Here is a 144179-nt window from a genome sequence, read left to right on the forward strand (position 1 = left end):
TGGAAGCAACAGACTTGCGATACACTCCATGAACTCAGCCGGATTGAACCCTCCAGTGCCGAACCACTTTGCACCTCCTGTTCACACAGTTCAGTGCCAGACTGCTTGTGCCACTCGAACATGTCTAGAGTTCTGTACCTGTTTCCCGATCCTGATCCGCACCTCCCTGTCTGACCTTGTTTCTTTTGCCTCCCACCAGTGTTCTGGACTTGCCTTGGCTCTGTGGCGCTTCTCCCCAGCTTTGCATTTGTGTACCCTGCATCACCTTGACCCTCAAGCCAGATCCCAACTGTCCTACTTCGTGAGTGCTCCATTTGGGTAGTAATTTAACCGGTCTGGCTAAAAATAGACCCCTGCACATCTCCTCGGCTCTGTTATCAAGCTTAGAAAATGACAGAAAATCCCCACCAGTCTGGAAATATTTCGGAATCCCAGGAGGAGGGCATGCTTTACAGGCCTCTCAGTATCACACGTTCCAGTCACCTCAACTGTTTCAAGCCGTGCAACAGAAAGAAGTGATTCCAGCTACAATAGCGTAAACGGAAAAGCAGCCAAAAAAAAGAGGAAGACGGAATCAGAAAAGAGAGGGAGAGCACAAAAGTATCGTACCAGAAATGAGCCATCGGAATGTGCCTTTCTCAAATGAAGAAAAATTTCAGGTTTTCTCCGTCTGAAACAGCTCCCCTGCTGGACAGGTGAGCAACCAAAGTAGTATTACTGCAACCGTAGTCCAATTTCTGTGTGGATATCAACGTTATAATCCTGTTGCTGATGCGTCACCCTCTGCCTAAAGTTTGAAGAGTAACATCCGACTTACGATGGGGATCAGTTCCGACCAACCGGTCGTAAGTCGGACTGGACGTGAGTCGAATGCCATTCAAAATAGCCGACGCGAGGGTTATGGGTACGACTGCAGTGGTACATCGCTGTGAGAGTGAGATGCTGGGACACTGTGCTGCCATAACTGTTGTACGGAAAGCCGGGCTGCTACGTGCTACGGTAAGTTGAGCAGGTCGTAAGTTGCATGTTTGGAAGTTTTAACTTACAGTCAGTCAAATATGTTGCTGAAATAAAAGAGGCCAGTAAGGTACCGCCCCTTTTTGGATGAGACACCGCCCCTGCAGACGATAACCACTGGTCTATCATGTTCCCAAAGCTACCTGACCAACAAGAGATTCATTTTGAGTATTTCCAACCAGTTTAAGACAATAAAAAAACACTGTAATACTTGTCATCTGTACACACTTAAAGGACCCACACTGCAAAGAATAATGATCCTGTATCTCACGCTCACGTGCGTCACTTGCTGAGCATGTTCCTTCCTCCTGACAGCCCATCTGCATGAATTAATTTCCCAACGCCTAAAAATATAAGCGAGCAGTACATGTGTTAAAGTGTTGCTTGAGATATCCTCGATGAAGCAGCTCAGATTTACAGCCAGATGAAAGGTTACCGCAGTGAAAAGGCCTTGTTAACTCCTGCTGTAAAACGCCTCACTATCGCTCATTTGGAAGGAGCGTTTCAGAGGGATAAAGTGGGGTTCAGGTTGGGGGCTAGTTAGCACGTGAAATAAGCATGAATATAAATAATACTATCACAGTTACAGCTCTTATTTCTCAGCTTAGAGCCTCCATAAATTTTCAAATAACATTACCTCAAGAAGTCTTACAGTCCTCACGTCGAGGGCTTGCGGTTCATCTGCTCTGCAGAGGGGTTATTAAATCTTTGCTAAGTCACACTTTGATACAGTTTTTGGCAGCCCTTGCGATCTGCAAGTTTTTTTTCACGCTTCGCGCATGACATGTCACACTGGGTTCTCAGTGCTGCCAATGGCAGGTTATTTGGCACTAAGCTCCAGCACTTCATTGTACAACTTCATGATGGCAATTACTGTCAAGATTTTTTTATTTTTTTATTTAAACCCTTGTCCATGAAATGGAGCATCAGTAACAGATAATTGAGAGCAGGATATACCTTCTTTGTGCAAACATGGTTTTATTGAATTATTTAAAATGATCTGTGGGTGGATGGCGGCGGCGCCAACCACCTGACACACATTATGGTAGTGAAATAAAAAGTGTATTCATTCATATTTTTATGATATATACTATACATATTTTACCATTTTATTACTTTATTTTCACATTTTAAATATTTTTTCCACTGTACAAGTTATTATTATTATTCGTAGTAGTAGTAGTAGTTTTTTGTCATGTTACTCTTCAGGCCTTTACAGTATGTCACATGATGGAGGATGTATTTTAAAATTTGTTTGTAAAATAACAATCATAAAATCATAAAACTAAAAATCTAATTCACTTGCAGAAATTCAGTATGTAGCTCCTTCTTCTTCTCAATTATTTTCTGTTGCACCCACCCCCAGGAAGAAGTAAACGTTTCACGCCCCCCGAACTCTCCACTCGCTGCCTCTGTAAATAGTATCATTCATCTGTAAAATTATTATCACTACACTTCTGCATAACATTGTATCCTTGTTCAAATAAAAGCAAAGGAAAAAGAAAATAGTATGGAGCAACTCACAATAATGAATAACTTTATTAACATTGTTTTTGTCTGTAAGAGAAAAGATGCGTCTAACAAAAAAAAAATCACATCCGTATTTAAGCTGTAAACATTGGATCAAGGTACATTTTTTAACCATTTCATCCTGAAAATAAAATTTAATAAAATCAATAAATAATAATACATTCAAACTGATCAGCAAAATGAACTGAGGAGAATGATATGACAAACAATTTGACTGTCAAAACAAATTATTATTATTATTATTATTATTATTATTATTATTATTATTAATAATAATAATAATAATAATAATAATAATAATAATAATAATATTAAAACAATTTGTTCTCCCACTCCAGACCATTCTCAGTCAGAAAGCAGCCCAGCATTTTCATGTCCCTGACATGTTTACAAAAAAGTAGATCCTCACACAGGGAGTTTGTCATGTCAAAACGTACATACGCAATGAACAGTCTTTGTTGCTGTCAGTTGCTTCATCAAACTGTAAGGCAAAACATTTGCCTTTGAGTTTCTCTACCAGCTGCTCTTTGAGATTGTTGGCAATGTCATTTATACGCCCGGCGACAGTGTCATCGGACAGAGGGACATTTGGATTTTTGCAGCGCTTGTGTGGTCCAGCATGACAGAGATCATGTCTAATCCTGCTTCAGCTCCTCTGCTGATACTGCCTGTCTCATGGTGCCCCAAACTTCTCCACATCTTGACCCGAGCACCTTCAACTCTCCCTCTTGTCTTTGGGTCAAAGTTCACCCAACTGACCCCTAAGGTTGCCTCTCTAACTGCACCTGACCTGCACTCTCTTCTTCACTGTCGTTCATTACTGTTCATGACTGATCCCAAATACTTGAACTCCAGGCCTTTCCTCTTCCAAGTGTTCCGCATTAAAGGTGTCCCCACAGCCATCACTTCCTCAAAAGATCGCCTGCCCTCTCCATCTATACTGACATCAGTATAGTATTGAGGCACTGGTACTGAGTCTCCCATGTATCGGTCTCAACATCCCTGTCTCCAATGAGCTGCAACAGCCACCACGCATCTCTCATGTTTGTGGGTTTGTGCTTTAGGGGAACAAGTGTTCTCCCCAAAGTGCTGCGGGGCTGAGAGAGGACTGGGACTCTGAGACCCTTGTTCCTTGACTCGTGCTCGGAATGTCAGAGTTCCTCGGCGTCTCCCTGGTGAGCAGAGAAATGTTCCCGAAAATAGACTTTCTCAGTGAGTCGGGGGAGTGTGAGGATGCACCACTGGACATTCATGGAAGTACGAACACAAACTGGCAGTTTGTGAATTACACACCGAACCAAACTGTTCAGTCAGTTCAATTGGGCAGATTTTCAAGTTTGGTGCACCCAAGACAAGTCCTCAAGCGCTGGTATCAAAACCATTTAGTAGAAAAGACCCCAAAAATAAAACCCCACAGACAGTGCTAGCAAAGGGGGGTCTGTAACAGTAACAGTAAGTAACACCTACCCCTCACCTCACATCTCAATAGATCCATCAGGTGAGTGTGGTGTAAGTTTCCTTTAGAATGCCCTTAAGTTCTCCCTCTGTTTTGCGTGCAAATGTGTATGTGTGTGTGACAGAGAAAAAGAACAAGCACATACCTCGCTGAATAATTCATGAACCCTCCCAGGATGATGTGTAGCTTTTTGTTTTTCACTGTAATACAATATTGTCCATAAGTGCTGGCCCTATCTTTCCTCCCCTGACGTCAACTCCTTTATTATTGAGCCCCTGGTTTTTCTTGTTTTGAGCATCCATCTCAACAGGCCGCGCGAGATTTATAGTTGAGCGTCTTGCGTTAAATATTTATTGAAATAATTACGACTACTGTTAAAGCGAACGTTTGCGGAATAGGTTTGTCTTGCTGCAAGAGTTTGGAAGTGCCCCTGTGCAAGCAGTGGATGACTCCCCGCGCGAAGCTATACATCACAAATGCAAACATATACAAAACTCAATTGGAAAAATGAACCGGTGACTGACCACATTTAAAAAAAAAATTATTTTATTTATCTTTATTAGCCCACAATTCAGAAACGTACGCAGCAGGTCTGTATTTATACAGTAATAACGCATATGAGTGTAGTGTCATTTTGCGCTATATGGTGGATCCCCATCCATCTCCTCTCTCCTTCTGTCCAGCTGGTGTGTTGCAGAAAAAAAAAATACATTTCCCATGCCGCCCCCCCATATAATACCGTACTGGACGACATCCTTGGTTCACCCGTGCCTAAACCTGCAACTGTGTGCAAGTGAAAAGGATGGTCCAATAAGTCATGATTCAGGGGTCAAAATGGCAGACCTGAGACCAAAACTGAGTCCTTTTAAGGTGCTACACATATGAAGTGCCATGGAATGACTATCCAAAGTGAAAGAAGTGCTGTCCCGTGGCTAAACCCGAACCTCTACCCCTGCCCGTCCGTGTTCCTTCACAGTCGGTGATGGCCTCCATTCTCCGTATTCTCCTCAAACAACTCAAGACAGGAACATCCAAGTCTATCTTTAGGAACTGTAACCTTACGTATGGTTATGGGAAGTGTCTCAGATCAGTGATCTCCGTCCTGCCTGCACTCTCCTCTTCACCTGCCTTGGTCTCTCTCCATTAGCATAAACACTCCATATTTGTCAGGTACCTTGTATAAGACTTGATAATCCACCCTCTTTCTGCTGCCAGGCATTAGGTGTGACTCCCGACATTTCTCACACACGCACGTCCCGAGTCAAGTGGAATGGCCACACTCACCATCACTTCATTTTCATGTCTTCATTTTCCTCACCCAGCATGCAAGCTGCGGCATGTGAGTGATGGACAGATACTCCGACACTTGTATCACCAGATCACACTCTGCCTCGACAGGCTTTGTTATTTTCCCTCAATAACTCCTAAAGCACCGCGAGTCTTCACAGACTTGACCACACGGCTCCAGCTGGAATTAAATTGCGAAGGCTTGACAGAAGGACACATCTGGCGCCATCAAAAAAAAAGGTGTTAAAATTGATGTTTCGCCGTCCTATAAAAGACTGGAAAACGGATCTTTGGGTAAATGTATGTTAAATGATGCACATGACGCCTGGATGGAGTGCAGCTATTAGAACGCCGCTCTTTTTGAATGCATTACTTATAAAGTAGGTTCACAGAGTGCAAAAATAAAACGTTTGATGCATGGCATTTGAATTAAATTTAAAACTGCCGCACCCGGTTTTAAAAGTTGTTGGTCACCAAAGCAGATGAGAGTCTTTCGAAGTAAACAAGTTTGGACTCTGGGGAGTGACGTAAGATATAATCTCCAATTAGTGAATTTCATGTCGGAGATTAACTGAGAGTTTTCTTTGCGGTTCAACCTTATTTTTGAAGTCGACACCGGTGCTGATGGAGCACTTGTAAACGCATCACCACGTTGGCTCCACAACGGAAGCTCAGACGACGCCGTCAGAGAGAAAAATGGGAATTTTAAATGAGAATTCCGCAGCCGGTTTAAACAGTAGCAGAATTTCTCCAGGGTGCTGAGGCAGGGAGCTTAAAGCGACTCCAGCCCCTCCCAAAACGTACTGAATGATTCAGAAGAGGGTAATGAGAAAAGTTTAGTGCGGCAGCGTGAGCGCAGTTCCCTCTACTTTATTAAAATTCAGTCAAGATTTTGTCACCAGCTGCAACAAACACAAAACGCTTTCATGTCTTCCATCTGATCCAGTCACTGAACACATCAACAGACTGAGAGAGCTCAGCTTCTATTTAAAAATAATGAAGTTATGCCCATCACACGGAATGTTTACAAGCGACACACTAAATATATGAAGCTTTTTGTCGCCCTGAATGAAGTTGTGTGTGTCTGTACAGGTTGGATATTTCTCAACTCTAATGTTGTTGTGAGAGCAGAGAAGCAAATAGCGTAACCAAGACCAACACAGCTCTTTATAATTGGAAAACTAGCACCCTGAGGTAACCTGAGCATGTAGCGCGCTGCTAGCCAGCTATAGGCACTGAATAATCTGGCAGCAGTGTTTTCATGAAAGCATCTCACTGTGAGACGATTCACTGACACGTAAACAAGGTACAACTCAGACTTCACTTTGCAAAGAAACGATCTGCCGTCTGGGAAAACTCTCTTTAGGTGCTGAACGTCAGGCAAGCATGTGACCTTCAGGCTGCTGTCTCATTGGCTTAAATTCCAATTAAAAGTTGTCCGCACCAACTAGGAGTCAGGTTTTCATGTGGAGTAAGGACATGGTTTCCAGCACTAGTGATGACAAGTTGACACTCTGTCGACAAGCCGAACCTTTAGGGGCAATATTGAGCTCTCTTTGCTGTGACACTTGTGATGCTCCGTGATATACAGTACCTCATGTGACTACTAGCCTGACTCACACAGGGTTGTTTCCACGCCTGCTGGTCAGTCTAGCGATGCACTGCTGACAATTGCTGACAATTCAAATGCCAGCCTTACGCGTCAACATGCGACGCCGAGGCCACCGTGATGTTTGCCAGTATATCACACCTTAGGTGTGCTGTCTCATTGCTTTAGATTCCAATTAAAAGTTCCCCACGCCAGCTAAGAGTCACAGGTTTTAGAATGGACCGACGGGAATAGTGATGACAAGGTGACACCCCGTCAATACGCGGAATCTTGTCGGGCAATATTAAGCGCTCACTGCTGTGACACTTCCCCAAGCACATAGCTACTGTTCTCAATGGACATTGCTTTGTTGTTTTAACCTTGCACATGCATCAAACATGGCATCTCAGAAGGTGAAAAGTAATTCTGTGAGGGCGACAACTAAGCTGGTTGGGACGGGAGGTGGCTCAAGAAAACAACCAGGCCCAGTGACCACCAAGTCTCAAACAGGAGTTAAAGGGCCAGGAAAGCAACACCACAGTCCGCTGGTTAGAAAGTGCCCCTGTCTGCCCTTCTTCCTCTCCACCTTCCAACACCTTTTGTTTTTCTTATTTTCTCATTTATTGTATTTTATTTTTATCTGGAATCACACTTTCCGAATGGGTTGTGATGGGTTTAAAATTGAATCATTTCATTGTATTTTTATTATGCCTTTTGATATTGAATCGTAATTTCCAAATGGGTTTTGATGGGTTTGAAATGGATTTATTGATTTAATTATTCATTTTATTTTTTTTTATTTTTAATCATACTTTCGAAATGGGTTTTGATGGGTTTAAAATTGACTTACTGTATTTTATTTATTATTTTATTATGCCTTTTGATATTAAATTGTAATTTCCAAAAAGGTTTTGATGGGTTTGAAATGGATTTATTGATTTAATTGTTATTTATTTTATTTTGTTAGGCTTTTTAATTTTTGAATCATAATATCCAAGTGGGTTTTGATGGGTTTGAAATGTATTTATTTATTTAATTATTTATTTGATTTTATTTTAATTCTGAATGATACTTTCCAAATGGGTTGTGATGGGTTTGAAATGGATTTATTTATTTAATTGTCATTTATTTTATTTTATTTTGTTATGCTTTTTAATTTTTAATCATACTTTCCAAGTGGGTTTTGATGGGTTTGAAATGGATTTATTGATTTAATTATTTATTTATTTATTTGTTACATTTTTAATCATACTTTCCAAATGGGTTTTGATGGGTTTAAAATTGACTTACAGTATTTTATTTATTTTTTTTATCCCTTTTGATATTAAATCATTATTTCCAAATGGGCTTTGATGGGTTTGAAATGGATTTATTGATTTAATTGTTATTTATTTTATTTTGTTAGGCTTTTTAATTTTGAATCATAATATCCAAGTGGGTTTTGATGGGTTTGAAATGTATTTATTTATTTAATTTTTTATTTTATTTTAATTTTGAATCATACTTTCCAAATGGGTAGTGATGGGTTTGAAATTGATTTATTTATTTAATTGTTATTTATTTTATTTTGTTACGCTTTTTAATTTTTAATCATACTTTCCAAATGGGTTGTGATGGGTTTAAAATTGACTTACTGTATTTTATTTTTTCTTATTATGCCTTTTGATATTGAATCATAATTTCCAAATGGGTTTTGATGGGTTTGAAATGGATTTATTGATTTAATTGTTATTTATTTTATTTTATTTTGTTAGGCTTTTTAATTTTGAATCATAATATCCAAGGGGTTTTGATGGGTTTGAAATGTATTTATTTTATTGTCATTTTTTTATTTTATTTTTTTCCCTTGTAAAGTCAATCTCAAACTGGTTTTGGAGTCAGAATGAAATCCAATAAACTTTAATCTACCCCAACACTGACCCTCTTGGTCTCGTGTATCAAATAAAAATACATAACTTAAATATAACTTAATAGCTTCAGCAGAAAAAAAGTAGGGAAAACGTGACCCCTCTTCTGACACCCTTCTCAACAGTATGTTTTCCTCTCTGTCTGAGTTTGCGCGGAGAAAAAAGGCGTCACATCGAGGTGACACCGTTCCAATAGCGAGAGCGATAATTGACTCATTTATTCTTCCCGTTTTTTCCCCCACATCCATCTTCTCCTCGTTTTAGTCATTATCTCACTCCATGGGTTGTGCAATTATAGGAACTGCATTCTGTACTCCCATTATAGGACTTAAAATAATTCACCTCATCGAGCACGATAATGAACAAAACGGGGTCAACACTTTATCTATAAATCCGAGTAAATGACTTTTTTATGTTCTCGCCGACGCCGCAGCTCCGACACCCCGACATGGCAGCGTGATGCCGAGAAATGGTGCGCATGATAGTGAAGGGGTACAGGTGCTGACACATGGTTTTCACTTCAGAAAAGCACATCTAAAACGCTGTTGGCTACTGAGAAGCTGTTGACGCCTACAGCACACTAACCAGTAGGTGTTCGATCTACCAGCTGGTATGAAGAGATAATGGAAACCCTCTGTGTAAGAGCGCGCCTCTACGACAAAGGTGAGCGAGCAGTGACAGTGAGTTGCAGTTTATGACTGAACAAAACCTCACAAACTCGGTCCAAATCAGCCTTAATAAATATTTATTTTCATTTTTTTTGCTCCGCTACAAGCGCTCCTTTTCTCTCCAGCTGCAGCTAAAACAACGTACAAGCCAAAATTCAGTGAGCAGATGGCAGGTTGTGAAACATGAGCCGTTTTAATGGATGTCAAAAAATAGAGCAACAGAAAACACCAGGGACAAAAACAGCAACACAAGAGGAGGACCAAAGCAACACATTTCACTAAAAGGATTGAGGAGAAGAATTTGACAAATGTGGCTCTTGTTTTCATGAACTAAAGAAAGAGCTCCTGTGAATCCTCGTTCTTCATGTATCTGGACCAACATGTGATAATGGTGTGATGGCCCCTTGAAAGTGGGGATATTTGACCTCGGCATCATGAAATAAGATTGAAGAAATTTTCCTCTCTGAGGTATATTTTATGGACAAGGACTGCAGCACCAGATTGAATATTATTTGAGGAAAACTACAGCCAAAAAGTCGACAGATGTGCTACTGTTTAAACGTGTGGTTAACACAGTGGAACCCACTTTGAGGGGCCGCGCTTTCACAGGACTATGACTGGTCCTTGACAGAATCAACCTCGGCTGATCCGTGGCAGGTGCTTGCTATATGTGCCAAACTTTGCTATTAAACACGTCGATTTGACCGCTACGAAGAGCAAAACCCGGCGGCAAAACAAGAGCCGTTTTGGATCACCTTCATAACACCACTGACAATATCTCTTTCCCAGCAGAGCAACTCATGTCTTGCTGGACGGTACATTCACACCCCACTTAGTGACTTTCCCCTCCTCTCAAATTGTGATAAATAAGTACTGTTATTTCCAAACTATAAGCCGCTACTTTTTTTCTAGCGGTCTGAGCCCTGCAACTTATCGAACAATGCGGCAAATATATGGATTTTTACATGCTAAAGCACGTCATGCTGCCAACATATTGTGCCTCAACACATGAAATCACAGGCGTTTATTTACCTTAAAGCACTCAAAATGTGCTGTTTTTGTGTTCACAGATGCACTGATCTCCTGAAGGACCGAAGACGAGAAGCAGCAGCTGAGACCTGCTGTGGTGTCAGAACTTCAGAATCGCGGGTGAAAGCAGCACATTTTGAGTGCTTTAATGTCAAGAAAAGATGTCATTCAAGATGATTCATGTTCAGAACACTGCCGAGTTTGTTTCATGAGTCAGTCTTCCGTTTTGAAAACAAGCTAAGAAGTGATCCTCGTGAATTTTTTAGACGGATGCACCACTGACCGTTGTACGGTGTAGACAACTCCACTGCATCCGCGGCTTATAGACCGGTGAACAAGCGCTCTATCGTCCAGAAATTACGGTAAATCAATCTGCTGGTGGCGGGTCAAAAAAGGATTTGGACGTTGCCATCTCTGGGTCGATCTGGTCCTGCAGAGAAGTCTGAAACATTTGCAACTCCGCTCCCATGTTGAGGCACAAACGCAGGCTATATGGCTACATTGCAGCCGACTGAATGCCACAATACAGTCATGGAACTATGAAATCTATCTGCCTTTTAAATTGACATAAATTATCGTACAGATATGAGAACTTTTGTGCACCTGGCAACTGTGCATGCTTTACAATCTCAATTCCTGGGGAGGGTCCGTAGCAGCAAAAACTACTGAACCTCAACCGAGTAAAGTTGGCTGACTAAAGTGACTGAATAAAGTAGGAAAGGAGTAGAGAGTACGTTGTCAAAGGAAATAATACATACTTTTCAAAGGGGAACAGGCAAACACAGCACAACAAAAGGACATAGAAGCGACTAGATCAGTTCATTCTTTTGTCTTTCCTCACAAACAGGCAGTGAAGCTCTGTTCCTGAAGCGGCCCGACCATCGACCCAGGTGCACCTGACCTTGCCCAATGACAGTTAAATGAGATCCACAATTGAATCGGCATCAATTACTTATCAGTATTTTCTGCCGTTCACCCGAACGAAGATTGAGTTATCGCAGCTAATGAGGTTTCGCTGTGTCATGTGATACGCTGATGACATGTGTTTGGGCTCCAGCATTGTTAAACTCGGCTGGATGTGACACGGCACCGCTTGTTTACCTCCATTCAATCATGTGCCAATTACAACAGCAGGCGGGAGGATCGCGGCACACGCCCACGCAGTCTGTCAGAAACATGATCCGGGCTTTCTTTTCAACGTGCTTTTGAATACACCTGCTCTCTGCCAAAGGGACTATAAAGTCATTTCTAAGAGTTTGGGGAATTTTGTGATATTTGAAAACTGCCCCTCTGAGTGTAGACGGTATAAGAGATACTTTCCTAAAACTACTTTCATGGCGCCTATGACTTTTGTTTCCTTTTGTTTAGTCCATGCAGGGTAAAATAAAGAATGGCTTGGACAGAAAAAGTAAATGGCCGAGACACAATTTTAACTGAAGCCCTTTTCTCAGCCCATTACGCTGTCGCCTCCGTTGATGTTACTCAGAGATGAGAGTCCATCTGCTGGGCTCATCAATTCACAGGAAGAATAAAGGAATCCGTCCAAGGTACAGGACTCTCAAATAAAGTTCTCCCCGCCCCAGCATTATTGCTTCTGAAGCCGTCATATTTCTTCTGCTGTAGAAGGAGCAGTTTCTGTCCTTCATCCCTGGGGTCTCGTGACCAGGAGCCTACCTCCTGGAAGAGGAACTGTTACGTAAGCCCACAACTGGAACTTCACAAGCCTCACACTCTCACACTCATACACCAAGTCAATAAAAGCTCACTAAACATCAGACAAATGCTAAAGATAGTTCTTCACTTCTATTTTCATTTGGACTTTATATCAGATTTTTCTGGGCTGAGGTGCTACCTGCCTTCATTTGAGGCTAGATATCGAGTTAAAAATAAAGTTCATGTGATGCTCATCTCAATATCATAAAGCATAGTACAAAGGTACATGGGACTCTTTGGAAGACTTTTTAGGGTTTCGCTCACAACCTTGTTGAGGGATGGAAATGCAAGCGACAATTTGTCCACCAGGAGGCTGAAATAAAACCTGCATCCCTGCTGGTCCATAGCTTTTATGAAGGTGGAGCTTTAAACAGCCATTTTGCAAAAACGAAGTGCTCCCTGCTCTGCAACAACCCCGCCACACCTGCAGTGCAACCTTTCAGCCATAATAGTCGCCATATTTCAGCACTTCCCAGGACGCAGCACAGTGCTGCTCCAGGAATGCTACTGCTGCCGACTCTATAACCACCACCCACTTCCTTTCATCTCATCCGTCCTCTATCTGGGAACACATCTGTTGTGTTTTCTCGTCCTACAGCAGAGAGACGAGCGAGTGTCATCTCAGCCTCACTTCAGTTTGACAACACTGTGATAGTACCAGATAGAAATCCAGCTGTGATTTCAGATGAGTGCTGTAGTTACATTTTCTTCTTCAAGATTCACAGTTGCTCTTCCTTCAGCCCACTCTATTACCTGCTTCGGCGTCGCCTTAGGAGCATGAAATAGCTTCTGTGTAGCGTTTAATTTAAGTTAAGACACAGTGATCCATTGTTTAGCGCAGGGGTTACGTTCCAGGACCATTCCGAGATAGTTGAAGTCCAGGAAGTTACACCACTATAGTCAATGTTCCTTCGAAACTGCACACGTGCGCAATTGCGCACAGCTGATACGACCTCAGCACAAACGCAAAACCTGCGCTGTGACAATTGTGGCGACGGAGTTACGCACAGGAGAGAGCGAGAGGGAATCGTTGCAGTGCAGGTTTCAGACTACAAGACACGGAAAGTACACGCTAGTCAGGTGAGGAAACAGTGGTGTAACAATGTAGTGAATGAAAGAAACCTGTTCCTTCTTCATTTTAGCCTGATCTACACAGGCTCACTGTTCCACCGTATTCTGTGTGTCAAGCGGTCACAGAATACGGTGGCTTCAAGTGGACAAAATTCAATCTCACGGCATACAGATTCATGAGCCTAACAATCCGTTTAAGAAAGGACGAATGCTTATAAAAGTTGCCTGAAGTTCTTTGTTGTCCAGCGCGTTAGTTTACTTATTGTATTGGAAGATTCTTCATATATATATATATATATATATATATATATATATATATATATATATATATATATATATATATATATATATATATATATATATATATATATATATATATATATATATATATATATATATATATATATATATATATATATATATATATATATATATATTGCATTATGATTCAGTTGACCAAATATGTAATATATAATTCAAAGACAATTGAAAGCTTTTATTTTTTTTTAATTCCATGTTCCAATCCTCAATGTGAATTACACAAATTGAAAATAATTTAAAAATATAGATTTTTTTAAACACTATTATAAAGTAGTCGACAATGACAGGTCGCTCACAGTGGTCCAGGTGACCGCTCACAGACTTGGTGTATTTGCTCCGACATATGAAAAATTAGAGGGAACATTGACTATAACATAACTTCACAGAGAGTGGATCGTAAAGTGAAGGCAGAGTCTCACGGAGCTGTCTCAAGTGTTGTGTGTTAAAAGTGCAATTGAACGATCAAGAACTAAAGAACTAAACAAAAACTCACACTGTGCGGAGCTGCAGTCCATACCATAATGTTCTTGTTCCTCTTTCGGAGTAAAATACGAATAACATCACGCATGCAGTTTTAATACGAATTTTTCCCAGATTCACGTCACACTGCACAAGATAAAATTTGAAAAATTCTCTTCACTCCAACTGGTAGCGGTGCTGGTCGGAGCTCCATAAAAAATGAAACGGAGTGGAGGCCCACCACCGCGCTCCGTCTCAGAGAAAGAGTAAGTGCGGCACTGCAGCCTATGGCAAGCCTTATTTCCGCGAGAGCATGCAGCCCTCAAAAAACCTGTGATGCACTGAACCCCTAGAAGGTGGACGGCGTTATAGCAAGGGAAGTTTTCAATTCTAAAGCGTGGAGATTGGAATAGCATCGGAAGCAAGCCAAGTCATTAAATGGAAATAAAAGAAAAGTCCCTCAAAAGTTCTGGACAAAAATGTGCCATTCCACTGGCTTTTGTTTCACGAAAACATTTTTCATGCTGAATCCTCTTCATACAGTTTCCAGTGGATTTTTTTTTTTTTGCGATTCTAGATGAGGCAGCCCTTTTCATCAAACGCTTCAGTGAGATATAATTCAAGGTATATGCCTCATGCGTATTCCTAAATCCGTTCCATGTGGCACGGATGCAAACTGGCGTACTCGCGGCATCATGGGAGAAATTACCGCAGTCCCTCTAGTTAACTGTCGGATCATTTCTCTTCACGTGACCCCCAGCTCATCTCTGGTGAACCCCTCGAAAAGTTCAAATTCAAACTCCGCCGTGAAGCGCACGCCCCAGATGACCTGTTTAGAACCAGAGTGACTGATGAAATTGCTCATGATTTGGCTCTTCACAACACCATCTTAAGCATCCAATCAGGGGAAAGTCGAAGAATTCTCAGCATAAGTAATGAAGAGCACTTGCTTAGAGTATATATTTAGGCTGTATATCATGAATACTAATCCAGGCTCCAGTGGAAGAAACCACTCCCGACTTCTGACATATCACAGTTCAACTCTCAGCCCGCTACATTTCTTCTTCCTCTGAGTACAATCCAGAGCTTTATTTTTATCTCCACCCTTCCTCTGAATAACTTGTTTAGCTCTTCCTTCCTCTGTTTTTTTTTTTTTTTTTTTTGTCTATTACAAGATCTAATTTCCCTCTGGTGCGGCTTTGACTCCTTTTCAAGCACTTCAGTCTTTGCTTATTCATGTTTCGCTTTTACTTTACCCGCCTTTATGCTCTTATCGTATCCAAAAGATTACAAGGTATAAACATAACCTTCCTGTTCAGTTATTTTGAGTGTGCTGCAGTTGCTGATCTTTGGGAAACTCTTGGTTGTGATATTATGTTTCTAAATCGACTGCGGTGTGTTTTAAAGTAAGGCTGCTGCAAGACTAGGGTTCTTCTTCTGTGGATCATAAACAACAACACTCGAGTGAGGCAAATGGGGAAACAATGGCGCACAGTCAAGAGAGCAGAAGGGGCTGAGGTGGCACAGTAAGGGTGCAGTGCACTTGGGAAATCCTGGGTCTGAACTACAGTGAGAAAGCGGACTGGAGAGACTGGTGAGGTGTGGAGAGTAGACCAGACAGAAGTCTCTATGGGCCGTGAGGTTTTACTGATGGTAAGGGGCAGGTGGAGAAGCAGAGAGTTGAGGTGGTACTTGGTGTCAGTCATCCAGAGTAATGGACATGTGACAAAGACAGGTGAAGAAGAGAGTGGAGGCATGGTAGAACAGTTGAAGACGATTGATAACGTCGCCATCAAGAGTGAAGATGGCGAAAGAAAATGGATTCCAGGGCCAGAATAAAAAGTGAAGTCTGATTCCATGGCTGAAGTTGTTGACATGACATGTGAGTGAAATGAAAGCTACATCAGGAATAGCACTTTGATTCACATTAGCTTCACATTCAACTGCTGCAGCCCACTATGGAACATCCACAAGCCTTTGGTCGACACTGCGATATTGCTGTGCTGTGTTTAGCAAGGCTGTCTTTCACAGATTGTGCAGTACATTCAACACTTTGTCAACACCACTGGAGTGTTGACGACAACAAACTCAACGAACTGCATTTGAAGAGCTGTGCGTCACCACACTGTGGTACCGAAGAGGCTAAAATGAAGGAAAAACGTGGCTGAAAGCACGAGAAGAGAAAACTGAGGCAGTGTTAATCTGTACCTGTACAGTTACAATAGTATCAACAAATCTTTGACACCTGCATACTTGACTCATTGTTCCCTCCACTCCCACCAAGTGTGTGCTTAACTTTTTTTCCTGCTGATGTAACTCATATTTCTTCAAAGCCATCACAGCGCTTGCCGCAGAAGTGTCTATTTCCCCAGATTAATGAAGTCCCGACTCAAGAATATATTTTGGTAACACACCGATTTATCTCACGTAATTTTGTAGCGGCGCTCCAACCCGAGAGAAACATTTCCTGCGTTCATTGTCTTTCTCATTATACAGTAAAGTTTCTTCCCATCAGTCATTTCTAACTCCATAATCCACGACATTAATCTCGGCCCGCCGTGTTACCGCAGCGTTTCTTAATCACAGCCACTTCCTGGTTTGTTAAGATAAGTCACGTCTTTATTATGGTATCGCGCATATTCGCCACGACATCAATCACAACGTTGCACGCAATTTAAAGCGCTATGAGTCTTTATTATTGGTTTGCCTTTATTAGCGGAAACATCAATCACACGGAGGCGTCTGCGCAGCGTGTCACAAAAGTAGAAATACTCATCCACTTTCTTTTCTACTCCACTCACGTGAGTTATAATTTAGATTTTACTCCACACAATAACCATCCGACCTCGCTCACTCTTTGTATTTCCAGCCCATTATTCTTCCCATGTTTACCGTGGCGTTCGTAGCCTCTTGTTATCTCACCCTGCACTGTAACGGCCAGCGCTGCGCCAGTAATCGCACCAATGTACTTCCCCACGCTGTCGTGAGGAGCCAGATGATTTATCATCCGTGTCTTTGTACCACTTAAAGTCCCAGGATGGAAGGCTCATATGTCTTCATGCAGCCCGACACATATCTCTTTCATAAGAAGGGAGAACGCTTGTTTAAATGTCGAACCACTCTGCCACTAAAGCCCTAATCTGTTATCCTTCACCAGGTCCTTCCTTCCTGACGGAGGAAAAGTGGGGTGATATTCGACTAAATAAGGTGCTCCTCTGCATTAAATTCTGTTCTTTGCATAGAGAAATGTTGCCTCATCCAGTGTGTGGATAAAGAAGGGCCTAGAGCTGGGTGCACACCGAGCGTGGTAACTTGGCCAAGTTGGTTTCCAGGTGCCTCTCAAGTCGTGTTAAAAAAGCATAGGCCAGACTGTTGGGTAAAGTTAGTGTAAAGTAACTATCGCACTTTATCAACAGAGGAAGTATAGCTAGGGAAAAAAAGTCTGAGTCAAAGGAGCTATGAATGCCACCAACCGCTACTCCGTTTCTTCTTGTAGATGTTCCTTCTGTATTTGTGACTGTAAAATGTGGGCTCTGATTTGTTGATACATTGACATCCTGTTATTCATCTTTGACTAGACAGATATCACTTTAAATGTTACTGTAAAATGTGGGCTCTCATTTGTTTAAACATAGAGTTCCTGTAATTCAACTCTGATACGACAGATATCGCTTAAAATGTTACGCCAATTTATGCTACCTTTACTGACAAAAATGCACCTGTCTATTTCAAACAATTTTACCATCACAGATCACATTTTTTCATGTTATTTTGTTTGGTATTGCTGTTCACCAATATATTCACCAGGGGCACAGCCCAGAGTCAAAACTATATGACAGCAACAAACTCCAAAACCAACATGGCAACTGTGGAAGAAGTATTTATAATGTACTGCTTGGACAAAAGAGTAAGAGAGTGTGACTGAAGGACAGAGAAGGACAGAGAATTCTCACCATTCTTATGTTGCTGTTACTGTTGCTGTTGCTACTATCAGGTAACAACAGCAACACTGCGTCCTATGGTTTATGGTGGCACTACTCTGTTTGATCTGCATCCGTAAGCTTTGTGGAAGGCAACACACACAAATATGGACAAAATGAACACAGAGCACGGGCACAACTGAATGGCGCCATGAGCATAAATGGATCTTTTGTAGCGTTTGCGGTACATAATTCTACCTCCACTCTAACATTACATGTAAATCAATCGTGGTGTGAACTAGTGATGGACAGGTGTGGTATCATGAAACAGTATTGTAGAGTTGCACTGTTTTATGAGGTTTCATGAAATTTCAGAGGCCACTAGATGACGCTTTTGGTTGGTTTGAATTCGCTGTTGAAGTCCAAACACAGCAGACAGTCTCTGAAAATCGGGACACTGTTTCATGAAACCTCATCTACCTTTCAATACTTTGTCATGAAACCTCATCGACCCATCACCAGTGTGACCGCACAATTACGGTACGTTTTAAGGAGGTTCAAATCCAACATGTTTGCAGCATATTGTTCATACCTTCGGATACATGTTACTAACACTTCTGGTGTTACATATAAATATTGAAATGTTGACCCGAGACTTAAACCAGCTGAGCAACAGTCAATATAAAGCGTCACAGACGCAGCAGTGTTCTTCTCATTTGCCGTTTCACACAGATTAAAAGTTACAGTATAAAATAATTGGGGGGGGAAAATGGTCATTATATGCACGCAATACAGATATATTCTGATTAAACAAGAGCAACTAAATCACGCTCCAATTAAAAGAACATAAGCGTCTTATTAGTGCTCTGATTTACTGTACTGAGCGGCATTACATTCTAATTTGGAACAGATATTAGATCCTATTATGGGGTGTTTTATGAGGCTGCCGAATTCAAACTATTGCAGTCTAAAATATTTCTGAAGGCTGCTTATTTCATTTCATGGGGATCCAGTATTACGGTTTATTGAGGCACAAAGAGCTGCTGTTTCAACAGACCTTTGGATCAGAAAGGTGGAATGTTGTGTGCGTTTACAGTGAAGGCGAATGTGGTGTGTCTTTAATTCCAAAGCCTCAAAATTCTTTATCCATGCTGTGGTGACTCGCCATGGTCTCGAAATTGTTCATTCCCTGCGCGTCACAGGGCGACTTGAAATCCCAGTTCACTCGCCTTCGTGGTTTTGCGAAGAGGATTTAAGAGTGAAATGAGCATTTAAACAGCAACACGCGGCGGCAGCCATAAATCATCAGCGGCTGGTGTCATGTTTCGCACACACACATTACCCGTGCACACGCATGTTTGTGTCTAATAACGCACTAGTGAGACAAACATGTTGTTATAGCTAATTATAGACATGTCAGGCGGGTGACATGCAATCATAGAGGTATGTCTGCGAGCTCCTGTGTGGCAATGTGCTGCAGGAGACTGTTGAAACACGCGGTGCTGGGCGGCACGACACAACAGAACGAGAAAGGAGCGACTATGATTAATGACCAGCCATGTGCGAAGAGGAGCAGAATCTAGTGACAGACACTGACAAGTTCATTTTTATTTGCCAGGAGTCTTCTCCGACACAGTAAAATCTACATTTATTGGAAGACATCAGGTGAAATATAGGAACATGGCAGGCGCCCATAAATGAGTCAAAATATTCCAGGAGAGTCATATAAAAGACCAACGATTGGGTTTTTATTATCACGAATTTCTCACCATACAGACCAGAAAATGAGAATTTGAATCTCTCTGTTCCTATTGAACATACTGTATCTACTTTTGATTTTGTTCTGAGGTCCATCCAGTTATGTCCCATCCCAAGATTGTCGCTCACATTCCAGCAACCTATTCTACATCTATTTTCAGATTGCAGACAAAGTTGCTGGTGGAGTTCTCCACGGCCATCATCCTGTCCATACTCACTATTATCATTATCACCGTCTGGTACAACAGCGCCACCTCCAGGGACAAGAGCAGACTGCAGCGCATCGTACGTTCTGCTGAGACGGTGATCGGTTGCAGCCTGCCACCTCTTCAGGACCTGTATATCTCCAGGACCACGAGACGTGCAGGTCGGACCAGAGCCGACTGTTTGTCCCTCTTCCCTTTGGCAGGAGGCTAGGGTCCATCCAGACCAGAACCTCCCGTCACAGGAACAGAGAGATGGTGCTCTTGGTTTAGAAAAGATATGAGGTTGAAGTCCAAACATTTTACAGCAGAAATTGCCTCTGAAAATTCAAGAACCTTCACTTGCCTGGCGATTCGAAGAGTCGCAGCCTTATGAAAAGTGATAAGGAAAACAGGTGAATGCTGAGTCGAGTGGATGGGCCGGGCAGTAAGGCTTTACTGTGACCAAGCCGTACAATAATGCTGAACCTTTTGTTGCCAGATAAGTAGGTACCAGAGATGTGAAACGGTTTCAGGCAGTACTTCGAGGCCGGATGCAGTGACCAGAGGCTGCCTTCAGGAGCGCTGCAGGAGTCTGATGGTACAAGTCGGTTGACCAGCCAGGGGGAGAGTAGCAAGACACAAGACGACAAGAGCCTTCTCCAGAACTCAGGCTCCTTTCCAGGTCAGAAGAGACTGTATCCACCCGATGCATCTAGTTCTTGCAGCAACTTTAGCCGCTATATAGCAACTTTTTTCGTCTTGCTGAGCAGACATCCACGTGGAGATGTCCTTCAGACTGTGTTGCACTGGTCCACTCTCACTAGTCCCACATCACAATTGACCCTGAGAGCCTTAACCATTTCAAAAGCCTTCAGACGGTTTCATTTACATGCCTAATAAGGATTCTTAGATGGTGTTTTCTTCACACGTCTCCTTTGTCAGCACCTCAAGAACATGGACGTGTCCCTCAGAGGCAGCAGCTGGAGGCGTTCTTCCACTTAATGAACCGCTTTGACTTGAAATCCATCTTGGCCTAACAGGAACCTGACACCCCGACTTCTGACGGCGAGTCAGTTTCAGACGGCACTGACCTCGCACACTCACACACCAGCGAAAAACAACTGTCCAAGTCGCCAAGCGTCTCCATATCGCCAAAGAGATTGGACATTTAATTGTGGAGCAATCAAGGCTGAGAGCTTTAATGGGTCTTTTATGGCTTTGTGTTGCCGCGCCAGCCTCACTCTCTTTCCACGTGCAGCTCCTCTTTCATCCTTTCGCATCGAGCAGCTTTATGATACGCGAGAGCCTTTTACCTTAAAGCCTTCACTTATCTGTGTGTTCTGCATTACGACTCATCCTCCAGGTTGATATTTTTCTTTGCTATTCCACTTTCATCTCCACTTGCCGCTATTATTTTGTAGTCCTCTGTTCTCTGGGTGCTAATGTTGTGCTGGCAGCCAACACAAACGGATATTAATGTTTCTATTTTTAATAAGGATATTGGCGAAATCCCACTGGACACGTGCGGGTTAGAATCCAAATCTTGCTCCCTCTCGATCGGGAAATAGGAACAACGGCTGACCTGAATTCACAGACTGATTCTAAAGGACAAGTGAGGTGATGAGGAACTGCGGGAAGCAATGAGAGTAATTCCGCTGAGTCAGGAGGTTGAAGGAGAACAGTCCAGACCCTTGTTTGCTTCCGATGCTATGTTTAGATGTTGCTTGCTATTTTTAGAAACGGACATTTCACCCTCTCCGTTTTAAAAAGTAATTCTGTTCCACAAAAAATATTGTGTTCTGCCACAAGGACATTGGAAAACTGTAGGTGGCAGCGTAACAAAAGGCCAGAGCCCACGTTTGCCTATCAAAACCCCAAAAATAGCAAGATGAATTGTGCAAGATTTTTCTCCATTTTTCACCATTTTCACTCTCTATTTTTTTCCACTCCACTCTCGCCAGAGTTTTTTTCCATTTGTGTATGAACGAAGGGACGTTCTTCGACTCTAAAAATAGCCGGTTTCTTCTAAACTGGACCTCAGTATACAATGGTGAGTCAAATACCTCTTTATTCCTTCTTCTTCTTTTGGCAATGCCATCTTGGCTTGTCACCACTAGTTAGCCTCCTACCTTACTTCCTATCTTCATAATCTTCCTAGTCCTCATTCATTCTTAAACTTCATTGCTTGTCTTCCACTTCACGCCTCCCTAACTGTATCGACACATGTCCCTCTGATGTTTTCATTTTTGTTTTCATTTTTTTGTCCAAACAAACACACACTTTGCTATGACTTTGCAAAGCCTCTGTCCACGCCACGTGGCAGGTTCGTCCAGATCCCCTGTCGAACTACCACTGTAATCCAAAAACGTTTATCTACCAACCACTGTAAAACATGGGAAAGAACTTAAGGGATCTGATCAGAACTAGGAAAGTGTTTTGGAATAAAGTGCTGACAGAAAATATAATAAAATAAAATCACCTTCTCAGCAGAACGTACGATGCGCTGCAGTCTGCTCTTGTCCCTGGAGGTGGCGCTGTTGTACCAGAGTGTGATAGAAGAGGTGAGGATGGACTGGATGATGGCTGTGTAGAACTCCACCAGCAACTTTGGTGGCAGTCATAGTTTTCGTAGCTGATAAAAATAAAGAGATAGTTATCCATACAGAAATGAGAACAAGAGGTTTTGTGGTTATGGTATAAATATGTAAAAAAAATGTGCTCAACCACACACAGTCAGACTTTACTGATCCTCTGGTGAGAAGACTGTGTTGTCAAAGAGCAGTACAGCACATAAAGGAAACCTTGAGTGATCCGAGGGTGTAATGTTTGAAGGTGGTATGTTAGCTGCAGATGTACACTATCAAGATGTTCATAACAAGTACAAGCAGCGTTCCACTACATAGCAATGCTTTATAGCCAAGTGTTTAAAATGTCAGCGCTGTCCCATCATGCCCACTGGGCACGCGTGTAACCACAGTTTGAACTGTTTTTGATTTATTGGTACTGCGGCATCACAGGGGAGCGGAAGTAGAGGTCGATGTGTTCCACACACAATGGCCACAGAAAGAGAGCAGGCTCAAAGTGAAGAAGAGAAGGAGCACACGGTCAGAGGAAGTGGTTGGAGGACTATTGCTGTTTTTTTTTTTGGAAAAAGGATCTGTATCGATCAACAACGCAGCTGCTCTGGAAGCAGTATGATACTGTGGGTGATGTCAACAACTATTCCAACAAGATCACTACCCGAAAAGCAGCAATAACGCGGACCGAAATCCACACCGTCCCCAAACACCTACAGCTACTTCCAGCCCATCCTCACTCGCATGCCATAACATATTTGTGTCCTATACAAGGCAGCTCCTCTCAAAGGGCCGTGTGTTTCAGTCACTGTAAGACATAAGGAGGCGAACCATACATATGTGTTATTTACTTCACGGTTCACTTTCCCAGCATCAATATGTTGCTCCATGGAAGTGAGGATGAGTTAAGTCGTAAGTGTAAGTCCTGCACTGGGAGCTGGTGTTGGCGCCGAAGGCACAAATGTTAGCAGCCGATGGGCGTTCAAGACGCCAGCTTGAAACTTTACTTGAGGTACAGATGGATATGGAGCCACCTATCCCTGCCATTGGCTACTCTGACTAAACCAGGGGGCTCGAACTGATCCACAAAATTACCTTTCACTATCTGGTGCTGCTGAACAACAAGTCTGACAGCCTTGTCTGAGACCAACAAACCCTCTGTTGTAGCCTGTAGAAATCAGCTATAATATTTTTATATGTATCTAGTTATCATTCATCCATCTACCTTTATGTTGCCAGAGGCAACAGAAACTAGTTGAGTTTCTTGCTCATGCAAATTCACCCCCCCCAAAAAAAAGACGAAACACCATTAAGAAACCGCAGCGTAATTTTGCAAGGCAAAGCATATAAACAAGTCTTTTATCCCCAGAACAGAATCTCATACACAGAGAAGTCTTCCAAGAAGGCAGTCAGGCTGAGGGGGATGAAAACAAAGAGTCTAAATTGAACCAAGCAGGCAAGGATCAAAACCCGGGAACTCATTACTCATAAGAAAACGCTGGGAAATTTGGCTTCAAGGTTCAAAGATAATCTGGCACAAACAAAAGGAAGGATGAGAGCCGGAGCAATTAGACACAGGTGGAGCACATCAGGATAGCGGAGACAACCAAGGGCGCGCCGAGCGCCAACGTGAGAAGCGAAGGGGTGAAATCTCGGAAGTGACTTGATAAGCAAACAGACGGGGAGCGATAAGGTGACGTGGCGGCAAGTCGTATTAGAGCGTGCTGTTCCTGACTCTTCGAGCCGGAAGGCTTTATTTTGTCACTCTTTGGATTGAAATACAGAATTATCTTTTGGGTTGTGCACACAATGGACGTACTGATGTGATCTTTAACAATGTTCACACAGCATGGGAGCGCTTTTTACATGTCGTGGGACTCGATGGCGGAGGTTCAAACCGGATACATTTGGATTTGTTGCAACTGTATGATTAGAAATAAACCTTTTATAGGAGTGTCAACTGTTGGAGTGCATTATGGGTGCGTGCAGATGGTTACAGATGTTTCAAAGTTTGGGGGCTGAACGACTTCGTCCTCCTTAATGGTCCACCTTAAAAGGTGGAGTCCAGGGGCGTCGAAATGGTGAGTCACACTTCATTTCATGTTGATAAGAACAACTGAATTTGAGGGGGTCAGAATCCCAAGCGACCCCTATACAACTAAAAGTGCTGGGGAAAATCCTGCATATATCTGAATTACATCCCTGTCATATAAAATGTAACAAAAAAAAACAAAAAAAAACTTTTTAAAGCTGTTATTTAAATCAAGTTTGTTTTGTCAAATTATTCTTCATACGATTCTTAAATCGGTTCTTCTCTTGACATCTGTGGAACAATTTTCATATTCTGAATAATATTATTTTCATATTTCTTTTCATGGTAAAAATAAACATAGGACTTTTCATTTTTTCATTTATATTGTCTCTTTCAGAAGGTGTTACGCAGTATGACAAAAGCAACAATTCTAACTAATTTATGTAGATTCAGCTGAAGCAGAAGTTTATTTATTTATCATGTCAAAACCCTCAGAATAATTCCTTTTTATTTATTTTTTAAAGACTATCTCACTAATATTTCCCAATTTTTTCTCTGTATTATATTATATTACATTATATTACATTACATTATATTATATTATATTATATTATATTCAGCTTTTACATAGTGCCTATGATTAAGATTGGCGCCGATTCTAAGTAGCAGTTCAATTATTCATAAAACATACAGACAAAGCTTCAAGCCTTCATGCAGGCTGGAACAACTGTGGCCCCTCCTTTCTTCAGTCCTTGTAAAATGTTGCAGCTGTAACCGAGCAAACATGAAAGTTTAATCCCCGGGATGTCCGACTGACTCGCCCAAACATACGCCCCCGCATTCACGCATCCAAGCAGGCACATCACTTCTTGTTCTCTTTCGCTTACAGTCATTAAAATTTCATCTGCAGGATATAGGGATTTCATTCTATTGAGCTGTTTGTAGAGCTTTTATTTTCCTACTCCTTAAATATTCAAGACAAATTCATCCTCCAGCGGACATAATCGTCAAACGCCTGCTGTAATTTGTGGTGTCTAGCCTGATTTATTTATTTTCTTCATGGTTACAATGATTTTTCTCGAGCTGCAAAATTCCCTGCATGGACCGAAAATATATCTGCAGTTAACATTTGCCCTTTGAGTCCCACTGAGCGTCCGCATGAGGCTTGTGGTCAGTCGGCCTATCTGCTTACGAACAGAAACACACCCCTAAGACATTTATCCAAAGGTTAATATTTTATAGACACTTTTTTTTTTCTTAACATGTTCCACAGACACAGTTCCAGAAACAGATTCTGTCAGATGATGAGACTTGTGTTGAGGCGAAGATGTGGAGCAGCTTCGCTCTTACTCTGCAGCGACATACACGTCCAAAACATACATTTTACTTACATGTGTAATAAAACTGGAATTAAAATAGTGATTCATCACTCCTCAATTTGTCAAAATGTCATTCATCCTCACTCATTCTATAGTGAACCACAACGATTGCATTGGTTAAACAGCCACTGCGTATTAAAAAGAAGGTGGTGTGTTGCCTGGTTGATCCTGATGTCACGCGGCTGTGAGGATGTGAAATGAGAGGGTTTTCTTCCTCTGCTGTGACCTCTGCCGTTTACCGCACTTCATTTCTATCTTATAGTATATTGCTATTTAATTTTCAACCAGAAAACGCAAATTTCAACCCTTATCCAGTACAACAGTATTATTCTAAATGTACTATTATTATAATTGTTGTTATTATTATTGTTAATTTCTTTTTAATATTTTTTAACTGAGATTTATTCGTTTTTTATTATACTGTGATATTTAGACATTTTAAAATGTGTCTCCAAATGTATACTTGTTGGGATTTTTAAAGATTTTTTTTCATATTTATGCACTTTTTGAAATCGTATTAAAACATAGTTTATTCACATAGTGTATTTTTTTATTTGTATTAATTTCATACGACATTAAAAATACATATTATTATTAATTAACTATATTACATTTTATCTATGTTTCCTGGATCTGCTGCAGAATCTGTTGCAGAACTTGCATATACAAGTAACATCCAACTTAGGACTGAGATCGGTTTCAACCAACCGGTCAGAAGTCAGACTGGATGTAAGTCGAATGCCATTCAAAATGCCCGGCATGAGGGTTATAGGTACCACTGTATGGAATACACAATGTCTATCTGATATGGTAGATCGCTGTGTGGCTGCTTGTGCTGCGGTGCCAAACATTGAATGAAAGAAAAAAGTGCATCGGCTGGCCGTGGTCGTAAGTACGGTATATAGATATATATAGATAGATAGATAGATAGATAGATAGATAGATAGATATCGCAATGACAAGCTCCAAAACCAACATGGCGACTGAAGAAGTATTGATAATGTAGCGCTTGCAAAAAAGACAAAACAGAGGCAGCGTTGTCGGAGGCAGTGGTCGGTGAGGCCGGTAAATATATTGTGACCCGAGGACGGAAAATTCCCGCCATTGTTCAGGACACAGGTCCTTTTCGTGCATCATTACAGCGACATATCGGGTAGTAGCAGCAATACTGCCCCATTTGTACGGAGGAAATGAACGCCGAGCAGGGACAAAAGGCTCCATCCGTATCCGGATCCGTAGATGAGCTTTTACTTGGAAGTTAGTTAGTTGTACATATATTTTACACCTTGAGAGGGACGCTAAACAGCAGGGCAAAACAGGAGAGTCAGCGGACTATAAGTAGGGGCCTAAGTAGAGGACACGATTGAAGGCTTGACTTCACCTGTGTTCACCTGCTTTTAGCCAGCGCAGAGCAGCATCAACCAAATACATTTCATAGCGTTTTATAGAGCTTCCAAGAAAACGGTATGGGTGGCGTCAAACAATTCAAAATCTCAACTTGAGTGAAAGTTGTGTTGCCATGAACACACAATGAAATGACAGCAGCAATAGACATCTAAATTTCAGTAGATGATGAGTGTTGCTGTCCACCTCATCTGAAAGTGTGCAGTTTTTGGAAAGGAACACACAGGAAGAACAATGTCTCCTCATTGGCTCCTTGTTGAAATGATTCCTCTGAAACAGAGCAGGGAATTGAGGGTGAGATCATAAGCTAATGCTCTAATTCCAAAATTTCCAGCCTCGGGGATCTATGACTGGTAAAACTGTCTCGCGATTAGCAAAAAGTATAGTTGATCAAAGAGCGCGAGCAGGATTCTTCCTTTTGATCTTTGTCATTATGAGTCGTACACAAGCGTCTGGCAGCTCCGCCGTGGTGTGATCTGGGTCAGGAAACAAACAAGAGGCGCATCAAAGCACAACACGACAATAAAACCCGGGATGATCAAGGAATGACCCCTCCGAGGGTTTTACTACGGTGGTCAATCCAACGCCGAGGGATCAGAAGGGCTGCTGCCCTTGGAACCTACTGTAAGCGCCGACGATGATTCATAGTTGTAGAGTTCATGCCTAGCCAGACAGACCGGCTGATGGAGCTGACCAAAACTGCCCTCACACGCTGGGGATACACCGCCTGATAGAAACAGAAGGGCTGTCAGCTTGTTTTCCATCTTTGAATGAGTAAAATAAAATAATATTAATAAAATCTGTCCAGCGTCTTCAATGATGAGGACTGAAAGAGCTGAGCTAAAAGGGAAAGCTCTTGATTTACCCTATCTTGAGGTAGTGACAAAAAAAACAAGATACACACGACCAAAATTAGTTTTCCCCGCTGGGTGGCAGGAGCCTCCCTTTGCTATAAAGAAGTCAGTCATCCAAGACAAATTTAAACCAGACTGTATCCTTCACAGCAAGAGTTAGATGTTTTTAGGATGCCTCCCAGTAGGGGTACTCCAGTCTGACGGGAGGTTCTGGTCTGGATGGACCGTAGCCTCCTGCCAGAGGGAAGAGGAACAACCAGTCCATGTCCAGGATGAGAAGGGTCGGCTCTGATCCGACCTGCACGTCTCTGGGTCCTGGAGACATACAGGTCCTTAAGAGGTGGCAGGCTGCAACCGATCACCTTCTCAGCAGAACGTACGATGCGCTGCAGTCTGCTCTTGTCCCTGGAGGTGGCGCTGTTGTACCAGACAGTGATAGAGGAGCTGAGGATGGACTGGATGATGGCCGTGTAGAACTCCACCAGCAACTTCGTCGGCAGTCGTAGTTTTCGTAGCTGCCTCAGGAAGAACATTCTCTGCTGGGCCTTCCTGATGAGGGACCTGATGGTTGGCTCCCATATGACGTCTCATGGTGGTGGTTCCTAGGAAGCAGGAGGAGTCTACAATAGGAATGAGTGAACCAGCCAACATGAGAGGGGACTGTTACTCTCCTGAAGTCTATGACCATCTCCACTGTCTTCTGGGCGTTGTGCTCCAGATTGTTGTGGCTGCACCAGGACACCAGCCGCTCCACCTCCCTCCTGTAAGCCGACTCATCTCCATCTGAGATGAGCCCCATGATGGTGGTGTCATCCGCAGACTTGATCAGCTTCACGGACTGGTGGCTGAAGGTGCAGCAGGTACTGTACAGAAAGAAGAGCCATGGAGAGAGAACACAGCCCTGAGGAGACCCGATGTTGAGGGTCCGAGTGTCGGAGACGGTCGTCCCCAGCTACACACGCTGACTCCGGCTGGTCAGGAAGTCTGTCATCCATCTGCAGAGGGAGTCAGGCACATCGAGCTGGCGAAGCTTGTCTTCAAGCAGAGTTGGAAGAATTGTGTTAAAGACCGAGCTGAAGTCCACAAACAGGATCCTGACATAGGTTCCTGGGGAGTGAAGGGCCTGGTTCACTGCATCGTCCACAGATCTGTTGGCTCTGTAGGCAAACTGCAATGAGTCCAGGTGAGAAGCAGTGATAGATTTCAGGTGAGAGAGAACCAGGCGCTCAAAGGACTTCATGACCACAGACGTCAGTGCCACCAGTCTGTAGTCATTCAGTCCTGTGATCCTGGCTCTCTTGGGAACAGGAACGATAGTAACTATATTTGTTTATTTGTTGTTTCTCATCATGGTGCCATTCAAGCTGGAGCTGAAAGGATTATTCAACTAGTCAAATGCATCCTGTAATCTTTGAAAATAAAGTTTTTTTGGGGGGGGTGTTTGGAAGTTGATGGCACAGCCGGTGGCACAGACACCAAGTCATGCCACCAAAAGTCCATCTGACTTGGTACTTCATTTGGTAGGTCATCTAGACCCGTCATTTTCACAGAGATTTGAAACATTTTAACAGTATGAGGAGAAGTCATTGGAAACCAAACAAGCTCATCACAGACATGCATCGAACTGGTCAGAGACCATCTGTCCGGGGCTTTGGCCTCTGTTGAGGTGTCAACAGACTCACTGTGTTGCAGTACTCACATGATGGTGAACTGATGTCGCCTGATCACACTCTGGACAGAAACCACCTGTAGTATGAAGCTGTCCCTGCTCTCACTGCTGCCCCCTCGACCCGGCATAAAACATGGAAAATGAAAAGATGGAATTAGTACCACTAACTTCTACCTAAACCTGCTTGACATTACAGATATTAAAGCCAACTGAGTCAAACTTCTAGACAGGCTCCTAAAGACTGTCTTGATAGTCGGCTTCAGTGATCGAGGTTTGCAGTCTGTGCCCAAAATAGCTTCAGCTGCTGTTCGGTCGCACGGTGGGACCAAACTCAACTGGTAATTCACTGAATTGTGCCACCTCAATATGGCTATTGGTGTGATGTCATTCATTCCACCAGACTGATAACAACATCACGACACTCCTGCTCTTAAAGTGTGGAGGAGGAGGATGTGTCAAAGAACAAGGTTAGTGCAGTTTTTTTTATGTGTAATCCTTAGTTCTAATTTAAAATGAAAAAGAACTCAACTACATTTTATTTTATTGTCTATTTTCAGGTGTGTTTTGAGACGATTTAAGCAAACATTTCATTGGTTAAGCCCTTCTCGATGAATCAGTCATGATCATGCGTTGTTTTTATTAATAAATAGTGGTGGTGAATATATATTTCCATTAAACCAGAAACAAATTAAGAAGGATATTAATACAAGTGCACGCAGCACTAACGAGGCCGAATATAAATGATGCGTGGCTGCCATCTTGTGGTTAAAAATGAATCATATCGACGGGAATTAACGGTTTATATTTGGCATTGACTTGTCCCAGCTACAGTTTCATAAATTGTGACTGATCCGGCATGATGCTTGAGCGATGGGAGGAAACCAGAGTGCTCGAACCGGTGACCATTTTGCTCGGAAGCGGCAGCACTGATGTAATGGCTGTTAAGTCTCAAACATGTACAAGAGCTGACTGGCTTTCCGACGGTATAAAACTCGATATTTTACGAACAGTAATATAAGGCAGAGACGGTGATGTTGTTATTTCCCATCGCACATCACCCCTCTCTCCCCCGCTTCTCTCGCACAGACAATGAGGGAAGGAGGAGGGGAGAGATGCAAGGGAAATGCGAAGCTATTTTTGAGGTAAATAAGACAAAGTACAAGTTGACAAGGGAATAGTGACAGGTAGGGACTTCTCCCCAGAGAGCTCATTATCCTCCCGCTACCGGAGCTCACTCGAATCACCCGCATATACAACGAAAATACCATTTAGCTGGTGACAACAAGTCCTGAAAATACCTCATAGCTAGCACGCCATTCTGGAGCCAACGTTGACTGGCAGCTGCTGACTTTGCATATTGCTGCTCTCACATATTATAGCTGCGTCAGCCAGATACAAGAAAGTAAACTACATGCTCCGGCGACTATAACTGCGAGCTGTGCTCCGAATAAAACGTATGATAACACCTACCTTATTGGCTGAGAAGAGTTTTTCTGTAAAGAAATGAAGTTTACGGAAGGTAGCATTTTTCTATTCCTCCTGCAGGGGGCAGCAACACGCTTTCGAATGACTGAAACTACTCGAAGAAGAAGAGAAAAGACACCCACAACAAGCCATGGAGATTGAGGCTTGGTTCATGGATGGTTCCGATGAGGACCAAAGGAAGCCTCACAAGCTGGACCCGAACCAGCCGGTGTCCCTGGCGGAGTTAGAAAAACTGGGTGTCTTCCACTGGAAAGTAGGTGACGCGTCAATGTTTGGCGTCGTTGTATTTTTCTTGTCTGATCCGAACTTTTGCGTGTTAGTTACTGCTAAAACCGATCGTTATAAACAACGAAGTCACAGACGTTAAAGTCATCGTCTGTTTTGCGATGGTCTGCACACGATTCTTTTGTTGCAAAAAACTTAAGTAGCTTAAGAGTTGCCTCTACTTAAAAACATACATTGCTTGCAGAAATTCTTGATTCAATTTGTATGTCATATTATAGTATATTAAATTGGAAATCTGGCCATTAATATTTCTTAGCTTCAGGAAACACTCAGTAGAGAGTGCATAATATTAATAAGCTACTTATTAATGTGTATTACTTGTTAGCATCTTGCACACTAAGACTACTGATTGTTTGGTGTTTGTGTATCAAGTCTCCTTGGAATCTTCACAAGACGACCAGAAGTGTATTTTTCTTTATCATTTTGTAGATTGGAGGACAGTTCTTTGAGCGCTGTCGATTATTTTTTATAATTATTGTTGTTATTGCTGTGCAAAATTCATATCTGTCAATCTGTTTTTTCCCTCTTCTGCTTATTTTTTTCAGTTAGATGCAGATATTTATGAAACGGACCCGAAGTTGAAGCAGCTCCGCGAGGAGCGTGGCTACTCTTACTTTGACATCATCACCATTCACAAGGACAAGCTGCCGAATTATGAGGAGAAGGTGTTCTCCCTGTTGTCTGTCAGCAGTTGTCTGAATCTTGATAGTTAAGAAATGTCTTTCCCACAGCTGAAAATGTTCTTCGAGGAGCACCTCCACCTGGATGATGAGATCCGATACATCCTGGACGGACGAGCTTACTTCGATGTCCGAGACAAGGAGGACCGTTGGATCAGGATTTCAATGAGCAAGGGGGACTTGATCACTCTGCCTGCTGGCATCTATCACAGATTCAGCCTTGATGAGACGGTTCGTATCAAACTCTGAGTAGTGCACGACTTGACTTAATGCCCAGATGATGAATCCTTTCCACATAACATTATTGTTTAGAAGTTAAATCAGATGACATGAATAAAACCAGTAACAGAATTAGAAATACAGTGGTACCTTGGTTTTCGAACATCCCAGAATTGGAACAAATCGGAGTTCGAACAAAAATTTAGAGATTTGCTTCGGATTTCGAACAAAAATACAAAACTCGAACGCCCCTGAAAAAAGGTGGAAAAATCATAACATGTGCAGACCGATCAGCTGACCCACGACGCGCTTTGTCATTGTGTATAACGCAGCCTCTGTATGCAGACGTGTCCCGTTAGCTACATTTACTGACTGTTTTTTCTTCATATTGAGGTGTAAAACCTTTCCTGTCTCCACACTGGACCGTGGTAGAGTGTCACAGGGGAGGTGCTCGCTCTCTACACCTCCGAGGCTCACTCCAGGGTTTGATGTCCTGTTGTGGGCTGGAGCTGGGACAGGGATGAGGCGAGTCTGGGACAGAGCGTGACTTGGTTTATGACTTTGTCACAGCCAAACTGCACAGAAGCGCACATTCAGAGCTGGACACGCACCGGGCACCTCTTCACTTCTGGAGAGACGTCACTCACTCGGCAACCCCTCCCACATGCAGCGGCCACACACATAGAGGAACAGCGCACCTGCAGCAGACACTCTACATTCACTCCTACAAAAGCCTGTTTTAAGGCTTGTAACCTTCTTTTTCCATTCATTGTAATGGGAAAAGTCGATTCAGATTTCAAACAAATCGCTTCTCGAACGTCCGTCTGGAACGGATTGTTGTCGAGAACTGAGGTACCACTGTATCTTTAAATTAATAAAAGTTGTATCCAATATTAAGTTCTTAACTTTCATCTTTCATGTGTCTTCACAGAACTACACAAAAGCAATGAGGCTGTTTGTCGGTGAGCCAGTGTGGACAGCGTACAACCGGCCTGCAGATGAATTCGCAAGCCGCCAGAAATATCTGGCGTCCCTGCAGGTTTCATGAGGAACTGCAGGCTGGATTTTAAGCCCAGAATAAGATCAATTTAATTCATGCTTTCTGGCTGTGATGACATTTATCGACAACAAATCACCAATCACTTAAGACAATTACCTAGACATGGTAAAGCATGATCTATCTTTTATGTAACTGTGTTCATTTGACTTATTTCACTTTATAACTGATGATTCCAGCCAGAGCACCTACATCAAAACAATATCAATTTAGGCTGAGTTATGCATTTTATTGTACTTAGATTTATCCCTGTAATCTGAAACTTTGATTTAAAATAAAAATATTTCTAATATGTTTCATAACTGGCTAAAACCATCCTACAAAAGTTATAATGCTGAGCATGACTCATGACTAGTTCCCTCAGGCAGATTGCCAAGTCATTTTATGGAGCCTTAATAAAAATAAAATAAAAAGTAATGTATGTCACTCGCTGAGATAGCTGGAAATTCAATGAAATATGAGTTTCTGCCTGAGAGACAGTTATGACTATTATTATTGTCTTTCGACTAACCTAAAATGTACTAATAAAATTGCCCCCGAAGAAACCTATATATAGTACATTGGATTCTGTCTAGACAAATAGTTAATAATACTGTTTACATTTTGGCTTCTTTTGGGGACAAGTAGCAGAGCAAAGATGACTTGCATCAACATCTGCAATGGAAAAGACAACTTTGAAATTACTGTAGGAAGTAAACTATAGCTGAAAAATATAGCTGGTGTTCAAGCAGGCGGAGAGAAGATGATAAATATGAACCAATATCAAGTGAAGAACTGAAGAGAGAAGCACAACACAGTCCTGAGATAGTATTGTAGAAATGTCTTTAATTCATCAATAAATACAACAGAGAACAGCAAAAGTTAAAGAGCCAACACGACAGATAAAATATATCAAGATTTGATTTCAAATAAAAATGACAGAATTTAATATGTACATTTTGCGAACGATCATGTGAACATAGCAATGAACCTTTGAAATCAAGTGGTTCTGGAAGTGGGAGGCTAATAACCCTCGATACCATAATCATAATGCCCATTAAAAGTCTTCAACGATCAGCTGGAATGTTTTTTCATCCATAACTCTTCAGGTCAGAAAGAGCTGATGTCTGTCTTTGGGTTACTTGGCCAAACTATTCAAATCATGGTTAAAATATAGAACTCAGTGTTTCACTCATGCGATCTGGAAAGTTGTCAAAGCAGCTTTCGCCTGAAGCAGAGAAATGAAGTGTGTATTCTAATGCCAAAATATCCCTAAAGTTTTGTGACAACTTCAGAGAACTAGTGAATTGTTCATGTTTTTCTGGGATCTGCAGTTAAAATTGCACACTAATGCTGTGTAAACCTTTTTGTGAATGCAAATTTTCCTGTCATTATGAACATCATGATGATACGAGTCATGGCCGAGTGTGTTGAACCTGCACTTTGAACGCATCACATGCTGCAGCCGAAGACATTTTTCAGAGCAAATTCAAAACAGCACACCTCGCCAGAGTCATGAAGTAGATGTAGGGATGAGTCTTACATAAGTCAGGCGGACGACTGCTTGAAGAGGATGTTCAGTTGCTTCCAGTTCCACAGGAGAATTGGCTTGTGTTTCTCAGTCCTACCCTCCACGTCAGACCAGTTTGAGACACTGCGTGTTGAAGCTATCGCCCTCTCTGCAGGCGACGGCCTCCAGCAGCGCCTGTTTCTTTTGCATGCTGCGTGACGACTCCAACTCGTACATGGTGGTCAGGTTGAACAGCACGCTTTCGTGGAGGTAGAGAGCTGGATCCTGCTGGACCAGGCCCTCCAGCTGACCCAGGGACTCCTTGAGTCTGCCCAGGTAGAGCAGACACACAGCTGCGTTGTTGTTAGCCTGGAGAAAAACAACAGAAAGCCAGGGTCATCACAAACCTGAACACGGTCCACGGGAGGAGATCAACCTACAGCAGAGTGGACGGAGATGATGTGTTTTACTGAGTTCCAGCTCAAGTTTGGTCAAATGTTTCTTAAACATGAGACCAAAGGAAGTTCAGCACTCTTCCAAACCAAATATTTCACTCCTCCATCACTAAATAATGCCATTGACTTCCTTCTTTATTTCTGTAGTGTGAAAGTCTTGACGTCTTACCACAGGGTTTTTTGGGTCCAGTTTCAAAACATCTGCGAAAGATGCATGCGCTTCTGCGTAGTTGTTCTGACTGAGGTAGACAAAGGCTCTGAGGAATGCAGACACAAACACACAGTGAGTTGAAACACTAGTGTTCTCAGAGCCTGAAACAGTTTCTAAAATATGTGAATCACAAGGCTGTCATGTGAGCAGCGCTTAAGATTACCACTTTGTAAGAGTCAGCTTCACACGGTGGCCCATAGTGTTGTAGTCGAGGCCAACTGACACCGACACCAGAAATTCAGTTCTTGATTTATTTTGAAAACAACCTTACTTTCTTTTACAGTAACAAATAAATATGTACAGACTAATGCTTCTGTATTCTATGTAAGTGGATTAGGGCCAGTGAAAAAAAAATTCTGACTGTAATGTGGGAATTCTCACTTCATTCTCATTTTCCTTTTTTTTTTTTTTCTTCACTGGCCCTAAAATCCTCTTCCGTAGTATTCAGCCTGGTCTCAACTCAGTTGGTCTATGTATGCTCCGGTACCAGACTCAACCAGTGTCATGTTTTGACCACAACACAAGTGACCCAGGAAATACATCGGGTTAGCATTCCTTTAATACGTCAATATTCAGTCAAAAATAATAAGCAAACAACATATGAGTGACAACTCATTGAACTGGAGTTACATCCAGGTTACCAAACACACAGAGGTAGCACTAACACTGACAGTATAGTGACAGTGAGAGCAGAGAGTACTGTGCCTAAATACCCAAGTCAATTTTTTGAGTCAGTTCAAACGTTAAATACACAAAGATCTAAGTTTGTTCTGTGCGGTGGCCCGTTGCCGTCGCATCAAAGGTGCAGCAATGATGGGTTAATGATATTTTTAAGAAAGGTCAGTGAATTCCAGAACATCGATGGTGCTTCATGTAACACAAATGTATCAGTTTCCTCATTACATTTTTGCTGCTTCCTCTGAGTGAAATGTGCAGCAGACTTTCACGTTTCTCCACAAGCATCATTGGAATCAATTCAAATTACCTGTTCATGAGGACACACAAGGTGTGGCTGAGCTGACTGCCTTCCATCTTGCAGGCTTCTTCCACTTCCTGGAAATACTTCTCTGCAGTTTTAACATCTCCAATCTGCCAAGAATGAGGTCGAGTTAAAGCCATGGAAAATGTTTTGGACAAAATAATTGTGCTTCAGCTGCTAACCAATGTAAAATCTAGCTTTTATGCAGCTAATACTCCATGAGCCACTTGTTCATAAATACTCATGAAGAGCGGAAAAGGTGAAATCTAACCAACAAACAAGTCAGTTTTTACTGACCTGCAGAAAGATGCGTCCAATCCCACTCAGCAGCTGGACCTTCTGCTGCGTCTCGTACTGGATGATGGAGTGATACGTCTCCACAGCTAGGATGTAGTCCTGAGGGGACCAAAATAGTAGAACAGCAATTGAGGAAAGTGGAGGCCATTATAAAAATTTGAAGCATTAAAAACAGCCGCAAGTTGAGACGTTGCAGTGGGCAGAAGAGGTGTGTAGAGGAAGGGCATTAATCAAACATATGGAGTATTAGCCAGGCGGCGTGACCCTCTGCCCACCTCCACTACGCTCCGCTACACACTGCTCACAGTGACTGGACTGCTGAGCAGGGCCAGGCAGAGAGGTCAGGCAGTCCGAGTGTGCACATGCTGGAGTCTGCATACTAAGTTAGAGTACAGCAAGAGAACTGTACCTGTGAAACAAGTGCTCTGTACAGTAAATCGGTCCATTTACACTGTATGAGATCTTATACCACCTACTTATGTTAAGTATTCTTCTCAGTCGCATCAAGAATTTTTAGATGCAGTGTAGATACATGGGCAAGTAGACAATACCGCCTGAAGCGAGCTATTATTTCATGTTCATTTAGTGGATACAACTTGACAATGAATTTATGAGTTCTATTAGATCACTTGAAGTAAAAACAGTTCTTAACCCTTTAACTATCAAACCAGCATTTTAGTGACCCATTTTTTATATATCTATTTTGATATTTTTTTTAATTATTATTTAAAAACATACTTGAGTTATTCATATTTTTAAATAATATTTAGAGTTGTGGGTTAATCATAATATTTTTCTTTTAAAAAAAACACGTTTTTTAATACACATAGCCTTATTTTCTTTCATATTTTTGAAAGATATTTCTATATATTAGATAATATTGGATATAGATTTTTAACTGTATACTTGCTTAGTTCTCCACATTTTAGAATCAAATACAGAGTGAGTAGAATACATAGTTTAAATAAATAGAATAAATACAATTTTTAGAATCAATAAATAGTATAATAATAATACATTTATTTAATTACTTTTACTTTTTTCAAACATACTCTCTTTATCTATAACACATGGAGCGATTGTTCTGACCTCCTTACTATGAGTCTGAATCTTAAAGCAACTGTAATTCATGGTGTTGTCTTTATAGTTTATTTATTGACACATATATATTATGAATATGAATCCATTGTATGAAATAAAAATATATATATATATATATATATATATATATATATATATATATATATATATATATATATATATATATATATATATATATAATACAATGGATTCATATTCATAATAGCTACACTACACCAGGTAACCACCAAGTAAATATAATTGAAATAATTACAGTCCAAAACAATCACATTTTAGATGCTAGTTTGAATCCAGCAGTCCAAAGTATGGCCTCACCTCAACATGGGTTCAGCTCCAACCCCTGTCACCTCATGGACAGTAAAATAATTGTGACTTTCAAACACTCATATGGCATTCAATATTTCAAGCCTTGAATTTGAGGGTGTTTTTTGTATTTGTTTGGTCTTTAATTACCATTCTATAGCCATTTTAAGGTCGAAGCACTAGATGGTGCTGTGGCTCTGCTCAACATACACTAGCAACCTCTTGTTCCTCCACTCACACCGACCAAAAAAAAAAAAAAATCCAATTAGTGGTCAGTCTGAAGGGATTTCACTGTGAAATCACCACCAGTCTGCCATTAGAGATCTCTGTGTGACACACACAAACACAGCGACGGCACAAATGCACATACCTTCACCAGCAGCAGACAGTTGGCCATGGAGTACATCACCCTGCTGAGACGTGCTCGCCACAGTTTGAGGGACTCTAAAAACACAACGTCATGTATTTACATTTTAGGGCTGCACCAACATTACACTGTCCTCGAGTCCTCATGTCTGTTCTTTGCTCCCTCATTGATATGAAGGTGGTGGTGAAGACACTGCGGCACTTCTCTCTTCAGACAGTGAACCCAGTGGAGGGGCTCTCATGGAGACCTCTTATTATTCAGTGCGGCTCACCTATGTGTCTGAGGCTGCCTGAGTGTGTGTTGGAGAGAAGCGCTAATCACTCAGTTGGGGTCTGATAAGTGAAGGCAAGGCCCTGCGTTATTGACTTGACAGTCTGTGTGGGCAGCGCGAGGAGAAACATAGGGCAGAGCTATTACACTGCGTTTAGAAGTGGAGCGCTCAATCCTCACACATTAAATCACCTTCCTGGGACACCTACTGCACGCATTTAGATGATTTCAACATCCAGTTGTCTTTTTTTTATTGCTTTAAAAACGCTTTTTTTGCGGATAACGGTTGCACACAGAGACGTACAGTAGAGCTGCAAGAGAGGAGCAATTATTGGTCGGTGATGCAGCACCCTTAAACCGGTGAATTACAAATGGAGGCGCCTCACTCTTTGCACGGCACATGCGAGTAGATTGGATTGATCTGTATCGATCCACTTTGCGTGAAGGGCCAGTAGGACCAATTGATATTCAGCGCGAGTATCAAAGAAGTGAGGTGATAAATGCATTTCGAGCTCCACGTTTGTGTGTTTGTGTCACTGAGGGACTGGGCACACGGGGCCAAGTACGCATCAACCAGCCAGTGTCTGCCATGTTTGTTTTGATTTAGAAATGTAGCAGTTTAAACTTAGAAACCTGAAGAATGTCTGGCTTGCTTTTTGTTGGTCCCACATGCGAAAATCCATCAACACAAAACTTGGTTAGAGGGAAAAATATTGTGAAAAATTAAACATTAATAACAAATTGCTTGACCTGGATCTAAGTGCCACAAGTGTACTGTAATCCTCCTTATAAAAAAATATATTTTCCACACAGTTAAACTCATCAACATACACCACAGACTGCAGCACGAGTATTGAACATCGGTGACCCTCGACTGGTGACCCAGAGGTGGGTCATGGAGCCATTTTCAGTGAGTCAAGTTCAACTTTTGCTGGGACAAATCAAAAATCAAGCTTTTTATCTGCTAACTACCGACGGATGTAGGCACTGATTACCCCATTTAACTGCTATATTGTTTCATATCTCAGTTGTAAACTGCAGATATTTTTCCTTAAATATATGAAAAATGAATAAGGTTCTTATCAGAGTTCTTGTTGAGTACAGTTCTAGTTCTTGTCATTTAAGGGTGATACTGGAACCCCTGCAATAAATTGTACTTGAAAAACCAAATGTAAGTAAACAATCCAAAAAACTATATGCATCATTGTTATCCTTGACCCATAATATTTGTATGCTACCTTAAAACTAAAATACTAAAATACTTTATTTTAAATGGCTTTTAAATTGAATAAGAATAAATAAACAACGATGGAAGTTGGAGTAAAGATTAAAGCACCGAAGTGTAATAATAAAGCAAAATTTACACCATTTACACATATGCATGTTTATAACATAATGTTTCTTGGTTATTACATTCAGTAAGTGTGATGCTTGTGACACAAAAATATAACAATTCAGGTAGTTTTCAAACAAGTGAAATGGTAAAATCAAGCTTTTAATTTTTCCAGTAAAAACAAATAAATAAATAAATCTCATTCCTGCTAATGTGCAGATTACATAGCAAGAGTCATAGCAGTGGTTCAGAACCAATAGGTCCAACGGGTTAACTCGCAGCTTTCACAGCTGTTTAAATAATAATGTCAGAATACTGCAAAAATGAGTCCATAAATTCAACTGCAGCGCTCAGTACTCACCTTGCCTATTTTCTGGGGTCAGTGTGATCATGCTGCCGTCTTCTGCCAAGCCTTTCTCAAGATTTTCTAGAATCTGTTGAAGGAGACGACAGAGAGAATTTCAGAGGGATGCTAGTTCACCGCATAGATATCGAGGGGCGAGCTTTTTCTCTGTGTAAAGTAGCATCAGCATATTCAATAACTGGTAAACCCAACCATATTTGGTTGTTTACACAGGTGGGTTTAAGGATTTGTATGGATAATGCGCTTTTCTGTGCGTGCGTGCATTTTGTGTGCAAATACAACAGACTGTGATTATCTCTCTGCCCATCCAGAGGCTGCAGTGTGAGGCTCACAGTGTGGCAGACAGTTTTCAGGTTGTGCAGGCGGTCCAGAGCCTCCTGAGGCTTGGCCAGGTACTGAGGAAGTTCTGCATGCAGCAGCCGCATGGAGAATGGCACCATGGAGCCTGGGAGGGAAACGGGAGAGCAAAACATGAGTGAGGGGGGGGAAAAAGAGGGGGGGAGAAGGTGGTGTGAGGACATAGCAGGAGAGAGGGAGGGAAAAAGAAGGGAGGTGGAGAGAGAAGTAAAGACAGAGAGTGCGAGATGAGAATATAAACCCATCCACCCACACACAGGCTGCACACAGCCCTGGAGGCAGGAACCTACAGATGGCATTGAGCTACGTATGGCTGCTTATTAAACCATCTCATCTCTCCCTGCGTGTGCTGCACAGCTCCATCACTCTTCCCTCTGTCTCACACTGCCTCGCTACATCATTCACACTTGTCTCACACGCACACAAACACAAATGGGAGCGCAGATTTCGCAGGAAAATCTTATATTCAGGTGAGTCCCCGGGCTTTGATCAGAGTCTCTTTGATATTGCCATCGAATCAGAACCTCACCTTGTCGACAAACTTTCAATCTTGATTTTCTATCCGGCTCCAATTCCTGACAGCAGCACAGTAAAACACTGTTCTGTCTCGCCTGATTGTCCTTGTCCGTCTGTTTTATCCTCTGGCTGACCAGACAGCATCATCTTCAGGCTGGATTTTTTTTTCTTCTTAAATCTCGTCCTCTTTTTGGGGATCAAGTTGCATTAACTATATCAATGAAGAACTGCTTTTCAACTTTTCATCGGCACTGGCTTTCTAGCTAATCATTGACTCTATTTGGATCAGGACGGTTTAGCAGTTGGCATCAGGACACAGCAGCCTCCTCAGACATGAGGAATCTGAATCAGTCATGGATGAAAGAGCTGAGCCAAAAGGCAAGCCTCTCTTCCATTTGGTAAGTGACCAAAAGGACAAGATGCAGCAAGCACTCCACAGGGTGCTGTCCAGCAGAGACTTCCCGACTCCCCAACTGAGAGGAGGACCTAGGGCAGACGCAGGACACGCTGCCAAGACTATCTCTCTCAGCAGGCCTGGAAACACATCAGCACTCCCACAGTGGTTGAAGGAACTTTCTGGAAGAGAGAGAGCAGCCTGGCCCTCCCTACCACGCGGCATTGGCTGAGATATTTATATAACCCAAGGGGGGGACTTTAATTCCTCAAGAGGCCACACTTTGTATTGTGATGTGTTTAATTTTATATCATGAGAAATCACGAAGTTTAATTTAATTTCACTAAAGATTGACAATATTAATCATAAATATTGGGAGATATATTTTTTTTATTTTGGAGAATACATTAGCAAATATAATTATAGTTGGAACATGTAAATACAAAATATAAAGCCACTTTGTGTGGGGAAATTTTAAAATGTCTTTCTTTTGTGGTGTCACTCTGACAGGGGCCACATAAATAAACACACCAATGCAGGCCCTGGGGCCACACTTAGCGCTTTCCATAACGTAACCACACTGGATATTGTGAAATTATGTGGCACATAATGATAAAAATTATTGTTACTAGTTTTTTTACATGATTATAAACATTAAGGATGCATCAATACCATTTTTTTCCAAAATGCATCGAGTACCAGTACTTGCATTTGAGTACTCACCGACACCGATACAGAGTACTGACGCCATTACACATAAAGTTACTTTGAAGTGTAGTAAGTTACTTAACACACATTTGTCATAAACTGACATTCAAATCATCGGTTTTGTGGTACCGGTGGCCATTCTTTGAGTATGAGTACTCAAGCCCAGTATCGGTATCGGACCAATACCCTAATAAGCATTCATAACATCTTCTGTGAAGCCTTATAAACGCTTGCAAAACATATCTTCAAAAATTGCCTAAAATAGTTATTTCTAAATTGTTGCTTGGCTCAAAAGTCAAATGCTGGCGCAAATATTATAAAAATATACTCTAAATTTGACAGCAAAAAAAGTCCAGAGTTCTCATGAAAGCACAGCGACGGGGCAATGGAACTGGCCAGAACTGTATTTGAAGGTTCCTAAATAAAGTAATCCTGACAGTCAACCCAGGAATGGAAGAGGGAAAATACACGTGTGATGCCAGACTTTCAAACGTGTGCCAGATTGTCTTCAAGCATCTAGCAAAGCCACAGAGCATTTAATATTGAGCAGGGGAAAAAAAATTCAATTGGTCGTCTCTTTAGAGGGATGTGTGGTGCAGCTTTGTATATATGTGTGCTTGGTGTGTGGCTCCTGCCTTGGCTGCGGAAGCCCGAGGGGCGAAGCAGATACAAAGTAATGGGAATACATTAGAGAGCTATTCATGCATGGTAAAGAAAGAGGGAAAACAAAACCAAAGAACGGCTGTAGACAAGGAGAGTTTTTCACAGATAGTCTCATATCAAGCTCCTGGTAAAAACTTTACTTTGAATATTTAATGAGGCACTACCACTGCTATCGTGTATGCTCAACAGAAACACGGGTTAAAAGAAAAGTCTTTTCAAAGACACATTCAAAACTCCCAGTAAAGAGTTGCTATTCAGCGAAAACAGACAGTATTCAACTCTTGCTTATTGTAGCTGCATCTTGAAGTTTGCCCTTCGCAGAGCAGATCGATGGGCGGCAGACACTTACACTTGAAGACATTCATCTTGTAATTAGAAAGTTTCATGAGATTGAGATTCAATTTGCGACACAATACAGAGCTCAGAAATTGTGGCTCGGCTTTGCTTTTACAAAACCAGTGATCATGGATCTCAAAGAAACAGAAGAATAATTGTAGTTTATTTACAGAACAGAGACACTAAATCTGCTACCTGGACTGAGGCCAAGCAAATAGACCTGTTCCCTATTAAATGTTTGAAGCTTCAAGGAAAAGCCACAAACTAGTAGTTCATTTTTTAACAGAGCAGTTGCGTGTGCGTGCACCTACCTCGCCTCCCTGGATAAATAGCAGGATAGTATTCATAAAAGAGATCAGGTTGGTCCAGATTTCCAAATGGCTCAAACTCAAGCTCAGCATTTTGGAAGAGGCTCAACTTGGTGAGGAGTGCTAGACGCACAAACCAAAGCTGGAAGAGACACACACACATTAATCATGAAAAAAAAAAAAAAAGCGATGCACAGGTTGTTTTTTTTACACAGCTATTCATTTCCATTCAAGATAAACTCCTCGCACCTAAGAGTCTTGCAGTCCATGACGTTTCCACACCACACCTGCACCCGGTGGGTGGAGAGGTGGGTGGTAAACATTGCATCCCAACAGTCAGTTATATTGTTCTGACTTATATTGCTTTGGGATCAGGTGATGCTTTTATTGACCTCATGCCTACAGTTCATAGCACAGCATTAAAGACTAAATCCCACCAAACACATTAAGATGAAGTACAACTTTATGCTATGAAGTTTAGAACCGTGCAGAGAAATGTGTATTAGGCAATTAATAGGATGCAAACTTATGGAATAGTTATAGAATATAGCCGTTTATTTAAATATTTCTGACTTACTGTTGGTGGGGAAAAAAAGAACAGTCCAACCACGACCAATTTTTCCATCAATTTGTCTTCCTAAATAGTGAAATCTAAAGTCCTCCAAAGAGCATAAGTGGCCTTAAGGCAAGTAGACTGGGCGGCACCGAGACCTGTTCTGGCATCTCACCTGCAGTGAGTCAGTGGTGTGGGAGGTTGGTTGTCCGGCTTTTCCATATCCCTGCCCGTGTGCTGTCAGGAGACGGCCCGTCAGATCCACCGCAGCTCGCCAATTCTTACTGCTCTGCAGGTGAGAAGAGAGGCACAACGTTTGATCTGATCACGCAACAAGCCTGCAGGAATGAAAAGAATCCGACACAGAATTTCACCTCTGTACAAAATACACCAAGAGAAACTAAGTGAATGAGTAAAAACAAAGTCTTCTGTCGAAAGTGGTATGATGAAATTATAATTCGACACATACATTTGAATTATCTGAAATAATAATGGGAAAAAAATTGGATCAGCATTGTTTGGCACAGCAGATGAAGCAAGGGGCACAGGTTAGTTGTGGAGTCATCCTCACGACATGCATTACAATGTCTGCTGTTCCATCTTCATCCTCAAATTGAAATACAAAACTTGAGTGTATATGCTTTCACCAGTGTTCATCACCGTTGCCCTCTCCCCTTTATATTCCTAAATCCCACTGTCCCTCTTGTTGTTGCCAGTTCCTGCACCTCCACTTTTCTTACATTCTCCCTTTAGGGTAGCTGTCTTCTGAGCCACTTTGTCTCCCCCACGATCATCGCTTCCACCTCAAGGGCTCCCTCTCTCATCCCTCCCTCTCCTCTTGCCCTGTGCCAGTTTGCTGCGCTGTCTCTGAATCTTCATTAGGGCGGGAAATGAAGCTGAAAACGAGAAGGCAGCAAGAATGGCCAAAAGCAGCTGCAGTCACTCATACACACACAGACACATACACACAAAGCTACAGTAAGTTACAGTACACTGCTGCCTAGCCACGGGGCGAAGGAAAAGTCAATGTGTGTGTGTGTGTTTCTTAAGGTCTGTGTGAACCAAGAATACATGGTAGGAGGAGTGCAAGTGTAGTTTTCCACAGAGGAGATTGACAAAAAAAACAACATATAACTTTAAAAAGAATTAATGGGATACAACTTCGGGAACTTGGATGGGCACGAGTCAAAGTTTGTTCCAGTTGGTCAAGCGAGGGAACTCTTGGAAAGATAATGGAGAACTGGTGGGTTGCAGAAGTGGGTGAAGAAGCTGTGGGCTTCGAGGCACGACAAGAATCAGATAACACTTTACAATGTATTTTCCCAAAGAATTAGACAAATAAAAGCCCAATCTCAAATTAAAACTTTGCTGTGGAAGCCATTTGTATCCCCATAAGTAAACGTAGGAGAACTATGTCATATACAGTCGGCAAATCTTAAAGGGCAGTAGTGTACATGAGCACCCACATACAAATAAATATTGCAATTTACTTTGGTTAGGAGATTAAAAGGGGTCAAACTTTATAATTATTTTAAATGATCCAAAGTTCAGCGTGTTATTCCTTTGATGAAAACGCCTACTTCCTTCTGAAAGGATCAATAGCCTGCAGGCAAATCACACGGAGAAGAAGTTTCACCGCCCAGCTTTGGTTAACTCATCATTCCAAACCAAGTTTAATTACTCCACGGAAAACAAAACAAAAATCTAGTTGTGAGTCAGTTGAGGATGATTTAGGAAATATTTCCCAGAACGAATTTGATCAGAGGTCCACTACCTGCACTTGGACAACAGAAAAAAATAGGTACTCAACAAGAAAGCCATGTTGTCTCGGCTATCAGAAGCTGTTAACAGAGCCATGGAGACGTTTGGTCACAAACTGGCAACACATGAGTTGAAAATGTTGCTGCAGCTTCTGGCTTGACAGAGAACTCCATGTAACACTCCCCGAGGAGCACCAACTGAGTTCTAAGGGATGCACCTGCGGGTAACATCACCTGCTGAGTGACTGCCTTGTTATTGGATCATCCTAGTAGTTCAGGCATCAAAGAATGAAATAACCCTTGTTTCTGTTTTCTCTTCTGAAGGGGCTACAGACAATGGTAGAAATGTAGAGGTTCTGAAATAACTCTTTAAGATGCACAATGGATAGACAGGGATGGCTTTTTCTCGTATACATTAGACTGCCTTTGTTCTTCTTACCAGTAGTTTTCAGGTTGAGTACTGTAGACAAAGAGGCAGGTTTGTACCAAAGGAGTGATCTGATCAGTAAGAAACAATATTCATATCGCGGCACAGAAGAGCAGTATGAATCAAATTCACCACCACTACCAAGGGCATCAGCTTGTTTTGAGTATGTTAGATTAGGCTACTATAAAAGCATTTGCCACACAGGCTTATTCACGTTTTAAGTGAAATATAACTTTTTTTATAAGTGAGAAATACTTTTGGTCCCTTTCAGGCCACCGGAGATCAAGCTACTTGCGCTACCTGCGAGAGCTGGTCAGTCTGAAATAACTGAGGAATATGTTTCTTCCACACACACGTCATAGCTCCGGCTTGCTTTCGCTGCTTTTCTTCCGTTCTTTTTCTCTCTCGGGTATAGTGCAGATGGTACGTTCAGAAGTGTCGGAATTTTCTTTTCTACTGAAAATAATTGCCGTTACGATGGCTTACAGGATTTGTGTATGGTGGGGCCACAACACGAACGCCAAAAACACGACACAACCAACACCAAAACACATGCTAGTTCTCAAAATATAAAGGGCACATTAAGCCAATACAAATTGAAGTCGAATGCTGTTACATACATACTGTAGATTTAACTTGAAAACTAACTACTTAAGCCATGTTTTACTGCCAACTCAGGAAGAATATGAATTTGCACTGTACAATATATTGCCATATGATATGTTTTCACGCAGATACTACCAAAAATGAAACATCTTCAGTGACACCTAGTGGGCTTTTTCTTACCACTGTTGCTGGAGGAGGCAGATTGCTGGTCTTGTCTAATGCTAGAATAATAATTACCCAATATGAAATATTTAAATGGAGGCACTAGTAGAAAAATAAAAGAGAGGAGGAAGACAACCACTGAGGTCGCAGAAAATAGATGAAGAGGTGTGACAAGAGAGGATGTGCAAGACGGGCTCAGTTGGAAAAGGCAGACTACCTTTGCAGCTGTAAGATGAAGAAAACAATTAAACTGCCTTCACTTCTGCCTCCTCTCCCACTAGGTGCTCACCAAACCTTAAAAAAAAAAATAATAAAAAAAACCCTTCAAGAATTTAATGTACTCTGAGTGAAAAGCCATTTAAAAAACCTTAAACAGAGAGTAAGAATTCGAAGAAGAAGTGGATCAGGTGTCAAGATATTGCAGAAAAATCAGCAGGCCACACCTCACACATGTTGGAACACACACTATCTGAGATTGTTGGGACTTCCTGGCTTGAATTTATTGGTGACATAGGACAAAGAAAAAGCATCAGCTGCTCAGACCTGAATAAAAGCTGAGGGCGCATTACACAACCTGTCTCGCCTGTGATGCTGACGGTTCCTCTGACAGCAATGTTAGGTAAAGGTTACAGCAGTGATAGAAGAGTGTGAAGCAGCAGCTTGGTTCAGGCAGTGATTACAGAGAAGTGTCAGTTTCACCCCGCCAAGGTGGGTCTTCTACCCACAGACATTGGCCATTGGCCCAGATGACCACATAGTGTGAGAAAAGTGAAGTTAGACCCTCAGGTAGGCTGTATGGAGGCATAAAATAAAAAGAGAAGGGGGGGTGGAAGACAAGGAGAGAAGAGGTGACTGCTAATCAGAGAGACAGATGAGGCCAGCCTAGGGTGGTGCTGAGCCAAAGACTTGCTCACTGCTGACCACACCACAACGGGGACACAGGGAAGCAGAGGTCACGAACAAGACAAGGAAAGACAATGAGGATAAAGGGAGGCTCAACTAAACAAAGCAAACTGACCAGTTGACCTCAAGGCTGGCATTTTGTTTTTTAATTCATCATTTCCTGCCTAAGAAAAATGCTGTAATAGACTGTTTACACAACAAAGTTCTGCTTTGATGAATGTGGAAACACACCCAGCAAGCCACAAGTCCGGTTCTACGTTTATATATGCGACAATAACAGTGTCCATGACACTTTTATCACACAATACAGATACTATTGTTGCAGTGTGGTGTAAAATGATTAGTTCTGCCAAAATATATCAGTATGTATTTATGTCTCATAAAATATTCATCAATACACATTTGAGACCACACAGTGCATTAAATATCCACCTTCAATACTTGAATTGGCTTCAACTGGAACTCTTTAAACACTATTGAATAGCAAACCCTGTTTAGCAGTCATTTACAAAATAAATACAATTAAACAATATATGTTTGCTGTGTCTGTGATATCTCAAATTTGATAATATTCTGGCTTGTAAATCGTCTAAAATGTGAGAGAAAGACTACTATCACATTTTTTTTTTTTAACGGAAAAGAAAAGCTCAGATCAGGACCAAACTATGGCTCTTGAATTCAACAGCATGATTTCATTTTCTTGCTACACAACAGGTGATGAGCAGGTTGTTCAACTGGAAGCCCTAAGACCAAGCGCCATGCTCCAGCGATCATGAAAATATCAGTGTCCAAGAGTAGGTCACTGAATCTCTGTCAGCATAAATACTCCCATCCTGAACTTTGCAGTTCTTGATGAAAGGATGGAAACTAAAAGGAGGATTTTCTTTTCAGAATCGTGATGATGCCATTATAGTAACGTAAAGCTCTTTTATGTGTGATGGTCTCAGCTGAAGTCATGTTATCACCATGGAAAATAAACTGGTTTGTAAAGTTTGCCAACCTTTTAACTTTAAAGTGACATGAAATAAATGAAGTAATAATTTTTAAATATGGCCACAAATTGAAAATAATAACAGAAAATCAATGTCAATAAATTTCAAACACAAATTCATTGTGAAGAAACTTTACAAATTGCGACGCAAGGCTGAATTAGTTCCCTCAAAATGTGTTGCTCACAGAGCACTTTTCTTTTGGTCTTTATCATTTCTTGACATCTCTGTTGTTGCCCCATGCTACTTTTAGCTTACAGTCTCTCTTTTTTGTTGCCTTTTGCTCCAAGGGGCCACCCACACCATCTGGCAGTCAGAAACCAGAGTTCCTGCACACGCATCCAGGGCATATATAGTCCAGTCTCAAAGCCCCTTAAAACATGCACAACAGTGCCATGCATAATACATGTGCGCAGCAGGAGAGGAGAACTTGTGAGGTGAGCAGATCCCCACCTTTCTCATTCACCTTCATCGCACTGTCTGCCGCTGCTGCTGCGCATACACTTTAAATAACAAGTGTCTCTCAAGTTCATCTGTGGGTCAGAAATTACGATGGAGGGAAGGCAGCGAGATGGACAGCAGCTGCGTAGAAAATTCATTGCACTTCTATTTTTTGACTAGACCACCAGAGGGAAGTTATTAACAGGAAGAAGATGGCAAACTATCAGAGCCAGTCGAGGTTATCAGAACTGATTGGACTGGGTCAAAGAGTCAGATGAGTTGAAGGCCTCTGCCTTCTATGTATGCTGGTGTTATTACTATATGCAAGGCAATAATTAGCTCTCAGATTTTAAGACATAAATATGTTATCCAGCAGTCAATCTGACAGCCCTAGCTAAGTTAGAGATGAAGGCCAGGAACTCAGAAGAAAGTTTAGCTGACCAACAGAGTGCACCACAAGAAAGAAAACTGCTCACATCCGTACAACACTGTCAACCACATTTGGTGCATTTAATAGCAACCACCTTTACTTTCACCAACATCGAGAAGCAGGTGAGGAACAGTGGCTGTCTTCTTCATAATATTTTGTCATAATCACTACACACTACTATCAGGGTTGTAAACATTTGCATAGATATACATGTAATTTTGCTCAAGGACAGCCTCATTTACGGCACAGAAATCTGCATGTTTATTCAGCTGTATCTCTATTCAGGGTCTTATTTGAAGCTGTGCATTTTGATAACACTCTATGACATTCAAGCTACTTACGATGAGTTGTTTGAGGCCAGAGAAAGATTGATCCACAAAGCTTGCGGTGAGAACTTGGCGCTTTGCAGCTGCTTGCTCTCCCAAGAATCGGAGCAGTAAGTCTTTGACAGCATCACCCTGCAGTAAAGAGCATGCAATTAAACATAAGCATATAGTTCTGTTTTCAACAGGTAATAATAAACCTAAAGTTGTATACTAATACATGTTGCACAAAAAGATAAAACAAAGATATATGTCAGTAAGTAAATTCAGTAGAAATGAATGGGACAGTTGGGTAAAAAATTAAAAGAAACATCAACTATCAAACTTAACCAGAAGAAGTGGCTTCAAATGTTTTGGGGAATATTTAGAATATTTTGGGCTAAAAATGTTTATATTATTGAAAGCTTACTTTATATTAATAAACGTGCACATACCTGCAGGTTGTCAAACTTGAGTCCTGGCATTGTAAGTCTGCTGCTCTCAACATACACAGGACTGTACTGTTGGGTTGCCACTGATATCAACACTTTCCTGGTTTCTTCAGAGGGCAGCCAGGCATCGTGCCGCTTGTCCACTTCACTCATGCTGAGCGCTGTTGAAAATGCATCATCACTGCCAGAAAACACAGCTTGGAGTTGGTTGAAAAGCTGAGGTTGTGAGGCAGCAACTGGGGTCGTGGGTTTAGCTTTAGACAGGACTTCTTGTTGAGAAGGTTCAGACACCGGTGGACCAAATACTGAGGTTATGGAGGGTGTTCCACAGTCGAGAGTTCCTCCAGGAGTAGACAACGGTGAAGTGCTAGTTTTAGCGTTAGGACTTGGAACAGGTGGAATATCAGCATTAGGGTTGGACACTGAAATAAATGACGAAGGGGCTGTAAAGGAGTCGAAGAAGTCAGAGGCCGGATTTACTTGTCCATTATCTGAAAAGAACTTGCTGAGACTTGGGCTTGGTTGGCAAACAAGTGGAGTCACCGTTTTACTAGGGGTCACAGTGCCATCACTTAAAGCTGTGTTTCCAGTGTTAAAACTAGGGGACTTGATGAGTGTGGGCAGGAAGCCGTCAGGCACCAAAGATTTAGGCTGGTTTCCCTGGCTAAATATTGTGCACACTGGCACAGGCTCACCCTTGGGCTCGTTCCCTGTCACGGATGCAGGTTTTTCACATTCAGGACTAGTTGGTAGGTCACCCAGGGATAACACTCTTTCCAGCTCTTGTCCATCACTCTTCACTATTTCCTGCTCTGCATTTGGATCTAGCTTCTGATCACCCGCTAAATCTGTGTTTTCTTTAATATTCTGTGCAACTTCTGAGTCACTCTGATTCTCAATTGGCGCGTTCTCCTCGTAACCATCCAAAAACGAGTCGGTAGGGCCCATATCATCTTCTTCACTGTTGTTAGGTGAGTCGGAGATCAAGACACTTTCCATCATTTGGTCATTGAGTTTGTCCAGTAAGCTTTCTGAAGGTGTCGCGCTGCTGTCCTCTGGGGGTGTAGCAAATTCTCCACCCAAGTCAATGCTGTCTTCCTGTGGAAGGATGTTAACAACAGGAGGATTGATAGCTGGTTCTGGAGGACCAGATGGAGCTTCGACTGATCCATCTTCTACTGTGATATCCAGTGTGACTGGCCTTTGGGCTGGAGCCTCCCCGCTTTCCATGTTATAACTGTAATCATAAGTAACAGTAGTTGAGAGATTGCATGGCACCAATGTCATAGAGAATGTTTAACGGTGTTTGGAGCTACGCAAGTTTATATATTCGAGTTCATACATGCCATGTATTTCCATAACGAGCATATGACAAACCTTAGGACACATGCTGATTTAACAGAATTGAAGCTGGGACTTGACGTTTGAGTGGATTAACCTGTATTTCAGTGTCAATGTTATCGTTAACAGTCCGTGAATGTGTTCAAATATATGCATCATTCGGAGTACAGCTTGTTGTCATTTCATCCATATGCTAAAGTTAGCTTAGCTATATAGTATAAGACGTCTTTAGTAAGTCTGCCAAAATGGCGCAAGTCAATCGAACAACATTCATTTGCCACATTCAACAAGCCATCGGCGAGTACCTTCGTTCATGTAAAAACAAAGCCATACTATTTAGAAAACAAGATAATGTATTTTTCTTACCTCTTTGCAGACTGACAGATACAAGCCTAATACGCATGCGCAACGTACGCAAGTAGGGCAAGCCAGAGTAGACATAATTTGTGCCAACGCTTCCTTTTTCTATTCTCTATAGATTCTACGAATGTTTTTAAGCGTAAGACATACTTTCTAACAACGCATACGTACTTCACGCTTGTCGAAAGCGATTTTGAAACGCGGAAGTGTACACAAGTGTTTTGGAAACTGGATGCCAGCTGCGAAACAAAATTACAGCACATTCCCAGTGTTTTATCCAGACAGTGTCTCCTTTTTTCATAGAAGACATCATATACATTCCACCATTAATCTGAAATGGAAGACGACGCGCCTGTAATTTACGGTCTGGAATTTCAGGTACGTAGTTTTGCAATGTCCGACCACTCATTCATCTTCACCTGCCTCTCGTATTCACCACTATGTCAGTGGTTTACTCGTCATTGTGTATGAAAACGTGTTGCAGGCAAGAGCACTGACTGCTCAGGCGGCTGAAACGGATGCCATTCGATTTTTCGTGGGGACTCAGTCTCTGAAATTTGATAACCAGGTAAGGAAAACATGTTACACAGATGCATTTAATGTCGTTATGTTCTGTATTGTATCAGGTCTCTGTTGTTTGTGCATGCGCGGGATGTTGTCTGTTAAATATAGAACGCTAAAGTAAAGTGTTAGGTACTGTTGTCCCAATTTATACTTTGCCAATTCAAAAGTAAACCTCATTAGGCTTATACAGTCCACATCAAATCCACATAGGGCTTGATTTTATCTGCAATATACAGCTCTTAGTGAGTGCAACTATGCTGCAGTGGTCAGTACCTGTCAACTGTGGTGCATTGCCTTTTGATGCAAAAGCTTCCCAACTGTACCTGATCAGATCACATGCATCTGAACTGAATCTCAAATAGTGGAGAAGTAAGATCAGGACTGACAGAAAGTATTGTTTTGTACCGTATCTGGAGATACTGTATTGTTAGCTGCTCTCTTGAGTCCCATGACCTCTCATAAGCTATTCTTGTAGAAAGAATGGCTGACGTTTCTTGTGAGAAAATGATAAATAATAACTAAAATGTGTAATCAAGACTGACAAAGGTGCACCGCAGTGCTGAAATCTCGTTTTTATTTTTTTCATTTTTTCGTTCAAATGTACATTGTTGCTTTGTGCAGTGTGTAGGTGTGTCACTGCTTTCGCCTTGACAAAAGAGGTGCATCCTCGGCTTTGTTAATCTATCACTTCGTCCTCAGGGTGACAGAAAATACTAGGCGTTGATTCACCATGTCATGACTGATTACAATGGATCTTTATGAAATGATTCTAATAACTGGAAGGATGAAAAGCTGACACTTAATTTGCCGCATTCCCCTTTTTATTAATGTCTTATTGCTTTCATTCATTGACATTCTGGTTTTGAAAATTAAAAGCATAATTTTAGGAAATCTGGCATTTTATTAAATGGATGTTGATTTTACCAAAATGAAAATTTTATTCTGCGTTTTCACCTCAGACTACTTCAGCATAAAACATGGATAGTTTCAGTTGGGAACAAAACAATCGACTTAGTTTTTATCTGTTCAAGGCAGTGTGCAAAAAAGAAAGAAAAGAATGAGTGATGGTGCTGTAAATTTGTTATTACAAAGGGACTATCTTGTTTTTTAGCTCAGCTACAGTTCTGTCTCAGTTGATGCATTCAAGTCTCAAAGTAAATTGTCATTCTTGAAATGAAACCAATCCGTTTACTTGCCAAATATACAGATTGTGGACAGTAAATGTGCTACGTCATCAGTAACAACGGAGTCCTCATGCACAAATACAGTTGATCAAAATATCTTCCAGTTTTTGCCACGTCTGTCTCACCATGATACACCTTTGACGGCCTCCAGAATGCTTCATCTTCCATCTGCACCTCATCATTTCTCCTGAAATGTGTGTTCATTAACGTGGGTGTGTTGGTCAAGGGAGGGGGTTTCCACATGCATGCACATCTCAGAGGTCATTACACAGACAGATGACAGAGACAGTTGGCTCTAAACGGAGGAAAATAATTAGCTCTCTGAGCAAGTGAAAGAGACGTGTGCATCACGGAGCGAGCCTATTTTTTGGCAAGCATCACTATGATGCTGGGACAGTACATCACTGAATGCAGGAGGAGACGCAACACATTTTTTGTTTTTCATTTGGTGACAAGGCAAAATTTGCCAGTGAAAATGTTTTTTATTGGAATTTACCCAGGTTGCATGAGGTAACTCAAGTATTCCATTGTCAGGTTGGTTTATATGGACTGGGGAGAGGCTGCTTCTTGCCAGATCCTACACCTTTAATGGCATCAAACCCAACAGCTTTTCTCCCAACGTTGCAGTAGGTCATGCTTCATTCGCTATCAGACGTTATATTGCTAAGCAAGTGCCATTCACAGTGGATGGATGAGTGGTCCAGCACAGTAGATGGAGCAGCTGGCCGGCTCTCTTAGACCTACCGGAGCTAAAGAGGAGTTCTGCTGCAGACGTTGAGAATTTTCTTTCTAGATTTTTAAAAAACAAAATCAATTCATCACCTGGCTGCCCTGTTAACTAAGAGCCCAGCTTCAGAGGTCATTCCAAGGCACAATTTATGTCTATAAATAATATAACATACTGCACAAAAATCTATCTCTTGTCGCCTCAGCTCCCTTCTTCTCGTTCTCTTTCTCTTCAGTATTGCCAAGCTGTCGAAATTGAATATCGAATTGAAATATGTTTTGTGAAACAGCATTTCAGCATTGCAAGCTCCTGCTGTATCCATAAGCCTCCTGGCTTCTTCACCTCCCATTAACCATAATGCAGGGTGGAAATGTCTCTCTTAACTCGCTGAGAACCTCTCAAATCCCTCAGAGGCCAATCGCTGGGATGACAGACCAGAGTGTGCGTCGGCATGGCATTTAAAGCTGCTAACGAGATAAAGTGTCCAAGCCTGGCACCTCTCGCCCGCTCGCTACTCCTTGGTCCCGCTTACTGTCATCTGTGCGGCTAAAGAGCTTTAGCACAGAGGCCCCTCAAGTGGGGGAAGTGGGTGGGGGCAGAACCAGCTTGGTTTTTTTTTTTTTTTTATCCGTCCCTTACACCCTCTTCCGATTCCCCCTCCTCTCCTTCTCCTCGCCTCGATTCCGACACATAATTAAATGCACTGGGCTTGCTGCCCAAGTGGCTGAAAGCTATGAGTCACTCGCCAGGCCTAGAAGTGTGAGGGATAAATCACAAGGGGGAGGAGGACCAGAACTTCTCTCCCCTCGTACCTGGGTTCATTTAGGGGGACCCTATTACCAGGCCCTCCAATTACCCTGTCCTGCAGGCCTAAATTTATTTGTAGCGCTCCCTCGCCACCATAAAATTATAACTTTGCCTAATAATTTTTTTGCATGATGCAGTCCAACCCAAGGTTAATAGCTGGCTTGCTGACTTTGAGGCAGCTGAAGGATGCTCTGATGCACTCCCTCTCTTCTTCCTCACTCCCCTCCTCTCATCCTCTTGTTCAGGCTGTAAATGTAGTCCAGACAAGGGGGAGCGGTGGTGCCTCACAGGAGTTATTGTCCAGTGCAACCCTATTAACAGTTCCCCAAGGTGCTGTAAGCGTCTCTCTTATGGGAGAAACCAACATTAATTGTCTGATCAAACCTTGAGACCCTCACTGTTTTACTATATTGTGGTCCCTGAACTGCATTCAATCGAGGAACCTTGTGGAATGCATTTCCATGTAATGAAAAGAGCTGTGGAATGAAGTGTCTCTGCGATCAAGGCTAAAAGTTGGGCTTGTTGACTGAACTTCGATGCCCTGTGATCGTCTGTCCATTATGTTGTCTGCAACCAAAGTCAGACGTGAGGCCACAGATAAATAATTAGCTGTAATTATCATGTGGAACTCATGCAAGCGCAAAGTATTGAAGTTGAACTCCATCTGAAGGTCCGTTAAGATGGAAGTGACCTTGTGTAAAAGTTCCGGAGTTAAATTTGGCTCCGTCAAAGAACTACACGACTGCAAAAACTGCTCTCAGATTTCCATTTTCTTTTCTTGCATTTAAAACAAACCTCATGTTAAGGGTAGATGTGAGGTTAGTCATTGAAGTTGGAATATATTTGTCTATATCTTTCAGTCTTTTTTTGTTGAGTTTAGTGATTTCCTGTTTTTGTCCTGGAGGAAGGCTATGAATTGTAAAATATAATGAAATCTTGAGCAGTAAGATGAGTTTAATAAGGTCAAGGTGATGCTAAATGGCACAAATGGGGCGTAGTGATTGGGGGTTGCTGCCTCCTGGGTCTCAAACGGATCCACAAAAGGGCTGCAAAGGGTGCAGTTTTTTTTTGTCTCAATCAATCAAGGCCACACAGTTTCAACTGTCAGAAGAATGTGATCAGTTGATTGTCAGTCTGCTGCTGCTGGGACCAAAAACAAAGTGGTTTTGAGAAACTGTGTTCTGATTTTCAGAGCTCAGTAGGTGGTCAGTAAGGTCAGGTGCCAGGCTGGGTACCTTCCACTGACTGTGGACAGACTGTGGGAATGAGGTCAAATAGTTCCTTGTTTCTGTTTAGAGTTTGGTGCAGCTGTATTTACGGTCTTTTTAAAGAGCTTCAAACGTTTAAAAAAGAAAACCTTATTCATTTTTAAAGTGAAGATACTGGGTCTGGAGTCATATCTTGATGCAGTTTAAAAGAAGCACTGAATCATCTGTATTTGCTGTCGTATTTAAAAAGAGCTCTCTTTTTTCTGGAGAGTCAGAGTGAAGAGCTTTGAACTTCTGCTGGTGTGTGAAGGGAGGAGTGCGATGTTTCAACTCTTTTTTTAAACACATCTCTCCTTCCTGCCTCTCGCTTTCTTTCCAGATTCATGTCATTGACTTTGATGATGAAAATAACATCATTAATAAGAATGTCCTTCTGCACCAAGCTGGGGAGATATGGCACATCGGTGCCAGTCCTGCAGATAAAACGGTCCTTACCACCTGCTACAACAAAAGTAGGTTCTCCGACTGTTTCCTTCTGTCTTGAAATCTCTCTGAAGCATCACATTATCTGTCATGTGAGGATACTGTATTATCTTTTTCCGTGTGTGTTCCTTTCATCAACATTTTACGTCCTGCTTAGCGGTACTCATTAGGTTGAATCCACTTTTTGCTAATGAATTAACTAATTATGTGGTTTTTGTGGTGGGCTTGCCATTGGGGAATTAAATGAACTTAGAGAATTTATCAATTCTGACATGGTTAATTCAAGACCAATAATATTTTATCGATCACTAGTTCTGTCCAGACCTCCCTCCGTCCCTTTTTTGAATAAACCGAACGTTATTGGCTGCTCTTTACACACAGAAAATGCTGTTGCATTTAATTTGCAAAACACTACAGCTAAAAGTAGAATTTATTATTGTTATTTTGGTGTTGTCAGTTTCATCATATGATGGAAAGCAATTCCGTCATGTATAAGGGTGCAGTCACTCCACAGCCATTCAAGGGCATAGCTCATTGTTTTTTCACTTTATCACAACTTAAATCGTCCCCTGATACCTACTACCGATCACTATCCCAAAGACGCTCACATATCAGTCCATAAATTCTTCAGCAGCTCTTGCTATGCTATTTTCAACCTGTCATTGTTAATGTTTTGATCGTCACTTGAGTTCCCAAACGTTCCCTTCCCAAGCAACTCTGCACGCGTCCATCTCCAACCATGCTCAAGCCCAAGTCTTCCAACCGGGCCATTCTGAGGAAGCATGCCATGCTTAAGCAGGGTACACTTGCACTCCCGCTGACAGCAGAATCCAGGCTTTTCAGCACAAACGTGCTTAAGAACGGTGGTGGAAGAGCACCCAAACAAGGCTCATTTTGGTGACTTTTTTTGGGACTAAATTCTGTCATAATACGACAAAGAACATTCATATAAGTTGGGGGGTTTTTTTCAGCAAGAAGAAAGAAATGTTCTCCTGCCAAATTTAAATTCAACAAAAACAGTCTGTGTTTGCTCTTCAATCTCTTTTTTTGTCTTTTGCATCCAAATGGTCTTCAAAATCGCCCATATGAGGTGCAGCTGGTTCCCAAAGCCTCCCCGATGCTCTGGAGGTTTTTATCTTGGCACCTATTTTGCAGTATTTCCGCAAATAGGACCGGATGTAGCAGCTGTCAATCACACCTCTCGTGTGGACATCTTAAAAATGAAATTTAAACTGGTAGCTTACCACTGAAAATTAAAATTGAATTTCCATTTGATTTTATTTCAGTAATTGGTCTCATGTGAAAATTGCTTTGTGTGGTGGGAAATAATCATGGGATTTTGACACCACAAAAAAAAAAATAGAACAAAAAAAAATCTGCCTCCATGCGGTCACTAGGGTTCTCCATGCTTGAGTGAACAGAACGACAGCCACTCCAGGATTGCTGAAGTCCGGACAGCCCTCTTCATGCAGCTTGCTCCCTCCACTCTCGTGGGAATGCATGTACTGTATATGCTGTGGCCAATATGTGATATCGCAAATGGAGTCCTACATCCATATGTAAATGGTGCTTCGAGGAATACAACATGCGTTAAAAGCGTTTCCACCTCCCACAGCAGTGTGAGAGCAAAGGCGAGAAGGGAACTTTTGTTTAGCATGATTCCTTTGCTTCTTCCCCAAGAGCAGAGTTGTCTGAAAAATCAGCCTGTGGACTTGCGCCATGCTGCTTTTTAATTTGACAAATGGGCCTAATGCCAATGTTGCCCACACACTGTCAAAATCTACACTAAAAAGAAATTGGGCTTTTTTTGTCTACAATTTTCTCTCAGTGCCTTTGCCCTCTACTTTCAAACTTTTTGTCCAATTACTGAATAATTTCAGCGTTCATTTCAACAGTTCCAATTATCAGCTTCTCTTTCTTTGCTGTGCTGCAACCAGACTGGGTTAGAGTGTGTGTGTGTGTGTGTGTTGCATGTATGTAGTGAACACGTAGCGTTGATGTGTCTGTATTTTTGCGTTCGCAGCCAGTGACAGCAGGGTGGTCTCGTGTGCCGCAGTGTGGCGGATGCCCTGTGATTGGGAAACTGGTAACCACGAGTCACCTGACGACTCAGCCCACAACCCTCTATCACTGGAGCTGCTCTGTCGCCTAGACGACGGCACGCACGGCAACACTGCATGGTAGGTGTTTCACAGAGATGTGCGATGTTGCCGTTCATTAATTAGTTTCCAAAAGTTGGAGCTCACATTTGCGGCAAACACTATGAATATAATAAGTTGGAGGGAAACCTCTCGTGAGTTTTACCGATGATAACTTTTTTTCTTATCATAATGATGTCATGGGAAATTGTAATCTAGATCTTGTGCAGGTATTTGGCATCAAAATACCAGAGTAAATTTCACCTCAACTCTCATAGGAACAACGTATATCCTCGACCACACCTTAAATTGCCTATTTTTGGCATCTGTTTTGTACATTTTGAGGTTCATTTTTGACATTAACTTTCTGTTTCTGTTGGAAAACAATCAGTGTAATGCAACCCTTTGAAGAGATTGGGAGTTTAGCAGGTCCAAAATGTACCATTTTGGGAGATCTAGTTTCTTTCATTGCTAAAATGTCTTCCCTATGGATTTCAAGCTCCCAGGGCCACTTATAATGAGGTGGTGGGACAGATTTGGCCCCCGGGCCACGTGCTTGATTGGTGTCACGGGCTATCTCAATGTAGCTTTAGGTTTTATAAGATAATTTAATATGTGAAATATGAACTAGCGGGTCTGAGACTTCGAAATAAAGCTATTTGTGGAAAATATTTTACAGGATATGTTCTTATCTTCTGAATCATTTTGCTCGTCTACTTCGTTTTTTCATGTTAACAGAAAAATGTTTCATTAGTGGATATGAATGTTTGGAAAATGAATAAAGGATTTGAAATACCCAAATATAGAAATCTTCGGGTGACCCGATGCGTACTGTATCCAGAGACGGGAGATGTGAGATCAAAATGAAGTAAAGTAAAAGAGAAGAGGAGTTGCAAATGAAGAGTGCCGAGGAGAAAGATTGGATTTCTGCAACTGGCTGTTTGTATGTGGGAAGAGGGGTATGTATAGATGTGCGTCTGTGTGTGTGTGTCAGAGGGCAGGTCAAGCAAAGCTGCTGGCTAAAGATTGATGGCTCTGGGCTTCACCATCGTAACACCCCAAGAGCTATGACCCTCACAAGGGCACCACTCTGCGTGCTAGCTTGTGTGTGTGTGTGTGTGTGTGAGTGTGGAGCATTCATTCAATGCCTTCCTATGTTGTGCTCTATTGGCTTCCCTAGATGGATGGGTCTGGTCCGCTGCCCACCTCTTCCATCTTTCCAAGACACACATTATCCCCACATACACACTGTTAACGCTGCCAGCACTCCGTCGTGTGTGTGAATGTGTTGCATGTGTTTGGATACGCACATGCCGTTTCCAATTGATTTGAGGTTTGCCCGAAAATTTGTTAGTCAAATGCGCCTGCATGTGTGTGTTTGTTTGCTCACCTGACTGCATTACACTGTCACTGTTGCGTGTCTGCCCGTGTGTGTGTGTGTGTTGTCTTGTCCGGTAACAGGTTTCTAAACTGAGTTTCATTCCTTTAGTTTGCAAGTGTAAAATAATGGTGACTAAAAACGTGAATTCTTGACTTACCAGTACTTTCCTTTCCCATTTGCCCAAATTCAGAGTTTTGATTCAAAACAGTGCCCCACTGAGTTTCTAAATGATCAATCTCAGTGTCATTGTACAGTAACATTTTTAATCCAGAGGAAACAGTAGTTGCTGCACTTACAGTTTTGCACCATTATTATATTCCTAACTGCTGTGTTCTCCCTCATGTTTTTGTGTGGGAGTTGTGCCACTTAAGTGAATCAATTCCCATGGAGTCATTGAGATGACGAGAGAGAGGAAGAGCAAATAGGAGAGGCAACAAAGTTGATTTCCTTAAGTGCTACATAAAATGAGTGTACAGTCTTCTGTGTCTAGCCTTGTGTGTTTAAGGCACAAAGAAAGTGGAGATCAGTTTTGGTCATCATTCACATAGAGACACTTAAATGAAGCAAAGATTTTGTGATGTAAATTACATCATTACTTGTCAACTTACTTCGGTGTAAGAAAGTTACATTATTATTATTATTTATTACTCAGAGCACTTGATAATTTACACATGGCATAGTTATTGCAGTTATAATACATTTACACTTCAGTTTTTATGTCATTTTCAACATAAATATGTTGATTTTTCTTATTTAGTTATTTTCTATGGTATAATTTTTAAAACAAATATTCAAGATAAAAATTGAAGTAAAATGTTTGCTGAGTTTCATTTATTATTGTTTAATTAAAAGCACAAAACATCAAGTAATGGAAATAGGTGTTAACTTATATATATTCATATATTTGTGTATTTAGTTCCTTGCAGCTGAAAAATTATTTATGTAAATGTAAACATATTTCGAGATGTATTTCCTCTATGTCTCTATGTACAATAGAAATATGTGGAGAATGGGAGGTGTGGCGTGAGTCTCACACCAATCGCGGTACAGTTGATAGTCCTAACTCTGTGGCTCTAAAATATGAATCTGTCAGTCTGGGCTTTCTGTTGTTTACTTTTTTACTCTGTGTAATTAGCTCATATTGTGACCATTTATTTCCTGCCCTGTAGCCTCTTCAAATGATGCTTGATCCTGAGTATGTTCAGATGTTTAGAAGCCCGAACACGGAGAAAGTGTCCTGGCACCAGTGATCAGCTCACAAAGAGCGGCAAAAACAAGACAGGAAGCAGACAAAGTGCATTGATCTTGTTAAGAGAAAGAAAATTAGGACCCAGTATTAGAAAGGTTGGTGGCTCTGAGACATAGTAAGAGCGGCAGAAATCAGACATTTAATTTTCCTAATGCAAGCTCGTAATATTTTAATGCGGTACTTCCTTATTTCAGCCAAAATTACATCAGTGGGCGATTTATTGTGTTTTGCCTGCGGCTACAAGGATCCAGCTGAGATGAGCTTCAGAGGTCTGATAACTTCACTCTTCTAGAACAACACATCACACGTTTGCTTATTAATTATTGTATTATTTTTAGCCCCTACTCACATATCACCTGAGGCGGCCACAAACAGATTTATGAAACTATTTTTAACGCTTGCAGAACATTCCAAAAGACCTGATCTCACAAGATACAGTAGGACTTTCAGACTTATGCTACAATGTTACATTAAATTATATTGCTTTTTTTCTTTATTTGCATGCAAACTTTTTTTTTTTCATAAGTTCTCGTGCCAGACGTTCACTACCTGTATAGGTTAAATTGTTGATTCGCAGTATTATGCATTCTGATCCTGTTGCCCCACGATCGTACTTTTTGTCTGTTTATTATTTTCGTCTGTATTTTTTTAGCATGTATCCATTCTTACACATACCCATATATTTAATTTGAAGTTCAGACTCGAGAGGAATCCTTGTCGGAGGGCTGAACCATAAAGATCAGCTCATGTAAATCGGTGATTATAGTTCTCTGTGAGAAAGTGGCGGAATATAATGTTGAGTATGGAGATGAGGTCCTTCCCAAAGTCAGAAAAGTTCACTTATCTAATGAGTTTTGTTCACGGAAGAGCGAAGGAAGAAGCGTGAGATTTACAGACCAGTCGGTCGTGAAGACAAAGTAAGGCACTCAAGTTGACTTTATCCATGTTTCCACTCTCAGTTGTGGTCATGAGCTTTGGGTATTAGCTGAAAATAAATTATTCAAGCAGCCAAAATTTGTGTCTGTCAGAGAGGTACTTGAGTCTTGTACACCAAAAGACCTAGAGACGTAGAGAAGCAAATATATGCGACAAGCTGTCGGACCACAATAAGGGAGTGAGGGATGAGATGTTTGAGGCAACAGGGTCACAGAGGCAGCATGTTTAAAGCAAGACATTTGTTGCATCAAACACAGAAGTTTAAAAATTTGAACTCATTCGCGGAGCACTAGCCAATCAGAGTTCAGATTCTAACAACAAAGTATGCAGGAATTCACGACTGAACGTGGCCATAGCCCCCCTTTTTTTGCCAACGGCAACAACTGAAGAGCTCTGCCATCCAGATGGGGTTTAAACTGGAACAGGTGCTGGCATCTTGTCAGGATTCCAGGCAAGTCCAACTGATAAAAGGCCCAGCAGCTGGCACCTTGGAAGGGCCCCACTATGTCCCACATGAGTGTCAGAGGTGGTTTCCAGGCAACTCTGGGCCTCCTCACCTCTGCTGCTGCCCCTGCAACCTCAGAAAATTGATGGTCTTCAGGCGCCTCCTGTATATAATGCAGCTTTGACATCACTTCATGCTATAAACTAATATACACTCGAGAGAATTGGCCTTCACCGTGAAAAACACAGATGTAGCCGATGAAACAAAGAAATGAAGAAGGTAACCAGCAAGTGTTGTCAGAGGTAAAGATATCAAGGACTGCTATAAGCTGTGCTTTATAGCGCCGTTAATTAGCTGTTACTGTTAAGATACATTTGAAAATCCAGAAGGTGGAGGATGTCTTAGCAGGTTCTTTGATGATGTGTGGGAAACATGAATGAATATAGCCAATTATGAGATGTGTGGCGGGGTCTGACCACTTCACATTAAAGGGGTTAGTCATTAATAAGGGTTTTCAGGTGCTGCATTCTGGTGTTTCTCCATTCATTCCATTGAGAGGTGATTTGCATGCAGTTTGAGTTCTTAACCTGGTTCAGTGGAGAGAGTTAGGTACGGAACCGAACAAAGAGAATGTGAAAAACTTGATCTATTTCAACATGTTTGTGGAAAACTAGTATCAGATTTGTTTGCTTCTATACTTGAAGGCAAATGTATTGAATGATCAACATGTCTTTTCACTTGGCCCTGGGTGAAGCCAGTCACATGGGGTATGAAGTATTTACACATATGCAATTTTCCTTTGTGTGTCACTGTAATTGACTTTGATACTCATGCAAATTCAACTGAGTATTTCATGCTGCATGGCAGTATAACATCCTGCCAGGATGGTATGGACATTGAACTTTTTTATTTAAAATCTGGATCTGCATTTCACGGCTTGAAAATAGGTATAATAAAAATAGGAACTAACACCTTTTTTTCAGTGGTGAAATTCAACTTTAATTCACATCTTTTTTGCTCCGAACGTCTTGATGCCTGTGTCTGACTTTAACTTTCTGCTAGAATAATCATTGCAGTGCTGTCTTAATTCGCCAATGACATGCTGCTCCTGTAGAGGGCAGTAAAAGCTGCCACAACACTTCCATAGATATATAGCCTCTATAAACACTTTAAGCCCTCCCCTGCTACATTACTCCACTGCCAAATTCCTATGCAGCCTCCCTTTCTCTAAACTTTGTGAATAACATGCAAACTTCATTTTCCCTCCTATTGGACTAAGACACTTTGTTTTTGCTTCGATTAACTTACGGGAGCCAACTGATGTTGATATCATGTGAATGTTCTTTGTGAATAAAAGTAGTTTGATGACTAGAGAGTGGAGTGACTGGTGAGGACTTCTTAAGTGAGCCACCTTTCCTATTCTACTGTATGTAACATTTAGCTTTTTGTAAGATCTCTTGCATTTCATCTACAAATCGATAAGGTATACTCTATTCATGAGGCTCTTTTCTCACCTAAACAAAAGGTAAAACCAAACAATAGTAAGCTATGAGCAAGACAGTCTCTCCCTGGGAATTATGGTGCAACTGTTTAAACTCCTGAGGTCCAAGTTTAGTCCGGTCTCTTAAGGGTTGGGCACAGAATACATACTTTAAGTACAGTGCGCTGAGGAGTGAAAACTCCTTGGAGCATGTGGCGAGGAATCAATACTCTACACAAAGTAGTATACAGGGAGGAATCAAAGTAAATGTGCTGCAGAAGCCAGCATTTCTTTAATACCTGTGAGGCCAGCCAGCATCCCACTGCTGTGTCTGAAAACTGGATTGACAGAATTGGAGTGCAACCTTCTTCAGCAAGGTCTGTTCGCTACCTGTCACCAGCGATGGGTGAAATTTGGTTAACTTTTGAAAGTTTTTCTTTTTTTTTTTTTTTGCTTATTTCTTGTAACTTTTGGGGATAGAAGTCTGTCAAGACTGAATGAATGAGTCCCTGCGGTCGATTGTAAGCACTGAACATGTGATCAGCACTTCATTAAATCTCTTCTGTCATTGTGCTTGTGTACCTACAGTGCCCTCTGGGAGCCCATGGGAGACGGCAAGCGTGTGATCTCACTGGCCGATAACCACGCTCTGCTCTGGGACCTGCAGGAGAGCTCCACACAGGCCAAAGTAAGAAAGCGCATTCACAAATCTGTGCCGCCCGTACGCACACGACACACATTGTGACACAATAGCAGAGTCATTATTTTGATAACCATATTGGTGTTGCTATCTCACGCACACATCCGCGCTTCTCTGTGCCGACATCGGGGTGCACTATTCGAATCATTTTGCTTGTCCCTCAGTGGGAGCTGTTTATACACAAACACATAGACGTTTTTACAAATGGACTTTTACAAAGTCAATAACAGGCAATTTTGGGGGGATATTTTGTTGGAATCTGTCACAATGTTATGCCCATAAACACATTTTGGTTCCGCCATCTGACATTCCCAGTGGGTCTTTTTTATTTTATTTTATTTTATTTTATTTTATTTTATTTTATCAATGTATAGCACTTGCTCATTTGTCTTTTAAGGTCTTATGTCTCATTGTATGCCATTAAGAATCAGTTTGGCAACTATGAACTGATTTATGATTGACACAAGATGAAAAATGCCATTGGGCTAAACTGAAATAAATGTTTTTTCTTGCCTTTTTTGCATCTACATGGTATTCGGTATCAATGACGGCAACTAGCTTTTATCCATTTTTTAAATGCATGTAAATGGAATTTTTACTTTTCCGAAAAAAACCTTTGAGATATTCACTTTATTCTACTGTAACATTTAGTAGACAAATATTTGTGTGTGCCTTAACCTTTGCTTTTAAGGGTGAAACTTACTGCGAAACCAAACAGAATGACTTTTCCAGCTAGAGTTTAAAGAGTGAGTGTGAAGGTGGTCCAACAGTAGGAGGAGGGGGGAGGAGAAAGTCAGGGTATCTACTGATTGGAAAGAGTTTGGGGGATGTAAATGTGATGTAAGGTTGGGAAAAGAGAGAGGGGTTGATGAAGAGAAACGGATGAGGAGAAAGAGGAGAGGAACTTGGCAGTAAAGACAAATTCAGCAGGGCTGATGAGAATGCTAATCTCTCCCCCCTCCTCCCTCTTTCTATACTGCTTTTGACTTCCTGCTCTCTCCATCTGACGGAGGGTGATGTCTTCATCTCAAGCTGTGTCCAGCTGCAGCACGGACATCTCTTTCTCTGTCTTCCTCTCACTTTCTTCTAAGTCCCTTAGCTGGATTAGTGTGTGCACGCATATATAAGAGTGGATCATGGACGTAATTGTACCAATGCGCCCCGTGTGAAGGAGGATTTGTGTGTTTATGTGTGGCTGCATGTGCAAGGCTCATCAATTGGAATCACTGGTGGAATTGAACAAGCGCAGCGCTCCGGCTCCAGAGCTCTCCCACCTACCTTGTCCTGCACATCTGCTCACACACACGAACAGGCGCTCTCGTGCGCGGTCTGCAGGAAGCATGAACGCATGGTGATTTGACAGATAGCTTTGCATTAGTGCCACTTTCGCCCCAAATGAATGTATCCCCCTGTGTTGCGTGTACTGCCTTGTTAGGGTGTCTAATTTTGTTAGCGCACTAATAAAACTGGGAATCTGGGATGCACAAAGATTAGGCTGCGATATTGCAGCAGGAGTTCCGCCACCAAGGATTTGAGCCAAGCTTGTCGTCCACTGGATTTTATGTAGATACAGTATGCTCTAGTATGTAGCATCTAGCATGTATGATCTAGAATGCATCAACAGATAACAAGGAAATGTGGATATAAACAATCATAATATGGTGTCATTATTAATCGACAAAAGTCACAAAACAAAAAAATCATGTGAATTTCTTGTTGAATTCTTCCCAAGAACTCATGTCATGACTGAGATATTTATGGATTCTCTCTTAGAAGTATTGAAGTCCAGATATTTCTATCTTATTTTCTACTGATTAAGGAGACAAATTGTGGAAATATGTTTTCAAAAATACTTTTGGAGCTTGGTAATTATTATCCCAAAGAAATGTTGAAGAACAAAATGTTTTTGTTGTTGTAATATGCCAATGTGAGCTCATGATTATGTACCGATGAATTGCAATGCAGAGCATATCGCTTCACACTTGAGACACCGTCATGTTCCCTGTATATGTTGTTGGGTTTTGCTGTCGATTTTTGCCACACCATTATGAAGTTCGTTTTAATATTTACGGAATATGCAATGGCCATATATTGAGTAGTAGTAGTATTGAGCCACAAGGTTTTCTTATACAAGTGGGAGAAATCAGGCATGTTTGAATCATTTCGACGGATTCCAAAAATTCAGGAAAAATCAAGAAATAAATACATTTACAAACATATTGAAAATCTGCCCCGCTCAGTACTTCTACTTGTATGTCTGTATTTTTCTTTTTTTTTTTTTTTAGTTGATTGTCTTCTTAAAATATTTTTTACCTTAAAATTAGAATTACAAACGTTTAATAAAATGCATTATTGAGAAACAAGTCTCAAGGACAGAGGAGGGCAGTTGTTTTGTAGGTGTGTTGGTTTTATTGATTTCTTTTTTTTTTTTATTAGAAAAAAATAGTAATAATATATAAATAAGTATAACTTAAGAGGGGTACCTCAATAAACAGCAACCAGTCTTTGACAAAACATTTTTCACTGCGAGTATCGGGTGGGATTGTCTTCATTACTCCATGTCCCTGGCTTGTCGTAATGAGGGTTGGCGAATGAATGGAGTGAAGTGTCATGTTTGTGTCTGAATTTTAATATAGGAATTCTTCCAACATGATGCAGTCTTTAAAAAACCTTTTTTTGTCTATTGACATTCTCTTTCCTGCAGTTTCTAAAAACACATTTCTCTCTTTCCTCTCTGATCTTCCTCTTTTGTCTTATTGAATAAATTTACTTCTTGATGCTTGTGCAAAGGTCCTTCTTTAAAAACATGCCGCTCAAGTGTTCCTCACTTGTGAGTCTCTTTGGTGAAGACATCTGCCAATTGAGAGATTTCATTCAAATTTACACTCGGAAGTCGTCTTTCTTCTTCATTACTTTTATGAATATGAATTAAAAACATTATTTGTCTGTAATCTTTCCTTAAGTGGAAACATTTAAGGCACTTGTGGAGATGCCTTTGTGGGGAATTTCAAGATCTCTTTTCAGTATTTAAGTCTATTTCCATGCCTTAGAGATGCAATGTGGTTCTTGAAAGCTTTCAGAGCAACAAGGCTGTTTTTAACAAGCAGCTCAGTCATAAGTATGCCCTTTTAATTCATATTGGTCGTAGATTTGACTTGAACTCACATCGGCCATGGAGCAGAAGTGGCCATCCCAACCTATTTTAGGCATGTTTTACAGGTTACTGACAAACAACACACGAAGTCCATTGTTTCGTGTTAAAGGCACCCTACTGTGTTCTTTTTTTTTTTCTTCGGTAATTGAATCTCTGTTAATAGAAAGGAAAAGGCCCTGTATTGGCAAGTATCATACGATGAATATGTTTCCCAATACAGGAGTGCCGATACGATACATTGCGATATATTATATTAAATTCATCAATATATTGTCGCAGTTGTTTACAAGAGCCATCACTTTAAGGAGGAAAAATCTGATAATGCAGAAAATCTTATTAGTAATAAACATGTCACAAATGCTGCAGCATATCAGATGTACATATCAACATAGTCAACTTAAAATATTGAGACAATATCGCACAATCAATAATTGTGATATTACTACGACTACTACAACTGTTAATAAAGTAGCTTTGAATCAACAATATTTAAAATTTTAAAGGCTTGTATTTACCAAGTTATATTTAGTGGTCGAAATATTCTATATTACGCTACAAAGATGGCCGACGTGCCATGCCCATTACTTACTTCTGGTTTGAACTGATCTAATATATGAATCATGAAGCAGCTGAAACAAACCTTGGTAATAAAGTGACTGTGGTATCATCTCAATAAAAGACGTTTGTTGCTATATTTTGACTTGCGGACAGCCTAAAAGTTCACATGCGCAACCAAAATCAATTGGTCTATTGAACAAATCAATTTAGTCTTTTTAACGTGGCACATGCTGAGGTTTTCAGTAGGTTTGAACTGACTTAACTGCCATGGATAGACATAATGGGTGACATTGGTGGCTAAAGATTTGGATTCCAGCATCTCAGCAAATTGTTTCTAATCCTAAAGTTAGATGGAGTGAAATCCTTGCTTAATATGAGGTAGTATTTTGAGTTTTTGAAATAGATGTGAGAAGTTTTGAGGTATCTCTTTGTCACAAGGAGCAAGTGTAGTATCCATCTGGAAGTTGAACCCATTCCTACGTTCAGTTTTAGCAACACATTTTCATCTCTGAAGTGTATCTTTTCCTGACTTTAGCAAGGGGTTAAACATGATGGGTGATGTTTTACCTCATACTTTTAGAACCTGTCATATCTCTAAATATTAGGTTCTCTAACATTCCCTACTCACCAACGTCGGTTCTAGTAACGGTAGTTGCATGTATTGAGTCGTAAACAGTTGTAGCAACAGAACTTTGCTCCCCAAAGCCTTTAAGTGGATGTTAAGTTTTGCCCACGCACTTGTGAGGCATCCTTGACACAGCAAGTGGAATCAACCACTGGGCACACTTCCTCATCTGCTCCTGACTTGGTATAAATCGCTGCCTTTCCTCGTACCAACAATTCAAATTCCTGGTTTTGTTGGTTAAACTATGCCTCTGCTCAAAGCTTCTTCACTTATACTGTATTTGAATATCGAACCTCTCTTTCTTTCCACCTCCTTTGTTGATCCCTTTATCTCTCTTCTGTCTGTTTCCCTCCGTCTCTCGCCTTATTTTTCATCCGTCACTGTTAAAATAATGACCAGGCAATCAATGATCCCTGCGCCCCAGTCAGAGATTAGAGAGAGACTGTTGAAGTGATGAGAATTCTGATCAGGAGATGCGGTGAAGGAAGCAGAATGTGACCTGTTGTTTTTTTTCCCTCGGATGCATCACAGTTTAAAGCTAAGGTAATGCTTTCCAAAGACAGCGTGTATGATTAATTTGAAGTTGTTTTTAAAACGGGCTGATCAAGTGATGCGCTTTCAAATTCAGAACCCTTGAAGTGTTTTGTCTTAGATTTCACCTTTGTCGCTTCTGTGAGGTGTACATAGCAACTTTGACAAACCATGGACAAAACAAGGAAGCAGGCGTGTTAACATGAAGTCTCCAGTGATGCTGCGACATTTTTCAGAGGGATGTTTTGGTGTTGATCTCCTGGAGGCATTGGGGTAAATGAGATTGTCTGTATAAGAGGGTTGCTTTTGACTCACAGGTTAAGGTTAATAACAAACGTTGCATGCGCTAAGTGAAGGCAATGGTCAGATAGGTGCTGACTCAGTACTGTAGAACAATGTTTTTCAACCTTTTTAAACTGCGGCACACTTCATTCATTGAAAAAAAGTCCTGAGGCACACCACCAATAGTACCTTGGCCAAAGCGCAATTGTGCTTAGTCGAAAGTCCTGTAGAAAATCCCTTTTAATTTGCGAAAAATTGTAGCTACTGACATGCGATTTTGACATGTTATTTGCAGACACAATGAAAAGGTATTGGTTTAAAAATGTTTCCAGAAAGGGGTGGGCAATATGGCTAAAATACGCCATGATTTAATTGTTTATTTAAAATGTCTTGATTTCATTCTATTATGAGGAATCTCCAGACATATCTTTAACATTTTTTTGCCTCAGCTTGCTTCATAACAACAATGATTCTTTCTCTCTTCACATTGTGGAGTACATTTATTTGGCTCTGCATTTCACTTTTACTTGAAACCGCAAAGGAAACTTTGACAGTCTACAAGTGTCGATAAAGTTTTGAAGGGAGATGTCACGTTAGGTCTGTGGCGCAGACTGTCTTTGGTGTTGCAGGTCCGACACACCTGACAGTCTGCCACGGCACACTAGTGTGCTGTGACGCACAGGTTGAAAAACACTGCTGTAGAACACCCCCGACTCCTCCGTTCCAGTCGTATTAGTCGTTGAAAAGTCCGCACAAATGTGTTATTAAATCCTCTGTATGTCTGCGATCCATTCGGGAGCTTGCTCTGATTCAAGATGTCATTACTCTGCAGGTCTCGAGCACTGCGACGCTCGAGGGCAAAGGTCAGCTCAAATTCACGTCCGGCAAGTGGAGCCCACATCACAGCTGCAGCCAGCTAGCCACAGCCAATGACACGGCAATAAGAGGTTGGGACCTCCGCACCATGAGGTGAGATTTGTTTTTTTTCATCTGTTATAATCCTTTGTTGTATATTTATAAAGTTATAGTTATATATTAATTTATGTAAGTGAGGCACTTTTCCTGCTAACACTGTCGCATACTATTAAGCTTAGTTTAACTTACTCACCTGTCCTCTTAAAGGGAATTTAAATCCGACAGAAATGAATCATTTGGGATTCAGGCAAATCACACTCCAGGAGCTTAGCCCTTTTTTGAATGTTTACATGTCATTACAAGTTTAAGCAGTAGCCCTGGTGTGCATTTGATTTGACTCATCGTGTTGAATTTTAGCAGGACTTTTTTCTGGATATATCCTCAACGTTATTTTATTAGTGTCTCACCCTCTCTTGCATCCATTTGAGGCCTGGATCTGTGTTGAATATGACCCATTCACAGTCCGGTCTTCATCCAGTTTTGGGTTGACTTCTGTGTGTGTTTGTGTGCACCATGTGTTCCCTACCGACGACTCAAGACGTGCCCCTGTCTGTGGCCCTATGTTGGCTCCTCATCACCTTGTCATGAAAATGATTATTAAACTAGTCAAAATTGTCACATTTTCAACCAGACCGAAAAATGATAACCTGGTAGTTTCTTTCACAAAGTTAATCTGACTTGACTGGCGTTGTCAATATTTCATTTGTTGCCTACAGCACTTTGGTCAAAATAATGTTTTTTAATTCCGCAATACCACTTAATTTTTAATCTCTGTTCATTCTCTATTTTATTGAAGTTTATAAATATGAAGAATCCTGTCAGAGTTTGGTCCAAAATGCAGTTGATTCAGTCGGTGTCCCCAGTGACATGTTTTGTTTGGGCTTGAGGAGGAGTTTGGGACCAGACCACTAATGTTCCTGTTTGACATGGAGCGTGTGTAGCCCCGCACATTAACCTTCTAACCACAGGTTATCAGGGACGCGTACTGAAGCCTCCAGCTGTGTGTGCGTCTGCACCCGCGCGTGTGTGTTTGTGTTTGCCGAGCTCATGATGATGAAGGTCAGTGTTTGCTCGCGCAGGCTTCGGTGAAGAAATAATATTCACCATGCTATCAATCGCCATGATAACAGTTAGAGTGGCGCCGAGATGGAGAGGAGCGGTGTGCGGCAGAGAGACGGATGAGGGAAGCAAGAGAGAGAGAGAGAGAGAATATTTACAAGATGTGTATCGCAAGCCCAGATAAGATGATGAATCATTGATATCACTCCTCGTCAGGCCATAACAAATTCAACAGTTCCTGCGCGCTACGTTTTAGATGTTCAATGCTAACGCTGTGCTTTTAGAGATGCAGCGCCGCTGTTTTGGCCACATGGGAAGTGCAGGGATTGTTAGAGAAGATTAAAACGTCCTGTGATCACCCCCTGACCCTTCTGTGACCAGTGTAGTCAAACGGAGAGCCGGAATCAGGACTTTGCAAGTCATGGTCACTTTAAGCATCATATATTTCTGTCCCATACGAGCCTAAAATGTGGCACCCCATTTGTGTCGGTATGAATGGTGTCTCTGTGCGTCGATAAGACAACTTTAGTTTTCCCAATGACGACACTTCGTGGTGGCCAAGACACCTGCCATGTGCTTACCATTCCTTCTGTCGACCTCTAAAGAGTCCCGGGAGGACAATATATGAAAATGTTTGGAGCACTCAGCCCTGCATTGTCTTGCTTCCTTCTTCCCTTTCCTGTTCCTCTGGTATTATTTTTCTTTCTCCTCGCCACTCTTGTCTCCTCCCAAAGTCCCGGGGCTCATCAGCCCAAACATGGCTGCCCTACTGAGAATAAGGACAGGGAGAACAGCCCAGCAGCCGCCGCCTCTAGTTTAGTTATCTAACACCCCGGAGAGGAGCGCGGTATCTACAGCACCTCGTCTCCCAGACGCACAGAGCTTTCAAAAGAAAAATACAAAGATAACGCTGCTTATAAAACATATATGGATCCTGTTCTAGTTTGTACTGATGTAATATGCAGCATTATGTAAATTATGGAAACACTCCGCTCAGATATTGGGGACAGGAAAGCGATGTTGAATGGAAAATCCTGACACATTTTCACTTCTGTTCAGCTGGTGATTTTTAAAGCACCTATTCTAATTCTGTTTCATTATTTAAAATGTCGCTCCCTGCTGAACACCCATTGAGATATGTACATTTTTTTTCACTGTCTTTTTTTATGAAAGCCTTTTGTGGCTGATCTCAAATTTTGTGTGTGCAATAGGTCATTAAAATGTGGGATTATTTTGAACAAAGAACAGAATAATGGCGAGCTTGCAGCATTGTATTCCTCAGTTTATTGAGCCGAGCGTTTGCTTTTCAAGTTATTCTTATGTGTACCATTGACACTGAAGCATCCAGTAATATTAGGAACAAAAGCATCAGAACTGCACAAACAACAGTGAATATGATTTAATAAATATAATATTTTTTTAAAAACATAAGTAATCAAATGATGAACATATTCGAATTAAAAGTTGTACAAAAATGTACATGAAATGAAAGTATGATTAACAAAACATTTTCTCTCGAGAATTTTTAATGGACAAGAAATGTCTGCGGAACTGCAAAACCACCGAACACCAACGGGCCGCCAACAATGAAAAAGCATGCGATTCTTGCTTTAATGCAACTCAGCTAAACCACAACAAAAAAAAAAACTCAGTTTATCTTTGCAAAACGCTTAGCTGGGGATCATATTCTAAGCATAGATGAACTCTCCATGCTGCTGTAGAACCCTGAAAAAGAAAGGTAAGACCGAGTCAAAAAATGCCTTTGTCATGACATTGGTTTGACATGACATTCATTTTGAATTTGAAAGCACAATGTTTGTTGCTCCACCAATTCTCACTCCCAACACGTCAAATAGCGGCTGTCTTCAAGTGACTGTTGGGTCCTACGGTGGTGCAGAAGTTATTCTTATACAGTATGGAGACAGTTGGCGTTTAAGAAAGATGGAGGTTGGGGTTAGGTAAGCTATGGGATGGTCGTCCTTTCACTTCAGTCAGTGAGAATGGCTTGTGTGGTTGTCTATTAATTTGCTTTAAAAAAAATGGTTAAAGGTTCAGATCTTCAATATTGTGAAAAAAAGAACAAAGAAAATTATGACTTGGAATAAAGATGTATTTGAAAATAATAGAAAATAAACTCTAATAAAGAGTAATTGGCCGTAAATTTCAACATTTAATGTTCAAGGTTGAGTAACCTATATTGAGTAACCTATTTTTTTCCTCTGTTCATGTAAGATTGTGTAGTATGTATGTAGAAAGAGTGACAGACATGATTTTTTTATTATTCTTCTCATAGAAATAAATTTGTTTAAGGAGCTGCATGCGCAATATGGTGCTGCTCCCGTAACAATCGGGTCCTTCAGATAATGCTATTCTCCCTGAGAGCCATGGCTTGGTATTTGCCAGCGGGCAGACAGCTCTGTCAGTGTGAGGGAGGGTTTGGTTGTGCAGCAGCATTAGGGAGGTTCTTATTTGCTGCACGTCTGCGCTTCCTTCTGGACAGACACAACGGACCACCGTGAGGCAGGCTCATACATACACCTACACAAACACACACAGCTGTATGATAGAAGTCAAGCCTGAGGCCATATCAAGCTCTGTATGTTGAATACTGAAAAGCAGAGCTGCAAAATGCATTGTCTGATGCATCTTCTGCTTCCTATGTTTTCAAGAAAGAAACTGACTCGCTTATAGACATATAATATTCTTCTTAACCCCAATTGTCCGTCAGAACAAAGAGGCTACGAATCTCTGCTTCCAGCCTCACCGTAAACATCTAGCACCATAATTTTGGTGGTGCCTCCATACGCCACAATGATGGGGTACCCAAGGTAAACCATTATTCAGGAGACTCTTTCATCATATTTCATTCACATATTCAAATGCAGAATCATTATGCAGTGCAAGTGCCGGCCATTAGAATTTCCATTTTTCACATTTAAATATAGGCCATTATGCAAAGGGAGTCATCTGCTTTTTGAAATAGTGGTGTTGGTAAGGTGGTGTTGATTTGAGGCTGACCTTCTGAACCCTGCTTCTGTCGAAATCTATCATCCGTAACCTTTCCACATGCTCTCAGTCTCTCCCTTTGATTAGACGTGAACAAACTTACATCATGGTTTATTTATGATGCATGCCTTGGCAAAAAGCCAGATGATCGCCTTTACCTTTGAAATGATGGCCATTTTTATGGCAAGTGTCGCTCACATTTCTTCATGATTGTGGCATAGTACGCTACAAGCTTCCTCCATTCATTATGTTGGTCAGCAATATTTTAAAGATGAACACTGCTGTAGAGAATTCAACATCACTTTGTGAAGTTGTGTAGTAAATATGGTGGGGTTTTTTTCTGATTCCAGATGGTTTTGTCCTGTGCTTCACTAGCTGAAGCCTTGACTAGAGATCGAAGTTAAAGACTAAACTAGCCATATGAGATGTCAATGTGTCCTGACAAACACCGAACACCATTGCGCCACCTGCAAATTTGATGTATCAAGTCTATTTTTGAGAGGGAATATGAACGTCACAAATGTTGCTTCCAAAAGAAAAGAAACTTATTGCATTGCCAAGATTGTCACCTGTGGAACACAAACGGACATCTCATGTCGGTGCACCAACCAGGATTATTGTCAGATAATTTGGGTGTCATCATTCTGAAACTTGATCCATCCATCCACAAGGCATCGTTTTGCTTGACGCACACTTTTGATGGAGGGATGGACGCCAATATTTGCACCTGCTATCATCCAATCCAGTCACCCCTTACCAAGATCGAGCCATTCTTCTGCACCATTTTCAGTATATATGTTTATTTGTATATATCTGAAGTGCTCCAACTGTTTGTCATGGTGTCACTACATTCTTCAGTACGTTGTTTCCCTCGATCATCAGCATCATCGTGTGCACTCATTCCAGCAAGGCAATGCTTGTCCACACACTGCTTGTGTTTCCACACAGTACCTGGAAAACATTTAGGTAGCATCTTTTCATGCCCAGCCGCATCTGATCTTCATGGTTTAATGGATTGGTTTTGGCTCAAATACTTTACTTATATTTATACCAAATATTCTACTGATATTTGTGAAATTGTTACGTACTTGTTTCCGGTCAGGTAAACACCCCCCAAAACTCCAACTCCAACAATAAGTAAATTCCATAAGCTCTATGGGAGTTTTACTTATTGTATCCTGGATTTTTGTGGGAGTGTTTACCTGACCGGAATCAGGTCTGTAACAATTACCCAAAAGAAAAGATGCTGCTTTAGTGTGGTGACAAGAAACAGAGGAACAAATGATGAAGAGCCCTTATGTCCGCCTGGTGTCCAGTCGTGGCAAATACTGCCTGTTTACTCTGCATGCTCTAGCTAATCCACACATGTTGCGTCTTTAATGGAGGTCAGTTTATTTGGTGTACTCTACCTCACTCAGTCATGACTGCTGAACGAAACACAATGCTTGCTCTGAGGTTTGCTATATTGGGTTTTAACGTCACAGCTTATACCAGTGTTGACATCAGTGTCTTTCAAAGAGATCCCATGGTTTCAAGTGGAATTTAAGAGCTTAAAATATATTTGTGTTCTATTACAATGAGTCCTCGTCTCCCAGAATTACCACCACGACTCAACGTTGGCCAGGTCTCTCAACAAGATGGAGACATTTATATCAACACGAAACCTCACCATTTGATTCCTTGTGATTTACCTGTGACTTAAAATATCTGCTAAATGCAGATACACGACTGCAGTTTTAAGATTAGAACATGTACACGGCGCGACACTTTTTTACGTCCCCTTGACCTTGGTTTGTGCTAATCCGGAGACATTCGATAAAAATTTGGGTCCAAAATTTAATGAGCCTTCGCATTAATGCATCACTGACCCACCTCGTCCCCTCCTCCCTACCTGCATACCTCTCTTTATGCCATCTTTCTTTGAGTGCCAGAACCGTCTCAAAGGCAGGCTTTAATTTTGATCAGAGATGAAATGATTGCTCTCCTCTTTCGATTTTTCTTTTCACCCATTCCCTTTCCACGGCAGTTGTCATAGAAACAGTCGTGTGTGGTGTGTGTGCATGTGTACGTGAGTTTATATGTGTGACTTTTACAGTCTGTGTTCCAGCCGATCCCCTCAACCAGGAGATTTTGAGGCTAGACCAAGCCAAGTGTGTAGTTGTGTGTTTGGATCTAGGTATCCTTTGTGTCACAGGAAGATACTCCACAGTTTTTTGTTTGTTTTTTTTTGCTCCCAGTTGGGAATACATGTGTGTGCTTAGGATATACAGTACATTCCTCATGCACCCATCTTGTGTTCACACTTGAGGTTATGTTTTCCCAGTTTTATATTTTTATCAGCTCGCGACTAACAGTGTGTGTAATGTGTCCCTGGTTCCCTCATCAGCCACTATCACACACTCTCACACACTGGCAGCCTGGCTGGCTCACTGGGTGACATTTGATTGTGTGTGTTTGGTGAATTAGATTGCTCACAAATATAATCTGCCACACTCATACTAACACACACATTCACGCGCATGAAAAATTCCCAGGTCTCTTCACTGTAATGCAAGCAATAGGGAGTGGATGTGCGAGTGTCTATCATGTGTAGAGAGAATTGTTTAGTGGCACTAGAAAGGGAATCAGCGAGGCTAACCCAATTTCCTGCTCCATTTCCTTTTTATACGCTGTGCGGGTCCCATTCCATCACAGGACAGGTTAAACACCAGCCACCCTGAACCTCAGGGTCAGTGCTTTATCTTTAGTGGACAGAGGACCTCGGCATGTAAGTTATTTGCCACGGGTTCCAGTTAAAATTTACCCTTTTTTTTCTTCTTCTATTCTGTTTCAGTAAAGTGCTGGCTTTAGTTTTGCATGGACTTAGATAGAGTCATGTTCCACACTGCGGTGAAGATGAATCAGCTCTCCACACGGTCTTGTATAAGGTAATGCACTTGACCATGCCGAAGCATAATGACTTAAAACACGGATGAGTCAGATCGCAGAGACCGACTGAGGAAATGTATTTAAAGGTGTTTGAGTCAGAGAAAGGAATGAATTATTTGAGTATGACAACATCTCTGGCGTCGAAATCTATCTGCTGGATTTCCGGATGAGCTGCGAGGTTCACGGCCATGTCAGACTCAGCCACAAGTGGGAGGGGCTTGTCACTCATAAGAGGATTTTCAAAACCTTAAGAATTTTTTTTATCTGCCAGAGGCTCCACTTATGAAGATAAAAAGTCTGCTCACACATGAAAAAATTGAGTGGAAACATTGTGGTTGTGGTTGAATGTATAACGCAAGAATCCCGAAGAAACATCACAATAACTAGCAGATTAAAAGCTATCATTTTTATTGCCATCAATTCCACCTTTGCTTTGTTGTCTCTCTGTCAGATCACCTCTTCATAGGCTCCATTCTGTCCCGCTTAGATCGGGTTTTTTGGTCATAAATATGCAACGCATTTAACATTTACAAATATCAGCCTGTTTTGAGATCTGATTATCGGGGCAAATTCACTCTGAACACACCCCTGACATGGGTGTACTCTTAGAGTACAGTGGTGCGGACGGCCATTCGAGAAGCAAATTGTTTGAAATCTGAATCCATTTTTCCCATCACAATGAATGGAAAAAGAAATAATGCGTTCCAAGCCTTAAAACAGGCTTTTGTAGGAGTGAATGTAGAGTGTCTGCTGCAGGTGCGCTGTTCCTCTATGTGTGTGGCCGCTGCATGTGGGAGGGGTTGCCGAGTGAGTGACGTCTCTCCAGAAGTGAAGAGGTGCCCGGTGCGTGTCCAGCTCTGAATGTGCGCTTCTGTGCAGTTTGGCTGTGACAAAGTCATAAACCAAGTCACGCTCTGTCCCAGACTCGCCTCATCCCTGTCCCAGCTCCAGCCCACAACAGGTCCAGTGCGGAGACAGGAAAGGTTTTACACCTCACTATGAAGAAAAAACAGTCAGTAAATGTAGCTAACGGGACACGTCTGTATACAGAGGCTGCGTTATACACAATAACAGAGCGCGCCGTGGGTTCGCTGATCCGCACATGTTCTGTTTTTTCCGTTTTTTTTCGGAGGCGTTCGAGTTCTGGATTTTCGTTCGAAATCCAAAGCAAAAAAATCTGGAAATTTTTGTTCGAACTCCAATTTGTTTGAATACCGGGTCGTTCGAAAAACCAAGGTTCCACTGTGTAATCTTATTAGGTCTTTCTTATTAGGTCTATCAGGTTTTTACCATCCTTGGTCGGGAAGAAGCCAAATCGCGACAAAAACAGTCTCATTATGTGTGTAGCCCCTTTTACATGTGTGCACTGTAAGATGATAAAGTCGCCGGTTCATATGTGGTAAATGAAACCACAGATTTATTATAAAGATGTGCTGCATTTAAGACGGTAACAGACTATGGCTAGATTAGAAGTTTTTTCTTCAGTTTATGAATGAAATTCAATCATGAAATTAACTATCAAACTCCAAAGTGTGCAGTTGTCCAGTGACAGAACACACACACACACACTGGTTTTGAGTCACATAACTCTCTTGACCCAATTGAATCCCCGCAGTTTGCCCCGGGTCATTCTCTTATACCTTCCTTATTTTAATGAGATTTTTAATTAGCATGTTAATTGCCTAACGTGATCAGCGGGGTGACTAGCTAGCTGGCTAGCTGCTGCCGGCGTCCAGCTGGGACCCAGCGCTGTGTCTCTTCACTCTGCGGAACATGAGCCAGCCAAGTTTAGTTTTGTGGGGTTAGCCTGGAGAGCAAATGGTGCTGAGGAGAGCAACTAATGGCTTTCAACATGCCTCACGTTGCATTTATGGTGTAAGCAGAGCCGTGGATCAAATTAATTACCATTTCATTCTAATTGGTTTCTATTCTCTGACTCCCGGCTTGATTTATGCCGTTGCTTTTTGTCATTTGGGCATGCCAAACATAAACCACACATAAACATAATTTTTCAAACCAAATGAAAGTCACTTTTTCTTCTTCTGTCCAGATATCACTGAAAGGTTTAAAGCACAAAAGTTGAAAAGCGACCTCCTACACAGCGCTGCATGCATGTGTTTTAAAGGGAAATCATTTGATATCATTTGCCCAATATGATTGATATGCTATGAGGGAAATGTTTTTTTCTCATCCTCACAGGAAGACAGAACTTTTAGGGGATTTGTTCATGTTCCTTCCAAATATGTGGTCTCTCTCTCGGAGGTCTGAAAAACTACGGCAATACATCGCGATACTCTGACTTTTTACATTTATTTATTGTATAAATAAGAATTTATTTTTCATCTGAGTTGGAAGTAAAACACAATACACTCATTTTTGTGCTGTCTGTAGTGATAAACACTTTTTGTTCCCCATGTTTTCAATGTGAATAAGTGAGGATGCTTTCGGTACTTTGTTAAAGGGACAAGCATGTTATTTATTTGCCACATCAGTTTAACATCACAGTACTTTGAGTGACTAAGTTAAGTCTATGCATGTAATACTGTGACTTCAGCTTAAATAAAAACAAAAGAAAACAAAGAACAAGGAAAGCTGTTTTCATTCAAATAGTTTTTACAGAATTTGCCCTCTAATGTTTAGTAATTATTTTGCAATTTTTAAAGTTAATTGTGTGGAATATTGCAGTATTGTCATATCACAATACTGCCATATCATGTACCATGTATCTTTGATGCGTATCGTATCGTGAGACACACGTTTATTCAGTGGATTGAATCAGTACAATCTGGATCCATGGTTGCCTTATTATACTTAGAAACATGATAGAAGCATGACTGCATGAAATGTTCTCCCTGAAAAGTGTGGCTGTTCATTAAAGTAAAAATTGTACTAACAACTTTTCCATACTGTGTTAAAACCACCAGCAGTCAGAGGGACAGTGAAGCAAAGTCCTGTTGATTTCTTCATTCAAAGCAGAAACATATTTAAAAAGGCTGATCTACAGGGCAACCGGTGGTAGATGTATTGCAGGTGAAAGTGGAGGATGTGGTCGAGACAATGCTGAGTGCTTCTCTCTTTCTCTGTCAATCCGTTCTATTAACTCCAGACTTGCAGAAACCCAAGGCTGTGCGATTGTGAAGGCCGCCTTTATTAACACTGCTGGTGTTGGCTCCTGAATTGAAACTGGCCTTCAGTGACAGACAGAGTAAATTTTACCTTCCATTGGGAATGCTCTTACTTCTGTGGACCCAGTTATGTTGTTCCAATTGCTTCTTAATATTTCTCGTTTTCATCGATCCATTTCCTGTAAGGAGTAATCTTGCAGTCTATATCCCATTTCTCCTCACTCTGTCCTTCTCATTTGTCTTCTGGCTTGCTTTCTTATCACCTCTCTCTCTCTCTTCTATATAGTCAGATTTACTGTATTGAGAACGCTCACGGCCAGCTGGTTCGGGACCTTGACTTCAATCCAAACCGGCAGTACTACCTGGCCAGCTGTGGGGATGACTGCAAGGTCAAGTTCTGGGACGTTCGGAATATCCAGGAGCCTGTCAAAACGCTGGAGGAGCATTCACACTGGTGAGTGAACTGTGAAAGAGTGTGAGAGGAAGTACTGTCCTTAATCCTGAAGACGTTCTCATGGTGCCCAATTTGTGTCATTAATCTTTGTGTTGTATGATTTTAAAGGTCGCTGCTGCCACTGGTAACAATAAGTTGTTGATGATTTATGGCTTTTGGTGTTGCAGTAGCCCAGTTCAGGTTCAGTCTGGGGAAACCCAGGTTTATGATTTTGTCTCAGAGAAATGTTGCAGTCAAATCCTTGCTGGCGCCACGTGAGGGTATTCACGGTCAATGAAGCCAATTGAAATGTTTTGTGTGGTTCTTCATTTTGAACTGAATGAGATGCTCCACCTGATGCTGTGAAAACACCCAAACTTGTGTGGATGCTGAGCCACTGAATGCTTTAAAAGAAATGACGATTGAAATGGTTGCTTTTTCATCGTACCTTCTGCAAGTAGTTTTTCTTTGTCTTGCCCCAACAAGTGATGTCAGCCATCTGCGTTGCATGACGTATCCTTCTTACAATACACGTTTCGCTGTCCATCACATGTTCCCCACAGACGGCTAAAAAAAAAAGTGGAAAGCGGCTGGGCCTGGGTCGAAGCCGGGGGGCACTCCTTAAGTCTTTTGTGACGCTGTCTTTAGCTTTCAAACAAAGTACATGTAATGGAAAAGGATAGTGTCTGGTCATTCCACTGAACTGCAGCGTCAGTCGGACATGACACTAGTTGACCCCCCTCCTGTTAAACCTGGCGCTTATTCTGAGTCAAATCGATAAGCGTGTGCATGCATATGTGCCCGTATCAGTGAAGCCCATCTTAGATTTGCTTGGATGCTCCATCACCTTGAGAAGTGGAAAGCAGAAGGGTCGAGAGTGTCATGACTGCCAAGCTAAGGTGACAGAACGAGGAGATAAACAGGGTCAGAAGCGAATGGAGCAATCGAGAGAGAACATACCATGAGAACAAAGCACATGCTGGTTCTCCAGGTGTATAAATCTCTGCAGAGGCAATCAGCGGAATGAGAACCAGCTGCGCTGCCATGAAGCTGGAGGGAGTGAGAGAGCAAACAAGAAAACAAGCAACCGGAACGCAGGAAGTGACAAAGTAAAAGCACAAACCATGACAGTGAGATTGTTAATGCATAGACATAACAGGACAGTAAGGTTTTATAATAAGCGCAAGTTGAACCTCTGATTTAGGACTGGTCTACTACATGTTATTTGATGGCTTGGGGAAGACAACCGATCAACTTTGGACTTACTTTGAGCTTGGTTCTTGGGGTAGTTTGGTGGTCGTCATTCACTGGTTGATCCATGTATTTCGTGAGCTTTAGCTAGTTGGCAGGAGAGCAGGGATACAAGCGGCCATTTTGAGTTTCCTCCACAGGGCCTTTGAGGGCGAGGAGCTACTGCTGTGGTGTGTTGAGAAGCTTGGCGAAAGAGCTGGTGGGAGGCTGCACTGGTATAGTCTTCCAGCTACTGAAGACCCCTGCATACACATTCATCATACTCGTGATTCTAAAATGAAATTTTTATTTTATTTTATTTTATTTATCACTTAAATCCAAAGCACTTTCCTAGTTCCCACTGACCATGGCAATGAAGTTGATTCTGATTTCTGATGAAAGTTTATGATTGCATGTGTTATGTCCCAAATTCTATCATGCTGTGCTCAATTATTCTGCAATTTTGGCTATAAAATTGTGTTCTGATTGCTGCAGTCTAGCGGGTAAATCACCTTATTAACAATTAAATGTTGGTCTTTAACAAAGGTTTATCCCGTCTTTAGCTGCGTGTTTGCGTAATAGTTTTCAGATAATCCACAAACAATAATGATAAACAGGATTATGCTTCATTTGCTCCTCAGTTTATTGCATTCCGATTTTATTAATGGCTTTATCTCGTCCATAATTAAATGCCCTAACTACTTCTGGTGCAATAAAAGGTAGTTACATGCTAATTACAAATGAAAGAAGCTGCCTCTCTTTTTATCAGTTAAGGTGCAATCACAGCAGGTCCTGCACACTCCAGTGTTCGCCTCTGGTTCTGATCCGCTCTGTGAAGCTGGAGGCAGCGCTCAGAGCTGAACACAGTGTGCTGTGAGAGTGTGTGGTTTTCTCTGTGTGTGTGTCGTCTGGGTGGGGAAACACTCTGCTGTGTGAGGTGAATAGATGATCAATGTGTTTGCAAGCTGAAGTCGGCTGCAGCTCACCAATCTTCACCTGATAAAAGCAGACGCGAACACACGTGGCCCCCGACTCCTGGGGAGGATGACGCGAATCAATAAACCTAGATGAGTGGAGATGGGCGTCTGCGATAGGTGATAAACCTTTGTGTTTTCTTGAATGCATGCGTATGAATACTGTATGTCGTGTACACTTATCTCAAGGTGTGCCACACATCATGTGAATATTTCTGGTGGTGTTTGTTGTGCCTGTTCTTTTTCGGAACACAAGCAGGATATGGCCTCGGGGCCTCTGAGGGTATTAGGGACTATTTTTTAGCAGGGAAGCGGATTAGGGGAGCACAGGGAATGGCGTGGCCGTGGCTGATTTTCTGTCAACAGCCTCGGTTATCCCTCAATCCCTCCCTGCGAGCAAACTGGGACCGCACTCTGAGCTGTGCCCGGAGCTCAGAGAAAGAGTGATGCAGACACACACGCGCGCTCTCACGCACACCGAAAGAGGATGAAAAAGAGACAGATTCATTGTTGACAGTCAGAGTGGCAGAAAGAATGAGAAAATTGAATTGAAGACACAGAAATAAAACCGGGATGTTTGCGATAATAATAACTCATCCGAGCTAAGCCTGAATATATATAGACTGCATAGACGCAAATCCCAGTTATTGGCATCGGAATATTCAGTCCGATACAGTCTGAGTGTGTGAGTCCCAGTGTGGGAACTCTTCATGGTTCGTGCGTGCAAGAGCGGCAACAGTCATGGTCTTTGTCTATCATTGCTGACTGTGTTTGTCCCCAGTGCACGTTTACACCGTGCGGTTAGAACACGCCAGCTATTGTTGGGCCGCTTTATAAACCAGTGTGTTTGACAAACTTTTTTGATTAAAAATGTTTTCCCTGAAGTCGACGGTTTTAAAACGTTGGAGTTGAAACTGTTACGTTGAAATGCGGTTCGAGAGAGAGGCAGACTTCCCTCTTCTCCATGTCTTTTTATGTAGTCAAGCCAGCACTCTAAACTGCGGGCTTCAACAAAGTTGTTCAGCCCAGGTGAAGACGGAAAGGCGGTGGAAGGTCTGACTTAGTTGAACTAGATCTTCTCAGTGTGGGACTGGCTGATGACGAACCTGAGTCTGAGGTTTAACCGTGTCATGAAGTTACAGCGGGAATGGTCTGTTTGAAGCCGGATCACAAGTGGATGTGGGCGGCCTCTTGAGGTCTGGGAAGTTGAGGAGCAGAACATTGTAATGGAATATCCTGACATAGTGGTTGAGCTGGCCAGCAAGTTGAGTGCCACCTCAGAAGGCTGGTTTTCTAAGTGTTCTCAGCACCTAGAGCGCTATATATATATATATATATATATACACCTGTCTCCTAACACTTTGATCTGATTTCACTCTTAAAAAAATTGAGATTCCAAAAGAATCAGTAACTTTCTTAGCCGAAACCAGCCATTTCTTCTGTTAAGGTGACACATGTTGACTGTCATCCAGTGGACTTCAGCCTCCCAGGGTGACGTGTTGCATGTTGGTGCAGTAGGTTTTCAGTTGAATCAAAACTGGGGTTGGGGTTAGCACCAAAGATGCTGCCCCAGGAGTTTAGCTCAAGGTCCCATCACGTACTATGTGAAATCAGATTCTAGTCACTAGGTCAGAACCGGACCACCACCCCAAGTCTGAAGCCTGAAGCCTGAAGCCTGAAGAAGTTCACTTCATTTATTCATTTTCCTGGTCAATGCATACGCGTCCAACATGGCGCCCAAACGTTCTGGCTTCACCGTATCAATAGTCAGATGTAACAGGAGTTTGTGAAAGACTCACATATTAAGCCGCTTCCTTGAACATGTTTTGAAACTGCTGTGTCAAAGCGGTAATGGTCTATCAACCTACAAACCCAAGTCATGGCTTGATGGCACTATTTATCGAAAAGGAGTTTCAATACACTTTATTCTGTTCTTCATTTTCTCATTAAATATTATGCACCGGTAAAGTTTGGGTCATTTAGGACCTCAATTTGACACATTTATTTCTGTAATATTTTTCTCAACTTCTTTAGTCTTCCCTGCTGTAAAATCTTAACTTACATCCTCAAAGTTTATGAGTCATTTAATAGAACAGCTCATCTGTTAAGCTGCGGAACATGAAGTGATTGTATGAAATGTGTGAGTCTGCATGGCCCTGAAACCAGAGAATCGTGCTCCGTCCTCCGCGTCCATTTCGACTGACTCATGCTTTACCCTGAAACTGCATCCGAAGTGAATCAAGTGTGCGTCCTGCTCTTGTTTTGACCCAGGGTGTGGAGCGTGCGCTACAATCACAGCCATGACCAACTGGTGCTGACAGCCAGCAGCGACAGCCGCCTCATCCTCTCCAATATGGTCTCCATCTCCTCCGAGCCGTTTGGACATTTGGTGGATGACGAGGAGCTCAGTGAGGGGGAGGACAACCACCAAGAGGAAAAGTAAGTCACTTTAACCGTGTTTCACATCCCTGGTGGGAATTCAACGTTTGACAAGAAAGTTTGAGTAATAACCGTTTAGAGTCGTGTAATTACCGCCACAACACTTACAGCTAAAATCTAATATACATATTAAGTTTTAAAATAATCTTTATTGAGTTTTAATTCTCTGCACAGTTTGATTCATTTACTTGATAAATGCGGACTTTCTGTGATTCTATTGAACCCAACATGATTAATAAAACATACTCAGGCCAAATACATATTTATTTCACTCTAAAATGATTCATACATCTGTATCCTTGGGATTATTTATGACTTATTTATGTCCTCCTCTTTTCATAATATGGGGTGGAAAGTGAATTCTGGCTTGTGTGGGTTCTAGTTCAAAGACAGGACGTCCCATCCGTCCGTACACGTGAGGGACATCTGCTCCTCTCTCAAAAACTATAACAGAGACAGCTGTTTAGCACATATGCAAGTTAACATGATCACTGTCTGATAGTGATACATTAAATAATCTTGCAGCTTTGTAAACAGCGCTGAAGAACTGTCTTCTCTGTGGCGTTTCTGGCCAGGTGTGGTGCAGGTGAGGTGGCCGGTTTCTTGAAGGAGTCATGAGTGTCTTTGTCATGGCTCTGGATGTCTTCGCACCAGTAGTTTGTAGCTGGATTTAACACACTTGCATATGTTTTGTTGTGTTGACTAGACTGACAGATTGGCATTGATAGTTTAGATAAAATGTTCATTTCATGTAAGGGAGTGGGAGGTCAAAGTGCACCGTTTTATTCCTCTAAATGCTCACCTGCTTTTACGTTTTTCTTTACTGTAAAGATTCAGGGAAATATTTTACACTTAAAAAAAAAAAATGTATATTTCTTTAACATTGGATACCAGTGTCCAGAAAGAAAACAATGTCATACAGTATGCATCTCTTTTTATAAACACCAACAATATAAGAGATAGAAATAATCTTTAAAAAAAAGGCATGTACATTTCTTTATAGCTGTATGGAAATTAAAAATACTGATAAAATGAATTTTTAAAAATGAAAGGCATAAATGAACATTACAAATATTTTAAAATGTATTTTTAAAAAAACATTCTCCTATACAGTATCTCAATAAAACACACACATAAACACATAATAGACTGTTTAAAAACCATGAACGGTGCTTGAATGTGACTGGAATGTACCTGTATTTTTCTTTGCTTCACTCCGACAGCAACTCCGACATAAGTGCAGGTGAATAGCCGCAAAAGGTTCCTGAGTCTCACTTTTATCTGATAACATATTGCGTTAAGATTGTTTTTGATCGCCGATGCATTTGTGTGTTCCGCAGGAATAAGGAGCCTCTCAAGGACAGCGTGGTATCCACCTATGAAGAGCACGAAGACAGCGTGTACGCGGCTGAGTGGTCTTCTGCTGACCCCTGGCTCTTCGCCTCCCTCAGCTATGATGGTCGCCTGGTCATCAACAGGGTTCCCCGAGCGCTTAAATACAGAATCCTGCTGTGAGAAAGACGTGCAGTTAGTCTTGTAAATATAGTGCTGCTGTTTAAAGTGTCTCAATAAATATTTAAAATGGTGGAGACCTGTTTACCTTACTATGCGATGCTATATCCACCCAAATCTCTGTTCCTATTGGATCTTTTGGACAGATACGAGAGAGTCCCAACCTTAACTGACTGGGATGTGCTGGGGAGAGCTTTGGTCGGATTCTCCCATCATTAGTGCACGATCCTGGTGAAAGCGAACACTGAAAGTAAATCTGGTGACTTTGCAGAAGCTTATGGAAATAGGTGAATGTGTGCCAAAGCTGGTCCAAGGAAATGTAGAATGTGTGTCCTCTTTTTTTTGGTGGGCACTTCCTTTAAGCCGGCAGGGTGTCTGGCATATTCAGAATCAAAGCTATGGTTTTCCAATTGTCTGTTGCTGTGCTGTCACAGATCCATGCGACAGAGACGGCAGAATCCGATGACACGATTCCCAATAGACAGTTTGACTCGGGATCTCAGTATAGACATGACAAGCTGGAGGGAGGGGCGGGCACTTCATTAGGCGAGCCATTCAGAGCTGGCGGAGCAAAGGCTTAGTACAGACTACATTCATATATTGAATTGAAGGCACGCGCTCAGTCCTTGTAACCCAGCCGTCAATTACGACGAGAAGAGGATCAGGAAGCGGCGATAGATATAAACCTTCACACCTTGACACATCTTCAACGTCACGTGAATTCATCCGGAAGGTCTTAAAGATGCACAAATGTATTTTCTGTTTGGGGAAATAAAGCACGTTTAACCAGAAGTCAAACGCATGTTTTATATGGTCGTCTAGTTGGAAGCGTTTTCCTACGCGAGATGACAAGGCTGGCAGTCGAGCGGAATATTTGCATGCGAGTCAGTGACAGGGCCTCGTTTGTTTTCCTTAATGGCGTTACCCGGGACACATTAACAATGATCAATAATCCGTGTGGAAATTTGAAGCTATCCTGTCTGACGCCAGGAATTTTAAAGCGCTTTTCCTCACGAAGCAATGTATGAATTATGAATATCAGGAGTGGCGGCGTGTTATTTACCGTATGCAGAGATGGTGGTGACAAAACGCTGGCAGCGTCTTTGAGCATATTCATCCTCACTCTCACGTCAACACCACATAATTGTTGTCTATGTCTTGTTTGGAGTCGTGGGTTTTGTCAGTCGATATGACAAGAGAAGACGTGGAGGTAGATGTGGCAGGGGTGACAATACTGAGGTGGTCATGGAAGTTTGGGGTGGGGTCAGATGGTTTAGACTGGTGGCGAGGAGACGGATGCCGACCAAAAATAGCTTTTTCTGACCTGAGGGTTTGGAAATAAATGTAGTTTCTTAAACACCAAAATGAAATGTATAATCGCTCAAGTCAAGGAACACCACCATTAAAAGGTGTTACCATTGAACAACAAGTTTTAGTGTTCACTCCAGTTACTATAAGTCCAGCTCCACACTCTTAATCTCCGCAGGTGTCACTGACTGAAACGGTTTGCTTGTCTCTTTCTCGCCACCTATAGGCCTTATAGAGACAAATCTTCCTCTAGGTTTCACCTTACCTTTTTTGATTGACTAGTCAGATGTTGTCCTCAAGTTACTTTTTTTCTAGCTTCTTTTTCTCCTATTACGCCGACTCTGCAACTTTCCCTTGACATTGTATCATCAGTTTTCGACCTTCCGCTCTCACGTCTTCCTTTGTTGTTGCGTTGCAAGATAAATAGCTTTACTGCTGTTTGGCATCACAAACACATCAAAGTTAAAAGGAAAAATGTGAAATTTCTAGTTAATAAGCTACCGACCCTCCAGTTTCACTGCACTATATAAATGGTTTGTCAACAGATCTAGTACCTGGCATGTTGGTCCCTGCAGGTCATGTGACCAGGGTGCCACATGATGTGGCCATTGGGTTTGCATGGGTGATGAATCTATTGACCTGGAATGAGAGATGATGGTGTTGGGTCTGTGGCGGTAAATGTGGCCGCTGGACCGGGAGGGAAGTCGGTGAGCTGTTGGCGGATGATACTATGATCTGCAGCGGCCCCGCTGAGTGTGACACTAGGTCTTTCACTTCCCCACTGCATGGCTGTTTTTTTGTTTTTTTTTTTATTGCCGCTGAAAGCCAAAGTATCTCTTTGCCGTTCAGCGTCCCTCAGAAGGAATGTCCTCCACTATCGTCTGGCTTCATCATCAATATTCACCACATCACGTTATTGGCTGTCTAGCATGTTTGGGGTGAAGGCAAGTTGACCAAAACAACCGGTGGTTAGGGCCAATGGCTTTTTGTATTGGTCTGACTGGCTAGCTTTCCAGCTTACCCAATCCTCCATCATTCTCGGCTGCAGAGACGGATTCATTCTCTCGAGATATATATGCATCATCACGGCTCAATAAGGGTATGAGCTAGCTGAGCATTGGCATATGTGAGTCTTAGCGGGCACACAAACAGGCAGAGGCCTTATATGACGAGTCAAAGTGGCAACCTCTTACCCCCCAGGCCACGTTCCAATTGTCAAGTGTTGACCGGTCCGCAGTGATAAAAAGGTTGGGGACCACTGCTGTGCAGAGTCTCGGCTGTGCATACAACCAGTTTCAGGTGATTTATTATTGTTTAGATCAAAAGTTTTCTACCTGAAAAGTTGTGTCGTCTTGCTTCCGTGGCAGGATGTAGTCATTACATTGTTATTGTGTGCTCCTGCCACATCTTATCAGCAGCGCCACACAATAGCCACTAAACATCTTCTCGCTCATTATTTGGTATTATTAGCTCCGGCGGTGCTAAAGTGTCTTTTGATATCACACAGCTGTTGTCTGGCTGACCGACCCTCTTCTCTGTTCCGCCAGAGGAGCCACAATAGCCGGGGTGCTATCACGATGCGGCGCACGCTCGACACCCTGATCCCGGCTCATTGTTCCTCAATTATCCAACAAGCGCACGACCTGGATCCAGCGTTATTTATGGGCCCTTGCCACCACAACACACTTATAATTACCTCTCACAAGCTGTAATTGTGCTCATTTCTCATGTCCAGTGGGGACGTCCACTCCAATGTCCGCGTGCGTGGCGTCTCCGCGGAAATGGAGAGCAGTGACGGACAGGTTGGGGGATGAAAACCGTGCTTCGCGTTTGAGAGAACCTCCATCTTGTTTTTTGTTTGTTGTTTTATTGACAATATTCTTTTTAAAGAAAAGATTACCGACTGGTCACATGTCAAAGTCATGGCTCGGGGACCAAATTCAAGCCATTTTTTTGTGCCCGATAGTGAGCATCCTTCCTTGTCACACCTATCCTCTTCCTGTCCTTGTTTACCAACCTCACTGTCTTCCAACTTTCCTCCCTTATCCTCTTCACTATCTCCTATAAACACTCCCTTCATGCCTCCCAGCTAACTCTGAGATCACAGTAGCCATCCTCCCTGCCTGCACCCTCTTCTTCACCTTCCTTAATCTCTGTCCAAGCTTATTGACCCCAGAAACTTGAGCTGTTTTCACAACCTCATCCTTCTGTCTCCTGCTGTGACTGTCCCACCTCAGTGGTCTGTCCGCCTCCTGCTTCTATGTCTAGCATTTAGCTTTCTGTGCTAGTTCATGCTAGAAACCCCTTGTTTTCTCTCAGCGTCTGCTGCCCCTCCAGCTGACTCCAACTCTCGGATGCAAGTCTGATGGACTAGTGACTGAAGTGCCTGGCGAGTGCGTCACCAGCGTCCCGGCAATACAGAGTGACAGTTTGTCCGTGTTTGATCAATGGTGCGTAGCTCGGGGACGGAGCGTGAGCAGGGGGCTTAGGCAACTCTCAAATCTCTGTGTCAATCAAACAGCCCACAAACGGCTCCCCGTGAAATCCATTAAAACCAATTTAGCCGCGGCGGCACAGCTCGGAGCTGCACGAATGCTCAACCCATGGCAAATTAACGACAGATTTCAAAAACTTTGCTAGTTGCCGCTGATTGCTCCGTATTATTTCTCGGCCTGCTGTGTCATTCATTATTACGGCATGAAAGGGCTCGCGGTGAGGGAGGGAAAATATATTTAAAAAATGGTACTTAATCGACGGTCTCCTGCCAGTCACAAGCGTCGCGTGCGCCACTGCGAGCCAGGTCATGTTTGCGATACGCTGCTTTGGTTTGCAGGTTTGACCTGGGGAAGGATCAATGTTTGACTGATCTCAGCCTGAGCGGACACCTGCACTCATGCAGGTAACAGCTCTTGAGTTTACTCACGCTCGGATCGCCAAAGTGGACCGCGCTAGCGCGTCCTGGGGGCCAAAATACGGCTCTTTTCCTTCATTCATGTGGCCTTTTCCTTATTACTCATTACTTTTTTAATTCTAAATATAACTTCTCAAAGTTTAAGGCTTACTTTTCTCTTTTATTCCTTTATTTTCTCTACCATTTTCGTGCATGGATTTTGCACATAATTTTTTGGCCTGATATTTACTTAAAAGATCATATTTACTTGTTCACTGAATTACAATGAAATTGTTAAAAAAAAAAGTGTATAAAATGAAGTATTATGTGCTTCATAATACTTCATTTTATACACATTATATGAATAAATGATGAATACGTCATCATGAATAATTGATAGTATTATTCATATCATCATTTTCTACCCTGTGACCTCAGTCATTACTTGCTGCATTTTGAGGTTTTTCTTGTTCATTAACATGAATTCATGAACTCAAATTTGTTCCATGTTTTTCTCTTATGTTTCACTTATTTCAATGTCTTCTGTCTTTTGGAGCCAGTGTTTAATGTGGCCCCCTAGAAAAACATACTAGTGAATTTATATGTACTTATTGGAGTATGTTAGTTGGAGGCAGCAAAATATCCATTAAATGACATTTTAAATGCATTTAAATTTTTGGGGTGAGTATGAAAAATAAACCACTTTCTTCACTCACACACAGGTTTGACTCTTACCACTGTTCCAAGGGCTGCAACATTTGCAGTGCATTCTGGAGTGTGTAGTAGTATTTGAAATATACGGGCCATAGATATACTGTATGTTGTAAAATAAGGCCCACAAGCCAGAGGTTTTATAACGTGCCCTGGTTCAAACGCTGAAACAAGACTGTCAGTGAAGTTGTTTTCCTTTTTCAAAGTGGAAGAAATATGGAAAAAATAAGCAACTAAAAGACTCTCTATCACAAACACAGACTTTGTCCAAAGGTTTTCCAGGCAGTAATATTGATATACTACAGTACCTTCTTTTACAGGTGCCTTTGTAAACAAGCATTTTGGGTCACGAGTAACTGCACTGGGGAACAGAACAGCTGGTTCCCTTGCGCCATGCGCTCTGTAATTTTTTTCATTTGTTTAAAGAGTGCGGGTGTTGTGTTCAGGTTCTAAACTGACACACTCACCACGATATTGTATTTCATGACCCATTTTATTCGTCCCCTTAAGGTTTCAAGATGAGATACATGGCTTGGATATCTGCAAGTGTATTCACATTTTCTCCTGCAAAACAACTTGGGTCACACACTCAAAATGAAGAGTTTGAAGACCACGTCGTCACCGTCTCTGCTTTAATGTATGAGGTTCCTCCCTGTTTTCCGGACTCCGAGAGGCGAAATGTGAAAATGGAACGCTTGCATTCCTCCTCCTCACTTATTCTGGTTGCATGGTTAATGGAGTTAGTGCAGTACTCTGCTCTCATTTGCATTGCTAAAAGGGCTTTGATGTGTGTCAAAATTTGACTTGCAACTCGGTCGACTATGCAGACATTATTTACACTTCATATAGACGAGTGTTTCCAGGTCCTTTAAAAGCTAAAAAGACTCTGTTTCGTGACATTTTTCATGCTGGAAATTGCGTCTGTAATATACAGTGACTGCTACCATTTTGTTGCTTTGAATCAGGAGGAGTCATTTAATAGGTAAACCTAACCATTGTTAGCATAAGATGAAATTTTGCATCACATCTACTTGCAAAGTCACTTTCGTGAGTGTCCTTGCAGTGAAGCACTAATGCGTGTGAATTAGCTACCATGCTACAGGAGCCTGTGTGTGTGATCATGCGATGGCATTGTCCTCCTCTGACCCCTGGCTGTTCCACTGTCTGGCTGCACACTCACGCGTTCCCTCCCTCTGCTCTTTGCTCACTCGCACACATCAGACATGTCATCCTCGGCGGAGCGCTCGGACACACTCATGGGAACTGACTGACCCAGATCTGTCTTCTTCTCTGCCCACTTGACCACACGCACACACGCACCGGGGCACAGATGCACTTGACATTTGGGTCACTGACAAGACATCAGGTGAGGACGGAGGCACCCAGGTGACAAGGAGAAGCAGTGAACCTTTGCTGTGATATTGCCCCTGCGAGCCCCCCAAAACACACACTCCAACAAACACACACACACACGCCTGCTGTGGTTGGCTGTCAGGGTAGAGTGTTGGTGCCGCTGGAGGAGGCATTCCAAGCTGCCCAGGTGCTCACCGCAGACCTCCGCTCCAGTGCTGTTTATTTTCATTTATTTTCCATTCAGTGTACAGTAGATTTCCACATTATGGCATCACCATCACAGACATTTGAAGGTCCCCTATTTCTCCTTGTACAACAGCGGTCTCAAACTTGAATTCATCTGGGATTCTTTTTATTACTTGTTGGTAAATCCCCTTCATGTCAATGTGAGCCTCTTGAGGATATATAGAAAAGGCTCCTTTAAAAAAAAAAAAAAAAAAAAAAAAAAAAAAAAAACACCCGTACCAGATAACCTTAGAAGAAAAAGAAGCAGTAGAACCAAGAGCAAAAATGCTAGCTACATACTTGCAACAAGGGCCAGAAATGGTCCGCGGGCCACAGGTTTGGGAAACCTGTTTCACCTTACTCTGTGGTGGGTTAGGAGCATGTTGTCCCACCGCAACCCCATGAGGGTTGAACTTTAAATACAGTGGTACCTTGGTTTTCGAACGTCCCGGACTTCGAACAAATCGGAGTTCGAACAAAAATTTCGAAATTTTTTTGCATCGGATTTCGAACGAAAATCCAGAACTGGAACGCCCCGGAAAAAAGCCAGAAAAAACATAACATGCGCCGCGTGATCAGCTGACCCACAACGCGCTTTGTTATTGTGTATAGCGCAGCCTCTGTATGCAGACGTGTCCCGTTAGCTACATTTACTGACTGTTTTTTCTTCATATTGAGGTGTAAAACCTTTCCTGTCTCCACACTGGACCGTGGTAGAGTGTCACAGGGGAGGTGCTCGCTCTCCACACCTCCACTCCAGGGTTTGATGTCCTGTTGTGGGCTGGAGCTGGGACAGGGATGAGGCGAGTCTGGGACAGAGCGTGACTTGGTTTATGACTTTGTCACAGCCAAACTGCACAGAAGCGCACATTCAGAGCTGGACACGCACCGGGCACCTCTTCACTTCTGGAGAGACGTCACTCACTCGGCAACCCCTCCCACATGCAGCGGCCACACACATAGAGGAACAGCGCACCTGCAGCAGACACTCGACATTCACTCCTACAAAAGCCTGTTTTAAGGCTCGGAACGCATTCTTTCTTTTTCCATTCATTGTAATGGGAAAAATCCATTCAGATTTCAAACAGATCTCTTCTTGAACTGCCTTCTGGAACGGACTGTGGTCGAGAACCGAGGTACCACTGTATGTGCTGACCAAATCTCTAAGTGTAGGGTGAGTATAACATTACTGATATAGAATTGTGGGAAATAGTGACGAAAAATCTGAAGTGTTTGACCTCTGTGTCCAGCTAATCTGTGCTGTTCCCTTGATTTTTGCTTTAACCGACTCAATTACCGTATGTCCTCCAAATCGCAATCGCCTAGTTTTAGAAGTCAATAACACGTCCCTGTTCACAAAGTTTGCATATATTTAATACACAGCCTTGTTGAATAAGTCGTAAGCCACAGAGTTCTGTAGGCTCCTTCTGCAGTACTTTATTTTATTTATTTTCTGGAGGTGGTGGAAACAAGGTTTTGCTAACAGTTAAGCTAATGGTTACAGTGAAAAAAGGGTACAGAAGGACCTGTACTGACAACAGTTTTGGACATTCAGGCGCATTTATGCAGCACCTGAGTGTGTAACTTGTATATTAACACAACATTTATTTTGGAAAAGTTATGTCCTCCAAGGCAATAAAACGTCTCTAAGGCAATAAGAAGTCCCTCTTTAGACAAATGGACAGATTCCTCCACCATGTTCAGGAGCTAGAAATTTGTATTCATAATGAAAACTTCAGAAGTTGTGGCTGCAACTCCTATGGTCTTAAAACATCTAGGTGAAACTCTGTCCTCTACAGTGGTCACCTATACTTATCAGTCCTACTGAACTGAATGCAGAGAAGGTGAAATTAATATTTATGGATTGATAAAAACATCAGCAACGTCACTGAATGTGTAGCTGGACCAAACAGGTGTCAACATGCTTGGATTTGTAAACACTTAAGGTCGCATCGAGAAGACAGAAAGATACTTCTTTTGTTACAGGAATTATTATTATACATTTAAGGCCAACCCAAAAAGAGGGTTTTACCTTCTCAAAGAAGAGCAATATAGAGGTATTTTCAGAGTTGATACACGCTATTCTCTTTGCCCGAGGCCCAGCTCTGCCTCTGGTAAATGAACATCCTGAATAATTCTTCAGAGTGTCGTCTTCCCACCTTTTCTTTGTGTAGCACTCTGACAAGCATTACAATTAAATAAAGAGTACATTTGCATTCAGCGATTTTAAACCTCCAGTGTGCATTTAGCCGAGGCACTTAGAGTTCTCTTCAGCGTTCTGCTCCGGCATGTGACCGTGCATATTTCACACCGATTGAAAGTTGTGAATTTTTGATGGATGATATCTAGCTAAAGGTAAAGTCCTATATCCTCGCGTACGCTATTTACCCATGGGCCCGCGCGGTTGGCGCCTGGTTACTTCCCGCCTGCCAATGCTTTGCGTCTGACTCCCTCTGTTGGTCTCCCAACAATGGATTTGCTCTACCTGCTCACAAAATCTACCCCCAGCTTCATTCATAGCGGCGACGCAGTGGTCTCCACGGAGCGTCCTCCTTTATCTGCGAGGGCTTCTGTGTTTGCCTGCCTGCTATAATAAGCCTCTCGGTGTCTCCATCACTGGCTTCCACTTCCATTTTCTGAGCGATGCGGGTGAAGGAGGAAGTGACCTATATAGGCTGCATATCTCTCCCCCCCCCCCCTTTTTCTAGTCAGCTTCCTGAATTTGTGTGTGTAAGGGAGAGAGGGAGGGAGTGTGGAAGAAGGCACCTATGAATAATTCAACGGATGCCTCAACACGACCGCCTTCAATAAAACCATCCCCCTTAATGAGTCTTAATGACAGCGACGGTGTGGAGACAATCAATGTGCGTGTGTGTGTGTGTGTGTGTGTGTGTGTGTGTGTGTGTGTGTGTGTGTGTGGGAGGCTGGGTGGAGGATATTGGCGCAGGCTGCCGTGTGCTTGAATAATCCCCCTCATGTTTGCAGCAAGCACACCTGCCACACGCCCCGGTGCAGGTACAGAGTGGAGTGCTGCCTTTGCCCCAGGCCCTGTCAAGGTTGCCCTGGGTAATATCACCCCAGACTTTGAAAGAAACATGAAAGCCGAGTTCGCAGCAGGCGAGGCGAGAGGAGAAGCATGCTGGGGTGGAGCAGCTGAGCAGAGGAGCTGCAGCATCTTCCCCTCCCATCAGAACGGCTCGCCTGCTTTCGGGTTTTGAACTCCAAAATGACTTCATCCTTCCTCCTCCTTGCAGTGTTTACTGCCTTTCAGCTCCCACAGCGGTTATCTCTTCATCAGCTGGCTTTATATTGTTACAAATGAGCTTGCCACAATCGAAGACTATTCATTCATTCTCTCCTGTTTATTCCCATAATGGAGTCATGGGGGACTGCAGCGGCTCACACGGTTGTTTTGGGGGTGGGAGGCTGGGGACCCTCTATCACGTCACAGAAAACTGCTGCTGCCCAGGATAAAACTAGCTCAATGCTCTGGACCAGTCAGGCATTCTGACAAGTCTGTCTGTTTCTAAACCAGGAGTCAAAAACTGATCCACAAACGGTTGAAAAAGCGATTGGCTGGAACAAAACCACAGTGTTGTGAGGACCAGTTTAAGACGCCTGTTTTAGACCAATGAAAAATGGTGACTCCACAAACAGTTTTGTTGGGTGACATGGATATTTCAGTCCCAACCATCCAGCTAGTTTGTTGATGCCTCATGAAAGGGCCGCGTGTAAGAGTTGCTGACCAAAGTTGCTCCAAATGCCGCACATGAAGACTGAATTGAGCGAAATCGTTGCGCTACAAAACGGGAGCTGGGGCCATCACCTGCCCCTGACTCCGACAAGCTGGAATAGGGTTTGGCTTTTTCTGACCACTGGGTGTGAGTAATGGTTAATTTTGTTGACTTAGATTAAGACTCAAAATATTCATTATCAAAGTTTCTTCACAGACGTATGAATGTGAACATGAATTCTCGCGACATACAATGGAGATGGGACAAATGGAGTAGTAATCCAGTCAGATGGAAGTTCAATATGAGCCTAGGTTGAGCTTAGCAAAACAAAAACCTGCGCCCACTACAGCGCTGTGGGGACCAGTTTAAGACGCCTGTTTTAGACCAATGAAAAATGGTGACTCCACAAACAGTTTTGTTGGGTGACATGGATATTTCAGTCCCAACCATCCAGCTAGTTTGTTGATCCCTCATGAAAGCGCCGCGTGTAAGAGTTGCTGACCAAAGTTGCTCCAAATGCCGCACATGAAGACTGAATTGAGCGAAATTGTTGCGCTACAAAACGGGAGTTGAGAGCTTTGTGCCTCTCTGATCCACCATGTTGACGTTCCCCTAACTTTAGACCCGACCCTTGCAGATTCACGAACTTTTTAAAACATAAATTCAGAGGCAGGGTGAAGTTCCTTCAGTCGCTGTACGGGTAGCGCAACTCATGCTTCCAATGGGAATGTGCCCTTTGAAAGCGGACTCATACTTTAATTCTGCCTTCATTACGACTACTTATTCCGCTGTTATGTGATGCTGGTCACTTATGTTGTTGGTGCAACATGACGGAGAGGTGTCACCAGCGAGGATGTAGGACCTGCTATGGTGAGGCAATGAAGATTATTTTGACCATGTTTTTCACCTTAACCCCTGTAAAAATTAACAGTGGATTTTTGTGGTGTGAAGATTTGGATCCTCCATGGATTTTCACTTGTAGTCACAGGTGTAGGTAACTGAGTTAAGAGTCTAAGGTGAAGACACTTCAGTTGTCACGACTATCAGTAAATGAAAGGAAGGCTGTGGAGACGCTTGTTGAGGATGGAAGAAGACTGTGAGGTTCATGGATGTGGTGAATGAAAAGGATGAGGGTAACTAGGGAGGAGAGTGTGGTGACTTACGGTGAAGGGAAGAACAAGGAAGATCACTGCAACAGAGCCAGATGGACTGGAGTGGATCCCAGGTAGTGAATGGCTTGGTTCTTTACTTCCTCCACAGATGCACAGCTTCTGAATTATCACTATGTTTTTTCCACTTTGGGGAAAAAAGAGTTTAACATTAAACATCATATGAAGAAGCACCGTCGCCAAGGCACCAGTGTCAAGCAGTGCGTGGATTAAAAATGCGACATTAAAGGTTCTGTATCGCCTGTAATGAGGATCATACACTAGCGTGAAAGGCACGACGGCATCATTGATGGGAGCATAAGTGAGTCACTGAACCCTGCAATACTTGTAAATGAGAGTGGGCAGCTTTACATTTCGTGACTATCACTCACAGAGACAGTTGTCGTACGCAAGTGAGAAGTCAGTTCCTGGCCAGAAAGCTGCAAGCCTCACTCTTTTGGTTTATTTGGTCATCTGTCCATTTCAATTAATCCAAATGTTTTTCAATTTCCTGCAGTCTAAACTCTCCGTCAGGGTCTAAAACCAATAAGAAGCGGTTTACATTTCTCTGTGGCTGGTCATCCGTCTTCATTTCCAAAGAACCAGAGGAGCCGACTGATATGAAATCTCCTTCAATCTCAAACTCATTTCCACCCAAAATATCACTCCTAGCCCTCTGACCCAGAATTTTTGCGTCCTGGTCCGACTGCTCCAGATAGTGGCACGCTGACTGTTGCGCTCCCCAAAGTCTCAGATGACCCCGTCAGCAGAGATCCGGCGGCAGATGTAAGGCCAGAACGGAGCGGCGGGTCACTGTCCGAACAGCTGTGCCACCAGAGGTGTGCAGTCTCCCCCCAAAAAATGATGGATGACTCACACAAGTTCTGCTACTTTCTGGCGGCCACACTCCTGGAAGGAGATACCGCAAGTACGTTTTTCCAATTTTCATCCTCATCCATCATTATTTCTTTATTATGACGCACATATTTCATTATTCAATGACTCACAATGCTTACTGAAGACAGGCTACCTTAAGATGAGCCTTTGTGAGTTTCAAAAGTGAAAAATAAATGTTTTTTTTTCGCTTTTTGCTGTAAGTCATCGCTGGAATAAGAGCTTCCTGACTTTTTAAAAACCCCAGCGCCCGAGTGAAGCCTCAAGTTATGTTACAAGGATTTTTAATTCGTGGCAACAAGGCTCTCCGCTTCCATTAGGGAGACCTGAGATTTGTGTTTGACAGGCTCTTAAAAATGATTTCTGATGCACCATTGGCTGATTAAGGGGAGCGTACCTCAAACCCAGCGTCTTGTCACCAGCAAACTACTTTTTTTTCCCTCCTTATTATCTCTAAGAATAAGTTTCCTCCTCATAGGCGGCTTTTATTTGCGGCTTTCGTGTATGATCACTACGTGCGGATGAGGTGTTCAGGGTTGTTAGCGGTGCGTGTTTTTTGACAGCTTGTCATTTCTTTTGTGTATTAAAGAGGCACCTCTTTTCTGCGTGCCCAATTATGATTCACAAACATTTTTTTTTCTTTTTTTGGGGGGCAGTTTTTTCACTGACTCCTTTTCATACCTTTAAAGCAAGAGAAAATCAAAGCTTTACATCTGAATGCAACGTGTTGCAGGCTACATATGAAAACCACTGGCTGCGTAACAGTTGAATATTTTGGATTTTTAGCTTTATAGATGACAGATAGCCATCCCCGGCTGTTTCCCAATGATAGGCGGGGTATCGGTCGTGGAGTGTGTGACCAGTGTGTCAGGCCAGGAGGTGGTTTCAGGACTGCAGACTGCCCTTGCTAACGCACTCTTCGGCTACATGACGTTTAAAAAAGAGGGTTTGCCAATAAGTACCATGTGCTGGCGCCTTGACCTTTCCTTCACCTGCCCCTGACTCCGACAAGCTGGAATAGGGTTTGGCTTTTTCTGACCACTGAGTGTGAGTCATGGTTAATTTTGTTGACTTAGATTAAGACTCAAACTTTTCATCATCAAAGCTTCTTCGCGGACGTATGAATGTGAACATGAATTCTCACGAGACACAAAGGAGACGGGACAAATGGAGTAGTAATCCAGTCAGATGGAAGTTCAATATGAGCCCAGGATGAGCTCCTTAGTAGAGTCTAGTGTCACATTTCAGTTGTTAACAGCACTGAAATATTAACACAATGATTTGGCGGAAAATGTGGTGTTAGAATGAGGGGCACAAGATCGCCACATGGTCTAAAGAAGTCGCATGAAAAAGCGGGTCAGTTTTAAAGCTATGGCATGACAATACTCGCGTGAGCGCCCAGTCATGTGACTTAGCGGGTAGTACCTCCTCTTGATTCACAAGGTTCGTGTCTTTTGTGCATTCACTTTTTAAAAATTGTAGTTGTAATAACAAAAATCAACAATCTCAAAAGATCGGAATAAAAACATACCTGTTTCTCTCAATACTGGGTGAGTTAGTTAGCAACGTTTATACCTTTGAAATAGCGAAAACACCCTGATCTGGAAGTGGGACTAAAAGTAACCATTCCATCTGGTTCCTGCTGGACAAACACGTACTGGAAGCATTTATTTTGCGAAGCGTTTCCTTGCACTGGAAAGGCTCCAACAGTGCCTCTGTTCTCTGTGATCCCATAAAGATTCTATAAATAGAATCCCAGCTACTCGGGGAAAGAGGCAAGGTGCACCGTGGACAGGTTGCCTGTCCAACAAATAGCATATAGACAGACAGTCAATCATCAGTTAACCTCCGTATGAGTCTCAAAGGTGGGAGGAAACTGGAGCTAAATGGCTTCCCTCCTCAGCTTCATGATCTTCTGCTCTAGAGACGCCACATGTTCCTCTTTAATCAGCACATTCCTTCAGCCTAAGGAAACTCTGACTCACACAGGACCTGATGATCTGCACCTTTGCTGCGGCCACGTCTTCACCACCACGCTGGGTAGTGTTTCAACTCTTTGTAGCTGACTTTAGCCTTCACGTCTTCAGTGCCCTCCACAGATCAGAGCCAATCCGAGCAAATAGAATCGGGCTTATTAACGCTGGCAACATAACCTGCCTCTGAATGCCGAGTGATTTAGCGCCAAACTTGTAAATTGAAAAGCTATTGATCCCCTGCTCTCGGCAGAGCTTCCCTTAAAAGTGAACAGCAACAATGCACGCACATAAACCCCACCTGGCAAACCTTCCTCCGAAGCTCTCGGGCGGCAGCTAATGGCTGCTGATTTAGTGCATCTCAGCGTTATTTACGACGCCGGGCTTCATATATTTCAAGTCGGAAAGCAAAGGTGGCAGTAAAATATCAGATGAAGCGCTAACTGTCCGGAAACTAGTTACCCGCATGTGTCAAAAGCTGATGAATACAAGCACAAAAGGAGCAGAGAAAGCCTTCCCCCCACGCCGTATCTGTGTATTGGCTAATCTCATCTGAGTTGCATTCCGACTTGTGTGTGAGGGATAAATAGAAATATCAGAATTCTTTGCAGCAAACGGTTCCCCCCGTTGGAAGAGATGATATCTACTATTCTCCCAGCTGTAAAATCCCATTAAGATCCTCGAATGACTTGTCCTCCTGCTGCAAAAGCAGTGTCCAATTGCAGATGATATCGTGGTCCCGGCGTTCACCTTCTTTCTCCCCGGAGACTCCACTCTCCCGGGACGCACGTGTTTACGCACACTTGCACTCCGGCACCTTTCTGGTTCAGCCGAGCATAATGATGTTCACCCCTGTTTGGAGTTTCTTCAGATGACCAGATGACTGTAGCTAAGCTGCCTAATGGTCAGAACACCCTGATGTCCATTAAACACATAGGAGCCAGCTGCACTCCACACCACTTTAATGACCTGTAGCAAACGCCGCCTCGACTCCTGTCGCTGCCTGTAATTGGATTTCTAGCCGGCAAACACTGACATGGTCCTGGAGATCTTTTTAGGAAGGTGCACCACCAAGACCAGAAGCATAACCTCAAACATTATATTTACCCTGAACATCCCTGCGTTCCCAGGTGATGAACTACTTGTGGGAACAATGTCTATGATAATTTCCGACCGCACGAGGCGCAACAGGAAAACGGCTTCCCTCGCATCCATCGGGTCCAGCTTTCTTTTTTCAAGCCACTGCCATCACCATCATTGCCATTGAGGGGCTTTTAATCCCGATGCTGACTTCAGCAGTGAAATAAATATGACCAGCATGTGTCTCATTACAAGCAAAGACAAGACGCCCCATAAGCCCCCATGACTTTGTCGGGGCATTCGAGAGAGTCAATTGTGCGACAGAGAAACAACATCGCCGAAAGGGTGCATGCCGCATTCCACAGATTGCATCATGGCTACGCTCCACGGATGTGGGATCATATGCGGCATGTTAAATGGATTAACCTTTTACTTCTGTGATAACCCTCTGCATCATTCCTCCTTACGTGGCCTCTCTCTTCTCAACCCTCACGGAGCACTACATTGTTGCCATAGAGTCTCTGGTGAATCCAAAAGGAAGGCCTTACCGTTTCATGGACATTGAGCTGAGGTTTTTTCAAGTAACAACAAACATTGACAGCCCAAAATAATATGACCACTTGAATTCCGGGTACAAATATCACCACTTTAGTTTTTACTTCCAGCAATCTAGGAGGGGCAGAAGTTATGTTTTCCGTCGCACGGGTTTGTTTCTTCCGATATTATTTTCAGGCTTGGTTTGAAATGTGCAAGAGATGGAAAAAAATGTGGTGGTTTTCGTCAAAATTGTGAACGATTTAAGGTTTTGTTGTCTTGTGTGGCTTCTTCACATGGTCTATATGTTTCACTACTGCCACCTGCAGTCCGATAAAGCTCGTCGCGTTTAATGATATTTCACTTTCTTTACAAGGTCTAGAATTATAATGCTAAGATAAAAGTAGGTCAATAATATCGGGTAAATCACAATATCGTGAATGTTTTCATTTATAGTGTTTTTGGTGAGAGAAAAAGTGACATTTTCCCAGATTTTATAACAGAAGCCTTTCTATTAAGTTCACCATCGATCCCATGATCCTTTGCATGAGTTTCACATCCTAAAATCTGTTATGGTGATATTTATTCTTAATATAAATGTTCTCCTTTAGGAAAATAGGTTGTTTTGACTTCAAGTTAGGGTGAGAGGCTGTGGACACCCTGGACAGGGGCACAGTTAAACAGACGAGTGGGACAGAGTAGGACGGCAATATTCTCCGGCGCACGGCGCAGACTGGGAAATGCCTCATTTGCATCCTCTTGACTGGCATCTGCGTAGGAGACCGGGGGGTTAATGTGGTTTGGAGCATCAAACCATACGCTGCTGCCATCTGGGCACCTTTGACATTGAGGGATCGTAATGCAGACATGTAGCACTCACCTGAATATGAATAAGATGATTCAGCAGGAGTTTACATCACACCAATGAGTCATGACTCATAATGTAGCGAGGCGAAAGATAATGGGTGAAAGTGTGGGAGCACTCAGATACACAGTCGTCGGTGTAGGTCGACAACATGCATATTCTATCACATACAGGGGAGAAGGCTGCAGCTTTGACCGTCGTGAGCACAGAAGTGGCCGTCACCTGCTGGCGCACTCAGTCGCCGACACACACACTCTCACTTCCCTCAGTCTATTACAGACACTGGGGACCGCCCTGAGGTACACGCTTGGGAGAGAGATAACACATCACGGTGGTGGATGAGGGCTGCACAAGCCGCAGGCAGGCGAACACGTGCGATGATGGGTGTTGATTTTCGACGTGTGTGCTTCCAGGGAGGTGTTAATCCTGTGTTAATCAATGGCATGTGCTGTGCTTAAGACACAGATAGTGGTGTGAACTGACGCACGCATCAATCTGTCTACCTGAAAATGAAGTTGTAAATAAGAAGAAGCTAAGTCGCAAGTTCTGAGATTAAGTTTGTGTCTTCAATCGTCTTAAAATACATCGAAATAGAACACGTTCAAATCAGTCCTGAAACATGAAACAGAAATTTCTTTTTTTGCTGTTAATGTTAAAATTAGCAGGAGAGAAATAGTCCTTTTTGGCTCACTTAAAGTTTCAATAACCAGAGTGACAATCTGTGTGGGCTCTCCGACCTATCTGTTATTCTTCAATGTGGTTTAAAGTATACAGGGGTACCTCTGAATTGATTTTTCCCATTACAATGAATGGAAAAAGAGAGAATGCGTCCCAAGCCTTAAAACAGGCTTTTGTAGGAGTGAATGTAGAGTGTCTGCTGCAGGTGCGCTGTTCCTCTATGTGTGTGGCCGCTGCATGTGGGAGGGGTTGCCGAGTGAGTGACGTCTCTCCAGAAGTGAAGAGGTGCCCGGTGCGTGTCCAGCTCTGAATGTGCGCTTCTGTGCAGTTTGGCTGTGACAAAGTCATAAACCAAGTCACGCTCTGTCCCAGACTCGCCTCATCCCTGTCCCAGCTCCAGCCCACAACAGGACATCAAACCCTGGAGTGGAGGTGTGGAGAGCGAGCACCTCCCCTGTGACACTCTACCATGGTCCAGTGTGGAGACAGGAAAGGTTTTACACCTCAATATGAAGAAAAAACAGTCAGTAAATGTAGCTAACGGGACACGTCTGCATACAGAGGCTGCGTTATACACAATAACAAAGCGCCTTGTGGCTCAGCTGATCGGTCCGCGCACGTTATGTTTTTTACGGCTTTTTTCGGAGGCGTTCCAGTTCTGGATTTTCGTTCGAAATCCGAAGCAAAAAAATGTCAAAATTTTTGTTCGAAGTCCGGGACGTTCGAAAACCGTGGTACCACTGTATTTTGAGTCCAGACACGCGCTGATGATGTCACCATTCTCCAGTCCACCGAAGCAGAAGCACCGCAGATGTTCTTGTCAACAAAGGACAGCCAGCTTGTTTGGACGGATGAGGAAGTGAAGCTTCGGCTGCAAGTGATTTTAACTGGGGTTTAAGACTGTGTCCCATTTCTCACCCTAACACTTAGCACATGGTCTTAAGCACCCTCCGATGACGAAGTGAAGTGATTGACATCCCTAAGAATTGGGACACTTCATGACGACAAAGACAACGTCTCGTTGGCTGCCGTGCTGTTTTGTTTTGAGTGTTTTTGAAATGCCAGCGCCAACGTTTTTGCAACCGTCAGCGCTGATAATCTCACTTGGTTTGGTGAACCAACAAAGCCAGCTTCAGCTGCCGCTATCTTGCGGTGATAGATCTGTTAGAGGAAGGAGGATGTTAACGTTAGCATGGATGCTAGCCGACTGTGGTTTGTTAAGAAAAAATAAAAACATACTGTTGAACATACATGTTGTATTGTTCATGTTGTCGGACACGGTCGACCATTTTGGTTGCTAAAGTGTGTGATACAACAGAAAGTAAACAAACGCAACAGTAGTCCTTGTTGCTAAAATGTCCCTGTTGTCCTATCCAACATTGTTTTTTAAATAAAGTACTTTGGTATCCTCAAAATCTATCCATACTTCATATTCCCACTTCATTTCAAGTCAGCTCCGGAGCTCCCTCGGTTTGAAGGGATCATTTCAAGTGGTGAACGGCGAGTGCCCTCGGTCTTAGGAGGATTGGGACACACTGCACTTACACGTGAACATGCAAAACCCAGTGTTAGGGCCAAAAAAGGAGTGTTAGGCTGAGAAATGGCCCCACAGCGTTGCAAGAAGCTCCACCTCCAGCAGAGGCGAGCTGAAGGTTTCCTCCTGACCAACCACTGCAGAGTGGGCGTGGCCGAGGGAAGCATTTTTCACTCAGCATTTTGTTCAAGCAAACACTGATGTGTTCAGCAGATGCTGGATTCATTCTGCTTTTAGTAAATTCAAGGTTAAAAAGCTATGTTCATGTTCACCTCCTGACTGTTAACAAAAGCGATTCCCCTGGTGAACCTGGACTCTGTAGTTGCACACAACTTCCCTCCAAGTGCCGGCGTCCGTGGACTGTTTATCTCGCAGTTTGAGAGCACTGATTCGGGATCATTACCTTCTCGACAGCGCCTTTGGTTACAACCTGACCATTCATCAGAAACGCCCGGAGATCAGCGGCGGCGCAGACAGGACGTCAGATAAAAGCTGTGTTTGCGAGAGAACACATCAGTCCGAAGGCAACGCGCGCCACCTGATCGATGATGGCGTAATGATGGTCATAATGAGCCTTAATCAACATTCTCTTAACATCCTCTCGCACTAATGCACCCGGCCCCACCCACTGTGGCGTGCAGCTGATCAATTACCGAGCCATTACGCTGAATGACTCGCATCGCTCGCAGCCGCTCGGAACATGCCAAGCAGTCCACTTGCTGGTCTGGATAGTGGCCACAGCAAATGAACTTAGCCAACAATCTGAGGATCAATCCCATCACTTAGCCAATTAGACAATAGGGAGACAGATGCCCATTACCGTAAGAACCAATCGATAGCCGGAGCCAGGGGCCGGGGCGGGTTGTCTGGTCCCGCCGCGCCGCCAGGGGTTTGTGTGCAACTAATGGAGGGGAAAGAAGGCAGGGCCGAGGGCCGTTCGATCAGAGGGGACGGAGGAATGTTGACGCGGAGATGTTTCGCGGCGGCGGACAGACAGATGTTGGGATCAGTGGCAGGGAGTGTTGACAAGTTTATTCTTCCCCTCAACAGGATGACAATCGTCCTTTCACACTTGAGACAGTTTAAGTGGCTGATTCACAGCGCGTCGACGGGGTGGACAAAAGAACACGTGGCCACTGCCTCGCGCGTCGCCTGGCTTTGTAACTATCAAGCTCAATAGGGAAATAACTGGGCTTGGATGACACCAGTCTTACTGAGTGGAGTATTACCACAAGCCTGGAGGGGTTTATGAAGAAAATAAGTTGCGCAAAAAACTGGTTTATTTATAAAAAAAAACATTCTTCATGTGGTTGACTTGACCATTCATTCCCATTCAAAATAAGTTGCATCAAAACTGGTTTATTAAAAAAAAAAAACATTCTTCATGTGGTTGACTTGACCATTCATTCCCATTCAAAATAAGTTGCATCAAAACTGGTTTATTTAAAAAAAAACATTCTTCATGTGGTTGACTTGACCATTCATTCCCATTCAAAATAAGTTGCATCAAAACTGGTTTATTAAAAAAAAACATTCTTCATGTGGTTGACCTGATCATTCATTCCCATTCAAAATAAGTCGCATCAAAAATGGTTTATTTAAAAAAAAACATTCTTCATGTGGTTGACTTGACCATTCGTTCCCATTCAAAATAAGATGCATCAAAACTGGTTTATTAAAAAAAAAACATTCTTCATGTGGTTGACTTGACCATTCATTCCCATTCAAAATAAGATGCATTAAAACTGGTTAAAGTTTGATGGGAGTTATGCTCCAGATTTGTTTGTTTTTTTAAAGGACGATCATAACTGGATTTGGCGAAAGCACCTTAGTCATTTCAGATAATTCATTTGGAATTATGAGAGATTGACAGGGTCACGATACATGATGGGATTTCTTCGTTTCTTCTTAGGCTCAAATTATGACCAAAATGTATCATGCCGGTTATACATTTCAACTCTAGTATTATTGTTATTACAAAACTGAAACCGAGGCTTAACCAATACTTAATGAAAATCCAAAACAAAATTATTAAACTCTTCATATTGTTAAATAAAAAATGTTCAAGTATTACATTTTTCAAGCTGTTTTTGCGTCTCCAAAAGCGCCTAGTGATTGACAGGACAAATCTATAAACTGTCACAGGGATTGAGCTCTGGGTTCCTATGACCAGAACCAGCAGAACCAGTTCAACGTGACTAAAACGTTGAGCAAAATTGTTTGTGAGTATCAATAATACCAAAGAAAAACAGACTGAATTTTAGTTTTTTGTCACGGTGTAGCTGAAGCAGTGAAAAAGTATCCGTGCTCTGCCTCAAACATCTGTCCACACGAACACCTTGAAAACACCATGCAATATTGAATCACCAACCGAACCTTCAAACTCCCTGTGATTGTGTGTGACATCGAGACAAAGCGAATGCGGTGAACAAAGTGAAGATTTTTCCGAGCAGGAAACTTTAGTTGATCACATGAGTATTCTGTGTCTTGACAGCTGCAGCATTGAGATATTCAATCTGCCGCTGTTTGCTGTTTCTCTAAGCTGTGTTTTTCTTTTATAATCAATATGTTTTCTGCTCATTTTAAGGTGGCAACAGCGAGCAGCGATGTGTGTTGGCGGAGAGAAACTCTAACCCCTGGTTGTACTGGTCCGTCTGTCTGTTGCTGCAGGGCAGGATGCCCTCGGGGCCAAAATATCCACTTGGGAATTCTGACGACAGCTTCTCTCACCAATTCTCTGGCTCCACGCCGCCGTGCAACACCGCCGCCTCCTTCACCAGCCATTGAAGAAACACCATTGCTGAACAGTAGCCAGGTGAGGTGGAAAAACATTTCAGTCTTTCATGAAATGATGGTTCACCTTCTAATCTAGGCTCATGTATCATATTTTAATGGTTAATACATGGGTCAACAAATGTGGTGGACACTTGCTTTCGGGAGAAATCCACATTTATTTATTCCAGTGTTTCATTTATTTCTTCAATTCATGTGAGTATTTGTTCACATTTTCAGTTGTTTTACCGTAAACAAACTGCTTATTCATATGTTGTCAAAGTGTAATTCAGACACCGTGATGTTTCTTTTTACTATTTTTTTCTTTATTATGTTATGATTTTCTCATGTAATTGTCTTTTTTATCCAGATATTTTTTAAAACAAATTCCTTCACCTTCTTCTTTTGTCGCTTATCCAGGGTCGGGTTGCGGAGGCAGCATTCGGAGCAAGGAAGCCCAAACTTCCCGATCCGCACAAACCTCCTCCAGCTCTTCCCGGGGGATCCCGAGGCGTTCCCAGGCCAGACCGGAGACATCATGTCTCCAGTGAGTCCTGGGTCTTCCCCGGGGGGTAGGACATGCCCGGAACACCTCCCCAGGGAGGCGTCCAGGGGGCATCTGGATCAGATGCCCGAGCCACCTCAGCTGGTTCCTCTGGATGTGGAGGAGCAAACAAATCCCCCTTTTTAAAGTAATAATAATAAAATAATAACTAACAAACATTGACATCAAATGTTATGATGTGATTATTATCAATGGGAGATATTCAGATCATTTCCCAACCGCATGGTTGAATCCTTTGGAGTCGCTCATGCTTTCTGGATAAATTATTCTAGTTTGAATTCTTGGCTTGTGTCTTGAGCTAGTATCAAAAACTTGATCGGCATTCCCCCGCATTTCAATGCAATCTGAAACATTCATTGCTAAAAACGCAGTTGGCTTCTGTGACGGGCGAGCAGGGTCATCTGCAGAGTCAAGATATTCCATCTGGGAGAGTTGGGTCCAACATTCGAACGCTGCTAATGATCCACATCACAGCAGCCAGCATCTTCAAGAGAGTATTTGTGGAAAAGGTTATCCTGACCAAAATGTACTGGAGGGTGATGGTGTCCATTCAGAAGTACACTGCATGGATTTGCATGACCAGCTACCATGTATTTTCTTTCCTAGCACACTGTAACTGACAAGAAGGGTAAGTCCTCCTCAGTGGCTTTACACAAAAACCTGTGCTCAGATGAAGCTGGCTCATTGGGAAGACATTCGTACTCAACCGAGTTGAACACCGTTCAAGCGTGATCCGCTAGCAGAGCGGCGTTCTACCTCAAAAGTTTTCTATCTAACTGATGATTCACCATCCTGCTGTTGCCGCCTATCCAGTACTGTGTCAAAATACCTTACTGGATCTATGTCTTCTGGGGAAAAACCCAAACCCAGACCTGGACCCTTTTTCTATTTATCCATCAGATGCATCTAAAGGCCCATTGATGCTCCCTTTACGCACAAAGATGTGCCCAATGTTACTGTCATTGATCACAGGCTTCTTTACAACAAAATCCAAAACATGGCGACTGTGGAAGAAGTATTGATCATGTACCTCTTGCACAAAAGACGAAACGGAGGCAACGTTGTAGGAGGTGGTGGCCAGCGCGGCTGTTAAATATATCGTGACGAGAGGACGGAGAATTTCCGCCACTGTTATGCCTTCTTTGGGTAGTAATAGCAAACACTGCCCCCCATAGTTCTGGTGGTTTGGCATGTATCGATATGCTTTGTGGAAATGTGTAGAAATACGAACAAAGAGCACAGACAGAAGACTCAGTCTGTATCCAGATCACTATATAACGTGGAACATAAATGGCCCCATGTTCCCGTCCCATGACTGATTGCAACCGTGGAGTGTTCCATATTTGGATGTTGGGTTGCTCTATACAGTGGTTTTCGAACGTCCCAGACTTCGAACAAATTGGACCGTGGTAGAGTGTCACAGGGGAGGTGCTCGCTCTCCACACCTCCACTCCAGGGTTTGATGCCCTGTTGTGGGCTGGAGCTGGGACAGGGATGAGGCGAGTCTGGGACAGAACGTGACTTGGTTTATGACTTTGTCACAGCCAAACTGCACAGAAGCGCACATTCAGAGCTGGACACGCACCGGGCACCTCTTCACTTCTGGAGAGACGTCACTCACTCGGCAACGCCTCCCACATGCAGCGGCCACACACATAGAGGAACAGCGCACCTGCAGCAGACACTCTACATTCACTCCTACAAAAGCCTATTTTAAGGCTTGGAACGCATTAGTTCTTCATTGTCATGGGAAAAATCGATTCAGATTTTGAACAATTCGCTTCTCGAACGGCCGTCTGGAACGGATTGTGGTCGAGAACCGAGGTACCACTGTCCTTTGCAATTTCGAGTACAACTCAGATGAATGGGTTACGTTCCAGATATGATAAGGGGGAGGAGCCTGACCTGCTGTTGCAGCCCTCAACAGGAAGTGTCCAAAGGTGGACAAGAATGGGAACTGAACTAGCAACAACCTGCTCTTCAGATGCCGTTCTGTTCATCGGTTGAATCAAGGTTTAGCGCGCCCTCTCCAAATAATCTATGAAGAACCATGTGACTGCACCACCATCTCCATCCCTTCCTTCCAACTCCAGAACAATTACCCTGAGTGTTCTTCACAGGTGGCAACCACGACCCGGAGTCACCTTTCAATGCTTGTTCTTCATTGTCTTATGATCTTTTCCTCCTCACGCTCTTTATTTACCACTGCATTGTCGGACTTGACCGCCCTTCATCCCCCCTCTTACTCTCCTCTTTCTCTCCATCTCGCTAATTACGTGCAGAGACAAAGGCGTCTGATTCTCCCTCCTCCTCCCACTCAGAGCTGTCAGGCCGAGTGTAGGAGAGAGTTAATTTCACACTTACTGCATGCTTTAATTAAAAAGGGGTGAGGCGGAGAGGAGGGGTAGGAATGGAGGGTGGTGATATCGGGAGGAAAAACAAGGGCCGATACCGTGGCACGTGAAAAAAAGGTGATTGTGTTAAGGTGTAGGCTCATGATGCCTTCAAGTACACGAGTACAGCAAGGTGTGTGTGCGTCTGGTGCTTGTTTTATTGCGTAGGTGTATCGCCACCACGTTCACAGTTGTGCTACTCTCTCAACTCGGAGTGGTATTTTTAGCTGCAGGCTTTAATGAGGAATCGATAGGCCTGTAATAGTGTGTTAGGGGTGGGGCTTTGACTCATCCGTATTGACAGCCGGAGTGCGATGCGTACATAGACATGACCAGCATGTCAGACACACACTTGGGCACGCGTTTCTTGGCGAAGCGCATGGGGTTGGATAACCCCAGTTCAGCTCCCGGACGGCATGTCCGGTCCCTCGAGAGTTATTGCTACCCAAAACCTATTAGGACGTGTGTACTACGCGCTTTGCGTTCCAACGATACTAGGAATAAAAATTTTGTATGTGCAATCGTGTGAACCGCGAGGCTATCAGGGTCACAAAACAAAGCCCTGCTGTTTAAAATTGTACGTGCAAACCAGCCATATAGCACGTGCTATTTAGCGCACGCAAATATGCATCCATACAAATCAGGCTTACTAGCTGAAGTATTTCATTTATGTCTACAGTTAATGTGAGTATTTGATCACATTTTCAGTGAGGGAACATGTATTACCATAAATAAAACTGCTTATTCATATGTTTAACAGCAACATAGAAGCCAGTTTTTAAGCATTATATATTTCTTATATATATATGTTTTTTTTTTCCTTATTACGTCATACATCAAAATAAAAATATAAAATTTAAAAAAAATAATAAAATTATAAAATCATAATTTTCTCTTGTAATTTCCATTTTTCATTCAGATATTTCTTTAAAAAAAAAGCATATTTATGGAAGCAGAAGCTCTACTGTTGTGACCTCGGACCAGGCGGGGGCACTGTTTTTAGCGGCCTTAGATTTGAAAAACAATTGTGGCTGATTTCAAAAGACACGGCTGAATGAAATATCTATCCATATTTGATCAGACCAGGACCAAACCGAGAAGATAGCTCACACTGTATTACACAAGAACAAGTAGTGCAGCCCGGACCCACTGCTATGCTTGTGAGAAACTCAGTGGAGTTCCCAGTATGGGAGGACTGTACCGGTGCGGGTGTCTTGTGGGCTCAGTGTGCATGAATTAAGAGGGAATACATTAGTCTTTGTGTATGCCGTGCAAGAACAGCGTGTTCTGGAGCTGCTGGGTTGAACATGCAAATCAAGTCAAGGCGTAGGCACTGTATAGCATATCGATGCAATGCTGCTGTTAACCCTGGCAAATGAGACAGAAAACAAGAAGACACAGTCACTTCATGAAGGCGGTGCTCTTGATTTGAATAGTTCTGCTCAGAATAAATGAGCTGGATTCTTGAGGGGCTGCATCCATGGTATTGATTCCAGCTGCTCTGCATATTTAGATGGTCATCTTGAGCAATAATTGGCGGCTATAACTCGCATCCATCCGTCGGTTCTCGACCACAATCCGTTCCAGAAGTCCGTTCGAGAAACGATTTGTTTGAAATCTGAATCGATTTTTCCTATTACAATGAATGGAAAAAGAAACGTGACCCGTGCGACAAAAATCACTAGTTTACTTGAGTCAATTCAGAGTCACAACTACATGGATGTGACATTCGGTGGCATGACCCTCAAATGGGAGCTGACCATCACCAGGCCCAGACGCCCTCTTAGCTATAAGCCTGTACATGTATCATCCAACTTACGATGTTACATGTACCGGTTGGTCGGAACCGATCCCGGTCGTAAGTCAGCAAAGACAAAAAACGTATAGTGTTCATGGGGGCCGCTGTGTTGCTGTCACCAGGAAGGACCAGCGGAGAATGTTCTTCTTGAGGCAGCTATGAAAACTATGACTGCCGACGAAGTTGCTGGTGGAGTTCGACACTGCCATCATCCAGTCATCCAGTCCATCCACACTTCCTCTATCACCATGTGGTACAGCAGCGCCACCTCCAGGGACAGGGCAGACTGCAGCGCATTGTGCGTTCTGCTGAGAAGGTGATCGGTTGCACCTCTTCATGACCTGTATGTATCCAGGACCCAGAGACGTGCAGGTCGGATCAGAGCCGACCCTTCTCACCCTGGTCATGGACTGTTTGTCCCTCTTCCCTCTGGCAGGAGGCTACGGTCCATCCAGACCAGAACCTCCCATCACAGGAACAGCTTCTTCCCCTCGGCCATCAGACTGTTGAATTCGTGATCAGCCTTTGTTATTTTATTTTATTTTATTTTATTTTATTTTATTGACAGCACTTTATTCCAGAGCACTTTCCTAGTTGGTGGGATCCCCACTGACCATGGCAATAAATTTGATTCTGATTCTGATTCTGAAACAAGGTTTCAAGAGACATGTTGCAGGTGACATTTGTGGCTTCCAACTCTGAAAAAGACTGCATTAACCAGTCAGAGAGCAGGTACTACGGTAATCGAAGTGGGTGGTGGCATTCACAACTCACTGCAACTGGGCACTAGCGTCACCGCTCCAGAGGCTCATGCCAAGTTGTCACCTGGCACCTGTTGTTTCCTCAGTGACCAGTGACTCACCAGTGACAAATCAAGAGAGTCATGAGTGGATGAAAATCCCAGGTGGATTGGTCCACCTGCAAATGTCGACAGATTCTAAGGATTCCTGTGCAGAGTGAAAGGGGGTTTCATTTCCAGGAAAAAAAACCATTTAGAGTTGTCCTTATTTCATCCGGAAACTCCTGAACTGGTCCAGGATTTAGAGGACTGTATTCAAAGCAGAAGCAGTTGAGGCGTTCCTTTCTAAAGCAGTCACTGAAGTAGAAAAGGACTGCGGAGGCCATGTTTGTTTAGTCGCCAGGATGCCTTGGACGTCCGCACCCCATGTGTCATGATTTCCTGAACGTGGCGGCGCTGATCTGCAGTTTGAGGTTGAGCCAAGTCAAAGCGAATCCCTCTCGGTTCATCCCGATGAATCCGTCATCCGGAAGAGACGTGCGTCACTCCCTGACAACAGCTGCAACACCCCGTACCTTACCTATAGCAGGCAGCCGGCAGATATTGGAATAAGCTCGGGGAGAGGCGTGCTGACTCCAATTAGCAGTCTGTTGTTTCCCACTGTGGGCGACGGAGCTTGTTATTCCGTGCATGGAGAGTGTGAGGGGCACTGCATTGCAGCTCCCACCGCGCAATCAGCCTCTATGACACTTTGGTACCCACCGAGCTCTGATTGCCACATTCATCCGCCACCGTTCGCGCTGCTGAAGCGACGTCTGTCAAGAAGCGTCCAGGGCACCTGTAGCACCGCGTGGTGTGAGGGCTGTTGTCGCGCCGTCACTTAGAGTTGCGGCGCTGAAAGAGTTATGGTAAATAAGCACACTTTCCCAGAACAATCCTTTAAAACACCAGTGCTTGTATTATGGGCTGTAATTAAATGGCGTGATTCAAAACTGGGGAATAACAATCGCAGGCGGAGGGAGCGCTCCCTTTGTTTTGCTGGCTGCGTGTGTCGTGCGTCATGGGATTCTGGAAAGAATCTCGGTGCTTGATTGTGAGCTTGTCAAATAATTGTGTTTGGGTGCCTCTGATTGCGCGATGACTTTTTTTTTTTTTTTTTTTTTTTTTTTTCAAACAAAAACCTTTTACCACAGTCGCCCAAACCTTCCTGCCGTTGTTTGGTGTGGAGAACTGGTTCATTTCTCAATGCTAAATTGCTTTCATGACATTTTTTTGACCAAAACTATTATTATTATTATTCAGTAATTCATTTGTGTTTTCGTTTCTGTTTTTACTGGGTCATAATTCACTGAAAAGCCAGTTATAATTCGCTTGATATTTCTTCTTAATGTACGTGCAACATGCGGCCTGTGGGCCACTTGTGGCCCTTGGACAGCAACACAGCGGTCCCCATGAACACTATTAGTTTTTTGTGTTTGCTGGTAGGCTGAAATTGATATATTTTATGGAAAACATGTACACGTAACAGCTGACTTGCGACCGGGATCGTTTCCGACCAGCCGGTCGTAAGTCAGATTGGACGTAAGTCGAATGCCATTCAAAATAGGCGACGCGAGGGTTATAGTTACTACTCTCTGTGTGAGAGTGAGATGCTGGGATACTGTGCTGCTGTAACTGTTGTACGCATTGCAGGGCTGCTACGTGCTGCGGTGCCAGACACTGAATTAAAAAAAAAAATGGCATCTGAGGGCATCTGCTAACGTGGTCGTACGGGTGGACGCAAGTCAAGCAGGTCGTAAGTTGGATGTTACATGTACAGGCTTATAGCTAAGAGGGCGTCTGGGCTGAGTCAAAACATGAAAAAATGGACACCCGCCGTATACTGGCATGATCTGGTGACCAAGCTACCATCAAGAATTTTTCATGTTTTGCATACGCCCAGATGCCCTCCTAGCTAAAAGCCTGTACGTGTATTTCCTCATATTGTTTTCAGTAATACTTGACTGAAATTATAGTATTAAACTTTAATTTCCATCTTTTCTTTCCATTTTATGGGCATACTTTTGTACATATTTTATTTGTGTTATGGTTCAAGATGTGGGGCGGGACCCAAGTGCAGTGATGAAAGAGTCTCAGGGAGCGAGTCAAATACGATTTAATAACTAATACAAAAATATACAACAAAAGGCATCACCGAAAAGAAAACAGAAAATACATCTAAAGCGTCAGCGAAACCGGGAAGAGTCCACAACGGAATGAGTCCAAACAAAAAGCGTCACCGAACCGGAAGCATGAATGCAAGTAGAGTCTGCAAAAAGACAACACACACACAATGAGCAGGAGAACAGAAAGTACACTTTTGAGGTACGAACGCACGAGTAAGAAGTAAGAAGAAGAACAGAAACAGAGAGAAAACCAAGAAGCCACGCGGAGCAGGGAGAACAAAGGGAGTCAAAATACAAAAACTCAGAGCACCAGGGTTTAGAAATAGATGAACAGAAGACAATTTAAACGAAGCATAAATGTACGACGGGCCGAGAGAAACAAACGGAGTGAATTACCAGTGGGGACAAAAGGAGTCAATCACACTTTGATGGAGTCCAGGTGTTAAAACATAACGCATATACTTGCATTTTAAATTGATATTTTTAGTCTCACATGTATTTCAGAGGAAGTTCTGAGGCCTTCAGCAGCTTTGATACGAAGCAACTTTTGGAAAGAAAGACTGCCCCTCTCTTTGTCTTGACCTGAGTGATTTAATCTCCGACTTGTCAAAGCCCCTCGGGATAGAAATGACTCCTTGGGCCCGGAAGAAAGTGACAAGAGGGAAGGATGGATGCCTAAAGTGAGGGATGGTTGTAGGAAACATAGACGGGCTTGGATGGTCTGAGGCAGATAGCAAGGAAGCATTGGGATATAGCGAGGAGGGCAGTGCGGGGGGCTTCAGGCATGATGGGGAGAATAAATGCCGTGATGGATGGAGCGAGACATCCTGGGTGGATGTGAGACAGCGGGATGGTGATGGAGGAGGACGAGTGGAGGAGATAGACAGGTGGGAGACGGGGTGAGTGGAGTATTTAAAGAAGAGATGCAGTGGTGCGGGCTCAGTTTTCAGCTAATGGAGCAATATGGTGAAGGATTGGGATGTCACCCACCGTGACAGCGGCGGAGGCTGGTGGACTGACTGACAGTTATTAAACTGAGTGCGACAGCTATATGGAAATATTTTAGCGAAAGTCATTGTTACGTCATCATGCGCAATGAAACACACAACAAAGGATCGACTGGCTTCATTCTGACACCCATGATTCTGTGTTAAACTTTGGTAAAAGGTGGTGATTGACCAGTATTCATATTTATTATTGTAAGATATGAAACAATATCAAGAGAAGAGCATTGCAGCGCATGGTGAGCAGGTGTGCCGTTGACTTAACATGACAATAGAGGTCACCTGGACTCAAGACTACTGATACAAAATATATATTTAAAGAGTTGCTTTTTTCCCAGTGACTTGGGGCAAGGGACACCCTGGAAAGGCAGTATTTTCGACATTTACTCACAAATGTGAGTAATGAAGTGTGATGAAGTCTGTGTTGGTCTTGGACTCTGGGAGGAAACTGGATGACCCGGGTTAAAGAGAAGCAAATGACATACCTAAAAAGGAAAGAAAAGAAAGGAAGAAAAAATACAGACGGCCGTTCGAGAAGCGATTTGTTCGAAATCTGAATCGATTTTTCCTATTACAATGAATGGAAAAAGAAATAATGTGTTCCAAGCCTTAAAACAGGCTTTTGTAGGAGTGAATGTAGAGTGTCTGCTGCAGGTGCGCTGTTCCTCTATGTGTGTGGCCGCTGCATGTGGGAGGGGTTGCCGAGTGAGTGACGTCTCTCCAGAAGGGAAGAGGTGCCCGGTGCGTGTCCAGCTCTGAATGTGCGCTTCTGTGCAGTTTGGCTGTGACAAAGTCATAAACCAAGTCACGCTCTGTCCCAGACTCGCCTCATCCCCGTCCCAGCTCCAGCCCACAACAGGACATGAAACCCTGGAGTGGAGGTGTGGAGAGCGAGCACCTCCCCTGTGACACTCTACCACGGTCCAGTGTGGAGACAGGAAAGGTTTTACACCTCAATATGAAGAAAAAACAGTCAGTAAATGTAGCTAACGGGACACGTCTGCATACAGAGGCTGCGCTATACACAATAACAAAGCGCGTCGTGGGTCAGCTGATCGGTCCGCGCACGTTATGTGTTTTCCGGCTTTTTTCGGGGGCATTCGAGTTCTGGGTTTCCATTCGAAATCCAAAGCAAAAAAATCTCGAAATTTTTGTTCGTACTCCTCGTTGGACGTTCGAAAACCGAGGTACCACTGTTTTAAGGTTAGCCTGTTAGCCTGGAGGAAAATGTTAAAAAATTAAAATTAAATAGATGAAATGTAATAATAAATTTAATCTGAAGATAAAAAACAAAGTTGGCTCATTCTAAATTCTATAGTCTTGAGTCAACAAATACAAATTTGTTTCATTTAAATTAAAACCTTCATTCCTCGCCATCAGTGTGTTCACTTTTAGCGGAGTTCAGTCTGTAATCATGAATGTCGAAGAGCATACCTGGTTTTAACAGCGCCGGCGGGGTCATGTTTCTCTTACTCTCAGGTGCAGTTTGGTTCACGGCAGGAGAGCCGAGCAGACAGAGCAGGACAGGTCGTGATGGAGGGGATGTCTACAGGCTTAATGCGGTCTGAATGCTGCGGGACGTTACTGATGCGAGCGAGCCGCTCCAAATCGCTCCCCTTTGGACCATGTGAGTGTTGCACCCCTGGAAGACCCCATGGCTCATTGAAAGGGGTCGGAGGTGAGGCGCTGTGCACCATTTAGCAGCCTACTCGTGATGGATGAATGGAGGGATGCAGGAATGGAGGAGAGGAGTGCTGCCCTGCTGTGAGCACAGGGGAACCGCGTGCCACCAGGGACCTCCTCTTGCAAACATGAATGGTGCTAATGGGTGCTAATGGGAATAGACACAGGTGCGGTCAAAGGTAAGAGCAACGTTCCGGGTCAGAATTCCCTTATGCTTTTCAGATCGTGTTTATATGGAGGCATTTATCTGAACACAGAGTACATGTACCGCTAATATTCAAGCTCCGTTTTTACAAACTATTTTTATGCTTCAATGTTAGTATTTATACTGCGTGTAATGGTCTTTAAAACGTAAAGGCTATGAAGGGAATATGGTGGAAAAATTACAGTCGAGTTTATCCTTCCTGATTCCAGACAAGAAGCGTTTCAGATTAATTGAGCGCAAATACTCGAAGCTATTACCGCTTATTATGCTTTATTTATCAAATTCCTTCAGGTAGCGCCGCCGTGCCAAACGTGCGGAGCGGAATCCCTGGGTTTAAGGCCGAGGCGAGCATGAGAATCGGAGACAAACATGTGCGAGCACTGCTGAGGAAGCGAGGGATCGGCAGAGAGAAAGAGAGGCTGTGTGGGAGGAGGTAGCTGTGCTAGCTCCTAGGAGAGGCTGCGAGGGCGAGGGGTCATTATTGACTGAATGAATTTTTAAAGAGGGCCCTTGTCGACGGGGGTGGGAGGGGCAATGCGTCTGTGCGACTGTGTGTATGTGCAGTCGTCCTGTATTCGGCAACGTTGCACTCATCCCTTCTTTCTTTTCATTGAATACCTTGAGAAGCACTTAAAGATTCTTGTTTTGAAACCTGTGAAGCCGAAGGCAACAAATATTTGGGAGAAGTAAAAAAAAAAAAAAGGACTTGTATTCATAATAGATTTAAAAAATAAAAAAAGCAGTCACTTGACAGTAAGCCTTCACACTGAATGATCCCTGTGTATGTGTCACTCACTGTAACCACATAAACCAATCCAGAATCAGCCTTTTGTGTTTGCTCCTGACTTGTTCTCTTGGTTCTGCTGCAATGGAATCTGGATTCAAAATTATGAATTTGAAAAGTGGTGACTGTCTTTCGGCATTTCGCAGGGCGTCACGCCTCCACCTAAACCTTCGTAGTCTTGATAGTCTTTGAAGCCACACCCACCGCCTTCCTTTACCTCATCCATGAACCTCATTGCCTGTTCTTCCAGGTCCTACACTACTCTCCTCTCCATGTGTCCAAACCCTCCTCTCATGAGATCCTCATCTTCTGTCTGTTGTTGTGGCCAAGGAAAGAATGCGAAAAAGAAAACAGCCACTGCACTCTGCATGGACCAACCAGCTTACAGTTCCCTTGCTGACTTGCTGGTTTGGGTGCAGAACTTGGGTTGATTCTTAGTTGTAACCGACCTTTGAGTCATTTTGGACAAAACCTAAAAGTCTCACACAAAGAAAAAAAACAGACTTTCTGTGCACTTGATCTCATTAAACAAAATTTTACCGTATAAATAGAAAACCCTTCAGAGGAGCCGCTGATCTTGAAGCTGCTAAGTGTCTTTTCAGCCTTGTTTCGAAGGACAAGAATTTAAAAAATGGACCAAATTTAAGAACAAATACCGACACGACGTGTAAAAATAACAGCGCTGTGAAAATGCCTCGAAATTGAAGTCATCTTAATCACTAATACTCAGTTTTGAGACACTGCCTTGGGAAACCTTGCTTGTTGTGTTTATTTATTGAGTTATTTATTTCACTTAAACATCCCCAGTAGGTCCAGTTTAGAGGCCTGATGCTTTTAGTTTTGATATTTTGAGGATGGACCCACATGGTGACAGGTGTTTGTACTTCTTTTGGGTGAAAAGATGTACATTAGTGGACACAATCTAAAGTCCATTGACCTCCGTGCACCGGCCAGTTTCGCATGCATGCTCTGAAGTTTCCGTGCCCCTGAGAAAAGCCGTATTGATTTGCCCTTTAGCAGTCAATGGCAGACCAGGTCTCAGAAGGAGAGCCTCTGAAAACGGAGGCACACGGGTGTGAAGGGATTGAGTTCGGGAGCAGAACAGCACAGTCGGTAGAGAGAACAACAGCAGCGAGTCCTTGTTATTTTCCAGAGGAGATTGTAAAAGGAGTTGGAGAAGGGTTACTTAAGGCCACATCCTCCAGCGCCTTGGGTGTTGGGAGCGAGGCTTGCCTTGTGTGAGAAGAGCCCAGAGGCAGTGCATGTTTAAGGAAGGAGAGATAGGCAGAGACGGGTGGAGGCTGGTGGTGCATTGATGTAACAGCGAAATTCGCTTCATACTTACTGACCCTGGCACAGAGTCAGGGAGGAAGGGGGCATTCAATCATACTAATGAGAAAAGGAGGGAGGGATAAAAGCATGGAGAGCGTTGGCTTGGCAGTGCCCGGCGAACGCCGCGCCTCACCAGCCCCCTCCTCCCCCACGATCCTCGCTCTGTTTTTGCACGCTGGAGAGCAGCAACTCTCATTAGTGCCAGCGAGAGCCGCTGCAGGATGGAGCTGAAAGGGTCTCCTCCATCCCTGTGTACCCCAGCCTCTTTTTCTGATGGCTGCTGTTATCTTCACTCACTCAATCTGTGTCTCCCCTGCTTTCGTCTTGGCCAATTTGTTGTTTTGGATTTGGGCGTCTTGCTGTTGCTTTCAGAGTTTGTAACGCACCACGACCAAATCGGCAGCCACGTGCCCCAAATGAAGAGAATGGATCAACCTGTGGTCACCAGCTCTGGCTGGGTGTACTGAGAGGGAGAGGCTGGAAAACACAGCAGCACAAAGAGATGCCAGTGTATTGGCTCTGAATCTTGCCTCCTTGAGGCTGAGGAACTCAGAGTCTAGCCATCTGGAGGGCGACCATGGAGATGGGTCTCTGTCCGTTAGGGATGGGCGAGTGCAGTTCACGATTGTAGTTTTAAACGTATTTTTTATAAAGGGAATCTTTGATAATGACGCTGGTCGACTCTGACTCTCTGGATCGGTGTTTATTTTATGGTCCTCATAGGTTCTCTGACGCGGTCGTCTGCCTTGGTTCACATCAACACATGCAGGTTTCCCGCTGTACTGGCGCCTCGGCGAAACACCATGGTGAAAATAGTTCGCTATTGGACTGAGCTCCGCTCCAGTATTGGCGGCGCTGTCCTCTTCCGCGTCCCCATTAGAGTTCAGTGATCGCGGACACACTCTCACAGGCAGCGCTAATGCTACAATCAGGCATCAGTTAGGGACCATCAACAAATGTATGAGTGAAATCTTCAACAAGGCAAAGAAAAACAACCATTTGCGGAGAGAGAATAGTGAAAATGTTTTTCATCACACAAGACAAAGGACTGACAGTTTGTATCATGATTTCGAAAATAGAATACGACTAAAAGATCATTTATTGAGATACAGCAGACAGACGGCTCAATTTAAACCCTAAATAAAACGACCGGGTTCTATGAGAGACATGAATTGAATTTCTCATCTCTACACTTAGTTCACTATTATATTTAGATATAAACAAATAATAATTTTGGAGACAAACTCCACTATTACGTTTCATCATAATACAGTTTCATGAGACTGTAGAGTCCACCACATAATAATAGAATGAAATTGTATTTATCTTGATAATCATAACAGCTTTTTTTGTCCATATCGCCCATCCCTACTGTCCATGACCACCTTTCAACACCAGATGCAAACCTGCTCTAGCTATTAGTATCATTCATATCAGAAGATTCGCTCCTCCATGATTTGTTTTGGCTCTGACGCATCTGGGTGAAAACATATTCACACAATTTACACCTAATCTCAACCACAAAAACTACAATTGAGTGGCCTTGTCTGAAGGTGGCGTAGGTCTCCTGTTCTCCTGAACACCATATACCTCAGACTAGTGCCCCCAACTGCCACCAGTCTAGTTCCTGATAACAAAAGAAAGGCCAACAGAGAGTGGTAGCTCTTGTTATATGGCATCGACTTTTCATATTCCATAATTTAAATAACTTAAACCATGTTACTGTAAGCCCACTGTTGTTCGTCTTTTCCTCAGTCTTCATATACTGCTGATTCCATCTTGATATTGTCAGCTTATCTTTCCATCCTGTCGTCCACCGGCCTCCCCTTCCCACTGTTTGATTCCAAACACAATCCTCCCCTCAGACCTTGCTCCTCACTGCTCCCATGGCGGAGAGGTGATTTGGAGGATTAGGCCACTGGCAGGGTTGTTGCTGTGTCAGTCTAACAGGCAGGGATCTGGACCAGAGCTCAGACCAAATCCCTTCTTCCACGCTTGCCTGCTTGGCCACCAAATTAGCAGTACCCTCTCTCCTCCATCTTTCATCTCACTCTTCCAATTCTTTCTCACTTGACGTGGCTGCGTTTCCAGAACGTTCATTCCTGACACAGTATTTTGTTTTATTCTGAAAGGGTTTGTATTTGTCTTCACTCTGCTGCTGACAACATGATTCTCTGATGCCCGAGATTCTTTTGGGTTTTTTGTTGTGTTTTTCTTTTCTTTCTTTATTATTATTATTATTATTATTATTATTATTATTAACAATAATAATACACGAGAATAAAACTATTTTGTTGATATGTAACTGAATCTTCATTTGAAAATCAGGTCTTGACATCAAGAACTGTTTCATATTCTCTTTTTCATGTTTGAAAGTGTTGCACTGAAACAGTTCTTTGTGTCATTAAACCATTGTCGACAGGTTTTCTGAAGGTGATATATCAATTTTTTTGCATCTTTTTATCTTTAAAAACACAGTTTTCAGGTTAAAATGAGGTTATTAGAGAATCTCACCTCAATCCTTTTTAGAAGTGACACCCCCTCATTTTCAGATTGAGAGACTGAACATTGTAAACAATATGAATCGCATAAAACTTCTGTTTTATACACATTTTTTTGGTGCAACAATATAAAATATTGGAACTTAGACAGAGAAACCAGCGTGGAAGGATGTTGCTAACAAGAGTCCTGGCCATTTATGCTTGAATTTATTGACTATTAAATTTGCTTGTGGAGCTAGTATTGTTTATAATTTTATAAAAGTGTCTTTTCAAAAATATTGCTGCGATGAAGACGTCTCCCGCGGCAGGAGCGGAGACCTCAAGATTTGCGCCCGTTCTTTGTGAAACCTCATTCAAGATACTCATCTGTGATCTGCTAAGACAACACACTTTAAAAATGTCCCTGTGTCTCGTAACCAAACTCTACATCAGGTGGGCAAATGGTGTTTTTAATTGCAGCTCTAGGCGACTGTATTGTACAGTCAATCTCCGTGGTTAAGTGAGATCTTCTTTACCAGCCTTCGGGGGCAAATAGTAGCAGGTTGGCTCTGTTTTCGTGAGACTTTAAATAGGTCATATATTAAGAATGCTTTGCAGGCACACTTTTTTTGGCGAGGCCCACTAAAAAGTGGTTTTAATCTGAAGTCAATTTTCGACGTCGCCTGTACGCCTTATCCGTTTTCTTTTACGACTGTTCTCGGGCAATAATGGAACAGCCACTACGGAGGCGTTTCATCATAACAGAGATTATTTGTGAAAATATATATCCAATAGGTAATGGCTCTTTTTGTTCCTGAGCACATCAGAGGGTCAATATTGCTGACAGCAGCTTGTGAAGTAACTATACTCAAATACAGAGGGGAAAAAACTCGCATTTGTGTTGAGCGTGTGCTCCAGTGGTTTTGCATGCTGAAACGTCAGGCAAGCATGTGACCAAAGGCTGCCCTCTCATTGGTTTATTCCCTGCCCCCGATCAGGTGACGCTCTTTGGTCCAATCGTATGTTGGTTTAAAAATAATAGTACAAGTTGTTTTTACTTTTCTAAATCACTAAACTGCCTGTATGAGCCACGTTCAGGTCCCGAAATATGATCACCGGTGTTTCCAAGTGTACGGACCATAAGCCAGGGTTATTAATGTCCTGGGCAGGGAAGTCTTCTCAGCGCTTTCCTCTTCATCTGTAACTGCAACTGGTCCATGAAGAGTGTTAGTTTCTGTGTGGGGAAATTCAGAGGGAAATGAGGACGCAAGTGCCGCACCATAGCAGTTTAATATGAAAGAACAGGTGTCAAATGCAATGCATTTTTGGTTGATGCTGCCCTGATGCACATCTTGGAGCGATCCTTGGTCCTGTCCGTTTTACGTCGTATGTTCTCCTTACATTGAACTTCGCCCAAGCACTCTGGTTTCCTCCCACAGTCCAGAAATACGCTGAACTTAATTGAGGACTTGACAGGTGAGCGTGTGAGTGACTGGTTGTCTGTCATCATGTCCAGGGTGTCCCTTGCTCCTCAGGAGAGATAAGCTCCTGACCCACTCGGTCTGGACCAAGACCTTCACTCATAATACCAATTCACATTTCTCACCTGACTTCCACCTTTTTTGGCAGCATTCTTCACCATTCAAAAGCAGCTTTGAGATATGGTTCCGAACTTTAAAGTTGAGGCACATGAGAAGTGAAGAGGAGAAACTGAGTGACAAGCCAGAAAGACAGGAAAGAGATTCAGAGATATTGAAAATCTTGGAGAAATGTAATAAAATAACTCAATAAAACCAGTTTATGAAGCTGTATTTTCAATTGTATAGTGGCTTTATACAATATTTGTTCTTTATAGGTACATTTATTATTGTGTTTTTTGTGGGTTAATGGCATGGAACGAATGAGCTCTCAGCTGCTTTTTAAAGAGCATATGAGGGCGGCATTTACCCACATGGTCATTGGCCTCATGATATACACCGGCGGAGAGGGAGCGTGAGCAGAGAGAGCTACCGAAGTGACTTGAAAGATGATGTTGACTTTTCTCTCAGCACACATGCTAATGTAAAATGGTAGGCTAGTGAAGCGTCACAGCTTGATGTAAACATTAACATAGTGAAAAAACAAGACAGACTTTATGCTGACAGTGCACAATCTCAACACGACTGGGCAAATAGATATATGTCCCCATAACATGTGGAGTTCATGCAAACATGCGCAGTCCTTTCACCTGCGTGCCAACAGTTGTTTGATCAGACTGTTAAAGGCTTGTCGGGGATGGAATGTGCACGGCGTGCACATGTGAAACGGAAAGCCTGGAGATCAACATCTCCGAGCCCATGAGCGAGAAGAAAGAGAGTGCTGATGGTGACATAAAAAAACATCCAGATGGTAGGTTCAGTGTACCAGGGGATCACATGTACAAAATTAGATATGGATGTTGCTGGAGGTAAGATAAAAAAAGGATGTCAGGGAGCGTGTTGGATTGTATTGCTTCCGTTTGGTGGGTGAACATCAGCCTATTCTTCAAGTGTATATGTGCGTCTCGGGTTCACATTCTGAAGCCCCATTCGGTCTGCATTAGTTTTACTTGGGGACATGGGGTAACGAAAAAATGGCCAGAGATTTGGGGAGCACGTGGAGCATCGCACACGGGAGATGTCCATGCCGTTTGAGGGATGTCATCCCATGGCTCACTTACCCTAACCTCCATCTGTCTTCCACACCGATAAGCCACGGAAGGCAGAACATGTGCTTCAATTGAAAACCTAGTGCGTCAACATGCAACGCTGAAGGCTGCCTTCGGCGTCAGCAGAGGATGCAAAAGTCCACTTTCCCGGTGTCAATATATTATGCCACGGGAGTGCGGATGTTGACTTAAACGTCAGGCAAGCATGTGACCCGAAGCGCTGTTTCTTCCTGTTTCTAGCTAAGTGCAGAGCTGCAGGTCAAGACCGCGTCACATGAGATCGAGTTAAGACTAAGACCAGTGTAAACTGGGACAGAGACATGACCAAGACTTTGAGGGAGAGACGACCGTCAAGAACAAGGAGGGGTGAGACTGAATTCGGCCATTTGCAACCACATGGATGGTGGTTGTTTTGCAAAACACTTTTGAAAACATATTTAGTTTGTCAGGAATGTCACCCCCAACAAATCAGTCCAAATGCAGTCGATTCTAAAACTACTAAAAGACCACTAAAATGTGGTCTTGAGTCTGAGACTGGTTTCGAGTACTGCAGCAACAAAATCTCACATCCATGTCTATTTCCGAGAAGCATTGGGGATGCAAGACCGTCGCGAGCGACTGTGTTGGATTTGTGGCTGCTCCCTGGGTTACACCAGGACATTTCTCCCGCTCAGCTGAAGGAGCGAGTCCCACTGCAGACACGAGACACGGGCAGCCGAACTCACCCAGCTGACAGCAACAGCACACCCACTCTGTAGTTAACCAGCGATCCACTTGTGATCTGCAACGACCCATTTATTCTGTGTTGCAATGCAGTTGGAGGAGCCACCAATGCCTTTTTGTTCTGAGCGGTATCACTGGAGGAGATACTAGGCTCGCCATGAAGTATCATAGAATACTGTCAGCTGGTTAATACTTTCATGTAGATTCTTATTGGCTTGTGTTTGTTGAACAAGCAGCGTCAGTACCTTCACTTGATCTGATATTCTGTTTGATGCTTCGTGTAAAGCCGATAGATGGTACATATCAAACAACATACAGTATATGTGTGTTGAAGCGCAACACAGAACTTATTTTGGGGGATTCTTCTTTGCACTGTTTGACTATTGACTCCCACCACTAATAATGATATTAGTGATTTGTTTTTTTTAGTCATCCTCCAGCAACACACTCGCGGGGAGAGATGTGTTTTTGTACTGTCTTTGTTCTTGGCCTTGACCAAAAAATGGACTTCAAAGGCAACACGCTTGTTGACAATTAGCGCTTTCTTTTTTGCAGTTTATCCCTAATTCAAGAAAGGTCAAAACCATTAACAGCTCCCGATGAGCTCATACATCGGAACTAATAAGCCACACATCAATTCGGAAAATGACTTCAATGTTGCAATGAAAAAGGGCAAAACTAATCATGAACAAGAAAAAAGCAAAAACTGACTGCTTTATTGACTTTATTCATTTATTTATTTGATCCCGTTGTCTGTTGCAAACCTCTGTTTACTTCTGATCTTCTGGGTATCTTCTCCAGAGTCATCTGTGTCGGATCCATGTTCTTGAAAACTCTCACATTTTCATTTCCTGTGTCAGTGAACGCCACATTTTCACTCCCATTACTGCAGCATACATTAGTCACAGTGAGGTTCTAGTGTATAGAACTTCCCTCTTCTTCTCTCCTCCTTTTTAAAAAGAAAAAACAGAAATATAAAGCGTGAAGATCGACTAACAGACATCATTTCTTAAAGTTGGAAAAAAAAATCAAGGGTACAATTAAGGGTAATACTGGAAAGAGATCAAATACATGATAAAATAACTTGACCATGGATTTTGATAAAGAGACTCGAAACCGATGGTGATATTTTGTGAGTGCTTTTTTCAGTTCTTTAAATTTCAAACTAATTCTCTTTAGCATGCTACACAGCTAGCTTTGTGCGTTACCTCTCTTTAGAAAGACATAAACAAGACTGAAAACAGAAACAGCAGGACATCTATCATGTAAGGTTTTATTGGAATGGTTTATTCTCCAACACACCAACCAGTATGTGAAATAATCAACATCCAACACAGATGTTTCTCGTACTTGTCCAAGGAAATTCCATGAAAATGAATTCAGGGTCCCCATGTGCGGCGGTGGACTAAATGCTGCAGCGCTCTGCCAAATGATGGGGTCCTGGGAGGCTGTGGCGGAGACCTTGACTGCACTTGTGTGTGCCTGACTCCAGCTGGGTGTCCATTAGAGGGCCTTGCAACAGATGCTGCTCTCTGCTGAGAGCCAAGGGTCAGAGTCTGACACACACACACACACACACACACACCGCTAATATTGAGACCCTGAAGGAATGTGTTTGTTAGCAAGGGCGTTTTTAAAGCCATATATATACCACACAAACGGGGCACAGATCTATGGTTATTTTTGAATTTTTTGTTATTGTCGTTGATACGGAAAACATTTTTAGAAAACATTGTGTCATGAACGCTCGAATGTCGCCGCCGTCGCCAGACTGCTTCATTAGCCGAAAGCTCCAGTTGGCATTGTGGTGCAGCTCATAAATGAAATCAATGCACTTTTCATTTAAATTAAAATCAATAGTTTCACAAAAGAACGTCTCCCCGAAACCCGTGCGACCGCGCGAGATCCGTTTACAGGCACCTTTTCCCACTGGCTGCTCTTTTCCTGACAAAAGAATGGGAGCTAATTTTACCCTGTCTGCTGTCTGCAGTAAAGCCACTGAGGCACAACAGCGGCGTGCTGCAGACACCACTCCACACTACGCCATCCCCCCCCCGCCAACACCCTCCCTGGTTCTCTGCCTCTCAGCGTAAGCCGGTCAGCTCCAGCACCACAGCCATCATTAAAGCGTTCTGGCTGATCACACGCTTTAATTGGAACACACACACACACACGCGTGCACAAGTAACACTGGTCCCAGTAAAGAGGCACCCTCTCACCTCGGGAACACACAAACAAATCCACAGTCGCGGTCTGAAACATCTTTGTGATGATGAAACAAAACTTGTATAAAATATATATGTCAGGAAGCATCGTCCTGACACCCTCAGATCAAGGCGTACCCCAGATCCAGCCCTCTGTGAGGGCCCCCATACCTCCAACACATCTGTAGAGAGAGGGAACTCATTGTACGTGTTGCGAGAAGCAGACACTGCAACAATTCTTTCTTTGGATGCCTTTGACATGAATGACGCTGAATGGCGTAAGCATAGGCGTCAGTTTTGGGGCGACGCCCCCTACTTTTTGTCAAAAGTCATTTTGTCCCCATCACACACAGATCCTGTAAGTCGCCGTGACCCTGGTTATATTCAGTAGTATTGAAAATTCCAACAGTCACAGAACGACAAGTACGAAATCCAAGATGGCTTCCCGAAATGTAAATCAGAAGTCGAGGCTTTGAATCAATGAAATACAGCAAAAGAAAAAAACATGTTCGGCGAAGTGTGTTTTTGCTTCCATCCAGACAATCACACCTGAAAGGAGCTTAGCTTTTCTGACTTTGATAACTGGAACTCACTGAACTCAGTTGTGGCATCATTCCCAGCCTCCCACTTCCGAGGTAACAGGAACACAGTATCAAACCAGTGGCTACGAAACCTTTTCAAACGCCTAAAATTAGACACTATTACAATATTATCATGAAAAAAGGTGTTTTTTTGTGTGTGTTTCAAAAGGTGTGGCTGCATTATGCAGAAAAAAACAAAGAAAATCATATATTTTTTGTTTAATGGTTACAAGTAAAACTATCTAAACTACATTTTTGACAGTTTCAATAGGTCAGTTCTCAACATTTTTGGTATCAAAGTGTTCAAAACCGAGCACAAAGATCAATAAACCATCACATCACCAATTCAATATTCAGTCGCTCTGCTACTAGCACGCAGTAGACTGCATGGGGAGTCTGAAAACTGTTTTCTATCACTGTGCTAGCACGCTGAAATTTGAACCTTGGCGCATCAAAATTAAAAATGTAACTTTTTAAATACAAAGGGAAAAAGAAAAAGCTCAGTAGAGACACAAATTGCTGGATAATGAACATTTCTCTGAACAATACAACTCTATGTTCTACGCGTTATAGTGTACAGTATCTTTTCTACATTTGTCTTTCGCTTCCTGGAATTTCCAGCTGCGCACACAGCTCCTTCTGCACGGCGTATGACCTCCAGATCATAGACGCAGGGATATTTTCATGGGCATATTTTAGTTCTGTTGCACTCAAAGACATGAGAAGTGTTCCATTAGCAATTCCATTTCATGAAATACTTCAGGAGCTTTGACAGTAGCTCCTCGACATACCTGATCTATGACGTTTTGACTTTACGAGTCATCACACATGAATCCGTAGAAACCTGGACTTTTTTTTTTTTTTTAACTCCATACACCTCAGAATGAGAGATCCGAATGTTCAAAGGCCCTCACCGTCCCTGGTACCACCCTGTGGTTCCCCTCCATGCATGACTCACACCGTTTGATTTCCTTTCACATTCATGGCTGCCTTGAAACTTCACTCACTTTGGTCTGTTAGCTCAATATGAAAAATGAGCTCAGTCTTACTAAAAAGGGTCCAAAAATATCGGAACCGTAGAGCAAGTAAATCTGTGGCGTGCTCGGCAGTCGCGTCCCCCTGGATCTCAGAACGATCGGCTTCCACTGTACAACAAGCGTGACTGACAGACAGGAGCGTAATTCATATTTAATATGGTTGTGCTCAAAAGCTACGGGAACGGTCCACATTTTACCGGGCCAGATTAAAGGATAATATATTACATGGTAACCATTGGGTAGCCATTTAGCGGCAAATGAGAGTCAGATGAGCACCAAGAATTCATTAGGAGCTGGAATAGCCCCGATGGGACTGTTGGGTGTTTGCAGCCTTGTCATGTTTTGGCTTGTTAAAGCCATTAAATCCTCAAATGTGTTGCCTGTAAAACGGAATGGTAATGTTTACTTCGATCGCATGTCGGTCCTTCACTTCCGCGCCTTCGGATAAAAGATTTCCTCGGTGATGACCATCTGCAGCTGGACTCATTTTGGGGTCATCTTCTGCCGCTTATATCGGCGTAAGTGGGGCATGACGGGAGTAATGGCGTCACAGCAACATGTGTTAATAATCGAAACAAGTTGCGATTTCGTTCCATCATAAGTAGCCAGAGGAATGGCTGGAACGCAACATAAACATTGGTGAAGGGTTCAAACCCAGTTATATCACGTTTCCGCGGAGCGTTTTCCAGCTACCGAAGGCGTCCAACAGTTGGAAAACCAAGAGCAATGTTGAACAGAGTATATTGAGTAATATTCAGGCTGGTATCGGTGGATATTGCCTGCCTCCTGCGTGGAATGTCTCCGCCACAGACGTCGCGGCAGCCGCACCTGAGTCAGACCCTGAACAGTCCTCCTCCCTCGACCTCATCGATGCATCGTACTGAACTGCGTGATTTATCCTTAAGTGTTTCGACAGGCGCCACACAAAGCTTCTTGGTTGTTTGTGGCGCTGAAGTAGCTCCACACATGGCTCCGCTTACGTCGGCCATTCTGCAGCACTGATCACGATCGAGTCTTGACTGTGTCTGATGCAGAGCAGCGTGCTTCGACTGCGCTTATACATAACGGGCAGAAGGAAAGTAGTTCCCACCAGTCAGGATCTCAACAGTTTAGTTACTTTTTTTCATCTTCCTGTTAAGGATATACATTACCTCAAGTTACCAAAGTATCAAAAGTATCGATACTTTGGTTTGAGAATCGATTTTGCAGGTATCGATATTTCAGGATCGATCCGCACATCACTATTGAACAGTCGAAACATTTGGAGTCACAGTCATATCTGTCACGGGTCAAGACGTGGAGCAGGACCCAAGTGCAGTGGTGAAAGTCACAGGAGTCTTCGGGAGGCGGCGGCTGGGAAGCCACACTGGAGTCTTCGGCTTCTGAGGCTTGGACTGGAATCTTGGGGGAAGAGGCTTCGAAGGATTAGTTTCATAAGGTCATCACGTCTCCTGGATCCAGTTTAAATCTGTTCCTTATCACTTATTAAGATATTTATAACTGGCGCTTTGTGAGCTATGTTCCTAGCTGCTAAAGCCGACATATCTTCACTGCCCTCTGGATACTCAGACCAAAGGCGACTTGCCGACACTTGTTGCACTACTCACACCCAAGTAGCTGTTGATGTCAAGCTACCGTGGCGACCTTCCCTCGCCTCTCCAGCAGGTCAAGCTGCCGTGGATGGGTCTAAAGTTAGTGGGACGTCAACATAGAACGAACTGTTGCCCTTTATCTAATGTGGAAATATATTCATTGAGGATTTGGGGCCATTCTCCTTCAGAGGAGCCATCAGTTCGGTGAGTCGTGAACCATCATCTTCACTTCTTCTTTCCTCCTCTGCATTCGTCATTGTCAAACCTGTGCTGTGATTGGTGAACAAGGCCTAGTCTAGATCTTTCAACACACTGAATCCTGGGACAAAAAGATTATGACCCTTTAATGAGCGCGAAAACACGAACTCCTTGTGGGAGAAAAGCAAATCATTTGGTAATGGCATGATATACTGTGAAATGTGCAGATATCTTTGAACAAATGGCCTTTTTGGGTACTGTTTTCCGCTCGATATTTCTCTGTAAACAGACATTTCCTGAAATTGGGAAAAATGAGACAGTGAGTTGCAGGCGGAAAATAACAGTAATCATCCCGTGTCCTTGTTTGGATGAGAAAGGTTGGGCTGTGCTGTATCGCTCCCAGAAGAGAGCACTATACAGGACACTTTATCCAGGACAAAGTGAGAGGGAGAGGAGTGACCCGAAGTCTCCTTCAGTCACCCTCAACAAGCCGCTGCTTCAAAGCCAGCCGAGGCACGGCAGGCTTCAAAGTTTCCACTGAATTCAATACCTCAAGCATATGACTGCTGTGTCCTGGCAGTCGTGGCTATTTCTCTTCATACATGTCTTGTCTTGTGTGTCAGTGACTGCTTATCAATATCCAAAATGCATGTCAAACTCACGGTCGGGGGGCCATACCGGGTCTTGGTCGGATTAAAAATGGTCTTTGTCACATGATGCACTGCAGCAGTCAATATTTAATTTGAACGTATAGTCTCCTTCGCCCTGCTCTCTACGTGGCATGTGCAGCATCATATTCCCTCCGTGTTCAGATGTATGAACGCTCACATTTGCCCACAAACATTGTCACAGAGAAATGTACGTATTTTATGTTTTTATTATTATTATTATTTAGCATGTACTTTTTTTCTCCTTTTATTTTGGAGGGTAATTTGAAAATTATGCTTTCAAATAGAACGGTTCCCCAATAAGCACAAACAGAACATAAGATTCTGCCTAATATTCCTTTGTGTCATTTACATTTCAACCTCTATATCCCTCAAGCAGACTAACTACTGTGCCAGTTTAATAAAAGATGGCGGAGAACACAACCTTTCAGTCTGATGAGAAGTAAAATGTCATTTTACTTCAAACAACATGGAAGGATGACGACGCAGTCATCACCGCCTTCTCTCCCGATACACGCTTCACTTTTTCAATTGCAGAAAAAAATATTTTATGGCAGTTGAGTCATCCTGCTAATCTCACGTTGGAGGGAGCATCAAGCACTCTTTGCTATATATAACTTTTTTCTTAAAGCTGCGTGACGACTGACTCAGAAACTTGTAAAAATGAACTTTTTTCTTAATCTTAAAAAGGGCTACCGAGGTACGCTAGTGTCCTCATTTCAAGATCTTGGATGTGGTGTCCATTTCTCAGGTTCCTTTTTACGGTCTCTCGCCCAGTTACCTATCATGATTGTACGGACGGATCGTGCCTCCTTGCACTCAAAGTTTTGACATTCTGAAGAGATGGCACTCACATGGAGTGATCGATGTGAGTGAAGCGGCTGAAAAATCCAAGGATTTCCAGACTCCCTCAAGGATAGAGTGAAAAGCTTACGTATTTGTGGGACTCCTTCATAGCAAAATGTATACAGGATACACTCTTGAATCCATTCTAGGACGTGGATGTGAACTGAAGTGGCAATCTGGCTCTTGACATTTTCCAGATAGCAGCCGAGTCCACACCAAATATCCGCCTAGCGATTGGTGGCAGAAAACGCATCTGATTCCTATACAGATCTGATGACTTGTAGGTGGTTCCAGCTGCTATCTGGCGAGAGTAGAAACCACTGCTCCTCCACAGTAAAAGAAACCATGGTCAACACATTCTGACTCCCAAGACGTCAAACAATAACTATTTTCAAGTGGACCTTTCCGTCCCAGAGTGAAACAGAAGTTCCTCCAACCTCCATCCTTATTCCAACACTTCCTTTTGGAATCGGGGAGAAACATTTGACTCCATTGGAACACCTCAACATTGGAATCAAAAATCCACTCGATAACAGTCGCTAAAAACAAGTCTCGCTGCTGTATCAAATGTAAATCATTCAGTTTTCCACCCTTGGATTCTGTGTTTCTGGTCTCCGTCTGATACTGTACTTTCTGGTGTCAACTCCCTCTGAACAATACCATCATGCAACCAAAGCTTTAGTCACACTTGCGAGATGGGCTTAGCTAGTTCTGCGCTTCCTCCTGCTCATGTTTCTCTGTTTAATATCACAAGCTCTTTTTGCATGGTATTTCAACATAAGCCTCTGTTTCATTTGAACGTCATTACCACCTCTCCTTTGTTCCCATGACGCTAGCATTCGAAGGTGTTACTGCCCTGATAACACCGGAACGAACACGTCGACTGCACGACTCCCGCTGCCAAGCCGATCCAACTCTCTGTTAACAAGCGCGCAGCTAACTGCCACATCCCTCGCTCAGTGCCCTTCAACAGACGCCTGAAATTTGGACCGCACCCAAAGCTGCTGATGTGGGGAGCGATGACAATAGAAGGGGCCGGAATCATTGCGCAGAAGCGCATGATGATGTGTGTTAATGTGGGAGCTGCTTCTGGAGTTGTGACATCAGTGAGTCAGTGCTGCATCAGCAGCGGGAAGACTGTGGGGACATCATTTCTCCAGTGGGTCTCACCAAGCTTCCCCGGGTCCAAGACAGTCACTCAAATCAAAAAGAAAAGGATGATGAGTCCCGCCAAGACGCCCTGACACAACAAACACCATGATGCACTTGTCACTGTGAAGCCGCGTTGTGTGTCTTGGCTGCCCTTCAACCGGAGTGTGTGTGCTTATTTGGGAAGGGATGTTTGTGGATCTGTCTCCATCTGACCTTCTGTGTGTGTGTGTCGGTGTGTGCACACTGTAATCGTCTGGCTGTGTCTGCAAACAGATGGAGAAAAATTTGGTTAAGTGCTGTAAATAACAAGAATGCAGGTGTTTACATCTGTCCTTGGGCTGTGATGAGTTCATCACGCCGCCGTACGCTAATAACTGAGATTAGAGCGCACTTCGCCTTCCATTGCTGACCCACCTGCCGACGTGTGGTCTGTGTTCTAGCTCCTGAGGTGGGCGTCAAACCATGACACGACTCAACTGGAAGTCGTATTAAAGTTTACCTTCATATTTGGGTCCAAAACAGTGAGTGCAAAGATGAACCAGAACGAAAGAGGAGGCTTGCTGTCCATGTCACCACCTAGCCAAGACTTTGAAGGGCAGAGAGACGGAGTCAAATCCAAGACAGATTCAGCGGTAAGTCCAAGTCAGAGACCACGTTTCTGAACACTGAAGCATCACTGTGTCAATCGTAAAGATACATGTACTGTGTGCATGCAGTCAACGACAAGACAGATGACCTCAAGTCCTCCAACACCAAGAGAGGAACAGTGGACTGACAGTCGCAGCACACTTGCAGGAACTGCAGGAAAGTCCTCACGTGGAGGAGGTTGAGATAACGGAGATGTTTCACTCACCAGTCAGTCTGTGTTCTCCTAGCATGGGGGGTCTTGTCTGTTGTTTATGTTGACTTGAAGTTGACTCGGGTCGTCGGGAAACCTCTGTTTCCGTGGCTATGTTGTGATGCTAATGTTGCACGACGCTCAAGATTCTACCTTGAACATCTTTGTTTGTCACAAGAACATTGCCCCCAATGGCCAGACGTGTGTACTGCATCTTCAGAAACACAATTCACCATGAAAACAAACAAACAAATGGCTTATGTAAATAAAATTAAATTCAACTCAATGTATTCACTCATTGTATTTGGTTGCTAAATTCCTGTCCCCTGTAGAACCCTGCTGTGTATTGAATGGGGCATTTATACAATATTTAAAGGTACATCACCAGAACGGATTAATGGCTTTGTAACTCACTTCACTGAAGGAATGTGATCGGAACAGCATTTTGAGTTAAGAGCGCCGACTCTGAACTGCTTAAATCGCAGCGCTAGATGGATTGATAAATGTTATGTGTGGTGTTTTTTGTTGCGTTGATGTCAACTGAATTGTAATGTCTAAAACCATCGGAGAGTTTCTGCGTCGAACAAAAAGCCCAAGAAAGTCAGCGGCAGCTTGCGAGTTGGTGGAGATCCAATAAGGAGAGTAAACAACACAAGCTGAAAGTAAATAACAAGCTTTGGTTCACTGTATTTACCAGAATGAAACCAGCTGCTGAATCATGCTTGCTCTGACAATGATTTATGTTTGCTGTGTTTACGTGTGTGTGTTTGACTTAGTGTTTGCATGCTTGTCATGTGACTCGGCCTGTGTGAGTGTGCGCCAGGAAATGAGGTGACCAGCTGAGTGTGAACGTGCTTCGGCAGAATGCTTCGTCAGATGTCTGGGGAGAGACGGCCAATCAGCTGCAGCCTTCACACACACACGCACACACACACACACACTCCAGACACCCGTGAGGACGACGTAGACATGCACGAACAACCGTGTTAAAGATTAAACACAACACACATGGAGGAAGGTATCGCAGGACTCAGGGTGCGTGCGGCATGAAACGCCCATTTAAAATGCAGCACATACATGTTCTCACATCCGTGACTCAGACATTCTCCCACACACACACACAAGAGAGGGAAGTAGGACCATTCCCTACGACTTCACCCACCGTGGTAACTTTTGTGAGAGGCAAGAGAAACGAGGACAAGGGGAGGGAGGAACAGATGGATCAGGGAAGAAAAATTAGAACAGACAGGAGCAAAGAATTTCAGGATGAAGGAGGGAGGAAATACAGATGGCAATAAAAAAAAAAGAAGGATGAAGGTAGAGCAAGCTTTCCAGCAAGTGAAGGAAGACGGAGGCAGCGAGCTGAGGTGAGGGAAGTTTGCAAAAGGGACCTGGTCAGGGATGAGGGATGTGTTTTGAACTACAAAGTGGATTCATCTCACGATGATCAAACTGCAGTTCTCCGACTGTGACGAACACTTTAGAAATCAATGCCGACATTTAAGCTGCCAGTGTGGCGGCTGCATCGGAGTGTCCTGAATCTTAAGTCCCGTATCTATAGACCACTGAAACGCTACTGCTGCATTTGAGCTCATTCATACAAGGAAACAAACAGCTCTGTTTTATTTCATTCAACTGAGTGAATCTTACTAATCCGACCATGAGAGACAAAAGTGCGCCACGTCCTATAATCTGTCCTCACCACGACCTGACGTCCCGCCGAGACGTAACCTCCATCGGATCGTCCTTCATCGTTTCAGGGATCTGAATCAGAAAACTCAGCACCTGCCTTCTGTTAACCGTCTGCTCAGAATCCAACGCTCAGGAGCCAAAACATTCCGCTCGGAGTGCTTCAACAGTTTCGGCGTGGCGCTTCTTTCCACAGGTGGCCTTGTCAGCCGCGCATTTTATTTGTACCCCACTGTGTATTTGGGGGGATTTTTCTTGAACAGGAATAAGTTGACACAAAAGGAACAAACGATACAAAGAGGAGTTGAGCTCGGAGGTGGGGGGTGTTGAAGTAAAAAAAAACATTGAAAACCTTGAGTTGTGAAGTTGGGACTAACCTTTCTGAGTTGTCTATAAACAAGAGAGTGAATATTAGCATTTGAGCAGCCGCCTTACGTCATAGCGGGATGAGTCTCAGTCCAGCGATGGGAAGCTTTTAACATTCATGCATGCAGTTTCTCAGGCCCAGACTGGAGCGAGGCATCAGCAGATACGGTGATGGCTATAATTATGATCAGAGCCGTCATCCGCCCTCCCTGCAATTTTCCCTTCTCCAGTGAAAGACTGCTGATAGCTGCAGTGTGTATCTACCTTGATAGCTGCCCAGCAGGCCTCCTTGCCGAAAGCTGCACCCCACCTGCACGGGCCTGCTTTGACCCCCCGCGAGAACAACAGTGGCTGAGCGGAAGAGATGTCGGAGGTCTGCGGGGGATGACAATGGAGTGAGGAGAAGGGGAGGAAAAGCAAGTGAGGAGCAGAGAAGCTATGATTGCCAGCCAGCATGTCGCCAGTGATTACTTTGTTGTGTTCTTCTTCTCGCTCGCGCCCCGTCTGGCTCGCTCTCGCTGCCATTCACACCTTCCCATCTTACAAGGTCTGAGAGCTCAAGGTTAATACGGAGACAGACGCAACTGACTAAACAGAGCAGGCATGCTCATGATATGAAGAGACTTCGGTTGGATGGAAACAACATGTTTGCTGAAACAACATGGATCTGTTTTCTGTTTTCTTCTTCTCCTGAGATCCTCCATCGTCCTCTGTCCTGCGCTCACGGTTTAATTTCCAGCCTGGTGATGGTGGTGTCTCTGAAGTGTTCAGCCCTGATCCTGAAGATGGAAACGGTGCCGGCCGCAGTTCATCACAGAGAGCGCAGGAGGTTGCTGAAGATGCTCTCAAATTTATCCCCGGTCCTCTTCACAATCACCTCCTCCGAGCGGCCCTGTTCCCTTCCTGTCGCTCTTCCGCAAAAGCTTGTTGAACCGTGCAAGAAGGTCTGTGGAATTGAAGGACCTCAACCTCCTGAGAACAAAGAAAAAAAGAGGAAAAATGTCTGGACGGTGTTCTCATGTTAGCGACAGCATCAAAGTGATGTGTTGCTGTTCCTCCAGGTTTCATGAGAAAAGCAGCGGTCAAATAAATGTAAAAAAAAATTAGTTTATTGTTATGCATATAGCTTCATTCTCTTTTCTCTCCAATACCTTTTCACTTTCATTGTGAGCTGCTTATTAAAAAGTGAAGATAAGCAACCTGGATTCTTGCCAGATTTGATTTTGGCAGTCCACAAATGAATCAAACGTTCGCTCATGTTCTACTTTTGTTTTTGTTTTTTTTTGTTCCCGAGAGCTTTACCTTCTAAGGGCACCCACACCTCAAGCTGCTTCTGCATTCACCATCAGTCATTCAGAAGACCTGCAGTTGCAGTTGAGACACTTCCTCCTCTGCCCCCGGTTTGTCTTCTCTTTGTAGGTCATTTTCTGGGAGGTTTCCTGATCTTTTTTATTCTTTCATTCTCAGCCGTGCATGTGTTTTGACCACCATGTTCTTTTCTGTTCCAGAGCTTTCCTAAAGCATGTGTTGACTCTTTGTGTGTCTGTGGCTTTGGATGCTTATTGGATTCCACACTAGTGTGTGCTGTATAAGTTATTTTCTTTGCTGTGTCACTCAATTCCATTCTGTGTTTCCAAGGTTCTTCTTTCTGTCTGTGTCAAAAAAGCAATTTGTTAACACCCACAAGTCTCCAAGGTTAGATGTTAGTCCGCCTGGGAGGAGGCCACAGCGCAGACCCAGCACACGCTGGAGAGACTACATCTTCCTGAGGAGTGTGTGGGCACACATAAGTCGCTAAAATGGGTGGATATAAACTTGCTCACTTGCTTGCAGAATTCAACAGTGTTCTACAAGTACAGGAACCTCTGTCATCTCTATACATGAGACCAACCACGGAAACATCTAAGCAGGAAAAGCACTGGGACAGCGCACACCTCTGCCATGTCCTTATTAAAACTCTAAATAAATAACACTTTCAAAGCTCCACTCCTCGACACGAATCCACAACCTTGAAATCCAATTCCTTTTCAACCAAACATGACATGTAAACAAGGGATTATATACAGTCAACGCAAATGTAGACCATGTCAGTACCAGTAATAGTATCCGAATAATATTTTCATAAAATTCTGCTAAGGATGAAGGCCTTGGAGTTGTTAGCACTGCGACTCACTACGACAAACCAACCCCACCTAACTTGGAAGTCTCCCTCGGACAAAATGGATCGCGACTGGTCGATATTGTTGAGGGCACGGGACACATCAGGCAACCTGAAGACTTGAAGACTCGGTCTCAGCAGACTTGGCCCGGATCTTTTCTTCAACATGGTCCTTCTAACTCCCAGAAATCTCTGGACATCAACGCTACATCTCATGTTTTAATGACAGGAGATGCATCTGTTTGAGGTGGTTAAAGTAGGACAGCCTGGCCTTTAAATATTCCTCACCAAGAAGTCCTGATATCTTGTCTCCTCCCTGCAACAATCGCTGCTGTTTCACTGCTCCACACAAGGCTTTCTTCTCTCTCCGTCTCTCATTTCCTCCGTCTCCTCAGCTCTCCTGCTGTCTTGCGTCATTTCTTGTATTTTCTCCTCACTCCTCTGTCTCTTCTCTCCCACTGTCTTGCTCAATACTTCATCTCGCTGCGTTGCTTGATTCATTACTCCCTCATCATTGCTCTCCACTGCACAGACTTCAGACTTCCCTAGATGAGCGTGTCCTCTCCTTCCCTTCTCTCTCCTCCCACTCGTTCGCCCCAAATCTCAATCTTCTCTGCTGCCCCTCGCTCGTTTTTTATTGCCGTCGCTGGAGCCTTTCTCTCACTCACCCGCCGCCTCTGTCTCCTCGTCCTTTTGCGTATGAGCGGAGCTATATTGAGAGTGTCTGGCTGGCAGACGTGCCGGAGAAGAAGTGGTGAGAGAGCGCCAGAGATGAGGCTGCTGTAGCCATCAGGTTCAGCAGAGATGAAGGGGTTAACTACACTTCTATCTATAGCTAAACAAGCACCATGGTTTCAAGTTGTGTCAAGAATTCCTTGAGCAAGATGAGTTATTCAGTGTGGACACTGGAAAATTTCTTCTAATACTGTTTCTTAAATTTAACAGGGTCCTGAGAGCCTGATATCCAAAGCAAAGCCGCCATCATAGGTCAGCTGATCAACGGTGTCATCCAGGACCAGGTGCTTAGTTCCCGCGTGGTCGAGTTACTGGGATAACTTCACCAGTCAGAGGAAGTCTGTCACCTAGTTCTACTCATGAGGTCAGAGAGAGTCTGGCATCGGACTGAAACAAAGTCAGGTGATGGCGTGTGGAGATCCAGACCTCGGCTTCTGACACCTTGCTCTCTGTTCTGGAGTTCAAGCTACAGTACAGAAGCCCGGCTGAGCTGCTGTTGCACACGTTGTTGGAAATATTCACGGTCGTAACATCGCACATCCGAGTTGTTGCGTATCGATCAGTCAAGTCATTGATTCCTGCCCACGTCTGGAAACTAATGGGCTTCAGAAATGGAACACTCTGGATCCTTCCCTTTTACCTCGCACTTTTATGACCCTCCACTGCTGCGTTCTCTTCTTAATGCCTCACCAGTTAATGCAGTCATCGCCCAGCCTGGTTCTCACAAGGTTTCTGCCTTGACCGTCCTCTCAGTGGGCTCCATATAATGTTAACACTAACAGTGAGTACTCAAATTTTCATCCCATATTTCATTCACTCCAACACAAAAATATCTTAATAAAATGAATGATTAAAATATAGTCTGTGTTTCTTGTTGCTAATGCTGACGTAGCATGAACTTTTGTAGTCGCCAGCAGCTTTAAAACCCCCGAACATCTCCTGCCATTGATCTCTTGCTCATTCCCTCCCGATAACATTTTATAAATCACCTTTATCGCTCCCCTCAGCCAAGGTTGCAGGGACCCTGGCAGTCATTATTGATGGCCAGCTGTCCTTCTCT

General features: G+C 42.9%; 3 protein-coding genes across 4 annotated transcripts; 2 read left to right on the forward strand and 1 right to left on the reverse strand.

Annotated features, from left to right (window-relative positions):
- The first annotated feature begins 31394 nt into the window (after window positions 1–31394).
- Window positions 31395–34819, forward strand: adi1 (acireductone dioxygenase 1). The gene is made up of 4 exons (XM_053845095.1): window positions 31395–31561; window positions 32139–32258; window positions 32325–32504; window positions 33424–34819. The coding sequence occupies exons 1-4, from the start codon at window positions 31439–31441 to the stop codon at window positions 33538–33540; spliced, it is 540 nt and encodes a 179-aa protein (XP_053701070.1). The 5' UTR covers window positions 31395–31438; the 3' UTR covers window positions 33541–34819.
- Window positions 34376–52768, reverse strand: trappc12 (trafficking protein particle complex subunit 12). The gene is made up of 12 exons (XM_053845093.1): window positions 52733–52768; window positions 51029–52262; window positions 50613–50729; window positions 44729–44842; window positions 44004–44142; window positions 41051–41163; window positions 40716–40788; window positions 38755–38828; window positions 36981–37079; window positions 36690–36793; window positions 35663–35750; window positions 34376–35407 (listed from the first exon to the last, which is right to left on the reverse strand). The coding sequence occupies exons 2-12, from the start codon at window positions 52253–52255 to the stop codon at window positions 35165–35167; spliced, it is 2391 nt and encodes a 796-aa protein (XP_053701068.1). The 5' UTR covers window positions 52256–52262; window positions 52733–52768; the 3' UTR covers window positions 34376–35164.
- A 155-nt stretch (window positions 52769–52923) lies between these two features.
- On the forward strand, window positions 52924–88874 carry eipr1 (EARP complex and GARP complex interacting protein 1). Of its 2 annotated transcripts, XM_053845994.1 has the most exons (9): window positions 52924–53104; window positions 53211–53294; window positions 57596–57728; window positions 59723–59879; window positions 65917–66016; window positions 72011–72147; window positions 82498–82665; window positions 87120–87287; window positions 88628–88874. In XM_053845994.1, exons 1-9 carry the CDS (start codon window positions 53063–53065, stop codon window positions 88800–88802), a joined length of 1164 nt encoding a protein of 387 aa, XP_053701969.1. In that variant the 5' UTR covers window positions 52924–53062; the 3' UTR covers window positions 88803–88874. The 2 variants fall into 2 exon arrangements, with proteins under 2 accessions (XP_053701969.1, XP_053701970.1); XM_053845995.1 differs by lacking the exons at window positions 52924–53104; window positions 53211–53294; window positions 57596–57728 and adding an exon at window positions 60679–60796 and having other exon boundaries at window positions 59742–59879.
- Window positions 88875–144179: the final 55305 nt, after the last annotated feature.

This window comes from Synchiropus splendidus, chromosome 16 (assembly GCF_027744825.2).
Source record: "Synchiropus splendidus isolate RoL2022-P1 chromosome 16, RoL_Sspl_1.0, whole genome shotgun sequence".
Classification (NCBI taxonomy): domain Eukaryota; kingdom Metazoa; phylum Chordata; class Actinopteri; order Syngnathiformes; family Callionymidae; genus Synchiropus; species Synchiropus splendidus.

What these genes read in the sequence shown, in the direction of transcription:
- trappc12 (XM_053845093.1), bottom strand. Translation starts at nt 52,255, where the DNA reads ATGGAAAGCGGGGAGGCTCCAGCCCAAAGGCCAGTCACACTGGATATC. An exon ending in ACACCACTGACTCACTGCAG is followed by an intron (nt 44,143 to 44,728) that starts GTGAGATGCCAG and finishes TGTCTCTTCCAG; the next exon opens with CTTTGGTTTGTGCGTCTAGC. An exon ending in TGAAAACTGTCTGCCACACT is followed by an intron (nt 40,789 to 41,050) that starts GTGAGCCTCACA and finishes CTCCTTCAACAG; the next exon opens with ATTCTAGAAAATCTTGAGAA.
- eipr1 (XM_053845994.1), top strand. Translation starts at nt 53,063, where the DNA reads ATGGAAGACGACGCGCCTGTAATTTACGGTCTGGAATTTCAG. An exon ending in CTCTGAAATTTGATAACCAG is followed by an intron (nt 53,295 to 57,595) that starts GTAAGGAAAACA and finishes CTTTCTTTCCAG; the next exon opens with ATTCATGTCATTGACTTTGA. An exon ending in AGAGCTCCACACAGGCCAAA is followed by an intron (nt 66,017 to 72,010) that starts GTAAGAAAGCGC and finishes ATTACTCTGCAG; the next exon opens with GTCTCGAGCACTGCGACGCT.
- adi1 (XM_053845095.1), top strand. Translation starts at nt 31,439, where the DNA reads ATGGAGATTGAGGCTTGGTTCATGGATGGTTCCGATGAGGACCAAAGG. An exon ending in TGGGTGTCTTCCACTGGAAA is followed by an intron (nt 31,562 to 32,138) that starts GTAGGTGACGCG and finishes TATTTTTTTCAG; the next exon opens with TTAGATGCAGATATTTATGA. An exon ending in GATTCAGCCTTGATGAGACG is followed by an intron (nt 32,505 to 33,423) that starts GTTCGTATCAAA and finishes GTGTCTTCACAG; the next exon opens with AACTACACAAAAGCAATGAG.